At 34.1% G+C, this 144,179-nt stretch overlaps 1 protein-coding gene and 2 pseudogenes across 15 annotated transcripts; 1 reads left to right on the top strand and 2 right to left on the bottom strand.

Annotated features, from left to right (window-relative positions):
- Nucleotides 1-3,117: 3,117 nt before the first annotated feature.
- On the bottom strand, nucleotides 3,118-3,236 carry LOC120602589 (uncharacterized; annotated as a pseudogene).
- A 34,372-nt stretch (nucleotides 3,237-37,608) lies between these two features.
- ETV1 (ETS variant transcription factor 1) lies at nucleotides 37,609-124,585 on the top strand. Of its 15 annotated transcripts, XM_039862410.1 has the most exons (14): nucleotides 38,501-38,868; nucleotides 38,967-39,161; nucleotides 39,291-39,425; nucleotides 40,213-40,300; nucleotides 41,701-41,748; nucleotides 50,839-50,892; nucleotides 84,061-84,190; nucleotides 86,891-87,079; nucleotides 91,109-91,356; nucleotides 104,984-105,052; nucleotides 106,615-106,683; nucleotides 109,662-109,831; nucleotides 114,906-115,007; nucleotides 119,550-124,585. In XM_039862410.1, exons 3-14 carry the CDS (start codon nucleotides 39,378-39,380, stop codon nucleotides 119,769-119,771), a joined length of 1,437 nt encoding a protein of 478 aa, XP_039718344.1. In that variant the 5' UTR covers nucleotides 38,501-38,868; nucleotides 38,967-39,161; nucleotides 39,291-39,377; the 3' UTR covers nucleotides 119,772-124,585. The 15 variants fall into 15 exon arrangements, with proteins under 15 accessions (XP_039718346.1, XP_039718356.1, XP_039718357.1 ...); XM_039862412.1 differs by lacking the exons at nucleotides 38,501-38,868; nucleotides 38,967-39,161 and adding an exon at nucleotides 37,609-37,872; XM_039862411.1 differs by lacking the exon at nucleotides 38,967-39,161 and having other exon boundaries at nucleotides 38,500-38,868.
- On the bottom strand, nucleotides 63,432-63,550 carry LOC120602528 (uncharacterized; annotated as a pseudogene).
- Nucleotides 124,586-144,179: the final 19,594 nt, after the last annotated feature.

Genomic DNA, 144,179 nt, shown 5'->3' with positions numbered 1-144,179 from the left:
AACACCATTTATTAAAGACTATCCTTTTTCAATTATATATTCCAGCTTCATTTGTCAAAAACAAATTGACCATGCATTCATGGATTTCCTTTTGGGCTCTCCATTCTGTTTTATTGATCTACATGTCTGTTTTTATGACAAGACCATCCTATTTTGATTACTATATTTTTAAATATACTTTTAAATCAGGAACAGGGATGCCTCCTGTTTTTTTTTCTTTTTCTTCTTTCTCAGGATTGCTTTGCCTACTCAAGATCTTCAGTATTTCAATAAAATGTCTGATCATTCTTAATGTTCTCATGACCTAAGAGTCTGATTAAATCAAAAGAGCTGCCAGGATGGCACAATAGGAGATTATGTGAGTATGTGCACGTGTGTGCATGTGTATGTGTGTTTATTAGGATGTAATGTTGGAAAATTAGCAAGATAATAGTAAAAGAGTAAGACAAATGATGTTTAATATTAAAATTAAAATGTTAACATGTTGATTTTTATTACAAACTAGTGTAAGATAACTTGTATTTGATTTCTAATTTTCTGATATAATGACTAAAATGCAAAAAAAAAAAAAAAATCTGGAGTACCCCTGGCAGTACAGAAATAATACAAGTGAATGAAACACCAGCACACTACATTGATCTGTAGAAAGCATAACCATTCCGAAGGCCTTGGAGTGATTATACTTGATAATCCTTACGTCTGGGGCTTACTAACAACATAGCCACCTAGGCACAAGAAAGAAAGAAAACTCCTTTGGAGGGCTCTTTTATTTGCTCTCTGCATAAGACGAAGTCTCTATCTCTAAGTTGCCAAGAAAGGTCTAGCTACATTGTGATCTTGACTCAAGAGCACCATATTAGCATTGCTCCTAATGAGAAAAACAAAAGAGATTTTCATCACCATTGATCAAACTTGACCTCAAAGTGACAAAATCTTTGAGGCCTACATAACCAAGATGATACATACGTCTTTTATTTCTTGGTGCTACATGTTATTATAATGACACACACACATATTTAGATATGTATTACTAAGTAAACCTTAAAATCTACTGGAATGTTATGTAGCCCTAGCTGAACTTCATATATGACCTTTGGTCTATACCAGGCTTAAGCAATAAAGAAAATTGTTTCAGTCTATTTTAATTTTACTTCATGATTCCATCTCAGAAAGGTTTAAAACATGTTTAAATGCCTGATGTACATAACCCTATATTATTTTGATTAATGTGCTGGCAGTTTTACAAAATGTTTGTTTTTAATTACCAAAAGGAACCAATCCATATTAAAAATTAAATGGTTGCAGTTTTTTAAAACTCTGGATGCTTATTAAGCTAGAGTTAGCCATAAAAACATTTTTGGCTCCCCTACAACAGAAGAAAGATTTATCTAAGCTACACTATTAAAAAATCCATTTAGGCTGTCAACGAGTATGTCAAATATCAACCGAATATGATTTAAAGATTCAAGGCCATAAAAGAGAAATATTCCTTGGACTGTTGTACAATCTATATGGTTTCAAAGAATCAGAGGAGAGTGACAGGCTGGCACAAGAAAAAGAGGAAGATTGACAGTTGCCTGGGGTAGTGAGTTTAAGGGCTGGTCAAGTCATCCTGCCAGTGCCTGTTTTCTGGGCCAGTCCAGCTATGACCGCCACATCCCCCAATTCTATTTCTTATATATGTGCATTCTTGTTCAGGTTCTACGCCAGTTCACCTTTACAATTATGGTTTTATTAGTCTCATTTTAAGTATATTTTATATTGTAATTCCATTTCTCTTTCCCCCCAAGGCTATTTTTTTTCTATTAAATACACAAGCATTGATCATTTGCCACAATTTCTAATGGATAATAAGTGATAAGAATTTGATGTCCTTAGGGAACTCACAGCCTAGCAACCATCTGGTAAAACTATTAAGGGATAGCTAGACCATGAATGAATTTTTACAATGTCATATTTTTAACATTTTTATTCCTAAATTCCCCTAAATGCATTATTTAATCCTAATTGTCTCTCTTTTCATAGGTAAAAATTATTATTCTTCATTCATACATAAGTAAAATAACATGCCTTGATTTTTTAATCCAACTGCCATATGTATTAAATAAATAGTTATATAATAATAAACATGAGAGTATTATCTTAGAAATTATATTCTTTGACTTCCTGGTGAAATCAGTTCTACTTACTCCATTTTCTTAGACTCCAATATCTTTAAGGAATCAAACTTACATTCGGCAGTAATCCTACATCAAAAAAAGAAGGAGGTAAACTCAAAAGAAAATTCAAGAATTTTGTGTATATAAAAATAAAGCACTGCAAATGTACTGTTTACTAAATTCCCTTTGTGAAATTAAAATATTTACTTAATAATGGTGTCCAGTAATTTCTCTCCTAATGTAATACAATAACTAGGATGTGTTTAGTACACAGAATTATACTCAGAATATAAGACAAATAAACACCTCTTGGTATAGCTGTCAAGGTCATGGCACTGGTGTCTTGTTATAAAAGCTTTAATCCACAGTAAAGTGCTCCAGCAATGAGACTACCTTCTGTCTCTTGTTTCAGAGGTGATCAGAGACTTGAGTTGAATCAATCCAGATATTCCATTTTAAGAACATGAAATTTTGAACCCGGAGACATGGAAAAAGGAAGTTTAAAGGGTTAAATCATATTAATAGTGATACTTTGCTAAGCAGCCCATGGCTGGCTACTGCTGAGGCCACTGAATCTGCCATAATCACAAAACTTTTGTTTATGATTAAACAAAAATTAATTGTTTACCTCTTCCAAGAAGTCAAAGATATATTCCATTATCTTTCCGATACATCGTCTATTATGTTTGATTTAAAAAGAAGTAATTGCTTTGAGAAATAATAAAATAGTAGACTTTTCAAAGAGCTAATAGTAATCCCAGTTATTTCATTCAAAACACACTTTGAAGATAAGGAAACTGAAGCAGAAAGAGAATAATTATTTTGTCTAAATTTATGGAAAATAATATATGTATTTTAAATTAGCATTTCCTCTATACAATGTGATGAGGTAAAAGTTGGTATATTTCACCTTTAAAGAATATTATCTCCAAATTGACTTCATTTTTTTTTTTCTTTACACCTACAGTACCCAGTCTTCCTAGGTGGTCTCCCATCCAAATACCAACCAGGCCCAACCCTGCTTAGCTTACAAGATCAGACAAGATCGGGCATGTTCAGGGTGGCATGGCCGTAGACTTAATTTGTTATTTGATTAAATGGGAATGTTGATCTCATATGACATGATAAAGTGTTACTTCTGTGGACTTAAGTTACTAGAAATAGCATTTGAAAGAGACATTTGGTCATGTGTTTGGGTTTTCAATGATATAGACTTGGTTCAAAATTTGTAATATTATTTTTAAATTTGATCAGACGTAGCCTCTTATGTATGATGTTAACAAAATGCCCAAGGTCATAAGTGAAAAAAAGGCAAAGTATATCACAAATGTTATTATTTTATGAGAATAAAAGGAAAATATATCTATGATTTGGTATGGCATTAAATGTCTCTGATAAGAGAAGGTTGTTTCTTGTGAGAGGTTTAAGGACCTGGGAGAGACATGGACAAAGAGACTTGGTTTACTCTGTATTTCTTTTATAAATTTTGTAATGCATGCACATATTACCAAGTCCTAAAAGAAATAAAGCTCATCAGTGAAAATAGATATGTGAAAATAGCTATGAAATTGTAGTAAAATGACAATAATAAGAGACTTGTATTAAATGTTAAAATAATCTATCAAGCTATTATAATTAAAAACAGTGTAATAACACAAAATAAATTGAAAACTAGTTAAGTAGAAGGAGGTAAAGAATCCAGAAATAAATTCAGATACATTTTGGAATCAAATATATGGTTTTCAAAAGAGGATATCAAACTTGGAAAATATTTACTAAACCTCGTTGGAATGATTAACGACCAGTTTGGAAGAAAATGACACACACCCTAACAAAAGTAAATTCCAAGTAGATTGACTAGATAAGTAGGAACAATAGAGAAGTTATAAGAATACTAGAAGAAAATATATGGTACTACTTTTATTTCCTTGGAGATGTGAAACAACTTCCTTTGAATGACATGAATCTCAGAAATTATAAAATAACAGATTTAATGATAAAAATTAAACAACCTGTCTGACAAAATATACTAGAAGTAAATTTATTTAAAAAGCAGATAAAAACTAAAGAACACAGAAGAAATATTAAAGATATAAGCAGAACTTAATGAAATAAAAACAAAGGTACAATAGAGGCTCAACCAAGAACAAAAGTTTGTTCATTGAAAAAACTAATAAAATGTACAGTCTTCTTATAAGACTGATAAAGAAAAAAAGATAATTTGGAAACAAGACACAATCAGGAATAATAAGAGACAAAAATAATAAACAAATACAAGGAAATATCTTCATTTATATTAAAAATATACAAATCTATTGATAAATCATTAATAAAATAGAGGAATATTCTGCAAGCTATTAAAAATAATGAAATAGCTACGTTCAACAAAACACAAGTCTAAGAATGTTCATAGCACTATTTATAATATCCAAAAATTATAACCAAAAGGTTCATCAACAATAAAAAGGATAAATTATGGTAGAGTCACCCAACAGTATATTACACATTAGTAAAAATTAATTGCTACACATAAATGTATGAATCTCACAGATATTATAGTGAAAGCAACCAGATACCAATGAACATATATGGTATGGTTCTATTTACACACATTTCAAACAGGCTAAATGAATCAATAGTGTTAGAAATTAGGATAGTGGTTATCCTAGTAAGAACTGCGATACTTGGAAAGATGCTTGAGGACTTTGAGGATGCTAATTATACCTTTATTATTCCATCGATCACTGAACTACAAAAATTATTTGTGCACTTTTTGTATATATTTTACTGTTTAATAAAAAGTTCTAAAAGTAAAAAAACATAATGAGATAGAACCATTTATGTTGATCTGGAACAATGTCAGTGATATAAATTTTCACACTGAAAATATATGGCATATGCTAGTTTACGAGGATAATAAAAGAATAGAGTAGTGGGAGCTGGGAAGTATGGTAGGTGTGAAATAGTTAACAGTGGTTGTGTGTAAGGCTTGGAGTTAGAGGAAGAGTGTAAGGAACTTTTACTTCTTACTTGACGTATTTCTTCCAAATTTGTTGTGAAGATGAATACTCGTTCACTAGTAATAACCTAAACATGTGGACAAACAAATACAATAATTAGTGACTTCTCAAGTAAGTGAGAGGTGTGCTTGCTGATTCTGAGGAATATGCAGTGAGTATTTGAAGTGTGGTTTGCTAATGTGCTGGAAAAAATGCATCCATTAGGGCCTGGAGTTAAATATTATCATCTTTCTTTAATCTTAATATTTTTCTTGTCTTGTGAATTTAAATAAAATGCTGGGCATTTTGATTATTGGTAACTGAGGCAAAAGCTAAAGCTAACAGCAGCCAAGAAGAAAACTTCACTTAAAGAATCCTTAAAAACTTTCAGGATTTTCAAAACTTCATAATGTAAGAAAAGAAATTAGAAATATGTATATATATTTGGAAATATATATGGTCATATTTTATATGTCTATCGATTTATATATAAAAAATGTATTATATAATATAAATATATATGACTAAAATTTATTTTATATTTAGTATATATAAATTTTCAAATTATGATTCTTTTAGAAAGCTCGGGAGGAAAAGCACTGTATGGGTTACCTTATCACAAAAGATTCCCGTCATAAGAATCCAGAAGAATTTAAAAAGGAAGATTGTAAATTACTTTGACAGATTGTCAAGACTGGAGAATACAGGAAAATACTAGAATTGAATATATTAGGACGGGGTCCCCAACCCCTAAGTCGCAGACTGGTACCGATCTGTGGTCTTTTAAAAACAGGACCACATAGCAAGAGGTGAGCGGTGGGCAATAAGCAAAGCTTCATTTCTATTTGCAGCTACTCCCCAGAGCGAGCATCACCACCTCAGCTCCACCTCAGATCATTAGGAATTAGACTCTCATAGGAATACTGGTCCCTGGTTCCAAAAAAGGTTGGGCATCGCTGTATTTGGATATACATCTGCATTGCTAGAAATTTCTCAAAGAAATAAGTGCCAGTTGTGCCAGCTAGGGGATTTCCAGGCAGGCAGGCAGACATGCATGCACATTGTTCAGTCATAGTCTAGTAGCAAAGCTGGAGGAATGCATGGGTCTAAGCCAAGGATTCTTCCCAAGCCCCAGGAATTCCCTCCTCCTTGCTTACCCTGTGTCAGTCAAGTGACACACCCACATCAAACTATATCCAATGCAAAGGAACTTCATTCAGGCCTTGTTTGCTCATAATGTTTCCTGCTTTTACCAAATTTATCTCTTTTAGATTGACTGGATTTACCTGCAGGCTTTCACAATCATTTTAAAATACTTCTTTATAATTAATCTTTTATTGATAATTTTGTTTTTATTCCTTCTGTGGTCTTCCATCTGCTAGATTTATAATACAAAGGTCTTGTTACCATACTAGTAGAGAGGGATTAATAAAAATGTGGATATCTCTCTATCGATAAGTGTCACCATTATCATACTAGAGTTAGTCCCAGGTAAAAGCTAAGTAGAGAAGCAGGAGACACAAGAGTCTTTAGGAAATTGTCTACCTTGTTTATCTGACCTAGAGTTGGTCTTTATCTCACCACTAATGTACAATTGGATTAGGTAATGCAAACTTCTCCTGGTTGTTTAGTCATATTTCTCTCTGAAGAGTCTGATATATAAACTCAGTTAAAAATGCAGAAGGTTGGAAGGTAACCACAGATTTTAAACCCACAGTTGTAGTAATTTATCCTCTCAGGAAAGATATACTAGCTAGGGTGATATTATAAATGGAAAATTATGAGGGAAAGGAGTCATTTGAGCCTGAATAACTCTGAAACCAAGTAATAACTTCACAGATAGGACTTTCAGATGAAAAAGATTTATGCATCAGGGAGGAATAAGGTGAAATAAATATTCTGAATAGAGTACAAAATTTTACATGTGGAGATGAATGCTGAGATGGCACAGCATGTAAAATCAGTGATTCTGATATTCGTTTCTTTTCTCTTCTAATTTTTTTTTGGCACTGCTTCTTTTTCCTCCCCTGGAGTTTCAGTATCACCTCGGGTTCTGTTCCTCCTCTCTTTTGTTCTTTTCCCTGTTTATAAACTTACTGAAGTAAGTCATTTATTCACAGTCTACTCCTTAATATAATATTTAGTCCCAACCATGTTCTTACACGCTGTATAAATTGTAAAGACACTTGGGGATCCAGCACTGGAAGAGACATGAAAATGTAGCCTTTAGTCATTCTATACACACATCCCTTCTGCCATAACCTCAACAAATGGTGGTTTGACATATAGCTAAAGGCTTCCTGTAACAGAACATCTCACAACTTTTAAAGAGTTCTTCCATGTATTGGGCAGAAGTGGGCTCTCTGAAACTTTTGTATACATTTTTCACTTGACTCACAGCATCTATAAAAAAGAAGCGTAGCATTCCCTCCGCATTACAATACTTCAAATGTCCAAAAGTAATTACCATAGCTCCTGTACTATACTGCAGGCTAACCATATCTAATTTTTCATTCATTCCTCATGTGACATGGTTTGAGGTAAATTGAGTATATTGCAAAATAATGGTTGTAGATTCTTCCCATCTCTGTACATGGCTTTGCAACTTGTCACAGAAGAATTTCTCTGCCACTTTGAATCTTGGTTGGCCTTGAGACCAGCTTTGACCAATAGCATACAGCAAGTGATGTTACGAGAGTTTTGAGTATAATGCTCAAGAAGCCTTACTGCTTAACATGAAATCATATTTTCTTGGAATCTGAGACATCCATGTAAAGAAGTATGGGCTAGTCATCCTGAGGATGAGAATAGCTCAGCTCTCAGCCACCACCAATCTTCAGACGCATGAAGGAGGCATTCAGTACCAGTCTAGCCATCAAATGACTACAGGTGCAAGAATGACCCCGGATTAGACCAGCAGAACTGCTCAGCTGAGTCCACCTTAACATACTCATCTCCAGAGTCATGAGCAAATAAATGATCATCATTTGAAACCACAAAATTGTTGTGTTTTGTTACCCAGCAATAAATAACTAATACAGCAAATTGCCCATGACCCATTTATAACTCCATCCTTTGGAGTATCAATTCCTTTGAAAGTACAGCACCCAATGCAGAATACGGTGTTCCTATTTACAATCTGTCTAAAGCAGGGTAGATCAAAATTGGCCTCTCCTACATTATATATACATCATTTCTGTTTAGAAGTTTTAAAATTGCTCTAAATTTTAAGGTATCACATTTTCTGATCTCCATTATAATCATTCTTTATATATAAAATACTATGAAAATATTAAATATGCTTGATACTTAATGGATTTCTTTTGAAATATTAATAATTTCTCAAATGTTTTTTCTTTTTTTTTTTTTTTGATAATTTATCTCCTTTTGTCTTGTCTCTTTCTGGAAACTCTATTAGTCGAACATCAGTCATTTAGGATCAATCCCCGAAGTTTATTATTTTTCTTTCTTCTCGCTTCTTTGTTTTAATTTATGAGATTTTTCTCTTTGTATCATCTTTTTAATTTTAAGAGGTTTCTCTTTTTGCTATCACTGTCCCTTTATAGAGATAAATGTTCCCATTTTAGAGATATAATAAATATTCTTCTCTCTCTAATCATATTAAATGTAAGTTTTCATCTATATTCTGTGTTGAGTCTGTTTCCTCTAGGTTCCTTCTTAAGGGACTTGTTTTTTGTTTTTAATTTTTTGTTTGGTTTCTTTTTTTATGCCAGATACTTTCTTTAAATAATTGGTGATTATTACAAGAAGTAGCTAACAAGTCACATTTAGCAATAAGATGCTGAAAAGCTGATAGGAACTATGGAGGGTGGAGAGAGTTTGGAGAGGAGAGAAAGGGAAAAAAGTTTGAGTTCTTAAATTGAGTAATCGGGACCCTCATATGTCAATATATAGTATTTTTGTGTTTTCTCTTTTTTCTTCAAGACTATTGAATTCTCAAGAGAAGTCTCCTCAGGATTTATGGTTGGTGTTCTGAGAGAAAGGTGGGAAACAAAGCCTAGAGTATTCATTGTGCTGACTGTAACTTGCTTTCCATTCCACTGCCCTCTCCAGCTCTCCCGCTGGACAGATGTCCCTAAGCCCTAAACTTCTCATTATTATATCTCTGTCACAATTTCTTCAGAGTAAACTTCCAGTCCCTACTGATTATAGAGGCATTGAAGGGATGCAGGGCTGTGAGAGAGTTGGAAATCTGAAGATGGGGAGGAGGCAATTATACATTTTATGTGCAAATCATAAACCAATATCCTATTGTCACTACTATTCCCCACGTCGTAACTTCTTTATTAACTTCAAGTGCTGAGAGTTATTAACTTCAAATGCTGGGGAGCCAGAATTTTGCAGTTTGAAGTTTGGATTGGCCCATTCTTTACTCATGGCCTCCTCTGCCAGTGCCTTCCACTTAGCTTCCTCCACTGATCTAAGTGAGTCACCACCACTCCTTCTGCCTCCAAGCCTCCAAATATGTGCTTAGAATTCTCATCTATCAATTTCTCTCCTCCAGTTCTCTGCAATTTTTCAAGTTTTACCTTTTTAAATTCTTTTATTGGCATTTCATTGGGATTTTCAAGAGGCAAATATGAGCAATGAGACAAATGGGCATTGGAGTCAAAAGTTTAGAATTATTTGTTTTTAAGTTAAGAAAGCAAATAATGTGCTCTTTAAACCCCATATATTGTCTAATTTTCTTGCCTAAAAATAAATAAAAATAATAATGCCAATGATAACACTAAGATAACGAGAGAGAGAGAAAGAGAGAGAGAAAGAGGAAACAAAGTCCAAAAAGGTTAATATAAGTTTATTTTTAAAAAGATATGTCAACTCAGCAGGTCTATAGATATCACTTATAAAAACTAGAACTCTCAGACTTTAATGGTGATTTGGTGATTTTATTAGCAGAACTGAAATATTCCTGAACTGAAATGCCACAGTATATCATTATCTTGGGCCTTCATCTTCAATCATCATGCTTTAGATTAGGGTCAACAAACTATAGCCCATGGGCCAATTGCCTGTTTTTGTCAATAAAGTTTTATTGGAACTGAGACACTTCCATTCACTCACGTTGTCTATGGCTGCCTTGGTGCTATAAACACTGCTAGTTACACCAGAATTGAGTAGTTATAAAAACAATTACTATCTGGGCCTTCACAGAAAAAGTTTGCTTATACCTGCTTTATATGGCTAAGCTCCAGGAATACAAGAGTTGTTACTTATTTTGTTAAAAAATAAATAAGTGGAGAATCAAATATGAAGAGCAGCAAATGTTTTATCTTTATTTCTCAATTAAGTAAAAAAGATTATGCTGCCTCAAGTATAAAAGGCAAAAACAATGTCTTGTGTATAGATTTTACTTGTAACATATTAAAGTCAAAATCTATTATAATGAAACTCTTAATATCATTAATTACATAAGGAATCAAAGTATCTAAGAATCTGATTAAATGCTTTTCCTTTAATCATGGTAGACACCACACTGTACAGGGAATAAAGGACACCTGAGTTTGAGTCTCATCTGTGCTATTAATATACTCTATGGCCTTGGGCAAGTCACAATCCCTCTAGATTTAAGTTTCCTTGTCCATAAAGACAGGGGATTGAATTGCATGGCCTTGCATTGCCTGTGATTCTCTAAGGTTGTAAAAACTATACAGTTAACAGCTTCTTCCCTTGCACATAATGTTATTAGGCTGTTCCACTGGTTTTAATATTTAAAAGAACAGTGTCAAGCACTAAAATGAAGAATACTAAAGCTGTGGCTGTATTATGATTTTTCTACTTCTATACTTTATTTGGGTTGCCTTAGAAAAATCATTTATGCAGTTCCATGCTCCAGTTTCCTTTTTACTAAAGCAGCAATAATAGTGTTTGTATTTTTAGGATATCAAGATATACTATTCTTTTTGGAAATGCTATTTGGAAAGACTTGGAAGAAAAGAAGTACATAAATATTAAATTCTTATTTTTAAATTAATTTTAGGCTATTATAATTTAAAAAATACTTAACCTCACCCTTTAAAATATTACATATAGAATGCAAATTAAATGCTAAATTTTACATAGTCCTTACTCATGTGTGAAAAAATTAGATATTCTGCATCGTAGACAACTCTTCTGAAATAATGTCACCATGTAATATCACTGTTAGCTTTCCCCGCCGAGAAATGCCGTTTTCATGAATAGTGATAAGAAAGAGATTTGAATGGAATTTTATATTCTCATGCTTTGTTACATAAAATTGTCACTCAGGACTATAAATTTTATCCCTTTTAGACCAAATATAAACTATCAATTGCAAATGTGTAGCATAGATTTCATTGCATTTCTTCCTATTTAATTTTTAAATGTCAAGTAAACAATGTTAGGCAAAGAGAACTCTGAATATGATTAGTTAGTATTAAATGCATTTAATCAAAACCATGATCCCTTCCTATTAATATATAATATTAAAAACCTTACTATTTATGCACTATACAGAAATTGGGAATGTTTGCCTTAGTAATCTAACTTAGAGTAAAATTTTTACAGAATAAGAATTTTAAAAGGTCTGAACCTTTTAATAATATGACAAAATTACTTCTTTTTAAATAGTCTTCCTTAGAGTTTGATAACTTACACTAGTAATTATAATACAAATTTTATCTTGATATTTAAGTAGAAAATATGATTTCATATTAAATGAGCTTAAATGTCTTTTGGAAGATGGTAAAGTAATTTTAAAAATACTCTAAATAAACATAGTATTCAGTCACTTTTTTAAAAAAATCATATTATCTGTAGATAGAGTAATGGTCAGGAAAATGCAGTGCTGTTGTTGAAGATCCTGTCATTATCTGCTGAGCTGAAATTAATTATTGAATAGTGATGAGGTATCTATAAAGTTAATTGGAAACCTGCAAGGCCTTACCTTTGAAGGAATTTATAAAAAATGACTAATGAACGATCTGGTTGAACAAAGACAATTACGTTATCAAAATGGAATTCTTATAATATTTGTGTCCTTTAAACCTCACTTCCTATCATTATTCCTTCAGAACAGACTGATGATGTATATTGTTTTACAGTCACAATTTAGGACCACAACTCTGGTCTTGCTCCTGTAATAATGGTATATTTTACCCATATCCTATTATACCAACTTTTCACTTCATTTATAAAGACTTTACAGGTTGTCTATGGCTTTCCTTTCAAGTTCTTGTGAAGCTCTATCTCGTTACCTTTCATAGCAGTTCACTCTAAAAGGTTTATATTTAGCCTTAAGTTTTTTGTTTTTCATTTGAATTCATACTTTAACTTTTTACATAGAATTTCTCTTCTGATTATTCTGAGCATTGTTGCCACCGTGACATTCTTTTCTTAACTAATGAACAAGCTCTGGGATCATTGAGATTCACTTCCTACCTGCTGATAAAATTGTAACTGGTCAAGAGAATCTTTTAGTTCACAAAGCCAACTCCATATGACTCCTGAGATACTTTCCACCATGCACGATGCTTTAAATTCATGATAATATGTTAATTACATAGCCCACTCTCAGCAGCAAGACTAAATATGCTACTGATTTCAGGACAACAGTAGTTTTATGTGAAGCTGACATGAGGTCAATACCATCCTTGTTGCTTCGGACAACTTCTTAGCACTTAAATACAACTTTTAAAAATAAAAAAATTTCCTTATGTATCTAGCCCAAATGGTCTGAGAAGATATTGCTGACACATGAAATAACAAAGGAGCCAACATAATTAAAACAGAGTGCACAAAAGGAAAATTGCAGGAGTGAAAGTCAAATGTGAAATGGAAGAGGCACAGTTCATTTGCAGTGGGAAGCTTTTAAGTTGGATCCTAATTTTGCCCACCTTCTGGTATTCATGTTCTTGTTTACCACACAGTGCTTTAGTGTGGGCTGGACTTGGTGACTTGCTTCTAATGAAGAAAATACAGAAAAAATCACGGGCTATCACTTCCAAGATTAGGTTACGAAAGACGCTGGTTTCAAATTTGTTTGCCTTCTCTTACTATCATACTTGCCCTATCTAATGGAAGCCAGCTGCCATGTTGCAAACTGACCTAAAGAGAAGCCTGTGGCAAGAACAGAGGGAAGCTTACACCCAACAGTCAACAAGGAACTGACATCTAAAAACAACCACACGACTGAGACTGAAAGTGCATCTTCCACAGTGGATTCTTAGGAGACAGCAGCCTCTGTCAATACCTTGATTACAACTTTCTAAGAGATCCTGAACCAGAGGAACCAATTAAGTTGCACCCAGATTCCTGACCTACAAAAGCTGTGATATATAAATGTTTGTTGTATTAAGTCTCTAAGTTCGTGGGTAAGTTGTTATATAGCCAAAGATGACTTATCTATGACCTAAGGTTTATAGGACATTGTGATTATTTTTCATCTTTCTAGGAGAGAGAGAAAGCTATTGGAAATTTTGGACAGAGAGTGGTGACTTACATTTTAAAAAGATTATTCTTGCTACTGCATTGGGAATGGTTTTAGGGGAATAAGGACATAAGCAAGAAGAAGAGTGTCTTAGTCTTTTCAAGCTATTATAACAAAATATCATAGACTGGATAGCTAGCTTATAAACAGCAAAAATGTACTGCTCACAGTTATGGAGGCTGGAAGTCTTAAGATCAGGGTGCCAGCATCGTCAGGTTCAGATTACTGGTATTGGGCTGCAGACTGCTGACTTCTTGTTATATCCTCACATGGTGGAAGGAATTAGTAAACACTTGGGATCTTTTATAAGAGCACTAACCCCATCCATGAGGGTTCCACTTCCCAAAGATACCACCTATTAATACCATTACACTGGGCTTTAGGATTTCAACATATGAATTTGAGCAGAAACAAACATTCAGTCCAGAGCAGAGTTAAGAAGCTATTGCTTTAGTTCAAGTAAGAAGATAGAAGTCTGAACTAAGGTATAAGCAGTAGAAGTTATAAGAAGTGGTCAGAATCTGAAACATTTGAAGAAAGAGCAAAGAGGATTTGCTGAGTTATTAGAAAGAAGGGAAAAAGTTAAGAATGTCTCTAAAGTATCAGACAAGACGTATCTGCATCTATAGAAGTATGGAAAGCTATGTGATAAGGAAGTTTGGAGGTGGTGAACATAAGGAGCTCAGTTTGAGGCCAGTTCATTGATGCCTAATAGACATCCAAGTGAAGCTTTAATTCATCAATTGAATGTATGAGTCAGATGATCAAGGGAGAGGGCCTAATTGCAAATATGAATTTGGGAATATTCAGACTACCTATGTATCCAAGCCTCGAAAATGTATAAGCCCATCTAGAAGCTTATATATCAACAGAAAAGAAAAGTTCTAAGGATCAAACTGGGGGTCAGCCCCAAAATTTACAGGTCAGGGAGCTAAGGAGAATCCATCAGAAGAAACCTGAGAGGAAATAAACTAAAAAAATAAGGAGACCAGGAGAATGTGATATTCTGGAAGTCAAGAGAAAAATTTGTTTCAACACATCATGTTTAAATACATCCGTCAAATGCTGCTGACAGGTCAGATACCATTCAGAACTGGGAATGGACCATTAGTTTCAGCAACATGGAAGTCAGGTTGCTTGGTGACCTTGATAAGATAATCTGATAGACAGGGTGAATTGAAGAAAGAATAAGTAGAGGAAAATTTTTTTTAAGTATAGAAAAAATATATGATGCATTATTGCTGTAAAGAGAAGGAGAGGAAACAAGTGGTTACTTAAAGAATAAGTGTGGTTAAGAGAGTTCTTTAAGCTAGGAAAAATAATAGGAGCATTGCGTGCTGATAATTCATTTAAAGAATATAAGTAGTTGCCAGAAAATGAAGCAAAAGTTGGAAATAGAAAGTCGTTCCATGAAAAAAAAAAAATGCATGTAATTTCGAGGAAGAAACTAGTTTGTCATAATTATTTTTAAACTAAAAACAGATTTTTAAAATTCTACCCTGAGTATTGACTGAAAAAAAAAAATGCAAGTAGGAGCACAATCTTATGAGGGAGCCATAAAGTTCTTTATTACAAGACTCAATCTCTCTCTCCGTATTTTTAAATCTATTAAGGAAATATTTGTGACTTTTTACTATTGCAAAACAAATAAAATTATAGTTTATGATTCAGTATATGCAACTGATGTTATTTTTATTTTCTGTCACCTTCACAACAATTATGTAGCACTGCACAGTATTTTTTCCCCTTATCTCTAGCAGTCATTCTCAGATTCTGTTGTAAGAACCACTTGGAGAGCTAGTGAAAAATGAAGATTCTTTGCCCATAATATGCACAAATGATTTGGTAGGTTTGGAATAGTGCCCCAAATCTGCAGTTTTACCAAGGCATTTTTAATACACATGCCCATGCAATTTTGATGAGACAGTCTACACCATTTATTGAGAAAAATCTCTTAACAGGGCTTTGAGATTAGGAAGAAATATTAGGACAGATTTGCTATAATGTTGGAAGCCAGATGAAGAGATGGACTATAGTAAAACTGAAAGGCTCCCTGGCTCCGGCCACTACTGGATTAAAATACTAGCAAATTTTATGTTTTAGTTATTTGATCCTTTGATCCTTTCCATATCTCCTGTGAACAGCCAAAAAAGAAAAAAAAAGAAAAAAAAGAAAAAAAAAGTTTAGTCTTAACTGAGATTAGAGAATTATTTAAAGGTCTTCATTTTGAAGTTTTTATGCCTAAATGATTGGGAAATATCTTAATAGAAACTTAAAGCATTTATAATACAAATGTTTGTTCTCAATTTAGTAGTGCTAAATACCCAATTCTCAAATATTCAGAACAATTTATCAGATTCATAAATTACCCATATTCCTTACAAGTGGCTCCTCTTCTAGCCTTTTTCATTTAGGTTCTGTACATTTCAATAGCCTACCAGAGAACAAAAAAAAAGAAGAAGGCTAACATGAAAACAAAATGCTCATGATCAAAAATTCAGAATCTTTCATGATCTGTGTGCTTTGGTGTACTAAAATATATAGAGCAGGGAATAGTTTGCCTTGAAGAAATGATGTAATAAAGTGACAAGAATTTGACCATTAGTGTTATTCATTGATAAAAGGTAAGGGACACACAATAAATACAAATACCAGAAAATGGGCAACACTTAAGACTTAAGTGTTAAGAATTTAACACTTAAGTGTGAATTTGTTCATTGTTGCTATTTGGGGTAAGGAACTGTGCTAGAAACTTAGAATATGAGACACAATGCTTGTCTTAAGAGAGTTTGTAGTTTAATATAGAAAGACAAATTGACAACTGCTAAATAATTTACTAAGGGCTATGATTGAGCAATACATGTGGTACTCTAGAAAACTGAGAAAGAAAATCTAGCTTAGATAAGGTAAGGGTTGGAAATACTTCCTGCGTAAGGTAGTCCTGTGTTCTAGGTGAGAAAAGTTGTGTCCAGGAAGGAAGCAGAACTGAGATGGAATTTTAGACAGAAGGATGTAGTGTGCACGGGCATCAAGGTGTGTGCTGTGTATGAAAAACTGAAAGCAGCCTGGGAAGTTGAAGAAATCAATGAGGAAAAATAGAGTTAAATCAAAGATGGATCTCATGCCAAACTAAGGAGTTTAAAGTTGATTCTGCAGGTCACAAAGATCAATAAAGTGGAGGCCTAAGGATTAGACCCTCCTACATATGTATTAGGTTTAAACAGCACAGTATTAACAAACAAAACTTGAGTTAGCATTAAAAATCAGAAAAATTCATATAGAATCCAGATCCTCAGTCTGTAAGGGGTAGTCAAGGTTCTGCAACCGGTTAGGAGGCAAAGCCAGAGTATGAATCCAGAAGTACTGGCTGCAGAGATTTTGTACATGATCATCGTATTATGATCAAGATATCTAGGCTTTGAAATTGCATGGGGTGTCCAATTTATAGGCTATGGTATATCAAGGAAAAGTTAGAAACTGTGATATGACAAACATCAGAAAAGTTTCCACTTGCCCTTTTGTTAGGTGGGTTATGATAAAAGAAGTTTAAATTTGGAAAAGAGTGGAAACTATATTGGGTCTTGAGGTTTTAAAAATCTTTTTGAATGTTCCTTCTAAGTTTGTCTTATGCAAAGGTATTATCCAACTCCCATAGCAAAAATGGATATAATAGAGTTAACAGAAATTCCTGTGATCCTTCAGGTCAAATGGGCTCCTGTGATACCTTAAAATACTGAATGGTCTTTACAGCTCAGTAAATGAGTCCTGGTACCAATAACTTGGAAATTCATTCCTTCAAGATTGATGTGGGTAGCAAGGCCATCAGAGTGGCAATGACATGTTAGCTTTTATGAGAGAGTACTTATTTTCTTAGTTTTCTGTGTGCTTTATTTTCCAGGACAGGGAAAATAATGAATATATTTTGTGTCCTTTGTATTTTAAAAGTAGGCTATATTTATTTTTGAAAATAAGAAAACTTAGAGAAGCTGAATGAGAAAAAGGAAAATTATTGGTATTCTTACAACCAAGAGATAACCACTGTTAAACTTTCTATGTATTTCCTTCAAGACATGTGTATTTGTAAATATTTTAAAATTTTTATTTATGTACACATGAAAATGTTGGCACATTGCATAAACATTCCAATCACCATTCTAAAACATTATGTAATATTTTGTGGCATGATTGCGTCATCAATTATCAAATAAATCCTCAATTGTGAATCATTTAGTCAGTTCTAATTTTCCCCTGTTAAAAAAAAAATACAATAAATTCTTACACATACAAATACATATATGACACTTGACACTTTTTTTCTTAATATAAATTTTTAAAAATTGAATTGTTAGCCCATGTGTGTAATTTAAACCTTTTGGTACATACTGCCAAATTTCTTATTCCATCATTGCTTTTACTTTTTGTCAAACCCAGTTAATAGAAAAATAGTATCACATTAATTTAATTTTTATTTAACTGTTTTTATTTATTTTGTTGTAGGTATGAGATTGGAAACTATTCACATATGTTTTTCTAAATGATTAGCTGATTATCTCAATACCAAATATTTGATTGTTTCCTTCTAACTCAAACACTACTTCATTATATGAAGTAGTCATTATATCATTTCGGTTATTATATATGTTGTTACATTTCTAGATTTTCTTTTACATTTCAATTATCTGCCTGTTAATTTGTGTTAATACTCATATCACAATGTATTAATTAATAATAATATAAAACACATTTTAAATTTTACCTCAAATACTTTTCTTGAAACAAAAATTTTGGACATATTCTTATAAGAAAAATCTAATTGGGATATTGCGTAGAATTGTGCTAAATTTATATATTCACTTGGAATGGATCGACATCTTTGCAATATTGAGTATTCACATCTGTTATCTCTCCATTTATGCAAACTAGTTATATAAAAAGATACTAATTTTCTATGTTTTTTTTATGTAAGTTCTGTCCATTTTTTAGGTTCATTACTGGATTTTTTTTTTTTTTATCAAGAGTGGGATATTCTTTTTATTCTCCAAGTATTTTTTTATTAAATGTAAGATTATTACTGATTTAGAAGTATCTATTTGTATCCACTTTTCATATTTATACATTGGTTTTAAACAATTTCAGCTGATTCTCTTTGGTTTCTCAATAAATAATCATATCCTAAAATATAATTTTGGAGCTCTCTTTTCAGTCTTCCATTTCTATATACAGCTGTCTGGCTCTCTTCACATTATCAAGTAATCAAAAAGTTTACATGGAAGTGTAGACCAGAGGACAAAAGTAGGGAATGGGTCCTTGGAGGGTTATCTGATGTACCTTCTGTCAAGGCCCAATGTCCAGCACCTATGACAAATGATTGTTTTAAGGGAATTAAAGAAATTCTGCAACTCTCATTTTAATTCTGCATCATATATCAAACTTTCTGTTCAAGGTACTGAGTAGGCTTTTATTTTTTCCTTATTCTTTAAGGGGTAATAAGTTCCTTGAGCATATAAGAAGATAAACAGCAAGCTATATTCAAACGGAAAGAAAAGCAAAGAAGTCAGTAGTCACTAGTGCCCTAGCATAGTGTCTGGGACACAGTCAGTTCTAAATAAGCTTTAAATAAAAGCCACATTTAAAAGGCCTAGAAAATAATAATAAAAGCTTCATAAATTGACTTTGATTACTAAGTCTGAAATTAAAAGGGACTTTTTCTAACACTAGCATCTTCATTTGCAGGAGCAAGGAAGAAATGTCATTACATGAAAGAATGTCAACTGATAAGAAAAGCAAATAAAATCTTTACTATCAGTTTAAAGTGACAATATCTTGTGATTACCTTTTGCTCAGTCATCACCTTGAAGAGCACATACCAATGAATAGTTGGGTTTAAAACTGCAAAATTATGACTGATGATATAGCAAATGTAATATCAATGGCATTTTCCAATTCTGGACATTTTGTTGTTGTTTTTCATTTCTTCTTAAATTTTAGAAGGGGAAAAAAAATCCCTCTTTATGCCTGTTTCTCAAAGTGGAGAGAATTATTGTCTGTACTGGATTGATAGGACTCTGAATATGGCCCGTAACATATTTAATTCATTTCCTTTTCTTGAAGCAACATAAGCTAATACTGCTTCTATTGTCATAGAAAACGTAAATAAATAACTACCCCACCAGTCTAAAAATATAGTAGTTCGAGCCAAGAGATAGTTAAGAAGAATGAAGTTAAAACTGGCCTTTAGCATGTTTTATCGTGGTCCATTTCTTTAGACAATTAATGCTTAGGTTTTAAGATCATGAATTTATTTTGAGATGTCAATTTTAAGACAGTGAGAGAAAAACATTCAAGGCAATGATAATGTCCCACTTTAAAGTTCTTGTGTTTCTACTTAAATGGTTATAATAACACATGCTGTAGAAATTTTCTATATTTATTTTAAAATTACTGCTATGTGCATATGTATTATTCTTGGTAGGATGGGCATCTTCATATCTAGGGCATCCCACTATGATGACTGATTATGTTCCAGCTGGTCTTTCTCTACTGAGGAATGAAAATTTTTTACTGGCGTAAATTTAATCAGACAATCTTGTTAAATGTGGCACTGGTCCCAATTTGTTGAAAGTTTTGAAAAGAGACAGTATAGGAGGAAAGACAAAAGCAACAATCTTTAATATCATGATCTTCTCTAATACGACTTCTAAAGTCTGACCATCTTTAATTCATATGCATCACTTACTAGCTCTATGACTTTCAAAGTTCTGTGAAATCCCTTTAGTTCTTGGTTTTCTGTAAGTTGGAGAATTATCATGAGGGTGAAAGGAGAGACTGTTTGTATATGCATTTAGCCAAGAGTCTCACATGTGAAGTGGACAATACATATTTCCTTCTACTGTTACCCTGATATTTTCCAACCAGTGTCAAAGAATGATTTGCAAACCACCTGTATTATGATCACTTGAGGCACTTGCTAAAATACAAATTCTCAGTCTCTCTCAGCACAGCTGTTTCAAGACTTCTAGGGTTGAGGCCTAGAGATCCATATTTTTCACAAGAACTCCAGGTGATATTTACGCACATTAAAGTTTTTAAAACATTACTTAGATACTTGAATTTCATCTTTTAATGTCGCTTTATCATCTAGCAGTAGTTTAAAAAATCACTCTTCTGTAACTACATCATTATATCTTATCAATATGCTATCTTCCTGGAAGAAAACAAATGCATGCTGCTGGAGTTTGTATTTAAAGTGCCCACTCCCTCTTCCACCCACCCTAGCTCAGTCCCATTCAAAACTGCATCCAGTGTCCCTTGAGTCTTCTTCATCTCTCTTTTCCCTGTACATTAGCAGCTGGATCTTTCTGAAGTCCTCATTAGACACCCTTGTCTTCAAAATCTTTTACTTAATCATTTTCTACATGATAAATTCTAAGTTCCTGATCATAGAAAACAAAATCTTCAAAAATATGCCCCTAACCCTCTTTTCAGTCATATCTCCATCCTGTCCCTGGCATAGTAAAAACTCCACTGAAAGAAAAAAAAAAAATCTCACCATTTCAAATAAATAGTTCTGCCCTGCTTCAGTGTTCTTTCTTTAGTCAACAATGACTTTAAATTTCTTCCTGTTGAAATCATGTCCACCAATATCCAGTCTGAAGGCCACTTCCTCCCAAGAGGTTTTCCTAATCTCTCCAGCTGGAAGAGATTACCTTCTTAAAGCCCTTAGTTAGTTACACTTTTACAACACTTAAGATTTTTCTTTTGGTTTTATGTCCCCTATTAGATTTTTTGTTTCTTGCAGACAAATAACGTATCACCTCTTCTTCATTTCTCATCATTCTCAACATTAATTCTAGACTCAAGATGGTTATTCTGAAGTAACTCCTACATGAATAAATAATAGTAACACGTAATCTGCAATAATGCTTTTCTAGAGACACTCAACTTATGAAATATTTCTCCTTGATACTTAATAAGTTTTATAGCTATGCATTTAGCTATACTTATTATTAATAATACTAGGATGGTCAAAACCTTAAATTACTATCAAGCCCCGTATATACAAGATGAAACAGTTTTAGGAAGTTCAAAATAGAAAGAATTTTGGGCTTAATTATTTCTTTTTTTCTTGAAAATGAATATGCAATTAGTAACTGTAGTACAATAGTCATACTTAAGAGCTTGGGTCTGAAAATTCAAGATGAAGAGTTGGTTAAGTATATTGTTATAGCAAATTTAATGATTCAATATGGAATTCTCTCTCTGAAATTTTTTATCTGTTTGGATTGCCTATTAAAAATTCTTAGCCCAATTGTATTATAAATCCCATATCAAAATGAGCCTAATAATTATGACTTTGTTTTTCTTTTGCCACATACAGCTTAATAACTGCTGGTTCTCTCTCTTTTGTCCAGGAGTTCTGAAGAGGGTGACACATCAGATATGTTATTTGCCCACGGTTGCCATAGGTACAGCACAGGTAGGGAGATCCCACAGGAAAATGGGCCCTCAAACTATCATTACATCATTAAAAAGAAAACATAAACATCATTTATTCCTAGCTAAACATTTTGATTTTCTGCTGTCTTTGTAAGGTGGGGTAGAGAGGTGGGACGAATGTTCTAATTTGAAGTAATTTGAAATAAAAAGAAGTTGTTATATGTAATTATTTCATGTGTTATTGATTCATTTTAACTAAGGTTTAGGTCTATATCATGCAAGAGCTATGTGCAAATTACTCTGAAATTATAATCAACTTTGGCAGTGTTGTAACTTTAAAAAAATCTTTGGTTTTCATTAGAATTATTTATTCCTATTCATAAGGAAAAGCATTTGAATTTTTCTAATACAAGGAATGCTGTACTGGTAAAAGTATGTGATGGTAAGAATGGGGATGTCCCACTCTGGTTCTTAATTTCACGTCCTACAAAATGATGAATGGATACTGCATCAGTTCCAGGGGCCCCTCTTGATAATAAAGAATTGTACTTGGCCATTATTTTTACGTACTCATATTCATAATCATTAAGATACAGAGTATATTCATGATGGTCCTAAGAGTGGAGCATGGAACAGGATAATTTATTGAGATATATATATTTTTTTCATTGCTATGGAAGGATTAGAAAGAACAAGAGCTATTTTTACTTTATTTTACTCCCTTTCTAATTCCAAAAAGTCGCCAGAATTTGTGTTTCTTTTTTTTATCTGAAGATAACCTCCCTTTCCAGCTTTTGGTTTCAAAAGCCTCAGTTTATTGAGGAGTTATGCTGGAAGCTGGAGAGAGAGGCAGAGTAATGAGAGAAGATGCAGAGGGGGCGGGGGCAGAGGCATCAAAGTAGAGAAAGATGATTGTCTTAACTGCGAAGGAGATGGATGGCTACTGGACCCAGAATTAACAAGGATCTCTGCTTCAGTCCTCTCTGAAACTCCAAGAATATGGAAGAAACTGGGAGAGGTTGGTTGAGTACATGGCACATCTAGGGCGACTGATCTTGAAGGACTTAGCAAAGATTCCTTTGGAACTACCTACCTTCACGAAGAGGTTGGCTTGTTTACTGAACGTGTCATCAGAGTCATACCTGACTGAAGAACTGAGCCCTTCCCCCATTTTCCAGTCATCTTGTAAAACTCCTGAATGCCTGTGTGGTCCAAGAGAGGCAAATGAATGTTGCCAAAATGACTGAATTTGGATCTCTTACCAGCCAAACAAGAGGAGGCTTGAAATCAGATTCAGTTTAACTTAATGACAACAAAGATAACATGACATTTCTTGTGCCTGTGTTTAGAAACTGAAAATTTAATGGCAGCAAGTATTGAGCAATAAAAATACTTTTGAAATGAACTATAAACATAATTTTGAACAGTTAAGTTAGAATTATTTTCCTCTGCTACAAACATCTTGAATGTATAGTTTAAACTATATATGTCGAATATATATATATGTTCCATCAAAGTAAAAGAGTATTACAGTTTTTTAGAATGGATCATTGTAGATAATAATTGTCTAGAATTTTTTTAATGCTCAGAAAAATTTAAAGTTCCCAAATCTGTTTTTACAAATCAATATAATGAAACCAAAAAAAAAATAGAGCGTTTTTCAGCACTTATTCATAAACATCACTACACATTCGAGATATTTGTCTCCACAAAGCTTAGTTTTCTCAAGAGAGAGCCCCATGAACTTGTCACCATTCCTAATATAGTGGTGGGAAAACACTCTACTGTGTTTCAGCTATCCTAACTCTAATCCTAATTTCTGACCATCATTCTGTGGCCTTGATTAAATTGATTAAATTGCTTAACTTCTCGGATTCTCAGTGGTATTATCTATAAATTACAAAGAGTGTGATTGAGATTCCAACACTTCAGCCAACTTGAATTCCCTGTAATAAAAATAACTTTTCCAAATACTTTATTTCTCTGGGCTTTAGTCCAATATCCTAAAACTGCCATCGTATCTTGCCAGTGAGAGTTGGAGGAGTCATTGGAACGATCCCCTTTTTTAATGTCCTTGGAGTCCATTCGAGTTACACAACAAGTAATCTCAATACTACAGCATTAAACTCACACCAGTATATAAATAAAGGCAATATTACCTACACCTCATTTTACTCGCAAGAAGCCTTTCAAACCATTTAAGTTCTTTCAACGAGAATCCACTAAGACTCTCATCTTAAAATAATTCAACAAGAATATACTGCCAACATTGATGCCAGCTACAAAGGATGAGATCTGAAAGTGTTTTACATAATGGCAATGTTTTTGAAATAAGCATCATCCTTTAGTCTATATATTGTATTCGATTCACTAAATATAAGAAATGTATGTTTGCCTTATTTTTGATTTTCTTAAAGAAGTAACCTTTTCTAAAGGCATCTGTTAAACATGTGCCCACTGCTAACCAAAGACACAGGATATCAAAGTGCCAGCATTCTTTTGAATTTCAAGATCTAAAATGTTCGCTGGAAATTAGTTCAATAACTATAAGTCACAATGTGCATTTTTTAAAATTTGCACATTAGCCTTTATCAATGGGAATTGTTTGCACCAATATCTTAATGGGACTAAAACAAAGACATTCACTAGAACTTGGAATATTCAGATTTGTCCACAGAATTTGAGCACAGGAAAGAAAGCAGAGAAATGTAATTTTATTTTATAGATAGGAAACCTGAAGCAGAGACATCATTAAGTGAGTTCTACAAAGCTTTAGAGTAGGTAACATTAAATCCAGAACATAATGAATCTTAGGCCAGTTATCTTTCATTTGATGAAAATAGGTGAAGTTAGAGGGATTAATTATCTCAGTAAAATTTTCTGCTTATATTTTATACTTACTGAATATAAGTGTAAGAATATTTAATCAATAAAGTAAGTTTATGCTTACTCTTTAAAAAGACAATATTATAAATAACTAACACAAAATAGATAATCTCATGGGAGGTTCAACCTGTCTTATGAAGTGTCTATGAAATTTTTACATCTAAATACCAAAGAAATCATATCTTTGGTTTCCTTAATTCACAGAAAATAAGCAGTCAAATTGTAGGAAAGCTTTATACAAATAGACATATATCATTTTTCTCTCCCCCTCTATATTTAAAAAATGTATTTATATTTATATGTAATAAATGTATATATTTATATGGACCTACCCTAAAGTACCCATGTTTTTAATCCATGATTTTAAATTATCAACTCTTTATAGACCACAAAAATATGCCCACATGTATGACTTTAGTTGTAAAGCAATCTTTTGTAATAGTATATAAACCACTTCCTGATAGTATTAGCATCCATTTCCTAAATTCTCTATGTTGTATTCACTTTGTCAAACGGGAAATGCAAATCCTCCTTCTTTGTTATCCTTCCATTAAAGATATGCCACTTCATCGAATTAAATAATTTCGTTGAACACAAACCAACCATTAGAATGAGATTCCGAATACCAAATATACGTATACATTATATACCCTTTCATTCTTAAAAGTATGGGAGAATAGAAGGGAGTAAGTAAGAATGATAAGTGTCAGGCCAAGGAAATTTCCCTTTACCTCTTAGTTCTTTTGGCTGGCTAGTCGAATAATTCAAATGACATATAGCAGATTAACAAGAGAAAATCAAATTTTAATATGTAATCATGAGGGGATTCGCATAAGCATGAAAATTCCAAAGACAGTGGAGCAAAATGAGGTACAAAAGTCATCTTGGACCAAGGATGGGGAGGTAGGTAGGCAATTCATAGGCAGATGAGAAAGATTAAGCACTTGGCCAGCAAATTCCTGCAGGGTCACCAAAAAACAATGGAACACAGGAACAGATTTTTGCTTGGATCTTCCTTATCTGCCACACTTAATTCACATGTGCTGAGGTAAATAGGCTAAGGTGAATATGCTAAGGTACCCTTCCTGAAGCAGTTTTTTCTATCTGAATCTTTTTAGGCAGGAAAGGCAGAAGTATCAAATTCATGAGTTTGTTGGGCTTTAATTGTTTTCAGCTCTAATAATCTGTTCTAATAATCTAATAATCCAATAATTGGCATGCCAGGGTGCCAGGGAGACTCATGACCTCCACAGAAGCAACTCAGCTGTCCTGTCCTTAGATTCAGACAAAATAAGACCCAGCACAGGGTCCCACACTTATATGGACCTTCACTTATATTTTTGTCCCCGGTATTATTTTGTCTTAAAATATTAAGAACTGGCTTGCATTTAAATATAATTTCAGCCTTCTTGGTAATAATCATTTATCTGAGATTCTTCTTCAGAACCAATAATATATATAGCACCAATCTGGCCGCCCCCCCAAATTTTCTGGCTTTTCATTAAGTTAATGAGGCCTAGTAAGATTTCTTTGATTTCAGTCCTATGCTTTGTGAAATTGACCTCAGCTACATTTTGTTGTGTCTATAAACCTCTTTCCCCTATGATTCTGAGTTTAGCAGCAATGAGTGATATTTGTATGAAAAGATTCCAGAGCTGTCAGAAATAAATTTCTATTGTTTACAAGCCACCTGATATATGATAGTTTGTTACAGTAGCCTGAACAGACTAAAATGCAAGTGTAAGACAAGGTGAAATACCTGCATACACACATACGTAGGGGTTCAGAATGAGCCAGCCAAGATATGCCTCACTGATATGTGTATTATTTGGAGCTAAAGGCAACTGAGACCTTGCCTTTTCCCCCTACCTCCCCTCAGCCTTAACTATCTAGAAGAATTTAAATTAGGAGTCTGGCTTGTAGTAAGAGTTATCACCAGAAATGACTTTTTACCTATCTATATGGTAGGACAAAATAATAATTACTGAACACGTGCTCTCCCTGCAATTACCTTCTGAAGCCCCAAGACGCATTGCCTCATTCCTAGTACAGATGTCTTTTATACCTCAATTTCCCTTTCTGTGATTGAACCTTTCAAGTATGTGGGGTCTCTCACTGTCTTCGCGTATGCTGTGTTCCCATGCATACATCTGCCAAAGGTAAGCAGTCCTCCTACCCCGACATTCACCGCCCTCCCACACCCATCTCTTTTTTATTGTTTTTGTGTACTTATCTGGCAAAATAAAGAAATGTTAGCTTTATGTTGACCCTTAGTTGTTGGGGGTTTTGTTTGTTTGTTTGTTTGTTTTGTTTTTTGAGATTTTATCATTTCAAAATTGAGCGAACTGAGGAGTTACACAACCATCAAATCTCTATAAAGGACATTCCCTGGTATTCTAAGTGAGAAGCAATTTCTCCATTTTCCTGAGTGAGCTCAGCAAGGCTATAGGTAGGGTCTGATAGCCTGATAGACTTAGGTCACCACAGAAGAAAAACAAAAATGAAGATGGAATAAAGGCAGGGGATGAGCCCCTCCAACTATGACTTCAGATAAGATTAATTGATACTATTTTTCTACTATCCTTATTATAACCTTGTTTTTTGAAAAGAACGTGATTTATGTTCACATGGTTATGTTTAGTAGCCCTAATAGTAAACTGATTCAAAATTGCTATTTCAGTTTTGTTCTAATAATTTACACAAGTATATCCTATATTCCATAGAGCTTTATGCTATGAGATGCTGTACCTCGAGGAAAATGCTAGATGTTTTTGGAAAGTTTAGTGCATTTTCTCTCAGCAACCCCCAACTCTCCCATCATCCGCATCTCTAGGAGATGCTAAACCATCTTCATCCAGATTTAATTCCTAGGGAACATTAGCATATTAAAGGCTCTGATAACTGCCAAAGGGTTATTCTTTTGTTTTGTTTTAAATTGTTTAATTGTGTTCAACTCACCTCAACATTTCTCAAACTTTCAAACTTATTCTGGCAACTTTTTCTATTGCTTTTTTAGATAACATCTATTAGTATTCCAAGATAATGTCCTTCCCTCAAGACCAACTTTGGGGAACTCTGTTCTGTTTATTGTGTAACCACAGTGGTTCAGACTATACATTAGAAAGTGCTTCAAATCAGACTTGAGCAATTATTCAACAGTTAATGGTCTTGAGGTTCGTGGAAGTCAAATGCACATCTAATCTCCACTTGCTGGCTCTATGACTTTCGGTGAAGGTGAATCCTTTCACTTTTTTGAGTATCAGTTTCCTCAGCTGTAAAATGGGACACTAGTAAAGATCCAGGGGGAGCATCCACACAGTATATAAAGTTCCCAGTGCGCAGCTTAGCACAGAGAACTCAATAAATGTTTTGTCCCCAGCCCTTCCTCACCCCCTACATTTTACAAATAAATGGTTAAAAAATGACACATACACACATACAAAATCTTAATTAAAAACAAAAACTTTTCCTATTCAAGTTTTTAGAAATTCTAAGGAAATGATATACTTTACTCATCTTGAGTTCATGGGCTACCTGCAATTTCCATGACTACTGAAAAATAATTTTACGCGAGACTAATTGCAAAGCAGATCAATTCTTAGAGCAAATGTCCTTGAAAATGTCTCTTTAATTTCCATTTAATTTGAACAGATGTGTTTGCAGTCCTTATTCATGCAAAACTCCCATTGACATCACTTAGTTTCAAACTAAATTAGGTAATGTAAATCATAAAAGCAGGATCACTGAACAGATACAAGATTATTGTGCTCATGCTATGGCTCCACAACTTAAAAAGCTAGGACAAGACGACTCAGTGGAGGAACAAAACAGTGATCGAAATGTTGAAAGGCAAGACCTTAAATGAAAGCATAAACTAAAATAAAGTAAAACTTTAGGCCTTGTCAGGATGATCTAAAATGGAATTTACAGAAACAAGTGATACATTACGTATTGCCTTAAACGCACCTCTAGTTAACTGTATTTGTTCATTGTGTAGTTGGCGAATGCTTAGTGTGAGCCAAATTCAATTCTAGGCATACTTGTAAATAAAATAATGAACAAGACCACCAGGTTCCACTCTGTTTTACTTGACCTTACATTTTTGTAATGGGGAAAGGAGGAAGGAGGAGGGGTCAACAAACAAACAAAAAACAAGGGCATATATGTCAACAAGTAGGAAAATTTTAAACAAGCTACATTCTATGATGAAAATAAAACAGATTATTATATTAGTGAGAGAGTTAGGGGAAACACGAGGGAGTGGTCATAGAAAGTCCCTCTAAAGGTGTTTTGCTGTTATTATATCTCTACTTCTAGTTTATTTTTTTCATTTGGTGGGAGTGTTTTATTATTTGTGTATTCTTAATATAACACAATGTCTGGTATATTGTGGTGGTGAATGACGAATAGAGAATTTAATATTAGAAAATAAGTTTAAACTTCAGCACAAGGGATTTAGTTTAGTTATTACTAAATATTCCAATCCTGGAGTGTAAAATCTCTAAATAGTTTTGTAATTTGAAATTCTGAATTTCTTTTGTGTCTTCGTCTGCTCTGGCTGCCATAACAAAACACTACAGACTAGGTGGTTACACAACTGAAATTTAGTAGTTATGAAGATTAGAAATTCAAGATCAGGGCGCCAGCATGGTTATGTTCTGGAGAGAGCTCTCTTCCTGGTTTGGCTTTTCATTGTGTGTTCACATGGCATGTGTGGTGGAGAGAGAGAAGGAGGAGTGAAGGAGAGACAGGGGGAGGGAAGGAGGAGGGGGAGAGAGAATGAGAGGAAGATCCCTCTTCTTCTTACAAGTCCACTAAACCCATCATGAGGTCTCTACTCTCATGGCCTAATCTAACCCTAATGACCTCCCAAAGGCCTTATCTCTTAATACCATCATATTGAGGGGAAAGGCTTCAACATATAAATTTTGGGAGGGACACAACCATTTAGTCCATAACACTTTATTTTTAGAAGCTTTAAAAATAAAACTTTTTTACTAATTCCTCCAACAGTCATCACTCAGCTAGGTGATGGGAATACAATTATGAATAAGATAAAGTCCCTGTTCTCCTTGGTCTAATTGTGGAAGATATTTTGCATAAATTAGAATGGCAAATCTGTCAATCTGTGATGAATTTAGTATTTAAAAAAATATATAAATTCTTATATTCAGCCTCTGAGATGGCCCCTAATGATCTCAGCCTCCCATTATTCACACCATTGTGCCATTCTCCCACATCTAATCAGTCTGTGGGACCAATAGTATATGGCAGAATTATTGTTTGGCACTTCCAAGGTTAGGTCGTAAATGACTAAGGCCTCCATCTTGAGCTCTCAGATTACTTGTGTTGGAAAGCCATGTCATTGGCAGATTTACAGAGAAATTCATATGGTAAAACCTGAACACTTTGGTTGTAGTCACAAGGAACTGAGCCAATCAACACATGAGTGAGCTTGGAGGCAGATTTCCCAGCTCAAAATGACTATAGCTGTAGCCCGCAATCTCAAGAGAGAACCTGAGCTAGAAGCACCCAACTAAGTTGCTCCTAGATTCTTAATTCACAGACACTGTAAAATAACACATATAGATTAATTTAAGCTACCAAATTTGGGAGTAGTCCGTTACTCAGTGATAGATAGCTAACGCAGGCCTTTCACTGCAGATAATTTGAGAAACAGTGATCTAGAGGCTTCTTGATCAACGGTCAGATGTTGAAGGCTTAATTAAGAATTAACAAGCTCTTATAAAGTATGGCTTTATGTGGTAGAAAATAAGAGTAATTAAGGCACTGGTAATGAAGAAGATGAGTTATTGATACCTCTTCTTGCTGTAAGATTATCTGGAATCCAAGTACTGATATCTCCCATTACATCATGAGTTAGTCATTTTTTAATGAATGCCATGGGCTTTTCCTCTGTTTTAACTGATAACACTTATTATTTTAGGAATTCTGAATAGATTTCAGTAGGAGTGGGTGTGAAAATATGTGTATATATATAGGAAAGAATATCTTTGTTTTAACTCTAAATGAAAAGATTGTTTTTAGGTACCATCCATACACATACCTGAAGCAACGGGGTTCTGCTTCCTGAATGCCCTCCTTTATTGACTCACATGATGTCAAGAATGTCAGATACAAAGCTTTCCTGACAAAGGTAAGACTCATTCATAAATAACTTATTTTCTGGGAGGACTATGTTGCTCCCAAATATATTTGACAAACCAATGAGCATTGATGTTATTTGACATAATAGAAACAGGGAGTAATTTCAATTTAGAATATAAAAGTGAACCAAGAATGAAAACCTGAGTTTTATTTAGAATGTGTCATACAGATACAAAGATTTGTAGCTTTCTTTGATGTGCTCTCATGAAATGCCTGTAGTCAAACGGTTATTTTTAAACTTGAGAAGAAATTCAGGACAAAAAGAACATTTTAAATGTAAAAGAGAATTCAAGAAGATCACAAAGAAGTGAAATCACTATTACAAAGTTCAAAGACACATTGTTCTTCAAATACCAAGAAGCTGACTTAAGTCTCATTGGTGACCCTCATTCAGGGAAGACTTTCTAGGTTTTAAGGAAGTGAAGGACACAAGGCCATTTTTTTTTTTGCCCCCTTTTCAGAAAATATTGTTTTGGACCACTATTCTGTTTTACTTATTTGAGGCTAAGTTCTCTGTTATGCATTCTCATCAAACAACATTTTCTCTCTCTTTCAACTACTATGCTAGACTTTTTGAACTCAGTAAGGAGATCTTAACTGCAAGGTAAAATGGCCTGTTGTATCAGGCATCAAGTCAGCTGACTGCCAGTGACCAAGGAAAGGAGTCTTATATGCCAGTCACCTGCCTGAATGGGATGAGTATTAAAGACAGGGAATTGACTCCCACCTGTATGGGAAGCTAGGAAATTGATTTATCATGGGCAGGAAGTCAAGCTGACTGTACCCAGGTGTCAAGGACAGTTCTAAAAGTCATCCAGAAGGTCAGAAAGATAGATTTATGACATCAGGCCAATAAGCACTGACTCAGAGAGGAGAGATCTACGGTCTTACATAGAGAAAATCTCTAAGAAACAAAAAATGTGACTTGTATGGAATACCAACTCTGCTAGGCAGTCTAAATATATTAGCTCATTTCTTCCTCACAGCAGTTTTGAAAAATAGGTTTCATATCCATCAAACAGATGTGGAAACTGAGACTTAAAGAGATGAAGTAATTTGGCCTGTGTTGGAGCCAGCATTCAATTCATGACTGATGCCAAATCCTCTTTCCACTATATTCTTTTTATTATTATTATTATTATTATTCTGTAACTTCAACACAGCTATTGATTAAAAATAAGAAAATCAAGGGATTTCTTTCATAAGGAATCTCAAGGGCATCTAGTACAAATTCTTCATTTAACAAATTTTAAAAACGAAAGATCACATTGGACTAGCTATGATTCCGAATTATATACTTCGGTTACTTTGCTCTTGGTGACATAAATATCATACCCTTAGAAGTCACAAAGAATATTTTTCTGTGTCAAAAAAAGAGAGAGAAAGAAAGAAATCTACACATATGAGGACTATATTTAGCCCAGTGCAGCTTTTAAGTTTCTTTTTTGACAATAATTTTAAATGAAACTTTTACTTAAAGCCATTTGTATTAGGATAATCGGCGCTTCTCAATTGTCCAGTAAATTTTTGTATGTTTTCTGAACAGTCATTACCTCAAACATTGCTTAGCTAATATTTGAAATTTATTTATATTTGCAGAGCAAGGCAGTTCAGAAGCACGCTATTCATTTACTGATACATTTATACTACAACAAGCTTTAAACAGTTTCTAATGCCAGTAGCTAAGAACACAATTGTAATCGAGGTCCTAAGAAGTTAATCTAATGAAGGGCAGAATAAGAATTTAGAATTTAGAGCTATGGAAAAATGCCAGCTTTGAGAGCCCACGAGAAGGAGTTTCCCTAATGCTACTTTGGGGTTCAGAGCTGGAGAAAACAATATCTGGGAAGACCTCCCCCCAGAAAAGAGGTACTTTGTGAAGCCATTCTGGAAATAATATTCCTTTCAATATCTAATGCACATAAAAGGTTAATGTATTGTTAGTGATTTAGATCATTCTACATCAAGTTGTGTTCCAGGAGAATAAAATTCTCTTTCTAAAGTGTAGTTTTAGAATCTTTTTTTGCCTTTGTTATTAATCTGTCTTTAACCACACTTGAATATCTCACTATGGTCCAGACAACTACAATAGTGGAGACTGGTGAACTCTGATGGTATTTTACCATTTATTTTAAAGTTATTAATGACATGTCTTCAATTCTAAAAGAAATACAAGTGGTCCTCTTTCTAAAGGAAGGTAAAGGATTTATGTCTTGTTCCTCATTTTTTGAAAATTTCTGTGGTTCTTACAAAACAAACTTAAAACTATTTCTTCATCCCTTTAATGCATTTAAAAAAATGACTGTGATACATGCATGTTTGACAAACCATTCTAAGTACTAGATAAAAAAAAAATTATCTTTTACTTCAAACCTCCAATCAGATCTACTGTAGGTACATGTAATTAATAATTTTAAAACGTGCATATCCTTTTTGATGATAAAAATCAATATTTATAGGTAAATATAGTATCCATAAAAAGAGAAAAAGTATAGGTATACATTGTACATTCTCAGTGAGGTTGAGATTGCTCCCAAATGTTGACAATTGGTTCTTGGAGGAATGGATGTTACATATTGCAATGATCTGTAATCCTCCAAATGATTACAGGACATAAACTGATATATAGTATATCTGTGGTATTAAAATTTAATGGGAGTAAAGTAATTATGAATAAAAAATGTCCAAAAAAGTCTCCTTAAGGGGAATAATTTTTTTTAAATGTTGGGAAACACCGATATATATGTACATATACATATATCTTTGTACGTATATATATATGTATGTATATATATATATATATATATACACACCTGTATATATACTATTTTTTTTGTTTTGAACAAAAACAGGATATGTGATACTCTGTTCTGTCTCTTGTTTTTTCATTTAACCTGTTATACCCTATGTAACTCAGGGTCGACACGTGCAAATGCTTACAGGGATCAGGTGGGTAACAGAAACAAAAAAACAGAAATTGGAGAAGAGTATGGACCAAGGCAAAACTGAGTGCCTGTGCTCCTTTATAAGAAGTAGCAGTACTCAGCTTCAGCTGATGGTTGCCATGTGGGCCCAGTGTTATATTTTTTGATTTGACAAGTAATAGTGGAAATCTGAATTTTAAATGTTGACTATGAATTCTCCGTGAGAGGCAACATTATATGGGTCCCTCAAAACATGGCTGCACTAATAAACATTGCAGCCTCCCTTTGGACTTCTGATAGAACTCCAACCCAGATTTTCTCAAAAAAGATTCAGATACCAACTATAAAAATCCCCTGTAGCAGAATTTCCATGTGATGTGCTTGCTGGCTCCAACTCAGGCCTACAGAATCAGAAGCTCTATGGATCTACCTAGGAATCTTGAATCTTTAACAAGGAGTTTTTAAAGTAATCTCAAGTATGAGAACCAAGGACAGCATACTTTTTAACAGCTACATAACCACAATTAAATTCCAAAGTATGAAACTATCATACTTCGATAAAACCATTTCCTTATTGGTGGGTATTTTTCTGTCTATAAACACTACTTCAATATACGTCTTTATGCACATTGTTTTTATTTTTATAGGATGGGTTTCCCAAATCAGGATAATTGAGTCTAATTTTAGGGGATAATAGATATTGTACACTTTAGGGTCTAATAGATATTGTAAACTTATTTTAAAAAGGTTGCAGAAAGTTGCATTTTAACTAGCCACATATTGTAGTACCCTTATCCCAACACAAACATTCCTGGGTGTTAGAATTTTTTTCCAACTCGATGGGATAGAAAAAGTCTGTATTTCTGTAAAGTATAATATCCTGACTTCTAGTGCAGTTAAGAATTTTTTTTTTTTTTATCACATGTTTGCATTACCTTTACTTGGGAAGTTTATGGATATTTCCCAGCTAACCAAGGCTGGGTTTAGAGTGGGAGCCAACACCTGCAATGTCCTTGCTTACCCTCTTCTGGGCTCCACCTTCCCCTCAAATCCTTGCTCTCTTCCTACAGGGAGCCTGCTAAAGCCATTAATTATTTTTCACCATTATGGCAGGGCTCTAAATTTTCCTTTGGAATGATATTCACCTGTTCATTTCCTTTGCCCATTTGGCTATTTAATAGTTTACCATTTCCTTATCTATTGAATGTAGCTCTGTGTAAACTAGGCCATTAATGATTTGCTTTATATTGTATTTTTTAAATAAGTTATAAAAGTTACTATTTTACTTAATAATCAACCTAATTTGAACGAATTGTATTTAACTTTAAGTAACCATTTAAAACAAGCAATACCATTTTAGTTTTCTTTTGCTGTTTTTAGAAATTTTCTTTAACATCATGTATTTTCAGTATAATGCTATAATAAATTAACTGCAGCATGGCCACTAATGAATATTATTTTATTTTATTAAATAATAGTAAAGGAAATACAAAGATTTAAATAACTTTATATGAAAGTTAAAAACTTTCCAAATTCAGAAATAGATTTTTTGGTGGGGGGAGGAGGAGGGAGGGTGGCTTTCTCTCAAGAGATCTTATTTCAAAACCCAAATGGGATTTCAAAATGCAAGTAAATAAATGTCAAAGCCTCTTGGCCTCTGCTCTGCCATTCTATGCCTGAATTCCTGCCAAAATGAAATTTTCCATTCAAGAAGGACTGGCATTTACTAAGCTGATGTTTTAAAGACTCACTTTCAAAAGTAGTGGAAACTTTGTGCAACTTTTGACGTCCCTCTCTGTGGACAGAACAGCTTCCTCTGTAGACATTTTCCACAATGGTAACATTTTCTGAAAAATGAATTTTCCTTTCTTCCAATGTCTTCGACCACTAGGTCTATTAGTTTTTCCCAGTGCCAAGCATAGAAGATAAACAACAGCCAAACTAAAAGCTAGTGTCTCACTAAGTATCACGGCACAAAAAGGATAAAAAAGAAAGAACAGAAGGCAAAGTAGGAGAAAGAAAGGAGCTTGATCCAATTCACTTGCTAGAGGGGCACATTATCTCAAAATTGTATGCTGTTTCAAGAAAACTGAGCTGTAGCGAGTCTGGCTGTCTGCTTATTCACATAACATCATTTTCAATTACTGCTAAGATCAAATAGTTAAAAGCTGAGTTCATTTAAAGAATCCAAAGAGGAAATATGGCGTCTCTGGTAAACGTAGTAAAATCAGAGGATTATGCGCCCCCCCTTCCCCCGCCGCTTCGGTTTGCCAGTCCAGCGTTGGCGGGAGGGGGGAGTGCTTTGGGAGGCCTGTGAATGAGTGTGGATTTGGGAAATGGAAACTAAAACTGTCAGCCAGGGAAAACCTGCAATATTCCTAAAAGCTTTGAAATTTAACAAGAACCTGTGGGATAAATCAAAGGTAGAAATGAAATTTACAGAACGTTAAGTGGAAAATTGAACTCCATCTGCAATAGAACTGTTTGCACTTCTAAAGGCAATGACTTGAAGCATGAAGCGAAAGTTACTAATCTATCCTTAAGGCTTTCCCCCCACTCCTTAATTCTCTTTCCTCTCAGTTTTTCTTGTATGCAACGCACCCTGGAATTATCCTCCTTGAATTTCAACTTTTGTTTTTCTCTCTTGTTGCTCCCAGAACTAAGCCTTCTTTTCCTCGACTTCTAGCATTTGTTCAGGGACGTGACACATAGGAGGTTGTGAGGTAGAAAAAAGTTTTGTGCTTTGGGAAACTTGGGCCTTTGTTGTGTCATTTCCCCTATCCCTCCACGCCCCTAGACACGTGACCAGGAGAGGCCGGAATTTTGTGAATGGAGCTGAAAGGTGGCTGCCAGGGCGACAGAAGCTCCGCCCCTTCCCTAAAGCGGCCAATCTCCTAGCGGAGCGCTGCGGGGTCAGCAATGAACAACAATGGGCTGGGAACTTACAGTACATTATTGGTTGTGGCGAGAACCTCGCAGGGGCCTTAACCGAAGCTCCGCCCCCTCCCTGTTGCCCTGGATACCCGTCAGGCTCCCGCGGAAGAATAGGTCTTTGGAAACTTGCTAAGAGTAGAGGCAGGGTTCTCCTGGGAGTGCTGGGCGGCGGGACACCCTTTCTATTGGCCCCTCACCTGATCACACCCTGAGAAAGCACCCAAGAGCCTCACTATCCTAGCGTTGAGGCCCCGGCTGCTCCCGGAACCCCTCCCTGGCTGGGGTTAGCTTGCATTTCCCGCTCAAAATGCTTTTAGGTGCGCACGTTAGCACTGGCTACTCTGATTTACTAGTTTCAAAGAATGCACTGTGTGTGTGAGTGTCCTTGCTGTTCAGTTATTGGGTGTTTCTCTAGTAACGGATTATTTTAAACCTATTTTACAAATCTTTTGACATAGATCTTTCCCCTTCTGCTTCCTGTGGAGTCTTGCACCCTCGCTCCATTTTGATGCGTCTCCACACCGTTCCATTTAAGGAAGGAAACTTTCAAATAGAAATTGAGAACTGCAGCATGCTTCCCAATGGGCGGATCAGCTGCCGGAAACGTCCTTTGGTTTCTAGCTCTGGTCGCCACCAAAATCACAAGTGAATTTCAACACCACTGACTCTCTGGTCACATCCCCGCGGCCTCCCATCTCCTATTGGGCCGCGGCTTCCTTAGTGACTCTTTACAGTCCCAAGCCCCACAGGAGGGTCAGGGCAAGCGGTTTCAGAGTTGCAGCCCTCACTTTTAGTCCTAGTCATTGTCCTTGAAACCCGAGCCCCCTCACTGATCGCCCCCAACTCTGGGTTGTTTCTGTTTAAAAGCTGAAGAGGAAGTGAATGCGTCAAGTACAGTAAGTGACACCCTCTGTCTCTGTGTATACATAACAAAAGCTCAGGAAATGTGTGGGTCCCTAGGATATCCGAGCCACCCCATCCCCTCCCTGCTATTCCCCACCTCCACTATTCACTGGAAGCACCTTGTCCCGGTGCACACATGGGAGAAATTTGATTTTTAGACTTTTCCTCACCTACATTACTCCGTAGTCCTCCCAGTTCTCCCTCCCAGCGCAGCCGCTCCTAACGAGCATTTTCTCTGCTTTTCCCAGGTGCTTTCCCCATGGATTCTTTATTCCACTGCTCACGAATGATAGGATCTTGTTTTACTTGAGAAAGGCCATTTAAAAAAATGTTTTTGCTAAATCATAGTGATGGTGGTCGATGTTGAAAAAAGGCAAAAGAACTTGGGCCAAAAACTTAGTGGGAGCGAGGCTATAGAGCAAGGTGGGCTCCTTATCTTATGAGTGGAGGGGAGGGGAGGCGGGGAAGTAAGGAGGCACGGACTCAGTGGGTCGTGCTTCAGAGTATATACCTGAACTGAACAAAAGTGCTTTAGGAAGTCAGCCCAATAGTGGACCAAACACAGCAGTAAGGAGAACTGGCGCCTCGGTACACACGGATTCAGCGTCCCCCGGCGCCTTAACAATAAGCAGCCGGGTTAGGTAGGCGGTCGATTTCCTCTGTGGCGTTTCCAGATTATGGACCCTGCGCCAGCCCACCTAACACCCTCTTGGGCAGAGGGGCGCAGAAGATCCAGGAAAAGGGGCAGCAAGCCGCCTGATTGACAGCCCGAAATCTGATCTTGTGAAAGAGTCGCGGAACCAATGGGAGGCAGCGATCCATCAGTTTGGATTGGAGGCCCCTGGAGGAGAAGTAGAGGAAAAACCACCGAATTGAGCTCTGTCAGAGGCGCTTTCGGCTTCCAAGGGGGAAGTGCTGGGCAATAATTAATGTTTTTATTAAATTTGGAGGGAATTTTTTTGCAGCAGTTCGCCTAGTGCGGCCTTCAGGTGGGTCTTTCCAACAACTTTTTGTGTCTCTCCAGATAATTGCATGGTTGTGGGTTGCAAAAACTATCCTTATGAAAGAGGTGTCTCCGTCTCTTTAGTCCCGTTAGGTGCAAAGCAAGTCTCGTTGATCGCCATTGCTAGTTTTGCACACGTTTGCGAATCAGAGCTGCCCGGGGTACACCGACCGCGCAGGGAAACATCGAGTGTAAATAAATACATCGCCTCTTGTTCGGATTTTTGCTACTGCCGAAAATATGTAAATTGTGAACTCTCTTGGCTCTCTTTGGATCCAGGTGAAGGAGGCGGTGTAGGGAGGGTTATTTTTTTGTGAATGGGACTGTCGGAGGGTAATTAACTATGCAAATTCAAGAGCTTCATTCATGATTTTTTTTTAGCCTAAAAGCCATCTTGTTCCCCTCTAGGTTGATAGAAGTCCAGATCCCGAGGAAATCTCCAGCTAAATGCTCAAAACATAAAACACTGAGCTGAGATTTGCGAAGAGCAGCGGAATGGATGGATTTTATGACCAGCAAGTGCCTTACATGGTCACCACCAATGTGAGTGATCAGTTCGAAAGTTGCTGTTTATAAACTTGACTGGGGCGGGAGGGGGTAGAATGAGAAGGGAGGGGGCAAGGGGGTTGGGATTGCAGATACTTTTATCTGCTTTGTTGCCACTGTAGGGCGACTCTGCTTCTAGAAGCCCAATCTTCAAAATGAGCTTACCTTTCAGTGATTTGGAGAAGGCATAGTTCTGTTTTTAAGACCCCTTTTTCTGATTAAAGTACCCAAGATGAGTAGAAGAGGAGATGGAGGGCAGCAGCAGCTGCTGCACTCAAAGTTTTTGGCTGGGTTTGTCTGCCACATTGAAAAGAATGAAGTTGAGACAAATGCTAACACTTTTTGTTTACATGGGGTGTTTTTATTTCTTTTTTCCCCCTTTTATTTTCTTTCTCGTTTTTCATTTCACCACTCTCTCTTTTTCTTTTTCTTTTTTTTGAGGGGGTATCAGAATAAAATTCATTGTAGTTTAATCTAGCTTTGATCCAGCCTAAAAACGACTTTAAATGTAATTGCTTAATGTTTTGATGCTGAGATACCATGAATATATGAGTAGTATGGTAGGATCCGCTCTGGGAAGCCACTCTCCGGGGCTGTTGAATTCTCAGCTTAAGGTTTTATTGTCAAATTAATGCAGAAAGTGAATATTTGAATTGATACTATGGACTTTTTTTTTTTTCTATTTAGAAAAAGGATCCAGTAGACATGTATGCATGTGGTTTTTGTGTGTGTGTGACATTTGAGGTTTACATTCTTTTAAAGGATTTTATCTTTCCCTTCGTAGAATCAGCGTGGGAGAAATTGTAACGAGAAACCAACAAATGTCAGGAAAAGAAAATTCATTAACAGAGATCTGGCTCATGATTCAGAAGGTGAGGTTTGATTTGGGGCTGAATCCCCTCTCTTTCCCTGTGTTCTCCACCCTCATAAAGAAGAGGAGCACTTCAATCTTAGCTTAAAAATAAAAAAAAAAACACTCAAATTTCTGTATTTAAGACTTTTACTTGGAGCAATTAATGTAATGTGACAATTTGCACTGGACTATATTTTATGGCCCTGTCACAAACCAGTGAAAGAAGGAAATAAAAAGTTAACAGTGACATCCTTCTTTTACTCATTCTTTATGTTTAAATACCCTTGTCCATATGGCTTATAACTAATCCTATACATTAAAGTAACAACTTAAAAATATCCAACACAATGGGACAAATTAAGCTGCTAAATTTCCTCTTTCTACTTTATTCAAAGTTAAACAATATAAATTATTGTTTGATTTCCTGTCCGCCTTAGACTAAAACCATGTCTGTTATAAACTTTTCATGGATAATTTTGATGACTCCATGGTGAGGTCATAATATCTTGTTTATAGGTCTTAAAATAGTCACTGAATTATAATTAAGGCCTAATTAATAAGTATAATACCTATGTGGGAAATTAGTTTACAGATTCTTTTTATGAACTGTTGGTAGGAAGTCAATATATTATAAATTATCCAGCCATATGGGAGCATTAATAATAAACTTAATGTACTTAGATTTAATTATCAAAGTTCAGTTTGCCATTTAGATTAGGTATATTAAATTCTGAAACTTCCTCAAATCTTCATGATTATTGGACACCTCTTTCTCTCTCCACTATGACAGAATACAAAGTTTTGGACATGATAATAAACGGGTGCCAGGGAATTATCTTTTTTGACTCATATTATTGTAGAAATTTTCCTCAAAAACTTGTATTTAAAAGTTGTCTCTTTTATCTTTGAGGAATTGAACCTGAAAACATATAGTACTTAGAGAATTATACCATGTTCTGTTACATCTTTTATATGAAATTCAGTAGATAGAAATAAATGTTTTTCAGTTCTTCTAATCTTTTTCCTACTACTTTTTAAATAAGATTCAAATATATTTAAGAAAGGTTTCCGTGGATAGGCATGCCTTCACCTCAGACTTTTTTTGAATCCTAGTGTACATGTGTTGTTTGGTGTCCCTGAGCTTATTTTATTAGGCTGTTTGTTAAAAAGGGGAGGAGGGGAGATATTGACTTTATTATTTAGTTGACCAAAATAATTTCTTAAAGAAGTATCACTTAATAGCCATCAAAATGAGCAGGATTAGTGAGATATTTAAGTTATGCATTCTGTTTTCTTTTTTTATTGACACCCCTTTCCCAAATTAAATCGATATATAATACAAATTTGATGAGAAATGTTTCTATTTAATGAAGCCTAAAGATTTGCAAATCTTTTGTTTTTCTTTGATTTGTTTTTTAGAACTCTTTCAAGATCTAAGTCAATTACAGGAAACGTGGCTTGCAGAAGGTAAGGCAAAAAAAAAAATTGCTTTAAAAGGAGGGGAAAAGCAACTCTAGAAGGGAAAAAAAAGTCCTGAACTTGCTGTCTTAATGTTCAGCCCAATTAATTGAGCTCTAAAAGAGCCACCTCATGTGTCATGCATACATTAGAGCCTCTGATGAGTTTGTCTTTGGGGAATCTGGGGCTGCACTACCCAGTGTCATCACAAATTACCAGGAGAAATTGCTTCCAGCTCACAATCACATCTGCTTTTGGCAAGAACTAATGCACCAAGACTTCAAGTTCTAAGCCTCTGTTCAGATTTTAATTGCAATTGATCAGGTTTATATTATTGTACCTCGAGAGACCTGCTAGAGCCAGAACCCGGCTTGCTGTTTCCTTTAGAGCAGCGCATATCATTATTTGGTGTTCTGGTGGAGGACTTTTCTGATGGCAGAAATTAGTTTCTCTGGGTTCATCAGGACGGGATGCTTCAAGATTTAAGTGCAAGTGTCTTCTTTCCACCTTGTTCACAACACAGAACCTTAGGTGTGTATCCAATATTTAGGAAATCTATAGCTATAAAATATATCTTCGGAAGCTTTAAGGAATTTTTTAATGTTTTCTATTTGTTACTCTTATGTGATGTTTGTTGAAACTGACCTTTGCTATTCTGTCATTTTTATTAGGATTTATTTAATATAGCAAGGAGATATTTAAAAGCATTACTTTTATTTTTGATTACTTTTTGATAACAATTTGTGTTGCAATCTATTGTACCTTTTATTGTTTAAACTTTATTTTATAGGGACAGTGAGATACTGCTTCAGTACAGCTTTATATAACTTGAGAAATGCCTAATGTTGAGGGACTTTGTTGATGTCCATAATTTGAAAATTTTTTGAATTTGTTCTAAAATATGAAATGTTAATTTTATCCTATGATGTGTTCTGTGGGAATCAAGAAAATTATAGATATTTAAGCACTGAGCATAACTGTCTTATTTCTGTCTTCACATTATATGGGAAACATGCAATTTTTGGAACAGATTTTTAAGGTGATTGAAGAAGAGGGTCTCTTTAAATGGAACCCAAGTGTTGCTATTGCTATTTGAGGCGATTGCTGTGTTTTATCGGTGGTCTTGCATGCAGTTGATCAAGTTGCTGTTAGCATGTAAAATAACTTTCTTTGTTTTGCTGATATTCTGGTTTTCCAAAGAGCTTTTGCAATCTTTTTGAATCTTTTAAGTTAAATAGCTTTCCTGGTAGCCTTCGGAAAGAGTGATTGTATTTGTATGTTAATGAAAGGTAAGTATTAATGAAAGTTTTACTTATATTTAAAGGTCATTTTGCTTGTCTGTGTAAATGAAACTTATTGCAATAGATTACTTATTATTGCAACATAAGCCATATATTTCAAAGTAACTTTTTCAAGAAAAAAATTGCACAGAGGTTCTTGTATTAACTTTTTTTTCTGTTAGTTTGCAAAGTTGAAGGTTGTGAGAACATTATATTTATGAGGGAATTTATTCACTCAAAATAACTTAAAATATCTATTTTAATTGTTCTGGAAGGTTGGTTCCTTAAGATGTTTAAGTCTCATTGATTCCAAGTCAGTGCTCTTGCTGGCAGATTTTGAATGTGCATAGCAACTCTGTTCCTGGAATTTTAAAACGTGGAATCTGTAACAGACTCTTACTATTTTATAATCAGTTTCAGCACAGTTTTTTACTTTGGACTTGCTTTGTCTCTGTGTCACTTGGATAAGTGTTTTGAATAATTTATCCGAGTTTATCTTTTAAAACTCTGCACTGATTATTCTTACCTATGATTATTAAAATACCTGTAAATCAAATCTGAAGATTTAGTTTTATATAAAATAAACCTAGAGAATGAGTAATATCTTTGCAGGACCATAGACTTTTACTTAAAAAAGAATTCAAAAGGTTAAATAAATAAGTTCAGGAATTAATCCTCGGAGTGTTGTATTGAATACCCAGGTGGGCTACTATTTACAAACTGAATGCGATTGCACCTAGAATGATTATAACATTTTTCAAAATAGTTTACATTAATTTATACTATCATGATACAAGCAAAAAGTTGCTAATATTTTTTAAGTCTAATCGTGAGAAGAGAGGTTCCTTTTTACTATTTGTTAGTAGGCTGCATGTTTATTTTTAATTTAGTAATTATATGTAATTATATTATTTGCATTAGCATTTTAACTTGATTTATTCCGCATCTCGAATAATATTAGCTAAAAAGAGATCTCGAAATTATACTAGTTTACTCGTAGCTGGATGTGTCCATTTATGTCTCTGGAAATTCAGAAATTAAAACATTGCCAAATTAGCTGCCTGTGAACCTTTTACATATTTCTTTTCATAATGTTTTGTAGTCAAGAAGCTGACCATGGAATTTTAAAGCATCTTGACCCTTTTAAAAAAGATTATTGGCAATTAACCAAGTTTCTTCCATGAGTTAGAATCCTATTGGGAAGTTAAACAAGTCCAAAAATCTTACTGGACCTGAGAGTCAAGTTAGTTTTCATATGTCATATGAAAATCATGTTTAAAAAATTATCAAAGTCCCTAAATACTTGGAAGATGATATATCTTAGCTTGTTTGTGTTTCCTATAAGAATTTTATAAGTTAGACCCAAAGTGCAATCTATGGATCAGTCATAGGTAAATTATTATTATGGAGTAATAAATGTGTTTTATGTCTAAAAGAAATTGTGATAGGTAAGGGTGGAGTTGGAAACAGTTTTTTTTTTTTCAATTTACTGTTATTTCTAAAAATAGACTTTCTATTGTCTCAAAAAATTCATTTCTAAACAGATCAAAAATATGTGTGTGACAATTATAACTATATTAGTATCACTTTCTAAGTACTAACAGTGCAATTTAAAGATTTTTAACAAATATACCACAATTTAAAATAATCACACTTCATTTTGAAGTTGAAAAGGTAGTTTTCAGTGACCATAGTAGCAGTTAAAAAAAAAGAATGTGCCTATTTTAAATTTTGCTATAGCTACTTTATATTGTAATCGTAACTATGTATAATTCTTTATTGATTCTTTGTCTTTCGAATTAGATTGCTACTCACAGAAAGGCAAATTCAATTATTTGATCCCGTGAAATAATGAGTTCAAATATCAGTCCTATCAACATCATGGTAACATCTCATTCTTAACAACCTGTTTTAAGTGGTGCTTTACAAATGGTGCCCTAGAAATTTATAGTTAAAATGTACCCTCTTGCGGGGGGAACAGAAGAAGTAGAAGTATGTAAAATTCATTTTCAAAAGGCTTGCATTTCTCTAAAGTTACTTATTAAAGCTTGCCTACTACCACAAACTAAAAAGAAATAAGAAATTTCGTATATAGCTAATGAAAATACATAGCAACTCTTGAACGTTGTTTTTGCTGTTGGTCTAGATGTTTTGAGGTTCCTTTTCGTCAGCAATATTAAGGAAAAAAGTCATCAGTGATTCGCTGCCATCCGGGTAAAAGGTTTTTCAATGGAGTTGTAGTAAGTCAAGTTTCATGCTGCCTCCACACTTGAGTCAAAGTTTTATCTCTAAGAGCAACCTTTCTACACCAAAGGGTCTTACCTCATGCAGATAAAGCTGGTTTTTTTTCTTTTGTTTTATGTGACCTTCAAATGATAATTAGGTTGACTTAAAAGTATAGAGATGTCATTTTATCTCCAATTCACTCCATTGGCTGATACTGTTTATATTCAAAGTCCTTTATTTCAAAGTTCCTTAAATAATATGTGCTCTTGTTCTTTGGTGTACATATTGTCATCCAACAATATTCAGCAGTCATAATATACTCATTTTTATTTTTCAAAATTAAACTGTTTCTTTTTAAAATTGGATATAAATTGGATGTGTTCATGAATGTTTTTTGTTTTCTTGTGATACAGTAAGGAATAAAACCTTTAAAAACTACATTATTTTATGTGGTTAACATAAAAAAGGGAATTGAGAATCTAAGCATTAAATTACAGAAGTCTATACTATTTCTTAGAATTGAGCAAGAGTCATTTTTTTAGGGCGTGTGGGCTACTACCCCTCTGCATTGTACCAGGAAATACTCTAAAATGTGAAAGAAAAACTTCTTCTTTGTACTTGATTAAAAGATAGCAGGTAGAGTAATGTATTATATTTCTAAATAGTCATTGAAATTATATAAATGCCATTCATCTGTGATCTATTTGTGAAATAGAAATGTTTTTTAAGATTAGAATTTGGATTTGGTATAGAATAATGTTTTACAGAGGGCCTTAATAGATGTTTATGAAATATTGCCAAGCTTTTCTAGTTGTCACAAGAAATCTTTAATTTCTTAAAATTTATAATATGATTTTATTCCCTTTGGCCTGTGTATAAACTTGTAAATAAGATGTTAATAATAATAATAATAATAATAATAAATCTGTAACATTAGAGAAAAGATTTGGCTGGAAACAACAGCTCTGAGCTACCCTTAAGTTTTCAACTCAGCTTTAGAAATTGAAGCTGATTTGAGACTAAAGACAACTAAAACTTAATGTTTTTGTTTTTTTTTTTTTCTTTTGGAGCGTATAGAATGTCTTTGTCAAATATCAAAATATCAAAGATGATTCTGTCGTTGAGACATAGCCTCCTTTTTTGTCTGTTTAAATACTTTTATACTTCTGCATTAATTAATGCTTATACTTTTATACAACCATTTTAATGTTAAAAGCGGATATGTTATTAAACTAGGTTTAGTGGCCTCATGATTATTTTATTCCATGGCCTGAAGCTTCATTTTAGTATTAAACAGAATTCCACTGTGCAAAGTTTGATTTTCTTGTTGTTTTACTTAAAATGTATATTTCTTCGGAAAAAGTTGTTTTTAATACTTTGATACAAAGTGAAATGCTGCAAAGTCATAGTAATCTGTTATAATTGTAGGATAAAGAAACTTAGAATAATAGGCAAGAAAAATAAGGTATTTTTAAATGGTTTTTCTTCTTTATTTCTTCTGTCCCTTCCTCCTTTTTTCTTTACCTCTTTCCTTCTTAGTTTTGTACATTTAAGTTTCTGACAAGGTACTCTATAAAGCAGGATGGGATAAATATATAAAATATATGGATTTAATTTTGTAAACTTGTTACTTATTTAAATGTGTACTTTAATGGATCTGAACTGTATTTGAGATAGAGCAATAAAACTGTGTTTATATTGCAAGTTCAAGTTAGCTTGCTTTAGCTCTTTAGAAGGGTGTGACATGAAAAGATTGTGGTTGGGCCACATGGCTCATGCTGGACTGTGTTTTTGTGAATGGAGGCAGAACTCCAGTTCTGCCTGCTTGTCTGGAGGAATTGCTGAGGAGATCAGCTGTCTCATTCACGGGCAGAAAGAATGACTCATACATCTTCCGCCTTGTTTGGCTCCAGGTCATTGTTACAGTGGATAGAACTGGTTTTAATTAAATATTAACCCCTTTTATACTCAACATTTGTTTCATTTGTAATTTTTCCACTTTCCCCCCAGCTTTAAAAGAAGCCAACAGGCACCTAGTCTCTAAGAAAAAGGGTTTTTTTACTTGCCTGCAGCCAACCTTGGAAAATATTTAAATGCTTACCTTTTCATAAGTAATGAAAGTTTAAAATATGCGTAAAATAAAGGCAAACTACTTAAAAATTGCCCCCCCCCCGGAAATGTTAGGTAAGAAAGTATATTAAAATTAAAAATAAGAGTTAATGATTCTGTGACATCTAGATCATGATTAATGTTTTCATGAGTTTCTTTATCATGATATGTACTGCTAGGTAGTAAAAAGAGAGAGAGAGAGAGAGAGAGAGAGAGGGAGAGAAACAACTTTGGCTAATAATCTAGGTAAAGCAAACAGCTGAGAGTACAGATACTACCCTTTAAAAGCCGAAGTCCTAAGACTCGATGGCAACTTGTCTGTTAATGTGCAATGGACTGATAGAGCTGCTCCAGCTATTACCAATAAAACCTACATGCTTAAGTTTCTTGAAAGCCTTTTATTGGTCTTTTGTATATACTTTTCCCCCTTCTCCTTTCTTACTCTTTTCCTTCCTCTTTAATTACATAGTGTGGGGAAACATTTTCTTTGCTCAAAGGTGATTATTCCAAGCATAGTTTATAATAAATACATATCAGTGAAAACAAACCTTTTTTTTAGGTTAGCCTCTATTGTTAATTTTCCATTTTGGAGTTGGTATGACTTGTCACAAATTATTAGGCAGCTGTAGTTTGCTACTTCACAGAATTCCCATGAATTGAGGGAAAAAAAAGAAAATGTATGATACGAGTGTAGCAATACTTTGTCATTTTTTCCTTGTCCAGATCCAACTTGTGTTTTTAGTTAACTGCTGTCCTTTCACTCAAACTTCAAATTAGAGGTAGACTTAAGCCTTTGTCTATTTAAGTAGCATGCTGCTTCATTTGGTCTGTTCAGTTTCTGAAGATTAGCTTCTGTGAAAATGTGAGTCATATGTTTTTTGTTAAAATTCTGTAATATGTTCATGCATAAGTGTGAAGTATTTATTCAGTATGTTAAGGACTTAGAACAGAAATAGCAATTCTTATTCTTTTTTACAAATTGCTAGTATGCAGCTATTTTCTGTTTACTTGTGAGGTGCAAGTTCTAGTTTCTTCTGCTCCTAAAGTTTTGCCTTTTTTTGCACGCATATCCCAGCACACACCATATATCCATCAGAGATTTCTTTATGCCTTTCTCTAAGTGATATACATCATGGAGTTGCAACTTTGTCTTATGATAGTAAGAAGAAAAAAAGTCTGGCCTTTAGGACATTCGTACCAGCATATTCAGTTACAAATATACTTCTGTTACTCACCAGCTATTTTTAACTATTCCTGTAAAGAGATATTACATTTTTATTAGGTTCTTGTAAATGTTGGCTTTTTAAAAGCACAGTAATTGCTGTGATTGATAATTTTTGCATCTCAATAGTTGTATACGTTTAGATGTTAATTTAGAAGGTAAACCAAAACATGGTTATGATGGAAAAAATATGTAGGATTTGATTCTGTTTACCTGCTTTTATTTACTAAATAGATGTTAAAACATTTTTTTGTAATATTTTTGAGGTACTCCTCCAGTTATAATTTTTGACTCTATGAGAAAAGCTCAAGCTTCCTGCAATGTCGAGAAAAATGTTTATATAAGAGAATGCTAATGTACAAATTTTAGCTGTTATTTTTACCTGTATCAAATATAATTCATTAGAAGTAAAGATGTTAAACTTGCATTGTAAGGATTGAGGTAGTTTTTTGTGAGTGAAATGGAAAAGATGGGCGGGTGGGAGAGACTTGGAGAGAAGAAAATAGTTATTTCTTGATTATCTGGCGTTGTCCAGCATTTTGTTTCGACTATTTCATTTAATCTTTACCAAAAAAACCTGTATTTTCACTATTGAACTGACGAGTAAAATGCAGTTCAAAGAGGTTAAATAATGTTACACAGTGTATACAACTAGCACGTCATAGAGCTATAATCTGAAGTATGCGTGACTTTACTTAGTTGGGTATCAGATATTAATGGAATACGAAGAGAAAACATTTCTAATATAAGCTGATGAAATAGGCATCATTTATAATTTGGAAAAAGTTTTTAATTTGTTTGGTTTCATTTTGTGGCAGAAGATGGAATTTGTCTTTAATAAGCTTAAATATTGATGTACAGAATAAAGTTTCTAGAAAACGGTTGGATGTCAAACTGCATATATTTTGATAATCGGCAAGATTATCATGGGTTCTGCTCTTAATAATATAACATAAATTTTATTTAGCCAAATAGCTTTGTTTTTAAAAATATTACTACATAAGCTAGTAAAAAGAACTTTTAATTCTATATATTTGTAATCCTTTTTATTAGAATTTTTTAATATAGAATTTCTTTTAAGTTAGAACTTTTCTTAGCTCATTCAATTATCAACCCAAAACATTTTCAACAGACTGATTATTTTAATAAGCATTTCCCATGCAGAATAGGCACTTTTTAAAAAATTAAATGACATCTGTTTTAATATGACTTGATTGGATAAAAAGTCTCAGTATTAGATAATAGTAAAGTAATAATAGCTAATCAGATCACAGCTAAAGTTAATTAGGATGATAACTTATTATATTTTTACCAATTAAAAGTAACCTAACTTCTATTTTATGTAGTTTGTGTGTAAGTGTGCACATTTGTGTGCATGTGAAAACTTGTTTTTGTAATATTCTATCAATTTGGAATAGGTTATTTCGATGTTTAAATGAACTATGATGAAAATATTGTAGAAGTGAAATAGTTGTGTTTTGATTGCTGGCGAATGCATTTAGTCCTTCCTATTCAGTAATTTCTCCTTTACTAAAATAGGGAAGTCATTTGACATTAAGACTGATGAAATAATGATATTCCTTTTGTTAATGCTAAATAGTCACCAGGAAAATATTTTGCTTGAAAAGATGGAGTTTATTTTTATTTGTATTATTATGACCATAATCACTGAAAGATAACATTTTATTATATATAACCAAAATCAATGACGATGATTTAAGAAATTTTGTCACTCATTTTGGCCAAATTTAGGGCAAATGTTTTTAATTATGGTAGTCTAAATTTCAGTAGACCGAACATATCAAAAGCGGACATATCTGTAAATCGGAGAGATGCGAGTAATAAGTACATATCATTTGAAAGAATTATGTGGTTACTTTAAATGGGATGTTTAAGCACTGGCAGTTGGTAAGTTGAAATACCTTTTACTCCATTCTTTCAAAACAAAAGAAAGCAAAACACTGCAACTAATAGAAATCCTGTAGCTTCTTTTGTTTTGCATGTGTCTATTGTTTTTCTCTGGCACGTGGAATTCAGAGGGACTACCACCATTATATTTCTGACGTGTTTTCTGGTTGACATCAGTGATCGCTTCTATTTCCCCTCTCAAGTGTCGCTGTCAATACCATGTAAAATAGGAGCTCGTTGGTAAATAAAAATACATTTTATCTCAGCCTAAAAAGATCTTACGTGAAAGATCTTACTTGATATTTCTTATGTCTTGGCAGTTTTTCTCTTAATTTAAATTTCTTTTTTCTTCAGCTCAGGTACCTGACAATGATGAGCAGTTTGTGCCAGACTATCAGGCTGAAAGTTGTAAGTATAGTTTGACTCATCTCTTGGCCTTTTCTGTCTTTCTTCCCTCTTTCATTCTTTCTCTTTGGTTGGTTTCCACTTCCAGTGTCTGTTCTTCTTGCATTGTGTCAGTGCCTTTTTAACTTACAGTCATGAAGTGATTTTATTTATCAGGTTATAACATCAGCAGAATCCCTGTACAATCTGAGCAGAGCTCCAAATAGTAGTGAACCAAAACTGATTTGATTAAAAGATGGTCCTATTCTCTGTATTTGGTCAGTATCCTTGGAGAAGAAACAGGGAGATCCAGGAGTATGCAAGTGTTTACTTCTAGTTTTTCAGTATGTTCCCAAGGAACAGTCTGGATGCTGATGGGAGATAGTAGTTAAAATCCATATGAGATTATTTATTGTAACATAAAAATTCTGGGCCACGCATTTATTGGTTTGTTATATTATTTTATATTCATGAACTTTCACCTGCTTTGACTTAATTTTTAGCCTCATTTTCTGCTTCCTGGTTGCACTGCTACAAATGGAAGTAACCATTGCCTTCTCTTAAGATCCCTGCAGTGTTTCTTTCTGTGAGACTTGCTCCAGGGCCTGACTGTCATAGAATGAGTGTGGAGTGATTCATGGTTACTCACCCTCCTGTAATTGCAGAGTGAGCATTTTGCCTGTGCAAACATGGTTGCCTTGGGGTTTACTTCTGATCCTTATGCTTTGCCATTCTACCAGCTAACTGCAACTACTGACCTGAGGTGCAAGTAGTAAAGAAAAGGATATAAATGCCATCTTGATTGTGAAACTGACCTAATATACTTTTGTTCTGTTAGCATCATTTAATGTTTCATTTTTCCAGACCACTGACATTTTCACAAGAGGCAGTATCAACAGCAACAAGATATGCTTAATACCTTACAGCTTATTGAATCCATATTTTCACACCTAATATCATAAGTCTAATACAAACACCTATGTTACTTCATGTAACAGATGTTTGTGAGCATTGTTTTCAACTTTTATGTTTGGTATCTTAAATTTCCCAGGTTTCAAGAGTTGTAAGATGTTCTTTCCAGATTTCACTCATGTTAAATGTTGTTAGTTCACTAAAAGATTTTTTTCACTTGTGATAAAATGTACACAACAGATAATTTGCCATTTTAACCATTTTTTAAGTATGCATTTCAGCGGCACTCACTTGTGCAAACATCAACACTACCCATCTCCAGAACTTTCTCATGATCCCACATTGAAACTTACACTGTACTTGCTAAAAAAATAACTCCTCACACCTCCCTGCCCCCAGTCCCTGGTAACAGCTGTTCCATCAGCTTGATTTTGATATGACAAGAGAATTTTGTGTGTTGCTTGATTACTGAATATAGTTATTAGAGAAACGATTTCAAGAATCCTATACGACAATGATACAGAGATTAAGAAACTCTCAGAAGGACGATAGCTAAGGATGACGTATGGGCAAGGCTCCCCTTCATGAAAGTGTGGGAAGAGAACGGTCACACTTCCAACACTTCTCTTCCCTTTCTGTGGGGTACTTGAGTTCTTTCTAAAAGCTAAACCTGTCATCTGAGTGGGTGAATTCATCTCATTGAGTCATTTTACATCTGAAGAAACTGATAATGATTCCAACACTATATCAAGTGCCAGAGTGAAACAACTATCTTAAGGTAATTTTTCACTCCTTATTTGACCTCTTCAGCTTTTCTTATTCTTCACTGTTTCATGTCCTTGAGTTCTCTTCTTTTGGTCACAGTAGAATGATTTTTTCCTTTCTCTTTTTACTCCTTTGATTCTGCCGTGGTAGTACTGTCCCATAGAACTTTCTGTGATGATACAAATAATCTATATTCATACTGTTTGATACAGTGATCTCACTAATCACATTGGTCATTGAATACATGAAATGTAGCTAATGGGACCGAATAAATGAATTAAAAAATTTTTTAATTATCGTGACTTTATATTTAAATAGACACATGTGGCTATTGGATACTGTAGTGGTCAGTGCAGTTCTGTATAACTGTGTCTGCTACAGTGTTATCTCCAGGCTTGGTCTCCATTCTGCTCTGTCTCCTGGACATTGTCACCTGATCCTCTATTGGGATCCTTGTGCAAATGACAAAAAATGTAACATCTCTGGCCTCACCTGCTCAGACCTCAGCTGAGTGTTGGCATAAAACACTATTTACACAGCAATCCCAGTCTTTAATGTGCTGTTCCACAGACAATCCACACTCAGCAAGACCAATGTTGAAATCATTATTCTCTTCTAGTTCTGCTGCCTTTCTAAGTCGATGGCATCGCCATCCAAGCTGAACCCCTTTGATTTATTATTAATTCCTCCCAGTTCTTTATCATTAACCTCAGATTGCTTACCAAGATGTTGATTCTACCTTTCAAAAATGTCTTCATTTCATGGCCTTACTCCATCTCTGTTTCAGTACTGAGCTCACACCCACGCTTTGCCTAGACCGAATTTGTGATCTGCCTTTCGATTGGCACCCTTGTCCCCCATTCTCTCTTTTCCAGTCCACTCTCTGCAATGGCATCATCACACAGCCATCGGGCCTTGTTAATTTTCTCCTGAAACTTCCTTCAGAACAAAGTCCTAATTCTTTAGCTGTACAGAACATTATTCTATAACCTGGGCTTTGACTACTGTTTCAATTTTAACTCTTGCCATCCCAGCACCCTGTTCCTTCCCATCCCAGCACCCTGTTCCTTCCCATTTTCTGAGCTTGAGCCCTTCTAATTTTTAAGTTCTCCAAACAGAGTGAGCTGTTTTATAACTCTTTGTCTTCGCACATGTTCATTTTGCTTTAAAAGTTTTTACTTTTTCCTTGCTGTCTGGTGATCCTCCTGCTCCAGATTCAGTTTAGACTTCGACTCATCAAAATCTTACTTGAGCTCTTCTTTGCCATCCTTACTCTGCAGAGTTAGATTATAACATCTCATCTCTTGTATTTACTAAATTATAATATTTTAGGTACACGTGTTTCATCGATAAGACTGAACTTTTTGAGAATTAGGAGTATGTCATATTCAGGATGCCTTGCATGTTATAGAAGCACAATAAATAAAATTGTCATCATAATCATGATCAGCTTCTTATTACTTATTTCAGCCGAGGCATTTTCAAACTCTTAAGGAAGAAACATGTTATCTTGCCTTAAAGCAATACATAGTCTCATTCTGAAAAAACATACTGAAACCATGAATGTTTAACCAAACATTTTCAGAATGCTGAAATTTTATTTTACTTCAATTAGTGACTATTTACAGTTAAACAAATATGGCTCTAGGACTTGTGAATAAAATACCTAATTATAAAGGAAACCTATAAACAAAGGTAACAAGAAATATGAAATAGTCTAATAAAAAGAAAGTGGTGGTGTGCTCTATTTCAAGTTTTCACTGGCAATAAAGGACTTTTGTGACCAACTAGTTTCAATCTTCATTCAGAAGAAGAGGAAAATGATTTAAAAAGAGGAATAGGGCATATGGATTTTATTCTAAGGAGTATTTTTTGGATGGAGAATGTTATCAAATATTGCAACTAAAAGGTTATATTGTCTCCTAAATGTCTTTATAAATGTTTGATTCTCATCTGTCTGAGAATGCTTACTAGGACAGAAGGATCCCATCTCTAGGAATGGAAAGAAACTCCATTCCCCTGTGTAGCCTGTCTATAAATTCTGTGGGGCTATCTTTTCAAATGTGAATAATCAGATTTTCTTGTATCCTTCCATCAAATAAAATGCTTCTGTATTTGCTTTTATGGCTTTAGCCCTTTGGTACATGTAGGTTAGGAGAATTAACTGCAAAATTCTGTTCAACATCAGATTATAGAATATACATTTGACTGTAAAATTATGAATACATGTAGAAGAGTAGAGAGCAGAGAAGTCAAAAATTGTGAAAGTGAGATTAAACTGTAACACTTGAGTATTCTCTAAAAATATTACCGAGCATTTTTTATTTTTATTCATAAAATATATGTATTAAACATTTAGAATCTAATGTGTAATACTATAGCTTGCTAACCTTTGAAAGATGCTGACTTTTGAAGTACATATAAACATTTAAAAATAAATAAAAATAAACAAACAAAGAAACCCAAAACTCTCTGTAAGACCATCCTAAGAAATGAGTGAAAACTAAGAGAAATAATTACCTACCTCTAATAAATTGTTTGTTTCTTAGAAACAAATCTTCAGAACTCAGGCACTCTGCTGGAAAAAAAATAGAATTACTTTAGGATATGCTTTAGTCTAGAGGAAGTAGAATTTTATCTCTTCAGAAAAGAGAATTTAAAACTATTTAGAAGATAGATGAGCCTTATTTTCCCAAACTACATCCAAATTTGTATACAACTGAATTTTTCTAAATCCTGTCTTTTAAATTTAATACATCAATAATCTTATATTTTAAATGATATTTTAAATTTAGTTATATCACTAATCTTTTTAAATCTACTACCTCATTTTCTTCATTACAAAGTTATGAGATATTTTTCTAACTAGTTTGTTTCCATTTGGTTACATTTAGTTCCTTTTAGTATTTTCTTTACAGTGATTCACATAATAGTTGATGGTCACATTTATATGTTGCATCTTCCCGGAACAAGACCAGGGTTCTGCAAAATGCCCAATAGGGTCGAGGTTGTGACTCTTCTCTTTTCTCTTACATTCAAGAAAGAACACTGGAATGCAAGTCAATGAGAATAATCCCATCAAGGGAATAATAACCTTGACTTTGATATATTTATGAAAGTAAATATAAAACAATCACAAATTTCTATACTTTAACTGAAATTTGTAATTCAATCCTAGTGACCCATCTGAAAATAAGACAAACTGGTATGTGGGTACTTAGCTGTTTAAAGTCACTATCGTATGAGTGACAGTTTGTTCAAATAAGTAAAAGTCACGCAGTGCTTCATTTTCTTAGGAATTAAAAAAAAAAAGTATAGCACTCTGGGTCTTTTTTTTTTTACAGTGAAGTGGGGACAAGATACCTTAGGTTACTGTTACAAATCTGCTTCTTAAAAATACTGAAGTAGACAGGACTCTACAGACCCTGAGTAATTTCTTCTTTTTAACATGTTCTTGTTGCCTGAGATAGGAAAGTTCCATTTCTAGTTTGTGTTTTCTTAATTTTCTGCCTTTCTACTAAGCTACCTTTCTGTCTTCTGTTCCTTTCTATACACACAGTGAGTATTTTATAAAAGTTTACTTTTTGTTACTAATTTTGAAACATTTCTTGCCTGATTAAGTTTTTGGATATGACCAGAAAGATTTTTTCTTTCATTCCTCTGCCTGTTTTTACCAGACGTGAGCATGCATTCAAAGAGGAATTCCATTTCTGGGATTTGAGAACATAAATTTGTTACTGTGTTTTTTTGTTTGTTTATTTGTTTGTTTTAATTTGAGGCATATTTAAACATGTAGTCAGACTCAAGGTTTCCATTCAAGGATGTATTGTGTCCTGCATTCTTTGAGACAGTATGCCTGAGATTTATAGCAATAGCTGGCTCTTGAAGTTTCTGTGTGCTTTGTGTATGGTTTTCTGCCATTGTTTTGGTTGTTTTTGGTTTGTTTGTTGCTTTGGTTTTTTTTGTCTTCTGCTTTTTTCTTTTTTACAGTTTAAATTTTATCAAAGTGATATATTCATAGAATAGGAAAAAAAGAAAAAACAAAGATTGTTCCTCATTTCACAGTCCTTACTCTCTAGAGGAACGAATTTTTTCTTTTTTAATAGTTCCGTATACTAAATAATATGCTTATACTACAATTTCTTGATTTATCAGTTTTAGATTTTATCTATTGTCCCATTCAGATAGAGAAGCATTTTGAGTAAGTTTAAATTATTTTACTGAAAGTAATCACCAATGTAATTCTACATGAGTCTAGTAACTTATTCACATTGAATGTGAATAAATCATTTGGGAAGCTTGTTCAAACACAGCTTCATGTTCCTGATACTTTGAGAGTTTGACTGATGCAGGCCTTCCACGGAACATAAGGTTAGACATTGTCTATTCTGTCATTTAATTTGTAGGATAGAGATGACCGTGTCCGTCCTTTGAAATTGCGTTGTAAGACAGACGCCGCTATTTGTACACATGGAAATGTGTAATAGACACACTTCCTGAAAATTTTTATATAAGTAATATAGTGTCATGGGTTATTTAAATATACCAGAGAACTAAAAATAAAGTGTATGTAGAAATGATAGTTTCTTAATTTTTTGTCATCTTTGCTAAAATTATTTGTATTTTCCAATTCCAAAGACTATTTTCTATTTATTTTCTCTTTAGCTATGAGAAAGTCAGTACAGACTATAGATCTCTGTCATACTAGAATCAATTTGAGTTTAGAAGGTCACCTAGTAAATTGTGAATCTTCCCAGTGCTGGTTAAAGAGCACCAAGGGCCCCATCCTGTTCCCGCTGCAGGAAAAAGTCTTGTCATCAGATAGATTACTCTTCTATGGATGGTGCACATTTGCTCCATGCCTCTCACAGTTTAGAGTTCAGTGGCTACCTTTTCAGCAAAACAAACAGTTTAGTGCTTGATTGTTTCACAAGGAACATATATTTGAAATCAAAATAGAAACCTAGTGGGAAAAAAAGCTACATCTTGCAAGAAATTTTGTATTAGATAACCTCCCAGGAATCAAAAGTTTAATAGAAGAAAGAAAACCTAAGTCATACACCTTGGGAATGTCAGTTAATCTTTATTTATTTATGACAAGGAAATAAATAATCTGTTGAGCATGGGACACATTATGATTTCCTATAAAACTTTCTCCACACTTGGAGAAAAATAAAGGATAACATCTAAATAATGAAGAATTCTTGCTTGAATTTAAAAGTGGATTTTAGAAAAACATAATGAATGAGAAATAATGGGGAAATAGAAATTACTATAAATAACAGTATACTTATACCTAGAAAATTGCATCAGTTTTAATAGAGCCTGCTCTGGTAAATACATCTTTTTTTTTTTTTTTTTTTTTTTTTACTAGTTAATTCTTCCTAAAGTAGATAGTTCAGACTTCAAGCCAAAATAAAAACCAAAAAACAAAGCTAAACAACTCCCGCCTCCCCCTGCCTCTCCTAAAACTGGGGTTTGTTCTGTTTCTAGCTGAAAACTAAGATTATATATCTCAACTCAAGTTTTTAGTTTTTTCTTTCCTATTTATCCTCTTTAATTTTGCCTTTAGTATAACAAATTATCTTAGAAATTGACTTCAGAAACATGCTCAAAGGAAGTATGTCAACAAATACTTTCCACTCACCCTGCCTATAATTAGTAACAAATTATTTTGAGAAAACAATCTGTGCCATCTTTGGTTGAAATTTACTCAATATTAAATAACTGGACTTATACAGTAACTGGACTTATTAGTCTAAGAGCCAAATAGTATTTGTTGGAAAATTAGATGTGGGATGTAGGTGGAAAATTATTTGTAGAACCAAATGCTCTTTCTTCCAGCATTTTTAATATATACACTTACACTTATGTGTAGTGTTGAAACACAACATTTATTAGAATTTGCAAATAAAGCCATAGCAGTCATGAAAATAAGTACATTTTTGGGCCACCATTTCATAGAATATATAAATTTCATGAAAGCAGATATAAAGAAGAAATAATCTGAGCTAACCTCTTTGTCATAATTGTATGCTTAGTGTTTTTCTGTGTTTTTATATTGTTTTCTCCCATTTTTTAAATAACATTGAACATGTACTTAATATGCACAGTGCATATTTGCTTCTGTCTGTTATTGAATTTTCTAACGAGAGTTTGTGCTGTGTCTCACTAAGTAAAGATGGTTGGTGTGATTTGGTTGCTTTTTTAAATGTTGTAATGAATTATACCCCAACAAGGACTACTTGCATTTGACATTAGCTGAGGGCAATGCTAACTCGAGAACTTAATTATTAACAATTTATCAGGAAAGGCTAGATTAAAAATCCTGTTTATACAATGTCTGATTAAACTTTAAGAAAAGTACTTTTGTGTAATCATTTTGTATGCAATATTTGAATTTTATTTAAATCTAAGGTTTAGCAAAGAAGTTCCTTTCGCTGTAGATGCCACATTGTTAAACCATTCAGAGGTTTGTTTCAGTTACTCCTAGTTAGGAGTGATTTTTAGATCTCTGAGAAGAAGCTGGAATTGTGATTGTTCCTTTATTTATGTCTTAGTACAGGGAAATCTCATGTTCATATTTCTGTTTGCAAAATTGGAATGCTTGTATTCTTAAAAATGTGAGCCATGTTCATTATCTTCATTTTTATAATTTAAAAATAGGAAAAATCAATCTTGATAATATAAAAACTATTTTACTTATAAGATTTTTGTTTATTTATTAATACATATTTCTGCAGCTGTATATTTTTTGAGGATGCTAAGTAGGTTTATAAGACCCTAAAAGTTTATTTAGCCAACAAACACATTTTGAGCCTATTATGTCATGTTCTTTCTAGGCACTGGTGATACAGTGGTGGGCAAACAAGAAAAATACCTCTGCTCTTGTGGAGCTTACATTCTTAACTGCATGTAACTGATAAATAAAGTCTTATTCATCCCATGTTAAGGGATGTAAGATTGTATAGGGGTCAGTATGTATGCATAATCTTCGTGTATTCAGATGCTGATCTATTACATCCTGAAGAAAATATGCTTAGTTTTTTTTTGTTTGTTTTTTGTTTTTTTTTTTAAATTTTATGTTACTATTCACAAAAAACACTCTGCTCAAAGGGTGGCCACTGGATTTCCCAGTGGATGACTATCAGTGTTTCTGTTCACATCTCTTTAGTCTATGCCTAAATTTCTGTGATGGGGAACTAGGAAAAATATCTTATGGATTTTTAAAAATTATGTACTCTAATGGTAATTATTATATATACAGAATATTGACCTACTCTACTTTGAGATCATACTTGTTCTTTAAGATTCAGTTCAGAAGTTATTATTTCCTGATTATTTTAGCTAGAATTAATGATTTCTATGTGTCTGCAAGTGCTTTATATACATCTCAATTTTAATACTATTTGAATTGGCTACTCATATTTGTATATTTTGCACATTGTAGGTATTCAGTGAATAGTGAATTGAATGAATAGCTTCTTGAGTATTTAGAATCTTTAAAAAAAACATATTCATGCACAGGTGTCTTAAGTTGTTTGAAGTCTAATGTACATATCTGCTTTTATTTTCCTGTATTTCATTTTTCTTTCAAGGGTAACGGAAAGCTGTTTGCATTTCTGTAACATTAGAGCTAGGTCTCAGTTATCAGATTAGGGTTGTCTAATAAATGGTATTTGAGACTCACAATACATTCCTTAGTAATCTCGATTTAGCACAAATACTCTGAAATAAATTGGTATCATTCCCATTTTATATAGAGAGAAACCTAGGACATAAAATAATCTTATAACTAAGGCATATGATGACTGAAATTACTAGTTTGGATCCCCACCTCATACATGCTTACTCTGTGGCGATTTTCTCCCTTCCCTAAGAGCCTGTACTTAGCCCACTTGAAGGTTTCAAAACTGTTACTACCCTTGAAAAAAAAAATCTACATTGCTAAGAACGAATGATATTCATACAGGGTATTGATATTTGAAAATTTTTTCTTATCAAAGTATGATAAACTGAGAGAGACCGAGAGAATCTCAGAGGGGTTTGTCCCAAGAAAGATGTGCTGTGAACTTGTTTGAGCTAATAGCTTCAGGAAAAGCAAGATGGAAGGATTTGGTATTGAGGAACTATCCCAATTCACATCCAGGCTGCAGTGCTTGTGTTTCCCTACCTCAAAGATTTTATCTTAATTATCCAGAATTTGAGAGATTTATGACAACACTGCCTACTTGCATATTGTTTATGTGCAGTTTTTGACTTCAGAAATGTTTCAGACATGGTACATTTTCCTAGCTGGGGGAAAAGATCTCTTTGGACAATTAAGACAGTAATGGTAATAGCAGCAGCAGCAGCAGAAGAAGAAGTATTAGTAGAGAACCAGTCATAGTAGTAGTTTTCATGGAATTCCCAAAGTAGTAGTAAACATTCATGAAAATCTCAGTGCTGCAGCTTGAAAAGACATTGTAGATCTATGAGATCAAAACTCATTTTTAAGATGAAAAACTGAAATCTAAAAAAGATTGCTGGGCACTCTCTGATTTTAAAAGAAATAATGCATGCTCTTGTTTTTTTTTTTTTGAAAATGTCAAATTAAGAATTATATGAACCTAGATACTTTTACTTATTAGATTACTTTTTATTTCACAAATTCTCTATTTGTAACACCGGAATAAGAAATATATTTTCATCATTTTTTTTGTTAAAGAAGGTACTTTTAAACTTTGTTTCCTCACTAACACAGTTATATATATTTGTTGGATGAAGGAATGAATTCAGTTTGATGCATCTTTGTTCCAGGCTTTTGTTTATCTACCAATTTGAGTGATCTCTATATAATTCTTACTGTTATTTAGATTTTTCACATTAAGCATGATCGGTATATACAAACCAATACAAAATTCTGGATAAATTTTGATCCAAAAGAAATGTATATTCTCCTTTGTTTACTTTTCCCCCTGAACTTTTCAACACTGACATTCAGTCCTTAACCAGAAGATGCTCTTAGATTTCATTCCAGCCACAGGGTTGTCAGCAAAAGTTCTGTCAAATACTATCAAGGTCACTGGACTCAGTTAAAAGTGTCTCATTCCTATCAAGATATATGGGTAATATTGAAGTAAACCCTTTAATAATGTTAGCTTTTCCTTTGAAATGGCGCTCATGCTGTGAAATGAACTTTTACTGCTATTTGAGGTTGTTTTTTCTCCATCCTCCTGGACACAACAGCCTTATTATGTTGATTTGATTTGACTCTCTAGTCCTTGGCACTGTGACCAGAATGTCAGGTGACACAGTTATTTCAACTCACGGGTCTGCAGGGAAAGCCAAGTAACTGGATGTCATTGCTCTGTTTTTCTGGATGTTTTTGCCTTCCTGAGTCTCTTAATGTTTGTGTTTTCGTCTAGGATAATCAAACCCTCTTTCCTTTCAGAAAGCTCTACTTTCATTCACTGTTTTATTGCAGATTAAAGGCTGCTACATTAGAAGGTTATCAGCTAATCGATAAACTTCAGTCATCTCATCTTGTGATAAATCTGTCCCATTGATCAAAGTAGAAATTTAGGCCCCTTAGCTTTTCATGGCAATTTCTGAAGGTTTGGATAACGTGCTCACAGAATGTATAGACCTATCCTCTTATGTATTTTTAGAGGCAGTCATATGAATTTATGTGTGTGTGTGATGTGCATATAAGCGGATCCACATATACAAATAGCTTCATCTGCATTTAATTTAAAATATTGCATTCTCACTTTACTTAACATTTTTGTCAAATTCTAATCATCAGCAAACTTATCTTTCTCTTCCTCTATATATATAAAACCTTTTTCTTGTTAGGACTAGTATTAAAATGCCTCCTAAGTCCCTAATGTAAAATTTCAATAATTGTAGTGAAATAGGCGCAAATGGTGTGATTATAAAATTTTAAAAAATCTACTCTTATATAGTTAAATAAATAGTAGTTTTAGAATGTTAAGATTTGGAATCTTTATTTTGGTAAAATGCAGCTTGTTTAAGTTAAATTCCTACCATAACTTTTTTTTTCCATTATGAAAAATAAGTTTAGCTAACAAATATTCATAGTGCCAGTCATTAATGCTAGATGCTATGGAATGAAAGATAAAAATAATATTAGTGAAAAAAAAGCAATATTACTGATTGATAATATTAATCTCTTATATTCATTTAGCAATTTAGAATTCATAGGTAATTTTCACATCCCACATCTCATTTGCTTCTCACAATGGCACTGGGATGTAGGCGGGGCAGACAAATCTCACATAGGTTTATTGTGTTTCCCAAAGTCTCACAGGTAGTGAATGACAGAACCAAGACTCAGCTTGTAACTTTTCTCTTTGTTTGCATCTAGGCAAAATATGCTAACCAGTCATTCATTTTAATGTCCTACAAGGGAATAAAATACATTTATTTTTGCCACATATGTGTACATTTCTATGTTTGTATAAGATAATAAGTAAAAATGGAAAAGATCAAAAATATTTCTTATTATTTGTAGAGTTCTTCTAATTTATAACATAACGTACATAATAACATATATGGAAAGCAAGGGTGAAGTAGACAGCCCTCTAAGTTTATTACTCTATGAAAATCTTCATCCTTGTGTTTTGAATTGTAGAAGTGTGGTTAAGTTCTGTGTATACATAAGTTTTCAGCTTTAGGAATCCTGAAAGTTTGCTTAACAAAATAATAATGCTCTCAAAAGAAAATAAAAATTAATTTTGGTTTGAGATACTGTTTATCTTTGGGCATTGTATAATTTGGCCGGAAACATAGTGAGATTAATAGAACATCATATTTGGCATTTTGTCTGATACTACAATTGCAAGGACCTTGTCAGCTTACAATCCCTTATTTTTTATTTTTTACACCTACAGCACCTGGTCTTCCTAGGTGGTCTCCCATCCAAATACTAACCAGGCCCAACTCTGCTTAGCTTCTGAGATCAGACAGGATCAGGCTTGTTTAGGGTGGCATGGCCCTAGATGTATTTTATAGTATTAATGCTGTAGACACTAAAGCCATATACTATAAACATGATGTGATTCCTTCAAGGGACTGACTACGGTGTACTGCATAAAAGCAAGGTATTGGACCTAGAACCCTTAAGTTCAAATTTCTACTATTTACTAATTGTGTAGCCTTGTATAAGCAACTTAAGATCATTGTGCCTCAATTTCCTCCTGCTTCAAACAGGAATAATTATGTTACCTTCCCTTGGAGTAATTTGAGTATTAGGGTAACTTATATATGTTTATATGAAATATATAAGTAATAAGTATGTCTGGCACATAGAAAGTACTATATATAAGCTTTTATTCTATATGTACACAAATATATATGAAATATACAAAATACATAATTCATATCATACTATATCACAAATGCATTCATTTTGATCAGCTTAACTTTTTCTGTGTTGTTTTTGTCTTGTGTATTTGTTTGTTTTTTGCCATGCTCAGAAATTATAACTACCAACTTGTAGGCTGTATCTATATACATTGTAAAATAGTTATAAGAACAACTTGTCCTCTTACTCTTGATCATGCTAAGCAATTTGGTGCATATCTACAGTGATACTGTCAGAAAACACTTTGAAATTTTGTTTGTTCAAACCTACATTTTTGGCAATGTAGATTCATGAACAGAAAGTTGAGCTGGTAACATTCGGTATTGAAATACAAGCCTGGTTATATAAGAATCAGTTAGCATCATATGTTTAAGATTACGAGCTATGAATTCTGGTTGATCAAGGACACCCTAATTTGTGTAGCAAAATTGCCTGCATCTTTGCTTTTGTTGATTTTGAAGCTGATGTAGTCATCGAAAAGGAAAAAAAGTGTTGATTTTTCAATTAAGATGCAACCTTTACAATGCAAAGCAATAATAATTATAGTGTTCACTCAGCCTGGAGTAAAAAAATTCTCTAGTTAAATAGCAATAATCAAGATGAGAACTATATTAGAAGAGTGCTAATTTTATGATCATCTCTTATTTAAATAATAAAAATTAATCCATGGGACCCTTGCTATAGCACTACTTTCAGTGGAATGGTATTTGGCTTTAAATATGGTCTCTGGAAGCTCATTTAAAAGTAATTGGCTGCTTAAATTGTGAATGACCTAAGATCATCCTTATAAAATAGCTACTACTCCAATGAATCAATTATTAGGCAGTGGCTGAGCTTCTATCACACCAGATATGTTTGACCTAACAACTGGACTCTGCATGCTAAATTTAAGAAAAGTAGGTTGGTTATAGGTACAACTAACAGAAAACTTGGAATTACTAACATCAGAGGGTTGTTCTGCACTGAAATAAAGATCTTAAAGTAGCTATAACCTTGCAAGGCAACGTGTCAGCTTTGGAGCCCAACAAACTAGATTCAAATCTTAGTTCTTCGATTTAACATATTTGTGATCTGGGCTAATTATCTAATGTCTTTAAGCACTGCGAGTAAAAAAGGAAAGTAAATGGGTTGATGCAATGATGAAATGAGATATGTCAAGATTTTGGCGCATTGGTTAGTATTTGATAACTCAGAAACACTATAGAAGTAAGACATCAATATTTATTTAATATAAGTACTATTTTGAAGACAAAGGATTTCATAAGCTACAGTAACCGTTTCAGAATAATAATGCCAATAATATAGTTAAAAATTTTCAAAATGATTGCATTTGATTGACCTAGCATGCTAGTAATGTATCTTCCCCAGACAGGTATAATGAATAGATTGTTCTCCAAAAAGTAAATGTCACCCTATTTCCCATTATGCTCCTTTACCAACCCAGAAGGACGAAACTACAGATGTAGCAACATATACATTACAAATTTGTGGAAGACCCTGTTCTTTCTCTAGTTTGTATGATAGGTTGTCTATGCACAGTGCTCTAAGTATATCCTTTAAAAGGATAAAAACTGTATTCATGACTAGCAATTGGAAGAAAAATGGTTTGACAGAACAAATCATTTTTAAGCCATGACTTAGAGGGTTATTTCACTTTAGAAATTATATTAATTATTTGCATAGTTATAATGCCAAGATAAATATAGACAAATACTTAAGTATTTATTTCTATGGGATAAAGTTTGTATGCATAAAAATATGTAAAACACAGACCCATAATCCCTGACTTCAAAAAGCATACTGGGGAGTTTGGAAGAAGATGGGGAAACATGCTGAGGATAGTTAAGATACAGTAGAGTAAGAAGTTAACATGTGGGCTGGAATGCAGGTTCTGGAGTCCTAATAGTTGGACACCATACCCCTGTCTACTACTTTTCAGCTGGATGACCTAAGTAAGTAACTAAATCTCCCAATACTTCCATTTTCTCAGCTTACAAAGGGGCTTACAATAGTAGGGATGACATAGATGTGGAACAAGGATCAAATAAGCCAGGGCACTCGTAATTATTGACACCATTACTATTATAATACTAACAATAAAAATACCATATGACTATAAAATAAATGAACATTACAGACAATAAATCCTATAGTTTCTGTTTGTTTCTTTAAGAGATCAGTATAGATTAGAATCGTTGAGAATGGCCTCATGAAGAAAATGAAATACGACCTGGAACTAGAAACCTTGGCTCATGAAATAATTAGAAATGAAATGAACCTAGAGACGATCTGCCCTTAATGGACGGTAATAACGAATACTTGCATAATGTTCACTGTGTGCTGTGTACTCTTCTAAGCACTTTATATACACCGTAAAGTATCTAATCTTTACAACCTTATTTAGTGAGAACTGTTATCTCCTTTTCGTCAGATGTGAAAAACTGAGGCACAGGGTAGTTAAATGGATTGTTTCTGGTCCACAAAGAGACAGAATTGCAGACCTGATTCTGGAGTTTACACTTGTAACCACGATCGTATGCCATTTTGGATAGAGCTGTGTGCCAGAGATAAAGTGGTTGGGCAAAACAGCTCACCCAGGGTGACCAGTCGTGTCCGAGTGGTTAGTGACAGAGGTAGAACTTAATCTTCCTTAATATCTAATGTTCAGTACTTCTGTGTTTACACCTCAGTTGGCTCTTTAAGATTTGTATGAATTACCAAGTGATGAAAGGAGGGCCTGTTAAGCAAGATGAAGACCAGGCATTAATTGCTCTGAAGTAAACATGAGCATTTTCTGTCCCTTGGAGAGAGAAAGGTGCAGTATTTGGAGATAGAGGCGTGCATTGGGTTGTGGTAGAGATGAATTTGAAAGGTCAAAGTCAGTTAAATTTTGTGAGTCTGCAAAAGTCAATCAGATACATTTGGGGTTTATCCCTAAGAACAAATGCTCCAGCCCGGAATTTCTGAGTATGAAATTAGACATCACGTTACCAAGGAAGAGAAAGTGGAGAGAAAGAAACAAAGAGGCATAATATATTTTTTTGTAAATGCATTTTACAATGTAGACATACTGTAGTTAGTTGACCATATTTACAACAAATCTATACTAAATAATTTATATGTATCAGACATTATAATTATGTCAGTGGAATCTAATGTGGTAATTTAAAGAAATGTGCACTAGCTAAGAATTTATGCATACCTTGTAAGGAAGGAGAACCAGACTTTATCTAACTTATTATTTATCCCTATGCACACCCTCAATTTACAAAGCTCCTGTTAACTTCAAAGGGATGAGGAGGAGAATGCAAACTAGGCCTATTATGTTTGTGATCATACATTTGTTTTGCAGGTGGTATCCATGTGTTTCTCCAGAGCTCATCTTTTCTATTTGCATACATGGAAGGAGAGCAAAGTGTTCTTTCATCTTCATATTTGTCTAGTTTCTTGGAACTATGAGTTACAAAGGAAGTCTGTATGAATCTTCTTTGTGTTAAGTGCTAATTTATAAGCTGCTGAATATATCAGCTACAGTATTTGATACACCTAATAGTCACCTTACACCTGGAATTACAGCAGACACATTGGTAGAGCTCTGTATTCTAAAGAATTAAATTATATTTCAGAATATATAATTAAAAGAAAATGTGAAAAATAAATCCATTTTACACATGAGTTTTCTACATTATGTTGTGTCGGTAAACTATTAAGGGGTCTGTTTGTTGTCATTGTGTGTCATCTTTGATTATTAAGTTATAGAAATATTGCTATTCCTGTATAATCTGTGATCGATAACAGGCATTATAATATTTACATATTGTTAACATCTAAGAGTCTCAAAAGGTTAAATTTGAATAGATGCTTTAGATTGACCTAGCAGTAAATGAAGTTTTGACAGTTTAAAAGAAAGATTACGTTGAGTGTTTAAATATACCACCTCATTTAAGATTAGAGATTCATTTATGTATACCTTATCCTAAATTTTCAAAACCCACAGGATTAATAACTAATATCTATTTAAGTGAAATTCGTGTGAAAATTAATCAAATGCAGAACTTGTTTCCCAGTTAGTACATTTATATACTGTGAATAACAAAAAGACTTGCATTGTCTAAAGATTAGTATGATTTTATATATATTTTGATATTACCATGAAATGCTCTGCTCAAGATAGAAGTAAATAATTTGTAATTTTAAATAGACTTGCCTTTGTGCTGCATTATTCTGTCTCCAATGACACCTGTAGAATACTGCTACCTAATTATGCTCTATATTTTACGTTTAATATGGTAATCTAATGTGGTAAAAACATATACATTGGAATGTTGCCATGACACTATTGCTGTGGAGTCAAATTTATTAACTGGTGCAACGTCTTGGTTCCCATCAGTCAGGGTCTGTGTCCTGACGTATCAGTATGATCTTATTATATGGAGCTTTTCCCTTGTAATGTATCTTCAAGGATGCGCTTATGGGGTAGTGCTGCTATAGGAAGGCTCTAGAGTAGAAAAAAGGAAGGAAGGAAAGGATGGAGAGGTGGGGAGAGAAAGAGAAAGCCGGAAAGAAAGAGACATCCTTTGAACTAGCAGTTAGGAGGTTACGTCGAAACTAATACGTAATAAAAATTTAAGGATAATTTTCTACACATTTAAAAAAATTCCTTGTAGAATACTGTAAATACAGTGAAAATTGAGGTTTCTTAGATTACAAGTGAATATAATTAATGAGTAATTGTATCAGACTTGATTTTATATTTTCAACTATTCTAACAATTATATATTCCTAGATCAGCAGTCCCTAATCTTTTTAACACCAGGGACAGGTATTCCTATGAGAATCTAATGCCTGATGATCTGAGGTAGAGCTGAGGCAGTGATGCTAGCACTGGGGGGTGGCTACAAATACAGATGAAGCTTTCTCACTTGCCAGCTGCTCAGTTCTTGCTGTGTGGCCCAGTTCCTAATAGGCCATGGACTGGTACTGGTCTGTGGCCCAGGAGTAAGGGACCCCCTACCCTAGATCATATCAACTAAATCAAATATAATTGTAACTTCGTTTAAATATGTCAACGTAAGTTGGGCTTCAGGGTATAGAAATCAAATTCAACAAGTTCTATAACCATGATTAAAGTACTTCTCAATAGCCGTTCATTGTAAAGTAAAGGTTATGAAGGTGGAAGGTGGACAAGAGTAATCTCTTAAACTCCTTCTGAAATACTGTAACCTGATTTGGTTCATTTGGGATTCGTAGCTCCTGACTATTATGCCAATGAAAAATTATAGATGTGTTCATGTAGGAAAAAAGTACTTTTTGATCTAACATGTAGTACATCTTTAAAAAGGAGCTTAAATTTAAAGGAAATGATCTATTAAAAATGAGTATGTTAAGAAACCAAAAAAATTACTTACAAAATGCTAATTTAATTCTAAAACTCTTCATTCCAATAACAGTTTTCTTGGGATTATATCCTTTAGTTTGGAAATGTGATCTGCGTATACACTGATCATTTACATTTGCTTCCTACAGCACTCACATGGTAAAATCATTTCCTTATGTAGTGTATCTTATATGGTATCTCTTGACTGTTTATTTCATGACCTTGGTTAAGCCTGCTCAAGGCTCTCTTGCTTGGTTTTCTTTGTCAGTGTTTGCCTTGTTTGCTTTTTGTTTTATTGGTGAAGACTGAGCTTGTGTCAAGAGAGACTTTTTATTATTATTCTGATATTACTCCTGTGCTATAGATGATTTTAAGTTAATATTAATTGTTAAGAAATACCAAAATGTCTTGATTGGAATCTGGAGGTGTGCTGATGGTATTGTTACCATTTAGGAAGCAAATACTATACTTAGCTATGAGTCTTTTTAAGAAAGTCTCATGGATTTTCATAAGGAATTTTGGTCCATATCAATATTATCTTCTATATGAAGAATAAGTATACTTTTCTAAATGTTTCTACATAATAATGATGGCTTTTTTTCTTCACAAAGGTTATTCTGGGATTAAAAAAATGTGGCCTCTAAATTATAGTTTTTTACTTTTATATCTCATGCCTCTCCCTTTTTCTTATGAGGGGATTCTTTCTTAATCTGATAGAGTAAAATGAACATTTTCCAAGATGGGCAAAATACTTTGAGTAAAAGTTTTTCTGTAAGAGTGGTAATTCGTCATGTATACTGCTCCAGTATACATTAAATTAAACATTACAAGCCATTTAAAAAAAAAAAATCCCTAAATTTATTTTGGGGAAGAAGTTATAAAATTTTTGTACCAAATTAGTAGTTGGTTTAAATAAAATTTTTGCAGAATTTATCCTAGCTCGTATTAACATCTATAACAATTGAGGCCAGGTGACAGACAATTTCTTTTTAAGAAGGTGTTTATTGTCAGGAAAATTGCAAAGTTTCCTTTGTAATTACTCCATCTTTGCTATTTTGGCAGCATGTAAAGTTTTATTGGCATTTACTGAAAGATAGTTTTTTTGGCCTAGCCAGCTGGCTTTCTTTTTTGGAGGGACAAACTTTTCTAGCTCTGGTATTAATAACATATTTTTAACGTTGATAGTCTGTGGATGGGGTCTTTTCGAACAAGGGGCCAAGTGGCCAATAATGTCTGGATCAATCATATCTTCAGTGGAGTGACCTCACAATGCTGCAGGTGTTCCTCAGTCGTGTAAGTGTTGCCTCCCACTTATTCAGTGCATCATTTTTGTACTAAACTGGTCAATTTAAGACCATGTAATTAAAGGCTCTTTTCACATACAGCCTGGGAAAAAAGTGTGTTGAAATTATGAATCAAAAGTCAGGAGGCACTAATTTGAAAGAAAACAGAATTTTTCAAGCAGCACAGGTTTATCAAATCAAAATTGAAAGATCCTTTTCAGGGGACGAATATTAAAACAAGTAAAGCACAAACATTTGAAGATATGGAATGATACTAGGATGTTGTTAGGCTTCTGAGTGTGGTATATAGGTGGAGTTTCAGTTGTCTTGGTGGTGGTATTCACCACCAAGTATTTCTCTTACTTCTGGACTTCCTTAAAGACTTTTCCAGGTCATGCTGATGTATGTGAGATGAGTTCTAAATTTCTAATTATACTCCTCCAGTTCTGAAGACCACAGCAATAAATTCATTTAAGCAAGTGTTTGCATCACTAATAACTTATTTCATCGCTTTTAAAATAATACTGAAGGAAATGGTTATACTTCATTTCATAAAAACACTTATTTGGCTACTTGTTCTTAGTAAAACTTAACCTATCATAGAAACTGCTATTTCTTTTGTAATTATTTTTCCAAAGTGATGACAGGCATATTAGTAATTGGCAGTCTTCTTTGGCAATGAAATATTATCTTAATTTTGATTTTTATGTTACTATTATTTATAGAGTAACTAAATTTTAAGTTGGAGCTCCTGTGTTTGTGATTCAATAAAGAAAGAAAATTAAAAATCATATATATTGTTGACTACTTATAAGTAAAATATATTTAAATGCTACCATTTGCATTGATTCTTCTCTATTGTATATTATCTATAATCTTTTTGGTATTGGTGGATTTCAAATATATTTTTACCACTGTTTTTCTGAATCATTTGTTAGAGATCTATACAGATAGTGTACAGAGGGTGGAACTCTGGGTTTGTTCTAAGGAGTTGGATGAGGCAGAGGATGCGAGATAGAAGAAGCCCAGCTTTTATATGTTCTAACTATGGGAGGGACCGGTCTTCACGGTCACCCAGTGGTGTGGACTGAGCACCCCTGGTGTCTCTGTGTTCTGCAGGGCCCATCTGTCATAGCATTCCAAAGAACTTCTTTATGCTAGACCGAGAAACACCAGGTAGTGCTGGAATCTTCCAGCCTCTTCTCAGCTAGGATAATAATAGTTACTATGAAGTCTTTTCCAAATAGTGTGTCTATTATTTGAAAGAAATTGCAGAATTACTGGGCAGGGAAGTAATATTTATTTTTGGAATGTTATAGGGCTACAAAGAGTATTTATATTGAAGTAAAGTGGAACAATTTCTGCAGAAGAGATGTTTTACATATTCGTGAAAGTCATAATTAGGTAATTTATTAAGTAGAGCAATTTTTGAGAGGTGTGGGTTTGGGTGGGCATCTTGATTTAGAACTTTATTTCATTTTATTAGGTCTGTTTCTCAAATAGCTGCAGCATGTTCAGGTTTTATTCCTGCCAGTTGGATATGAAGTACTGTATGTTTGGGCTCACTGTACAGAATTTGTTTCCAAAAAAATAGTGTCGTGCTGCTTTCCATCTACTGGACCAGTAGGGGTAGGAAGATCTGATTTGAAGCCAGTGCAAAAATACAAACTGATTAGATTTGGATTGTTCATACATTAGGCCTTTCTTTCCCCGTTCTTACCCTTTTCCAGATGGAAGAACCAGTTTCCTCCCAGGATACTTTCTCCTGGCAATTAGACTGAGAAGATCAGGACCATTTAGTGCCACTACTGCTGAAGTACTGTGATCGTAAGGTTGGGCTTTAAAATTTAGAGGAATGAATCGACACATTCTGTTCTTGGTTTCTTTATTTTTCAGTTAATGGTACTTGTGATGCTTTTGAAATCAGGAAAATAACTTTCTGTCTTTGCTTCTGCTTTTTATTTTATTACTATAATAACATATTACTTTCTGACATCAACTGGAAAGTGGGTGGTCCATGAAACACCTTTTAAAGCATCAAGTGTTTTTAAAATGGTAACCATATTGCATGTGCAGCTTTCTAATGTGCATTATGGACCCTCCCTTCTTGAATATAGTAGATTAAATCTGATTTTGCTTTTTCATGACGATGAAGGCTCCTCATAATTATGAATTTCGGTGACTGCTGTTTGCTAAAACACAGTAATGCCCTCAGTTATTATTGAGGTATGTAGATGCCTGCATGACTTCAGAACATTATGCCTTCTGAATTGTATCAGATCTTTGCATTTTCCTCTTCTCTGACATCAATAAGGTACTTATACCCAGGAATTAAATTTTATAGCTATGAAGAAAGATTGCTTAGTCTTATGCCTTCATTTTGTACATTAGGGAGGGAAGCCCAGAGCAGTTGCACAGTTCGTTTATGGTCACACAGCTAGTTAGGGGGTAGGGTCAGATCTAGGTACAGTTAATTTACTCCTAATCCAGTGCTTATTCTGCCGGACTTTTTCCTTCTATCCAGGAACCTCTCCTTACAGATTTTTTTTTCCTGTGTAAATTTTTTGCTCTTAATGTAGTTGACAGACATAAAGTGAAATTGGGAGCAAGATGAAATAGAAAAATTAGTGAAGTAAGAGTCTGATGGCCAGAGTCCTGTTACTGTCATAAGTCACTTCTTTGAGTTATCTTCTATGAAAGGAAGTGGTTGGATGAATAATGGTAATAACTAACATTTACTGAGTACTATGTGCCAGGTAAAATTTCAAATTCTCATGTGAGTTACCTTATTTAATTCTCACACAGACTCCATGAAGAAGGTCTGTGATAAGCCTCATAGAGTGAGAAATTAAGTCACATAGCAGTTACCTAGTTTGCCAGAAGTCCTTTAGCTAGTAAGTAGCAAAGCCAAGACAAGGTATCCATGCTCTTAACCACTCTTGTTTCTGGAGGCTCTACATGCTCTCTTTAGCCGAATGTCTAATGATTCTGGGTTTGAATAATAATAGAACCAATAGCTGACATTGTTGAGCACCTACTACACACTTTATAAATAGTGTCTCATTTAATCCTATCAGCAACTCCACGAGGCAGGTGCTATTATCCTCATTTTATAGATGAGGAAACTGAAGCACAGAGAGAGGTTAAGTGGCCTGCCTAGTCTTACGGCTGGTAAATGGCAGTGGCAAGATTTGAAACCAGGAAGATTTAAGTGACTGTTAGCTTTGCCACTATGCCTTATTGCCTGAGAAGGAGTACTTGAGCATCTGAGCCACCGTGTAATGAATTTTGTAGTATTCCTTTTTACTAACTAGAAGTGGAGTGTGAGCGCATGCGTGTATGTGTCTGTGTGTGTGCACACTCACGCGCACACGCAGGTCTGTATGTGGGAACACACTCACTAATGAAATTAGCTGTGTGTAAGATGAGGGGTAGAAAACCCTCATTCCAAGTATATAAGTGAGTGAAGAGAATTTAGTGCAAGAGATAATGAAGTGCAGAGTGGTGGGGATGTTGGGGACTGTGGCAAGGATGAGAACATGAGCCCTGGCAAAAGGGAAAGCTGACAACCGGCTCAGGCAACCACTGCCCTGCTTTTCTGTCTGGAAAGTGGACTCGGTGTTACTGGATAGTGTGTTTTGTTTGTTTGTTTGTTTGTTTTGTTTTTCCTAGAGAAACCAGATGTTTAGATTGTAAACCAGAAAAAGGCTTTGAAGCTGATTTTTAAATGATCACAAGTAACTGAAATTGTTTGAAACCATCTGTGAACCAAACAAATATTGGCAACCTCTGGTTTAGATTTTCAGGACTGCTAGGTAAGTGACCTTCAAATGAGTGAGAGTTGGCTGCATCTTCTTATCACTACTAGTTTTGAAGAGAAGAAAGACAAGCCCAAACCCTGTGTTTCAGGTCTATTACATTCTATTAAGATAGCAAAATGGTACTCTGCTCTGTAGAGAAATTTGGATTATTAAGTGTACTTTTAAGAAATAACTGTCTTGTGAGGCAGTAACATAATCAGGCTTTACTCTGTAGAATGTAAGGACTCCTGGCTTCTGATTTCAGCTTTGTCCTCAGCACTAGTTTCCAAGTCTTTAGACAGCCAATACTGGATGGGGCTGTGAGGTGCAGAATCACCTCTGGGACTTTTTCAAACTACATTCCCTCCTCTATTCAGGCGTGACCCGGGCCAGACCATGCAGGACTCCCTTGCAGCAGGATTTGTAGATGCTATTACTGATAGCAGTTTGGTATTAGAAAACAGGTTTGATATCCTCTTCTGAGAAATACGTGCTTTCTCTGAGACAGTGTTGGTTTCCAAACCGCCCAGGAAGTTCCTTACAGATGCTGAGTGTTTACATCCGGAAGCATGGTAGGGGCATGTCGATGACCGTTTGCCTTCCTCTAATGGAAGGAGCTCTCCTCTTTTCTATCTTTTTATCCATTGGGCTTCCAATTAGTACGAAGGTTTCTGAGTACAAGCACTAACTTGATCCCTAACACTTATTCATATCTAATGTCCTCTTCAATTAAAAAATTCTGAGATTCGTAATAAAGGTGAGTCTCTCTTACTTTGTCTTTGTGATTATTACTAAAAAGCATATTATGTGTTGCCAAAATAACATCAAAGGGCATACTAGGTATGGGATCTATTCCAACTGATAATAATAGACCTTTAAAAGCATTGTATCTATTTTATAACTGCTCTACTTAAAGAATATTATTTAAGAAAAAATAAATATCAGCTCACTGTGCTATGGTTTAAATTCTTATCTCAAAATATAGGTGTTTGTGTTTCCAGATGCTTCAAATAATGGAAAATCATGAAAACTTGAATCAGGGTCCCTGTCCTTAAATGTGTTTCAGTTTGCATTTTGATAGCAGTTTAGAAATGTTATCGCTTGTTTTGTCACAGACATAATTCACGTCTTTCTTCAGGCACTGTAAACAAGAGAAATGGTTTAATGGCCCCATAAAGGCACTCTGCTGATAGCTGAGATTAGGCCTTTTAGTAATGGATGTTGGTGTATGTACGCGTGAGTGGTGTGTGTGCACAGTGGGGTCGGGGAGGGCTCGGAAGAGGTAAATGTACTGGAAAAGAATCTTTGAGAGCCTCAGATGCAGAAGCAGTGCCTGCTGCTTTTCTGTGTGTCTTGGAAGATGGATTTACCGAGGATGTGACACAGTTGTTTTTATTTGTACACAAGCCTTCCCCTTTGCTTTTGGAATTTAATTGAGGTCATTGCTATTCATTTATCACCTGAAACTGAAGGGTTAGTAACTTAAAGTGAACGCTTTTCAGCTAGTGAGTGTATTCTTAACTACATATATTTGTATAAAAGACTGCATGGTTTTTTCATGCCATGCTTGTATCTGGTCTTAAATAATCTAATTTATGTATACCATTTACATTTTTACCCTTTTACAGTGTTTTTATCCTTTTTTTTTTTTTTAATTCACTGCTATAGCCAAGTGAAAAATTTTTTTACAAGCACTTTGGTGTCCACAGAATGATTTGTTTTGACTTTCTCTGTTATATTTTGTAGACAAGTGTAAAAATTTCTCCACATTATACATAATCATGGTCTAAGTAAATGCCTTGAAGTTTTTCAAAGTACATAAATTTGTACTGTTTTAGAGCCTCAATATTGTGTCTTTTTCATCATCTTGTTTGTGTATTCCCCATAAATTGGCTACACAAGGCTGTACACTAGGTTTTGAGAGTCTGAGTAAATAGAGTTAATAAAACAAAATTAAATGTCTTTTGTTAATTAATTTAGCTGCACCCTATTGCTAACGGATGTCACTGTACCCTTCCTCCACATTTATAATTTCTTTCTCCTTTTTCATTGTAGACCATAATCTAGGATAAGAATCAGCAAACTTTCTTCTGTAAAGGGTCATGTAACAAATATTTTAGGCTTTGAAGCTCCTAGGGTTTCTGTGACAAGTACTCCATTACTCAAAGTAGCCTAGACTATACTTGAATGAGTGGGACAGTGTTCCGATAAAACTTCATTTACCAAAACAGTTGAGAAGCCATATTTGGCCTACAGGCTGTAATTTGCCAAGCCCCGTTCTAGAACATCATACAAGTAGTCTATTCTAAAAGAGAATTTTTGAAAAGACTAGAAACTCAACATCAAAATTTATGGCTCCCATCAAGTTTCTGTATTCCTAGCTAGTTTTGCTTAAAAAGATACAATTTTGATTCAAAGACATGGTTCTGTTTAGAGAAGTAATTAAATATGTGATGTGTTTCTCTTTCTGGGGTAATTGTTTTGTGCTCACAGAAATTGCTACTGTATTTCACTCTTATAATAAGAGCTGAGAGGGAAGCACAGTGAAAGGTCAGTGCCAAGACAACTTATCACTGTATTTACACTCACTGTCCACATATAGAAGAAGACCCATCACTTGTGACATTTTGGTTATCAGAGTTTAGGGGAAGCTTTTAGATGCTGGAAAGCAACATTTTTCCTTTAGTGAAATGTGAGTGGTGTGAATTTTTAAATGCCTTTGGTCACAGTAATAAATTGAAAGAAGGCAGAATGCCTAAAACCAAGCACGAATGCTCTGAGAAGTGTTTTCATTTAGATACAAGTGCCAAGAATATATTACTAAGGTCATGTATACTGAAATATGCATCACATACACATGAACTAATCAAACTTAAAGAAGGCTTGCCAATGCCTTTATTAGAGAAAACTTAAAAAAACAAAAAAAAAAAACCAAAAACAAAACCCTAAAGCTCTAATTGGACTTCTATGAGCTCTTGATAGTAAGACTATATCTTAACTTTTCATCTTTCTGTAGCTCCATATTCTCTCCCCATCTCAGAACCTGGCATAGTATCTGGGCCATAGTAAATGAAATAATTAATAGAGAAATGAATGGATGAAGAAACATCTGATATAATTTTATAGTACTGCTCATGTATGAAAGAAATCATAAGTGTGTTTATTCAAAATAAATTTGAATTTGTGCTCAGGGGTTCAAAATTTGCCTCTAAAAAAATCTCAGGTCTCTAATTCCTAACCTGTTGTTAGACATGAAGCTTAGCAAATATTTTTTTTTTCTTTTTGCAAAATGAAGAGGAGAAAATAATATCCTTCTTGTCTTAAATGATGAGAACCAAATAGAATAGGCAAAGATTCTCTGAAAATTTTATAATGCTATGTAAATTTGAAGTTTTTTAAAAAAGCATTATAGCTAGTGTTTTCTATCACAATGCCAAACTCAACCACAATTCAATAAGTCAACGCCTACAATTAAACATGTTATTTTTCTTAAATTTACAAGACATCGTCATCTTCACTATAGAAATATAAACCAAAACTCAATTCATAAATTTCACTGTTTATTCTTTGGATCAAACATGAACCAGTCAGTTATGACAAATATAGTCTGTTTCCAGTTTAAATGTTCCAGCGTCATGATTGTTTATAAAATTATTCTCCTATGAGCAAATTTTTAAGTTCATTATCTTCCTCTTTATTTTAGATGTTTAAGTGTGATTTATTATATGTGTACCCTCAACCAAAGATGTGGTTGTATACCAGCATTATTACACTTGGAAAGCCAAGGGCATTTCAATGCTCCAGTAGAATGAGGACAAGATTGTGCCTCTGTTCTAAAATGTAGGTGGAAGGGAATGGAAGATGATGTTCCATAGTTCATAAATCTAAAATGAAAACAATTAGTAACTTAACAAATACTTACAGTGAATACCATAACCCCAAGTAAACTTTTTGAATTAAGAAGTGGTTAAGTTTATTTTGGAATTGCATTTTTTTTAAGTCCTGGTATTTAGGAGCTCTTAAATTTAACCATTAGAAGAACTCAGTCATCATTAGTCAGCCTCAAGATGTGGTTTTAAAGGTCAAGCCACCATCAAAGAAAAAATGCAAGATGCATCTCTTGAGTGTTCTTTCTGTTTCTCCTCCAAAGGTCTGCTTGTCCAGAGGACTTATGGGTTATTAAAGTTTGCATAGAAATGTGTTTGAGGAATGCCCCAGGAAGACTGCCGATTACATAGATAAATTATCTGAACTGTCTGAAATCATGGATTAAGATATAATGTCATATCATTTTGAACCATCACTCCTTTGTAAATGAAATGAAGGAGTTAGCTCATTTGATTTGATATACCTGAAGAAGGAAAGATTCGCTTTAATTAAAACTACAAACAATGCAGACGCCTGTAGCTCTCTGTTCCAGACCCAGCAAGGATGGTACAGTAAGCGAAATGAAACATACCTAGCAGCCTCGGCAGCAGGCTGGAGCCATGTTCAGCGAAAGTAATTTAATTAGTGTTGATCATGACTCCAGATGATGGTGATTTGATAAGGAATAATTTAGTACTTAACAGCCTTTTACATGCACCAACTCCATGTGGGAAGGTAAAGCAAATTGCACAAAATGAATGTGCTGCTTTCACTTGTGCCTGTGCCAGTGAGCTGGAAAACTGCCTGTTAGCAGACGCTCAGACTCTCAGCCCCGTGATGAAATACCCAACACGTTCTCAGCTCAGCCCTCTCTGGTGGGAGTCTCTATACTACTCTTATTTAAGAATAAATAAGACAAGTCACTTTTGTGATATAGAATCTCCAGGAAGCAGGAAAGTGAAAATGAGGAAAATAAAGTAGCATGTGGTTCTTGTACAAAATGTTAAGATCTTTAGAGTGGCTTCTCCTTGTTTTCCTTACACACAGCAATTAAAAAAAAAAAAAATCCTAGCCAACTCAAATTCATTGGATTACTTATTTGGCTTATGATTAGAAAAATAAAATCACAGTTCCAGGGGCCTATAATAAGTAAGAGGCCCACACACGTTGATTGTGTGCATTATGGAGAAAGTAGGGGAGCCCTTAACTTCTGGAAGTAGGGCACCTGTGAGAATTCTTGAGCGTCGGCATCTCAGGAAAAGGAAGACATAGTTTTTTTTTTTTTTGTAAAGTCTTTTCAAGTACTGGATCGATTTTACAAGGCAGTTTGTACTGGATCCAGGTGTTGCTAAGCGTCACAGTAGATTTGAAATTAGCTCAGTTATGAGAATGACCTAGAAATTTTATAGGATACAGAATCCTGATATATATCCCAACCTTCATGAATCAGAATTTCTGGGAGTGGTATATTATTAGTTTGTGAGGGCTGCCATAACAAAGTACCTTGAATTGGGTGGCTTAAAAAAACCAACATTTATTGTTTCAGAGTTCTGAAGGCTAGGAGTCTGAGATGAAGGCGTCAAGCGGGGTTCTGAGGGCCATGAGGGAGAATCTAATCTGTGGCTCTCCACTAGCTTCTGGTGGTTTGCTGGCAATCTTTGCCATTCTTTGGCCTGTAGAAGCATCTCTCTGATTTCTGCCTTCATCTTCACATGGCATTCTCCTGTCTCTATTCTGATTCTCTCTTTTTAAAAGAACATCAGTCACATTGGATTACATCCCACCCTGATGACCTCATTTTAATCTTCCAAGTAAGGTGACAGACTGAGATTCTGGGGTTAGTATGCCTTCAACATATAAAATCTGGGAGGATACAATTTAACCTATAGCATATGGGATCTGGGATTCTTTTTTCCAAAAGTTGCCAGGGTAATTTGATGATTAGCCAAATCTGGAAATCTTGAGTTTAGGGATCAACTTAAACTCTGATAGCACTTTGGGAATCCTTATGTCCTTTCATCTAAGTCAATTCAGGAATTACATGGATCCAATCTGAAAGCACTAGAGCTCAAGATAGACAGTGTATATTCTAGAATGGATCATGCCTTTTGCTTCTAGGTTGATACCAGTGGACATTTTGGTAGGAGGCTATTGTCATGCTAGCAACCATTCCTCATAGTGCCCCAAACTTGTCATTTACCCCCGCCCCACTCATCTGTATTGCTTATCCTATGACACTGAAGCACATTCTCAGATGTCTCTCCCGGAGCAGGAGCCCAGACATGTTCAAATATCTTAATTCGTATAGCGTTACATTTTTTAAACTTTTTGTTGAGATGTGCATTTGTTATAATGCAAAAACCCTAAGTATACATCTTGATGGATTTTACAGATGTATATATTTATATAACCACCACCAGAGCAAGATGCAAAATATTTCCAGTACTGTAGCAGGTGACTGGTGCCCTTTCTAAGTCATTAACACTCCCATCCACCAACAGAAGGGGATTCTTTCACTATCGGTTAGTTTAGTCTGTTCTTGAAATTCATATGCTACACACTCTTGTGCTTGGCTTCTTATACTTAACTTCACATCCGTGAGACCATCTATGTTTCTGCATGTGTCAGTAAGTTGTTCCTTGTTATTCCTGTATAGTATTCTGTTGTATAAATAGAATACTGTCATGCTACTGTTAATTTATCCATTTTCCTGCTAATGAACATTTGAATTGTTTGAGTTTTTACTATTATGAGTAAAGCTGCTATGAACATTCTTATATGTCTCTTTTGGTGAACACATGTAGTCCTTTCTCTTGGATACATACCTGAGAGAGTAATTACTGGCCATGGGATAATGGCCAGTAATTACACTGAGCCTTAACAGCTACTGCCAAAATATTTCTCAAAGTATATTTATAAATTTATAGTCTCAGCAGCATATATTAAAGTTTCTGTTGCTTTAGACCTTCAACCTTGATATGCCAAATCTTTTGCAATCTAGTCCTTTCAGTAGGCATATAGTGACAATCGCATGTGATTTTATTTGCATTTTCCTGATAGGTAAAGATGTTGAATATCTTTTCATATACTTTTTTTGTTGTTCATTTGTTTGTTTTCCATTTGGGTGCCTTTTATGAACTGCCTGTTCAAATCTTTTGTTCATTTTTAATTGGGTTATTTTGTCTTATTAACATAGCAATTCTTAATATGCTGAATATGAGTTCTTTGTCAGGTCTTTCTATTGTTAACATCTTGCAGTCTGCAGCTTATTCTGCACTCTCTTAATAGTCTCTTTCAATGAAGAGAAGTTCTTAATTTCAGTGAAGCCTAATTTGCAGATTATTTTCTTCTATGATTAGTGTTTTTTGTGTCCTGTTTACTAATCTTATTCTCCCTCATGGTCCCAAAGACTTTTAAAATATAATAATGTTAAATATAATGGTTTCTGATATAATGGATAAATACAATCAACTATGCATTATACTGCATATTTATTAACTCAAGGTCTTACCAATTTTATTCTTATAAATTAGATCTGATTTCTCAGGTATAACAATTTGCTACTTTTTCAAATGACCAATTGAGTTCCTTATGTCACTACAGCGTTTTTTAAGGAAAATATAAACCTAATACTTAATCCAAAGTGCTAAACTCAACTGTATACATTTTGCTGTATATGTTCAAAGAAATACTAAAATAGTTGAAAACTATCTGTTAAGAAAGCAACAAATGTGTGGATTTCATATACAGTATTTGTCATTCTAAGAAGTCAAGTGTGTGTGTGTGTATGTGTATATACACATCCACAGGGGAATAACTTTCTTATACATATGACTTTAAATCTTTTGTCATTTTTTTTTATATATATTTTAAAGACTTTTCATCATGCAGATTTGAGACTTAGGTAAAAGTAGAAAGAATAATGAACTCCCACCTACTCATCAATCAACTGTTAACATTTGTCACATTTTTCTAACTTGTATCATTCCTTATCCTTTTTTTCCATACTATTTTAAAGAAAATTTCAGATATCTTATTATTTTCTGTAAATACTTTATGAATCTCCGACTTTGTCTTTTTTTTGTACAACTGCCATTCCATTATCACATTCAACAGAATTAACAATAATTTTTAAGCTATCTAATAGCTAGTTCATATTCAGATACCTTGTCTGTTGCAAAGTTGTCTTTTTCTAGTTAGTTGTTCAAATCAGAATCCTAACAAGTCCTTATATTATAATTGATTCTTGAGGTTCTTAAATCTTTCTTAATGGTTAATGCATTATAATGTTCTGACTTGGTAAAATTAGTGAACATGAGCACCCTTGGTAAATGAAGACATATTTAATTTCTCTTTGTTTCTATTCTTCTACTTTCTACATTGAATAGGCATATTAAATACATGTTACATTAAGTAAATACTTTGAAATAGATCACTTAGTAAAATTATTTTATGATTATTTATTATGTTTTCCTTAGACCATTAATTCGGGTAAAATTTGTTTCTTTGGCAAATTTGTCTTCTGTGATGTTTCAGATGGCTCTTGAGTACTACTGTACTACAATTCCATCAAAATTATGTAAATGTACAAACAAATAGAATTTGTTTCCTATAGCTTGAGAGTTCTTGACATCAAATTCTTATATTAAAATCATTCAAACTTGTACAAGTTTATAATGCCATAATGCCATAATCAAGATTGAATGGTATAATAAACTACAAGGTTTCCCTTGTCATATCTGTATAGAATATAGACTTAATATTTTGTGCTTTAATTCCAATTTTTTTAGTAGTTAGAATAAATCTTTAGAACATGTGTCCTTTGTGTGTTTATCCTTTGATTAGTCATACTTGGACATACTGTACATGAAAATAAAATCCATTCTCATGTCTATTTTTTCTTATCTTTTTACCAATTTTTTATTTGTACTAAAATTTTGGTTATTCTGACTGGATCGCTTTTAATAGATATTTGTTCAATCTTATAGAAGAAGAAAAAAATGCATAGTGTTTTTATATATTGTTTTAAAGCTATTATTACCTTCAAATACATGTCTTCTGACCTTCATATTTTATATGATCTTTGTATTATATTAAGCATTAATGAATATAAACATAACCATGCATTAAGTCATATGAAAAAGGGCAAATCATCATTTGATGGAGAATAATTGTTTTATGGTAGATTACATGTGTCAGCTTTCACATATTTCTCACATTTCATCCTCACAATTCCAGTAACTAGATAAGCAAGCACTTTTATCTCTCTTTTATAGATGAATATTGGCCTCAAATCTTTTGAGTTTTTTGCCCAAATTATCATTAGTTACCACTGGACCTGAACCTGGATTTTCTTTTAGTTCAGTTATTATTTCATTAAACCATTACTGTTGATGGATTTGAGATATTTTCCTTTCAGTAATGCTTGAAATTATGTTCTAGTCTTCCGTTAATTCTTGTATAATCAGTTGCGTTTTTGTCTGCTTTAATCACTGGAAATCTCTTTCTGAAATATTTTCAAAATGTATTTTATGAAAACTGAGCTTCTCTTATTAATATCAGCTAAGTAAATTGTAAGTGATTCAGTTTAATAAGATAGAGTTCAAGCAGGTATTGTGTTAGACAATAAAAGTAGAAAAGTTGTATACAGAGATTCTCCATAATTTTTTCTTCCATGAAATATCATCAAATGTGATTTTTCTTATATATATGTTAATATGAAAGGTTAATGACATTTTAATGAAGAGAAGTAGCTCAGGTTAATATAATTAATCCCTAATTGCATTTAATTTTTGTGGGTATTTTTGTTTTGTTTTCTAGTGGCTTTTCATGGCCTACCACTGAAAATCAAGAAAGAACCCCACAGTCCATGTTCAGAACTTGGCTCTGCCTGCAGTCAAGAACAGCCCTTTAAATTCAGCTATGGAGAAAAGTGCCTGTACAATGTCAGGTAAAGCAATCAGGTGTATATATAGAGGATGGCGGTTCTTATAGAAATAAAAAGTCTGGAATAATATAAAATCTCAAGTCATATTTTGTAAGAGTTATATCTTCAGTATATAACAAGCTAAATTAGGCAATGTGTTTTGCAGAACTCCAAAGAACCATTTACCATCTGATCACACACTTTTAGAATAATTTTAAAGCAATAATTTTCATTTACATTGTTGGTTTCTTTTCTACTGTAGTGATTGATGCATTCTGGGTTTGAAAAGAGGGTCTTGGCGTGAGCAGCTATTGTAAGATCTCTTTGGAGTGAATGCATTATGCACTTTAGATAGAGTTTATAGAAAAATATGAAACATTTGGCAGGTCTCAGCAGTACATTAGTTATCTGACAGGCTTTGCAGATGATCTATAAGATGCATTCATGGACAATTGCAATAAAGTTAGAATTTTATAAGGCTTAGCAGAGGCTATTATCTATTAAAAAGCCAGTCATTCTTTCTGATGATAATAAAGGGTGGAGCAATAAAAGTACATTGTTCATTTGTTAGAAAATTTGATAACATATATGTTCATTAAAAACCCTTCACAGTAAATTGCATTCTGCTACTTTTCATATTGGCTTCTAATTGCATAAGGAAGAAGTTGGCTCTGTGTATTGAATATTATTACCCTCAATTATAGTAGAAACTTAGTTCTTAAAAGGAGTTAGTTTAGAAACTTAAAACAGTGATTATATATATTTGCAGTTTTATAAGTTATGTTAATTCAAATTCATGATACATTATGATTCTAAAGGGTCTTCTAGTCCTCATATGTTTACTACTTACTTACACTCTTTATATCCAGGATATGTAAGATTTAAGAAACTTAAATTTGTGCAGTCTCTTGGCAGCTGAACAATACTTGCATATTCTATTACTATTTATTCTGGCAAACTTGTCTTTCATACCTGCTTTTCTAGGAGGTCCACTAGAACCTGCAATTATGAGCCATTTCAATTAAAACTACAAAGCTTTTATTAAAAAGATGTCTTGTAGAAGCTAATTACTATACCATACTCAGTTCAGATGACATTGTATTTGATCAATCTGAGTTTTATTTTATAGCGTTTTTAAATTTTGCATTTTATCCTTCAGTGTTATGACTTCACATCCTTTATTTTATATTAAAATAATTATTTAATATATCAAAGAATTTTTAATTAATGAACCAAAGAGATATAGAATTGTCATTGCATTTCAGCATCGATCAGAAGTGTGACTATGAAATAACTACTGCATTATATGACATATCTAACATCCATAAATTAACAGTAGAGGAATTGACTGAATATTTTAAGGTTCTCCCTGGGGAACAATAATTCCCACAGTGAAATACAGATTATGTTTTCCTTCTCTATACAAACAATAGAAATATAATATTTCATGAGGAAAAAGTAATATCCTTGGGCAAAAGACTTATCAGTTTTTTTATTTTTTTGTTTTGTTTTGTTTTTTTAACCTGGGAATGAGAGAGGTGAACGATTTTATAAAAGAAGTGGATTCTCATTTAAGAATATTGGTAAAGAAAGTAAACAGAACCAAACAATGTTTTTTATATGAATAATATTGTCTTTAAGGCAAGAGTAGACTTATATAGCACATACTCCTTCACTTCTGTATTTTTGCACTTGGATGTAATTCTCTTATATAAAAGGAACAGAATAAATTATTGCGTAAGTCAACACAAAAAGAAATGTTTTTTAAAAGAAAAAAATGTACTGATGAATGCTTTTTTTATGAGGAAATATAATATTTTAACCTAGAAATATATTTTTTGTTTGAAAATTTAAGTAAAATTTGTTTTTAGTAAAATATTGTTTAGATTACAAAAATTAGTTAAATCACATTCTTGAAAGCTACACATAGGAAATCAATTAAATTCATAAATAAACTTACTCATTTTATTCATTTGTGAATTTTCTGAAGTTTGACTATGACAATAGGATTTTATTCTTGAGAACATCATTTTCTACTTATTTTTATACTCTAAGAAAGTTTAAATATATCAGAGAGATTTTAATTTGCCTCATTAGTCTTTATTATTCCATGTGAGGAAGTTAATGCCAAGCATCATTTATTTTATATTTAAAAAAATGAAAATAAGGCAAAAGTGTTGCCTTCTTAAAATTCTACCACAAAGTCAAGATAGATATGGTCTCCATCTTGTTTAACTGATGTTCGTTCTTGTTCTAAAATCTAATTTAACATAGAAGAATTATAATACCAGAAATATTTCATGAAGTAGAAAAGGTCTGTCAAACTTGCTCAAGGAGAAATATCAAGAATAAATGGAAATAATGCCACTTTCATAGACAGTGATTTTTCTTACACTAAATTGCTTGTATATGTATTTAAAAGTATATATGTTTTATATTTATGCTGTTACCAACTTATATATCCAGTATCCTGTTTTCTGGTTAAGTGTGTGGCAGTTTTGAAGATTACATGTTCTAGAATTACAAAACCCAAAAAACATACAATTCTAACTTTCTTATGACTTAAGCCTAAAATGTGTTTTTCTTTCCTTGGGTTAGAACTTTTTTTTTAATCATTCCAAAGAAACAAATGTTTTTGTTTTTTTTATTTCCCTTCTCTCTCCATGTATTATTTTGTTGTTGTTTTGTGTTTTGTTTTGTTTTATTTTTTGGTTCCTTGGGTAGTGCCTATGATCAGAAGCCACAAGTGGGAATGAGGCCCTCCAACCCCCCAACACCATCCAGCACTCCAGTGTCCCCACTACATCATGCATCTCCAAACTCAACTCACACCCCGAAACCTGACCGTGCTTTCCCAGCTCACCTTCCTCCATCGCAGTCCATGCAAGACAGCAGCTACCCTATGGACCACAGGTATACAGCAAATACCATTTTTTTGTAAAAACTGTTCTTCGCATTCTTGGAAGAAATTTCTATTGCCAATTCCTAAGACCAGTAGTAGATTTAAGGTGAGCATATTAATTTTGCGCATCTGTGCAAAATACTTTTAGAGAGAGCTTGCTCTATCTATAGTTATAAATAATTTGTAGAGAAGGTCATTTATAAACATTCCTTTTATAAACATTTAAATTTGTTGCTGAAATGGAAAATTAATCTATATACTGACATTTGAACATTTCCCTTTTGCTTTGCCTGAATTAAATTGCTTCACTTAAACTTTAAATCAGATCATCCCATTTTTATGAGCATATGTGTGTACTTGTTCTATAAAGTTAGGAGACTAATTTTAGTAGGTGGCTTATGGAATTAGGTTCTTTACCTTATATTGAATGGTTTAGCTGTACACAGCTTTGCAGAATAGAACTTATTTGATTAAAACCATTTCCCATCCTTTCCAAATGATGAATATTTAATGATAGCAAATGAATGACCCCGGACACTGAGAACGTAAAGGGAAAGAGGTATAGACCGAATTATTAATACTTAGGAGCAAGGCAAGAACCAGCGTTGAGCCAGGAGAATGTTGTGGTGGGTTATTCTTGATTCCTAGGGATGAGTAAATGCACATTTAAATAGATATTGGGAGACCTTTAGAAGTCTTAATAATACAACTTAAAACACAGATTGATTTTATGCAGCATGCTTCCTTCACCTTCTACCTTATATAAAGCCAGTGGGCTGCTGGTAAATGTTTAACAACAGGCTCTTTAGGAGTAAATCCAAAAGACCTAATCTGTAGCATTTAATGAGACTCTGATGTAAATGTTACCCCCATGGCTGACTCAAAGCTGTCGATGTGACAACCTCGAATGTGGAATTGGAAAGAGATGTGCAAGTAGTACTTCACTACTTAGGATTTCTACCATATAGATACTGTAGTCATAACCTTAAGAGCATTTAATTAGTAGTAAAATGTGGAACAATAATTACAAAGTGATGAGTTTTTGAGTACTGACTTTGTTTTTAATATAATTTTTTAAATATACATTTACACAACTTACATCTTAATAATGGCTGTGTTTAACAATTGACTCACAGAATTTCCGAAAATTTAACAATAAACCAGTGAAAACTGGCTCTGACGCACCATTATAAAAATAACTCGCAGAAGGAATCCTAGATCAGCAGAGAAAACCAGAAGATGAGCCACTGGCAACTTGCTGAAAATAAGGGAATACTTAGATCTGCTCTTGATAGGTTATTTAATGTGATTCAATCTCAAATTCAGTAACTCTTTTTGTGAAAAGGGATAAGATGAACGCATTCTTTTCAGTATGAAACTAAGCTGTATCTTTTTCCACCTTTGTTTTCATCACTAAGTCCTCTTGTGCTTTAGTTATTAAATGCTTCCTCTTGTCTTTCCCTTCTCACCCTGTAGACTCAAGAGCTTGTCAGAACATAATGGTATGAGCATCTGTGTAAACAGTTTTGTAAATACAGATGAAAGAAATCTTATTGCAGGGTGGGCCATCAAACAGATGCACATTGTACAGGGTTAAGAGGGAAAAAGAGTTATGATCAAAAGAAGCAAAGTTTATTTTGTCCATGTCTGGTGACTTCTCAGAGTTCTTGATACCTGAGTCTTTCATTCTTCAAGTGAGTGCCAGAATTCTAGATTGTATAGTTTGCTCTTTGGGCAGAATAGTTGTTTCTTATGGAAGACGACTGCTAAACAAGCAGCGTGCCTGTTTTTAGGTGACCTAACATGAAATGCTTTAGCCAAATCCATTTTAATTTCTCTACTTGAAGTCACATTTTTGAGACTGGGAACAGCCGGTCCGGAACTACCAGAGGGAAGCTCAGGGTCTTTTCCCACTGCCCCCCATTGTGTTTTGAGGACAGTACCAGCTGGCCAATCCCAGGAAAATCTCTGAAGCCGTATGTTTCTGTGGAGGATTTCTCAGAGGGCTTTAGCCAAAGGAGACAGTCCCTCGGTTATAAATGGCAAATTTGCTCTGGGAACAGATCCTTACCCCAAATAGCCCCTTCCAGCCTGGGCACCCCACCTCACTCTGAAAATGCTTTATGGCCAACTGGGCTGCGCCCTGCTTCCTTTCCTCAGGCTTGTTCTGCTCCTCAGGCCAGCCCCTTGGCACTATTTCCTGAACCTGCTGTGCAGGAGCCTTGTCTCTTTTTCTCAATGTTTCTCACCACTTACATGCTGTTTTTCTTCATCCAAGAGTTCATCGGCATGCTCTCCTTACCTTTAACTCTCTTCCAGAAGATTCTTGAGTCACTTTCTCTTTACAATTGGTCAGCAGCTCATAAGAATGGCACCAAAATGGCACCAAAATGGCACCATGCTTCCTGTGAAGCATGTGTGTTTGATATATAACGTGGTCCTCAGTAAGTATTAACTAGAATCTGGTTGATTCGTAAAAGCAAATGGCTTGATTCCTTACAAGGCTTTTGGTACAAGTATTATTAACTTCCCTTTAAGGCTTTACAAGTGAGCTGGTTTCTTATTTTAACTTCAAGTTACAATTTTCTGATTCATTCCTTGACAGTTCTTAATGATAATTTCTGTTTCTTTTTTTGGCTAATGAAATAAGCAAGGGAAGGGAAATGAATGCAGTGTCAGTCAGCCTCACTGTTGTGCAATATCTAAGTTTCTAAGTTTATTTTCTGCAGGTGTAGGTGGAATTTCAGTGTTTTCCAGGGCAGCCAATGAGGCTAGAGTTAAATCACAGGATGGGTGTTCTTAGAAATGCTAACGTAACTGCTTTGCAATTCTTTGGCTTTTACCTTATTTTTATTTAATGTTACCAAAATTAAATGTTAACTTTCCAAATTAAAGTCTTCAGAATACTTTTAGTGGGAGGAAGAAAGGGAGTTAATAGGCTTATATTTGCTCATAGTAATGCTGGATAGGTTATTTTTAAGCACTCCTGGGCATTTTTAGAGCACTTTTAAATCTTTAATTAATCCACATCTTTGTGGTAGGTCAATGATATTATGGATGAGAAACACAGAACTGAACGATTATGTGATTAGCCAGTCGTTACAGGGTATAACCAAGAAGGAAAGAACAGAGACTTACTCAGCCTCCTGCCAAGGCCTCAGAACTTCCTTGCGTTCTAACGACATGACCTGTCCCAAAAATGCCACACATACATGCTCTTTCCATCTTTGGAGGTCTGCTGTATATTTATGCTTATTTTTATCAACATGATCTTTTTTTTTTTTTTTTTGAAGCTATTGGAAGCCAGTGTGTTATGTGCTACTGTTTGTCAGTAAAGAGATAGTCTTTTAATAGCCAGCTTGGATTAGTCTATAATATTTCCCAGTTTGATTTATCACTAGAATTTCTTGTTACTTAGGACATTGTTGAAGATTTAAGAGCCCTGCTCATTTGAGAAGAGAGTCATTCCTCTCTTGTTTCCTCATTAACTGATGGTGAGGGAGTGAAAACTGATAAGTAGGTTTTTATTTGGTTGATTTTCTTTATTAGTTTGTTGATTAGTTTGGTAACAGACTTAAAAGACAAAGGATGCAGTTTGAGATCAGATTATTTCTATTTTTTTCCTGTTTCCCCCCCACCCCCCACCCCCTGGTATATTATTATGTGAGACCTTCTTAATACGGAAACTTGGTAAATGATTTAATTGATTTAGAATTTGGCCTTTTTTACTATTAAGGTATGTATTTCCTCAAAAAATAGTGCACTGTTCTCCTTTCCCCCCTCAAAGCTCACCTTTAACTTATTGTGATGTACCAAAATGGTGCTGCAAGGGACCAATTAGAAGGGGAACACAAGTCATATTTTCATTAAAAAGCACAGTGTTTCTGACCCAGGAAGGAAGAATCTAGTTTTTGTTAAAGAGTTACACTTTCAGATGGTTGGCATCACGTTCATTAACTAAACAGTTAAAAAACGTACCAGTATTTTAAAGAGTATTCCTTATTACTCTTTTATTCGAAACATGCTCTCTTATTTTCCAGATTTCGCCGCCAGCTTTCGGAACCCTGTAATTCCTTTCCCCCTCTGCCAACAATGCCAAGGGAAGGACGTCCTGTGTACCAACGGCAGATGTCTGAGCCAAACATCCCCTTCCCACCTCAAGGCTTTAAGCAAGAGTACCACGACCCAGTATATGAACACAACACCATGGTTGGTGGTGCTCCCAGCCAAACCTTCCCGCCTCCTCTGATGATTAAACAGGAACCCAGAGATTTTGCATATGATTCAGGTAGGCCTATGCTTTAAGTTACATTTGAGACATCTTTTCACTGCATGTCACTTCGTTTAGAATTGCCGTCTGACTGGGTGGGGCCTGACCTTTTTTTTTTTTTTGCAGAATCTTTCTGATTTTATCCCATCATTGAATCTTTATAAGTGAAGGGTGGGACTGTTAAGCCTGAGAGGATGGTTGAAATCATGTTAGAAATGAAACCAGTCCAAAGAGTGCAATGTGTAAAATTAGGCACACACTCAGCCCAAGAGAGTAACATTGTCATTTTTTTCTGGATTTTGGGCTTTTTTTCTATTTTGCTACTATAGCACTATTTAATAACAGTGTTTATAGGAAGTCATAGTCTTCTGTACTGAGGCACTTATAACTTATAACTGTTTGTTTTTTCCCTTCATTGATGGCAAGATTCCAAGGGTCCAGAACTATGATTCTTACATATCAAGAGAGAAATACGAAAATAAAGATATGGTTTATAGAGCTTAGCTTTAGGTTCACTGAGCCAGAAAGACACCACAAAGATGCAGAGGGGGTTTTCCTTAGAGTGAGGAGAGTTTAAATCTCTTACAAATGTTACCATCAAATTTGACCTTGAGACCTTAGACAATTCTTAACTCGTTTGTGCTCAGATTCTCCTGTTTATAATCTTAAAATCAAGGTATCTGCTTTTTAGACATCAGGAATTCTTTTTAAGTATAAAATTAAAAAAATGCTTATAAGAAGGGCAGTATGCATTGGCAAAACATTATTAACACTATAACTGTGGTCAATAGTGACTGTGGACTTGAAAATATTTGAAAACAGTGTAATTTCATTTTGTTTGGATGCAAAGTCATAGACGTTCTTTGTGAAGGAACTGTGGGTTCTCTAGGAATAACTGCTGAGTTTTTCTATCAGTTCTAGTTGAGGAAAAAAAATTGTCTCCAGGTCTTCAGTTTCCAACTTGTATAAAATTACTTTCTTTATTATGAACTGTCCTTAAAAGCTTGGCAAGAGGGAGCCCTATAACTGATTCTTCCTTTGGCTACCCTTCGCATCGGGTCAGAAGTTCAAAGGGCTAAGAGGAATTGTCCACTCAAATGCCATATCTCCATTTCTAGAAAGTACACCAGCTACCCACAACCTATGAATTCCCTGCCCAACCACCCCTGAGTCCACTTTTAGGGCCAGAGCAATTTCCTCTCAGGTCCGGTTTTCTGAAGGCAGAGCACACTGCCCCTGTGTGTACCTCTAGGTCCAGAAGCGTAGCTAAGGGACAGCTCTTTGGGGGAGGGGGAGGATGGAGCTTGGATGTGCTTACATGTGAGGCCCTCGTGGTGTGGCACAACGTGGGGTTGAGGGCTAGGAAGAGAGGTAGGAGGTGGGGTGGGCTGGGGTCTGAAGACTGGAAGCTGGCTTCATAGCATCCTATTCCTATGCATTTTACTGGCCATCACATTGGAGCAATTAAGTTGAACACATCTGTATGTGTCATACATTGCAGTCAACAAGTATGATCTCCAGATACTTTGTTCTATTAGTTCTTTCATCCTTGCTGAAAGCACATTAAAATGACCTTTATAGGATATCTAATGTATTTATTACTGATTTATTGATTTCTTTGTTCACTTATCAATCTTGAACAAATAGCACATTAGAAAATATTGTATGTTATTGAAAAACAATGTAAAAAATGTTTCATAGTCAGTTTATTCAGCATCTATGATTAAAGGTTTTCCTTTCAGAAGGCCTCTAGAATTCTTTATTGCTTAATTTAATGTAACATAAATGTTGTGAAAATAAAAGAAGCTTTATAAGTGAAAAGGCAGCATGATTATACTTCTAATAAATCCTGACATTAATTATGACATGGGAAATGGAAGGTCTATTAGTTATAATTATAATTACAGGAATGCAATTTAAACTGCCGAATATTTAAACTAAAAAAATGCAAAATATTATCTTAGTAGAGTAGAAATTTTTATTCAGGAGAAGAGAAAAAATTAGTTGGATCAGAAGATACTGAGGAGATGGGAAATTTATATTTAGGACCAATTTGATGAACCAGTATATGATCATGATTATATTATATTAAATTCTATGTAGTCCAGCTACATCTATTGGTTTTTTGGGGTTTTTTTCCCCCCCTTCTCTTATTCTCTAGCATAATGGTGTTGCACAAAGCAGTATACAGGTTTTTTTTGATGGTCGGTTGGTTGTTTTTTCCTGAATTCAACATAATTTTTCTTTCTTGCCCCTGTGGCCAACTGAGTACATAAAAAAGGGTTGAATACATGTTGAGCGCTGTATTTGGAGTACCTTGTTCAGTGCTTTATTTTCGTTCATTCACGGTTATTTTTCCGTTTTCATGCTTGCCTATGAGGTTTTGAAGGTTCAGAATGCCCAACAAGGCAAATAGTTGAGATAATCATAACAACATTTTGTTAGAGTTGCGTTAATTGATTGGTTGGTCTGTCATTTCATAGTTATTATTTTTTTATAGTTAAGAGTAGTATTTTTAAGGGTTGGCAGGAAAATTAAACTAGTTTCATGACTGAGTGGCATCTTTTAAATGAATTTGAGTAATATTCTAAGAGTTGGGAATGAAAAGAGGAAAGGAGAACTTTCAGCAATAGGAAGAAGGTCGCTGAAATGAGAAAACAGGGAGAGTGCATACCTTGAACTTTGGGAGAAGAGGAAAAAGTAGAGAGTACAAGAGAAAGCTGACGTGTTTCCAGAAGAAAATGTGTTTGTGTTTTTTAATTATGTGTTTTAGGGCCACTCTTGCTGTTACTGATGAGGCCTGCTTTCAATTTGGTGGCATGCAACATTTATGTGATAGCAAATATTTTTAGCACTATTTTAAAATTGGGAAATTGACACAAATAGTTGTTTAATAGAATTAGAAATCTTTAAGTTCATGAAAGCTCTTGAATATCACCTAGTTCTTCAAATTCCTTCTCCACATCTCAATTGCACATATCTTATGTCCAAGTTAACATCATGTTTTGTGAAACAACCAAAACTAGAACAGGGTTTTCATAGTCTTGGTTTAATGCACAGTTCACAGTCTGTCTTTCTATATAATTGACCAAAATAATAAAGTACTTTAATTCATAATTAGTTACATAGATTACTGATCCTTTTCTCTAACTTTTGGAATATTTTCCCATGGTTTTTAAAAGCTCTATGTGATCCAGGGCAATAAAAGCATATATATTATGATTGAAGATATACTTTTCCTAATCTGGAGGTGTCCATTTCACATTAGATGGTCCCCAAATTTTATTCTGTAAGGTGTTCACTGTTGTAAGACAGGAAAATATAGGAAAATACAGGAAAATATAGGATATTTAGGATTAAAATGTATTCTGTTTCCTTTTTAAAAATACGTTGTACATATGGTCAAGAGTTGAGATTGTCAGGAAAGTCACTTTTTCTAATAATTTCTGGAAAAGGCTGAATTAATAGTTACAGGAAAAAGTGGTGAATTAATCCTTTGGTTAAATGAACTTTCAGTTTGTCTGAGCCTTCTTCTTGGACTTCACTCTTTGTTAAAACCTTTGATAGCTCTATGGCTTAAAATTTGACTAGAGCAGTCGTTTTTAAACTTTTGTCAGTGGAATCCATTTTTCATCAGAAAACTTAAGAGGTCGGACTGAAATATAAAACAGATGTAAGGAAAAAATAAGATGGAACTTTTCTAACCTCCACTTTAAAGTTCATTTATTCTTCACCCAAACAACCCCTCCCAAGTTTCCGACATACTTATCACTTTGGAACTTTGATGAAGGCCAGAAGAAAAACCTCTAAATTTTTTAAAATTAATTATTGGGATAACTGTGGTTAATAAAATTATATAGCTTTCAAGTGTACAATTCAATAATACATCATCTGTATTATTGTGTGTTCATCAGCCAAACCTTTAAATTTAGAGAATGATTTGTCAGGGCCTCTATCAGCTGACTCAGCTTGCATAAAATTAAAAAAAAAAAATTTTAGAAGGTTAAAATTACCCAGTAGGTTATCTCTAAACTATTACTATTATGATCATTACTATTATTACTACTACAGCTCAGAAATTCTATCATCAGGCTATATTATTTTAAAAATGATTTTTTATTTACTTATAAGAGGAGTTATTAGGAAATTGAACTCAAACATATTTTCTAATAAATTTTCTTACATCCTTTCTGAACAATAGAGTTTCGCATGTGTAATCAACCAAAAATATTATTCAAGAAACACAAGGAATATAGTGATTATGAAAGGAAACTGTTGAAAAATGCTAATTAAAGTCAGATGGAGCAAAGGGAGTGGAAGTAAAGCCTACTGATATTTATTTTGAACACCTAGGCCTGCTATAAACTAGCAGGCTGGCCATTTCCAAATTGGAAGCCCCATGATTAGGAATTATAATTTAATTTTTAAAAATATTACATTTAAAAATGTTTAGCTTCATTTCCTCATTTTTATTTATATATCTTTGAATCACCTTAAAAAGTAATTCCTAAAAGAATACTGAAGTTTTTTTTAAAGCTTTGAAAAAAAGAATGTTATTTAGGAATTAATTATTATGTAGGCTCGCTTTTTAGTGGTCTTGCTCTGTTCTGTGTTTTCTCTGGGTGGTAGATTACAGGATTCCTCATCACCTCCCCCTACCTGCCTGTGTCAAGTATTTCTCATTAGAACTGCAAAATATGGTGGTAACTTTACTTATCTTCTGCCATTTTATTGATCAGATATTAGAAATTGGAAGATAAATTGTCATAACACCATAATAGACAATCCTTCACAGGTTTAAAACCCAAATCCAGGCATTTTCCATATTCATCCTTCTCATTCCTTCTATGGGAATGGTAAAGATCCTGTGAAAAATAGTTTAGAGATAATTACAGGGATTATGACTGCAACTGTTCTCCCACATGGCTTCAGGTCACTGGAAGACAGAAGTGTTCTTTTCCCTTTGGATTAATGGATTAAGTTATAGATGGCTTATAAAACTACTTATATGTCTAACAGTGTTCACTATAGGACTGACTCTAAACAAATCATTCCCATAATTGCTCATAAATAGCTCCTTTCCCTCTCAAATCTAGATATTTTTAAACATCACCATACTTAGTAATTTCTAGGACAGTGATGGTTATGGTTCCATGAACTTTGGCTTTTTGTACTTGATATATAATATTCCCAAAAGCCAAGCCTTGGCCCTCTCCCATTACTACACAGTATTTGCTTATGGCCAAAGCTCTTTTTTTTTTTTCTTCTCCTAACTTTAAAACTATTTCTTTAAGAAATTCAAGTGAGAATCACTTGGGAATTTAAAGGAATGAGCTATTGATCTTTTAAAAAATGTTAACATCTTATCTGTTTCTCTAACATCCAAAGATAATTTTCTTTTACTCAGCCAGTGATTTATGGGCTAGTAGATCACTTAATCTCTGATTTTTAGGTACCTCAATTGTGAAAAGTGACAGTGATGTCTTCCTAATTGATTTTGTTATCATAATAGAAGTCAAGGATTGGCCTTAGGATTTGACTTTGCTTTTTATTGTTTAGTATATCTCAGATGGGTTTTCTTCATTCCTTTCTGAGTTAAAACAGCAAATCTCCCCAAACAGTACTCTCTGATCCACTATATCAGTTTTTCTAAGAAATGCTTAAATATGCTGTAAATCTAGAGTTACAGTAAGTGGCATTGGCTAGTGATTTGATTTGAGAATTGAGACTACGGTCTGGATTTACTCTTTATGCATTAACACAGGTCAAATGGACAGGGACTGCATTTAAGTCAGTAATGGAAGGCTGAAGGCTGTCTTAAACCAATCACATCAGTTTTTACCCATGACGGATTGGACCCTAGGGACAGAGCCCTATAAGCATTTCTCTTACATGAATGGACTCTATAGAGCCTGGAGTTTCATTCATAAAATGGAGACTGAAAGGAAACACACACACTCACTCCTCACTCTCTTACTCTCTGGAATGTTCATTTATACAGAGCTGAAGGGTGTAGTGTTCCATCAGCTGCTGCCTTTGCCAGTTGACTGGAAGTAATGATTAATGTTCATTGGTCTTGCCTGCATGTAACCCAACACTATTTATGGCCTTGCAGTGTTCCTAATGTATAGTGAATGAGAAGACAACATTCTCAAATCAGAAACATAAACAGGAACTGGTGGGTCTGAATTCCATTCAGATATGTCATTTCAGCCACACAGTGTTTGTCTAACTTGGATTTTGCAGGCAGGAAAGGGGGAAGGGAGGGCTAATCTGCTTGTGCGTTGTGCTAGCTTGAAAAGGGAATTAGAAGAGGGAGGGAAATGTACTTTCATAGTGTGAGAATTTTAGTTTCTTTTTAAAGGAAACAGCCAGGATGCTTAGGCCCAGAACTGTGTCTTGCGAGTGGATAAAATGAACATCCAACTGTTTTCACATGTGCGACAGATATGAAATTAAATAAGACAGTTTAAGGTTGAATATTTAGAGATCGATCTGTGTGTGTGTGTGTGTGCGCGTGTGTGTGTGCGCGCGCGTATCAGGAATGCGGACAGGAGAAAGGAGATAAATATTATTTATTTTTTAAAAGTATATTTTAGATTTAGAATGTTACAGAATTTTTTTATACCTAAAGTGTTTCTCTACTTGAGTTAAATATTTAATAGTTTAAAGTAAAAGGGAGACTTTTTATTTGATAAAATATTTTTACCTAGCATATGAATAACTTAATTGAAAACTTTTCAAGGAATTCTTGTCAGATTAAATAGATGATTATTGTTTAATCATTTGTGTGTGTGTGTGTGGGTGGGTGTATATGTATGTGAATGTTCTAGTTAATTGTTTCTAATTCTGGGAAATGTTACAAGGATAGATATTCAAAGATACATGTGAAAAACAAAACAAAACTGAAGGATTGACAAGCATGTGTTATTATGATTTATTTGCTCTTCTCTTAAATTTTGAAAAGTATCTTTGAATTCTCCATTCTGATGATCCTTTTCTATAGACAGGCCCTCACAGTTGACTGCCTTGTCGACACGTTTTTGTTATTCTTAGCATTGAAAAATAAAACTACCCACTTTGTATGACACTGAAAATATTATACTGCATCCTGAGCCTGATGTCTGTTTACTATCTATGTCGTATTAAGCATGTTTTCTTACATCTTTTGTCCTTTATTTTCTCATTTATGAAAAGGGCCAAATTCTCATGTTCTTCTGTTTTTATAAGGATTAAATATAAGGTTATGTCTGTAAAGTTACTAAAATAGTATTAGTGGTAGAGGCAATAATAAAGGATTTCTGTTGTTATAATTTTATCTTAAGTTCTAGAGAAATCTTCAAAGGCTGCTAGTTCTTGAATAAGATGCTGTTAATATTTCTAATATTTACAAATACACTTTTTGGGGCTAGAAGAGATAAGACAAAATAAGAGACCTATTATGTTAAAACAGTAATATTGTACAAGGCAAACAAGATACTGTACTATTTTGCTGTTTCTGACAATGAAGCAATCGTACTGAACTTACTAGTAATCCATGTACCATGCAAGTAGGATAAATCGTCTGAATATTTTAGTGATTCAGGGAGAGATGAAAGTGAGAGACCAAAGCAATCCATGATATTGTTTTAAATCACGTAGAATCTAGAAGGTGAACGATTCAGTATGGAAGCTCAACATTAAAACTCACCTCTTCAGAATTTTTTTGTGGAGCATTTTGGCAGCTAATGGCATCTCTTCTCGTATTTTTCTTTTAAACTAATGTTAATTGTCAGAGTATAAAAATACCTAATAAATAGTCAATATTACAATTGGGCTTATGTTTTCTATCACTTCAACTTTTCTTTTAACTCTAACTTAATAAAACCTTCACAACCTTGTAAAATTGTGAGCCTATTAGATTATATAAACTAATCTTGTTTGAATCTTGTTATTTATTTATATATGATACTGTCCCCCCACCCCAACCCCAGATACTTACAACAGAAGTTTGTAGTTTTATAAGTAAAGTTCCATAATGTTATGTCATATTATATAGCCTTTAAATTTTAAAAGCATTTGAATACAGATAACTGCGTTGTTTTGTTTTGTTTTGTTTTGTTTTGTTTTAAGATTTTACAAATACAATGCTAGGCATATTGTCATCTGTCCTCCAAGTCTATCAACAGACTCAAGATATCTGAGCTGTGGTGGAAGATTTTATATATTCATGGTTTATCAAAAATCCTAATGAAAAATATCCCATCTAAGTGTGAATGTGGTAATACTAAATTCATCACTCTCTTCTTCAGATGAGTTCTGACATTTTATGGGCATGTGAGTGAAACTCCCAAGTATTTAAACTGAGTGAACCACAGTATTTAAAACTAGAAATAATTCATATCAAAATTATTTGTATCTCCAACTCCAACTTTTCTTCTTTCACATGAGAGTCAGTGACTAAGATATTATAATCATGTAAAGCTTTTGTGAGTGGCAACAAATAGGCCTTATATAACTTGATTGTTTTGGTGTCACATTTGCTTTATTTCTCAAGTGAATTCGGACATACTAATACTGGGCCTTATTTTTAGAGTTACTTTTAGGTCTTATCTGTAATGGAGAGGTCATATGAGTATAACATTTTCTCCCATTAGCATCCTTTTCAGGAAATATAAAATAAAGTTTTCTTGATTAGCTACATGAAATCTATGCATGTACAAGTGGAAATGCAGAGTAAAAGGATACTATACTCGGATGGATATAAATGCATTCGCATTTAAACACATCTTCATAAAGCTCATGTTTTTTATGTACTCTAGAAAACCTTTGGATTTTAAACTTTTAACTGTGATATTGCCAGGAAATGAGAAAACAAAACAAAACAGTAAAGTGCAAAGTTTAACACAAATAAAACTTTGGCAAATTATGCCATAATTCTCATCTTGAATGAGATTGGTGTTTTTAGTTCTTTATACAACTCAATATTTAGATAATACATACATGTTTCTGAAAAACTTTTTAAAGCTCCAATGTATACATTGAAATACACACACACACACACACGCACACGCACATCTACACATTTTTCACCAAGTATGTGCCCACACACATATTTTGACTCTGGACATTTAATGTGCAAAAGTTCCCACTAACATAAACATACAGTATGCAGGTTTGGTAAACTTGATTTTGTCACACGACCGCCTCAGAGAGTCAAGTGCATACTCAGTCTGTCCTCGCTTTGTACACACATGTGAAAGCAAAACCTTATTAAAATACAACACCAAACTTATTCCTACTTTGCTGGGATTTCTCATTTACTCTCAGACTTACTCTTAAGCTATTACATGGATTATTGCTTCAGGAATGTAACCAGAAGCATCAAATGAAAGAGAGGTGTTTCCCCCACTTGTTCAGAGTTTAAACTTGGAGAATATCCAGGTTTGTATACTATTTGATAACAAACAGTTGCAACAAAATGTTATCTCAATATCTCAGACAGTGAAACATTTTCTCTCTGATCTGGCCTGATGTTGCTATTAGAAACTTCGGCAAACCATAGCCTGCAGGGAAACCTTCAGTCTGTGCCACTGGGCAACAGATATGCAAATCAGAGCAGTGCCTAGCAGTATTATATTTGCAAATTCAAAACTACACTCTGTGGTCAAACCCTTGATAAAGCTTCCCAAATCAGTATTATGTTTTTCAATATGCTTTAAAGTACAAGTTAAGAGACAGAGAAACCAACTTTTTAATTTCATACCTACATATCTTATTTAAGAGAATTTTAACAGTGTTACTACAAGATGAAGACTAATCAAATCAGGTAGCTTGGAGTGTTAGTTTACTATTCTTAACGTCTCTACACTGACTAGTGTATTCAAATGACAACAGTGCTTTTCTGCTTTGAATTTTTGCAGCATATTAGATCAGCTTTCATCACCATGAACTCATCTGTGACAAATTATAGGCAGTTTAGTTTCTGCTAGCTGATTTGGCCCAGTACTAATGTCATGTTGTAGGGCTCTTTGATCTGTAAGTTTCAAAATAATAAAAGATCCTTTGTCTAAAATTAAATTTACATAATTCAATTTACAGATTGAATTTAAAACTTTTTAAACCAAAGTTATTTAGTACCAAATATCAAGAGGTAATACTGTAAAAAGAATCCCAAGAGAGGTACCTCCAAATATTTTTAAAATGTAATAGAGATTGTCACTTAAACCTTATATATATTAAATTTATAATGAATTTAAAATGAATATATTTTAAGTAGCATAGGGTAGTAGATTTGTGAAGAATGTTACAGAATAAGTGTACTAATAAGCAACAAATAAACCATCTCAACGGATATGTGATTTAAGAACAAGTCAAGATACAAAATAATTTTGATATGAATTATTTCTAGTTTTAAATACTGTGGTTCACTCAGTTTAAATACTTGGGAGTTTCACTCACATGCCCATAAAATGTCAGAACTAAGATTCAAAACCAGGTGTATTAAATGACAGGATGCATGTTTTTTAATCACTGTGCTGTACTAATGATCCTAAGATTATATTCTATGGATCCAGGCAGTGTAAAAATGCTATCGTATTAACATTTGTGCGTAGGCTAAACTACAGTTCATATTGTTGCTGAATTTTGGAAGTTTTATTCCATGAAAAAATATAAGTGAATACATATGCCATGCCTGCATTCTCTGCCACAAAACATTTGCCTTTGAAGTCTCCGCTTAGCTAGTTGGGATCTTAGATGAGCATTTAGCAAAAGTTAAAATGTAATGCCAAACTTCATTGGCTAGATTTTTTATTAGATAAGGTAGAAATGAAAGCAGCAGGCAATTTAATTAGCAGTAATTTTTCTGGGCAAGTCATTACTTTGATGAACTTCAGAGCAATGTTTATGGCTCCTAATTAACCATGTTAGTCATTTGATTGAATAATCACTTTGGAAATGTTTCTACAATTTGATTAGAGTCTGACCTACTCTGATAGTCATAAATTAACTGATATCACTTTAGAATAACATGACTTTAGTTACTTTATGGGAATAAACTCCTCTTAGCCATATTATTTTCAGGCTTCTCTGGACTCTATAAAAAGACACTGATTTTAAAGATAGACTGGATTTAGACAACGCTAGCCAAGTGTTTCAATTTTAAGAGCTAGATGTTAATTTTATTCACTTTAGGGTATAATAAATAGTATTAAAAACTGGCAAAGACACAATTATATTCTCATGTATTTTTTTCCCTAAACTGCCATTCAGTGCCTTTTTTTAGAACTTAGATCACAAGTTGGGCTTTTGGAAATATAACGGAGGTTCTGTCTTTAGACTTATTATAAGTCGTTAATTTACTTGAATTTTAAATTGGTATACCTTAAATAGTATAGATTAATAAATATTAGAGTAAATACAACAAGAAATGAGAAACCAGCCAGTTCAATAGATAAGAGGTATTGGTGATATCATCCATCAAATCCTATCTTTGATGTCAAATGTCTACTTTTCCAAGATTATGCTTATTTTGTGTTAGAGTACTTTTATATGATGTCCCTTCAACTTTGAATAGTGGGTTTCTCAGAACTGCTTGCATTTTCTCTCTTTCTCTTTTTCTCCCCCTCTGGGGAGGAAAGACCACATTTAATCACACATTTATACATAATAGAGTTTAGCCTATATGTTTTCCTCTAGCAGCTTCCAGAGCTAGCCAGCTGTTTTTACAGCCACACTCCAGCTGGGCAGCGTCAGTAAAAGTATTTTGTGGCAGGGTGTCAACATTGGTACAACAAAAACGCTTGCCTCTAAGCAGCTGCTGAACTGATGGCAAAGTCATTAACACTGTCCCTTCCAGGCCCAGCTGCTTTGAGGGACTTTATACCTGGCAATAAATCAAAATAACATTAAAAATTAAGTTGAAGAACCTTGATTAAAAAGTTGGAATAAAACGGATTGCTAACCATTAGGTAACCGAAAAGATCAACTAAATTGCCACCTATTATAAATTCTAACATCAGGAAACAGGATTAACTGCCTTTCGTAGGGTCAGAATTGCATGCTACATAATGCTTTATACAAAGAAGGCATGGTATAATTTAATGTTTCATAATGCGTTTTTCACTGTTTTCAACTAGTAAGCTATTGATTTCTATATACTTTTAAGTTTTTGCCATTAAGATACTTTTGACTAAAACCACATAAATTTTTTTCTGTGAAAAAAAGTCTCATATTTTGATTGACATTTATCATGACACAAATTTAAAACTAAACCAAATACATTTTAAAAATGGAACATTCCAGACCAAGAAAGAATGACATCTGGGCCATTCATATTATAGCATGAGAGACTGCATATAGATAGTTAAGAAGATATAAGGGTCATTAGATTCCAATTCATTTAAATGTTCTTTATAACATGTTTGGTCATGTGCTTTACTACAAGTAGTGGAAAAGAGGACATACTCTTAAATAGCACGCTCACTATATACATTTTACAAGATTTCGTATTCATCGTTTAAAAAACTTTAGTAATACATACAAAAGGTAGAGTTAACTTGATCACATATATTTATACCTTCCTGTATGCTATATATGTTATATGCAGTGTTGGGCCCAGATTTGTGACACCTAAAACTTAAAGAAATTTGGGAGACCTTCTTAAAGGAAAAGAAAATGAAATTGTACAAAATTAGGTTCAGGGCCTCAGAAAGGAGTTTTGCAAGTGCAGAATCCTAAGGTTTGAACTTCTATATTCAGAACCAAAGAACTTAAGACTATAATAGACTTTAGCTAACTTCTTATCCAACCCTTTATTTAATAGAAACAGTCACACAATGGCTTATTTAAAGTCAAGTAGCTTAAATAGCAGTAAATGAAGGACTTGAATTTTAATCTTTTGTCTCATAATCCATGTTTCTTTTCCTTTGCCCTGTAAGCTGCTAAACATATTAAATACACAGCCATTAATATGACTCAAGTTTAACTGTTAACCAAATTTATTTTCTCAGTGATGGGTTAACTTGGTCACATAGGCAAGGCCCCATTCTTAGGATAATTAATGGAGTTTGCTGTAAAATTTTTGCATTTCTGTTTTATAGCCTCATTGGTTTTGGATATGACGCATATGCTTAACAAAATGAAAAGCCAGTCATGTCTTTTATCTTGGGGTGGGGGAGATAGCAGTCACTTTAATGGACTGTAATTTTAAGAGATTTAAATATTTCATCTTTTCATCATAATTTCAATCCAGTGTTCATGAAATAAACTCTGGATGTGTCTTTCATTGATTTTAGCTTTGAATGCCACAGGATATACAAATTTATACCATAAATGGTCTGAAACATATTTTAACTCATGACATTGTTTCAGAGACACCATCACATTCTGTGAGACTGCAGGTAGAACCAACCTTTAGCAAGATTACTGTAGCTAAAACTTTGAATTCCCATGCCTGTTCAGGAGAAGTGGTTCAATATGATAAACTTCTCATTTTTCTCTTTCTTATATGAGCCCTGCCTGAAATCTTAATGATGTGTTGACAAGTTCCCCTCATGGAGATTCATGTCTTTTTCTGTTACTTTCCTGTCTGCACTCTGTCCATTGATTACAGCATGTTTTCAGCTCCTGACTTCTCTGTGACCAATGTTGTTTCCTCTTTCAGAAGTGCCTAGCTGCCACTCGATTTATATGAGGCAAGAAGGCTTCCTGGCTCATTCCAGCAGAACAGAAGTTAAGTTTTCCATTATTGAAATTCCTTATAAATACCTGTCAAAATCATCAGACATCCCAAGGATGCAGTCACTTAATCATTGTATTTTATGAGAAAAATTACTTATGTTCCCTAAACTATTATTTTTAAACTTTATCTTTTTCAAGTAAAAGGAAGATTTATCAGGTCATGCTATCTTGTATTTGGTTGCTAACATGAGTCATGTGCGTACAAAAAAACAGCTGAAAAGTGGATTTGTGTCCTTTTTGCCAATGACCACATCCTCTTTCGAGAGAACATGTGCTTTATAGATTACCCCGCCTTACTCTCGTCTACTGAAATGTATCTTCGAGGAATTTTCAGTTTTAATTTACAAACCTAAGTCATTGTTTTTGAAAATAAAACAGTAGATTTAAATAACCTGGATTTTCCATTTTTGGACAAGTAACTGTTAAGAATGGAAATTCACACAGGAGGCCTAGAGGAGTATTTAGTGCGGGTGTGTTTATGGTAACCATGGTGAGAAGGCTTTGATCTAATGGCCTTTGATACCCACCAAGTAATGAATAAAAATGATTTTATCTGGATATAATCCTCATTAAAGTATTTCTAGAAATATGTACATGGTTCTTGATGTAAACGCTGTATGTTTTTAGTAAGATGACTCAGACTCATCCTTCTAGGTTAGATCTAATATTGATTGTTTTGTGTAAATGATATGAATAGAATTAAGTTTCTTTGTTTCAAAGAATAATAGTATAATGAACTGGTAAATCTAAAATATTTGACACCAAAAATTTTGCACAAATGCAATGTAATTACTGTTGCTACCTTTAATAGTATGTGTATCCATCATAGAGACTAATACATTTGAGAAATAAAACTATGACTGTGTGAAATTTCTTCCTGGTGATTAAAGATATCAACAATTAAAAGAGAGTTCATGGTCAAGGATATTTGGGGGGAAAAATGATTGTGAAAAGCTGTCAGTTTATTTTGTGTGTGTGAACTTACAGCAAAAAAAGGAAAGTTAAAAAAAAATTTAACTATCTTGGCTATTGAAGATGAAAACACAGGAAGGCTAGCCTAGATAAATATTTCTGCAAGGAAGGGGATAAACCAAATCTGTTTCAGTTCATCGGGGCAATAATGCATGGCAAATATCAGTAATTCATTTTGATTTCCCTCTTGTCTTACTGAATAACAAAACTTGGAAGAATATGGAAAAAGAGATGATTGGTTATAAATCCTAGGTCTGGCAGTGATTACATGAGCTTTGTGCTTGGGTTAATAATACTATACATAGCTAACTCATATATCACTGTGAGTTAGGCACTATTCTAAATTTGCATATGTTAAATCACTTAATCCTCAAGACATCCCTATAAGGTAGATCGTTTATTATTATTCTTGTTTTATTGATGAGGAAACTGAGGCACTGGAGTTGAATAAGTGTCCAAGGTCGCAGAGCTGAAAAATGGCAGATTCCTTTTCTACCCTAATTTTGTGTTAATGGTTGTATATTAAATTATTTGTGAGCCTCATTTCTATCATGAATAAATGTATCCCATTTTCCCCCACAGGCTGTATGTTTGAAAAGGGCCCCAGGCAATTTTATGACGACACCTGTGTTGTCCCAGAGAAATTCGATGGTAGGTTTTCCATGTGCTTTAAGTTTTGATTTTTGCAGAGGAGTGATCACCCTTGCCTCTTTTGAAAACAGTCAACATCCCTACTTAAAGATTTCTGTGCACATCATTTGTGATTCACTCTATTCTTGCTAAACTTTACCTTTTATGAGTTATCTTCCCTTCCCCCATTAAAAGCCTTTTTCTTTTGTCCCATAAGAGATCTCATTTAGTGATGAGTATCGTTCTTGCTGAGCTTTGTGTAGAGTAAGAAGGGCCTTTCCATTGCCCTGCTGAGCACATGCAGCTTGTTCTTTGAGATTTATTGAAAGCTGATCCTATAATTAACAAAGCAGAACAGAAAGCATGCTACCGTGGATGCACAGATGACTAATGCAGCCTCTTTCCTTTTATTGTTTATGAAAAGATGCATTATGGAACACAGGAACAACATAGCTGCCCATTTAGTTAGTGATTGTTAGTCCTTTTTTGTTATTTCTGGGAAGATGTTCATTACTAATGTGGCATTACTTTGTAATTGCTTAAAAGAGAGTTAGGAAAGCATTACCTATTTTAATATCACTCTCTGTTGCAATGAGAAGGTCCCAGATGTTATGATGGGGTGTCAAGTTAGATAGAATTTTCTTTTCTTGACAAGGGTGGCAAAAGTCGACATCTACAAGGATGCGTGGGTAAAAACTGAACAGTTAATTGATTTAGTTTTCAGAGTGGTCTCCATATTTCCTGCTTTGATTGTTTAACAGGAAATGAGCAGGGCCCTCTGATTAGCCGATTACACAAACTTTCGGTATTATGGCTATAACGACTTGGTAGTTCTCAGAAGTTTTTAATGGTCATATTTGAACAACAAAGTCATACTCAGATTGCTTCTCAGTCTCTAGTGGCTTGTAGACTACTCTGTTCTCAACATTTTTGCTAATCTTATGTGCTTTTCAGAAGAGATAGTAAGATCTGTTTCCTTAGCCTCCCTTTAAATTGCTAAATTCATTCAAGGTCACAGGGTTAAAACTCTACTAGAGTCATTTTTTTTGGCCTTATTCTACAATAGATGTTAGTTTTAAGCTTTGAGTTTCAGAGGCATGATCTGGATTATTTTTAACCATTAGTAGAGCATCACAATTCCTAAAATATAGCCTTTTCTCTTGAGACAAAGCATAAAGCTTTCACTTCTTGGAATGACCTTTACAGTTTTGTTTAGTCTTAGTGAGCTTAACATTTTAATAAATCTTGGTAATCAATATGGGCATATAAGAAAGAAAAATAGTTCAAAACTATAGATAAGGTTATGATATAATCTAACAGCCCAAAGTCATACTAACGTTTAGGGAAGCTAATGGTCTTGATTATTTATTCCCTTTGTCTTTTAAATACTCCCTGATTTTATACTAAGAAAACATTTTTTGGGAAGATAGTATCAGTCTTACATTTTTATAAAGAATAGAGAAGAAGAAGAAAGAATAACAGAAGGTTATTACATTATATAAGGACAGTATAATCAGTCACATTCATAGACAGAAGCAATCTAGAGATTATAAAATTTGACAGTGTTTCACTCTGTTTGTATAATTGCTGTTACCACCATGAAAAAATTGGTAAATCTCAGAAGGAAAAACTGAGATAAATAAAACTGTTTTTGAAATAAATATGAAAATACACTTCTATATTATCTAGCTTACACTAAAACAACATAATGATTTTTAGCAGCTATTGATAATAATTTTACTTTAGTTTACTTTTTAAGTGTTTTTTTTTTCTTTCTGTAATTATTTTAAGAAGCATATTTCTGTCTACTGACCAAAAGAAGCTTGTGATTTGGTCTCTTTTATAATTCACATTTAGTGTGAGTAGATCAGCTTGAATATATTCTATTTGATTTTTTCTTTAGTGGAGAAGGGAAATTCATATGTTAACAATGATGTTTGTGGGGCCTGAGACAGTCAATCCCCAATGTGATCAATTCTACATATTTTTGAAATAGAAAATATGGTGGTTAACACAATAAATGAGATAGAAGTAAATAATCTTGAGTTATGCATTCAGTATTTGTTTCTTTGTTTTTGTTTTTTGGTAAAACTGAGATAACTGACCAGAATTATACCAGAAGTGTTTTACAGTAATACTTTTATTGCTGTAATCTATTTAACAGATTATCACACTATATATGAATAACAAATAAATGTAACAGACCTTTCTTGCATAAAAATATAGATTTAAAGAAATCTCTAGTGTATACATTTTTAAACTTTTAGAAAAAGTGTAGCAAACAAATTTAAGTGAGTGAAATACAAACAAATAAAAATGAGAGAGAATTTTTTATTTGCTACCATTTGAGAAAGTGGTAGTTCCAGTATGAAGGTATGGAGGAAAGAATGTATGATGGTAAACCAGTATGCCTGAATGTCCCATTAGATTCCCTAATTTATATTAAGTTCAGTTTACTTAATTCACAGTTTAAGATGCTATTAAATTTGCTTAAAATTTGCAATGGTTTGTTATGTGCAAGTCAGTGAGGTACTTACAAATTGTTGTTTGCAGAATTTAATTTCTACAAATAAAAAGCCCAGAGCTTAAAATTGATTACCCCCTCTTCAATGTTGCTTAGAGCAGTGAGTAATGGCATTAACAACAAAAGCAAAGAAATGTGTTTAAATGCTATGGTTTCTAAAGAAATCAATAGAAAAAAACAATACAATTTTTTTATAAGTAAAATGACATTCGTGGATTTATTCTGCACCAACGTGCATTTATTTTGACCCTTATATGTCACATATAGTTTTCTGTTAAGTTTGTACAGATTCTTGGTTTACATTCAACCCCTTAAGTATTTTAAATTGCTAATTTAATGGTATCATTGTATTGCAAAGATACCCGTAAAATGTTTGTAGTTTAACCATTTTAGTGATCAGTTTAATGTAAATTTATATAAATTTTGTTATATTGCTAATAATAGAAACTTTATTATTATTATTTTTTTAATTTAGGAGACATCAAACAGGAGCCAGGAATGTATCGGGAAGGACCCACATACCAGCGGCGGGGATCACTTCAGCTCTGGCAGTTTTTGGTAGCTCTTCTGGATGACCCTTCAAATTCTCATTTCATTGCCTGGACTGGGCGAGGCATGGAATTTAAACTGATTGAGCCTGAAGAGGTGGGTTTAGTAGGTTTTAATGAGGAAAATCAGATATTTTATAATATAAACATACATGTATTTGATTATTATGTCAACATGTTGGGGTTTTTTGTTGTTTTTTTTTTACATTTTAAAACTTTGGGGAAACCTTCTAAATTAGAAGATAGGGGTGAAAAGCACGCATACATTTAAAACAAACAAACAAAATGAATATGTTGCATGCTTGTTCCAGTTGAATACCATCATTAGCGCCAAGGCAGGGTTTGGGAAGTCTGTAAAGGAGCATCAGATTTGGGGACGTTTGACAATTTTGGGGAGAGAAAAGGGTTGTCTGCTGAGGTTCATTCAACTTGTTTTGACTTTGAAGGAATTGTTCTTGAGAATTAGCACTTATTATTTGGACACTCTTGATTTTGTTAAGGGGCTTGAAGGGGAATATTTAGAGACCAAAGTCTCTGCAATGAGGAATGGGGAGAAACAGCTGTGGGATATAAAGGCACGCAAGGGCCACAGTGAGAAATTGTCACTCCTTAAGTGTTTCATAGGAGACACAGGCCTGATAGGAGCATTGTTTCCCATTGATTGTTGATGACATATTTCAAGTCAGCTGGGCCATGCACAATCCATTTGAAGACAGGGATGAAGTGTAAAGTGTCATCATAATTCAAAAGAGATAATGAAAGGACCAAAATGAGAGGATGCTGAATAGAGATAATATGGATAAATAGAACACAAATTCAACTAAACTGTTCAACTATCCCCCCCCTGCCCCTGCCACCACCCACCGCTCTCCCATCTCCATGCACATACAAAAGGAGTATTTTCCTGCAGAGCTCAGTTCAGTTTTTTTATTCCCAGGACTAACTTTAGGCTTAAGTCTACTGTTGTTACTTCAGCATAACCCACTAATAGCATTTTGGACCCTTGTAGAAAGGTGACTGTTATATGAAATATTTGTCTTTTTAAAATGCTTTCTCTACTACTGTTAAAATTGACTTTAGTTTACATTAGCGAAGAAGGCAATGGGAGACTTTTAGCTTTGACTGATCATATTGACTATAGCGTCTAAACACCTCAGGAAGATATCCAGAAAATTTTTAACCTAAAGTGATTAGTTTCATATAGACTGGACATCTACAACCTTGGCTAATGGGCCTACACATCTTAAATTTTCTGCCTTATGAAACCACATATTAAATCATAATCTGATTATGTGCTCTATAAGGTCACATTACTTATTAAGATTTAGGAGATTATCTCATTCAAGTGTGTATTAAAAAAAGTATGAAATAGAGGAGGTGGTTAGCACAATTAAGTCACCTCCAGGATAGAGCAGTACACTAATAATACTAGGTAAGCTCTGCAGCTTTTCTCTTGCCTCCCCCTCCCCCATCCCCAAGCACACACATACAGAGGGCTCAATATCAGAATTCGAAAGTATCCATTATCTGGTCTGGGCTAAATGTTTGGGTGTTTGATTTTTGTAGTGTGTCTAAAGTTTAATTCGTCTGTCAAATGAAATTGGTTTTTATTTAGATGTACTTAAATGAGGTAAGTGAAAGAACCACAAAAATATGAAGCACTAACAAATTGAAACTAGGAACGCTTAATATAACGTGTTGAAAGCTCTTTAACATGACAGAAATATGTGCTCTTTACTTCATGAAAGATGTTCATGATCATTGTAACAGTTGGTTCATGTTAGCGCTGAGTACATGTGACAGGAATTTACATCAAACAGTTATTTCCATCGTAAAGTTGAACAGAAACATTTTTAAATTTTTTTCATATATTAAGTTAGGGGAAATTACTAAATTATGTCAGTAATTATTGATCCATTCAGAAGAGTAAAAAATCTCATGCAAGTGATTGAATTCTCTATATAGCAACAACTGGCTTTTATGATGATCAAATTTAAATTAAGCAGAAGACTTAACTCGCTGACCATTAAGTTCCATTAAATTCCGAATTTCTATAATTTTTAAAGGCAAGGAATACAATTACATCTGTTTCATACAACAACCAACATTTAGACACCTTGTCTGTAACAGACTCGTTAAGTAAAAAAGGGCTGTGTAATTCAGTCAGCAGACCATTTCCAAGTAGTAACTGACTCAGTGGCAGTTGTACAATAAGCACCAAATGTCTCCTAAGGCCTTTGTTCAAAATGAAGCCTTCCATTTCTGATTACTGCATTGTTCACCATCACAGTTGCTTCCATCAGGCCATGATCGTGCTGTTTATGTTTAAATTTCTTCTTTGCAAAATGTTTGTGAAATGTCTTCAGCCTGTGTGGCCTGCGTGCACCCTCTCCTACCACACAGCGGCTCTTTGGGGGACTGTGTCAGCACACACATGAGAAGGGGCCGTGAAGCTGACCTTGTTGGAAAGACTCGTGGGTTCCATTTTTTTATATTCTTTCTGGGAGTTTAAAATGATATTGTGTGAGACTGCAGGCTGTGCTGGTTATCTGCTCAGTGTGTTTGGATAACTTTAGCAAGCATATCATCCTTAACATCTCTCCTTTTGAGATATTTGAGATAATGAGGTATTATTTTCGGATTAAACATAGATCTGAGGGAATTATTCCAAGGAACAGTTATTAACATAATAAAGCATCTATAAGACCTGGAGTGGAAGTTTTCGATGGTATTCAAACTTGTTGAGGTGGAAGAGTTACCAAGAAGTCTGAGTCAGGCTCTGATTGTGTGTGTGTGTGTGCGCGCGTGTGTGTGTTTACCGTTGCATATTCAAGCATGATTTTTAAAAATAAATTGAGTAACACTTGAACTATTGCATTTTCCTATGTAATTTCTTTGACAATAGGAGTGGATGCTATAGTGCCATCATCTTTTCACTTTCCTCATCTACAGCCAGATTTCATTTGAAGAAGTATTATTGGCATTTTATCGCCACCATGGCATTCACTTCATGTAGAAAACGGTGCCTTGGCTTTTAGTGGTGCTGGATATTGTGGTGATTGGTGGATCCTATGTCAGGGCTGAAGGGATTTTCTTAGTTAGTGGGTGGTCTTACCTATCCTAGAAATTATTTATGTTAATTGTTCCTTTTAAGTTTCAGTCTTTCTCTTTTATCGTGCTAAGAATACTTAAAATGGTATCTACTCTCATCAAATTTTTAAGTGTACTGTATAATTATCGGCATTGTGCTGTACAGCAGATTTCTAGAACTTATTTACCTTGTGTAACTTGTCTGTATCTCTTGGGCATATTGGATGTCTCATTTCCTACAACTTTATGATGAATGTAACACTGAAACAGCTCTAAAAATATATTTTAAATATATTGATAAAATATGTCTACTAATATCTACAGTGATAAGAATTAACTGGTATCCTAAAAGTCAAACTCTGCTTATCTAAATATTAAAAAAATCATCTTTCTCTCCCAGAGACATCCACAATGTTTTCTTAAAGTTTGTTGCAAATATTTTACTTTCTAGGTGCATCCTGGTGAGTTTCCAGAAAGGAATCATTTATAAATGAATAAGTATCCATAAATTGTTTTATTTAAGGAGATATGAATGATTTATTTCCACGTCTTCTCCAGGTTTACATGCTGTTCAGTTGCCATGTCTATTAGTCACTGATGTCCATTGTTAGGTTTTTTTGAAGACATTTTATTTAGAAAGCATTGATTTCATTTCTTATTGCTACCCTCCCATTTCACTATTGCTGAGGACATTTAATTAAAATGAGGTTTATCTTTGGAAAATTAAGATGTACCTGCCACTGTGATTGTCTGCTTGGATATATAGTCGTGTTCCTGTTACATCACAACTCTCTGCTCTTAAAAAAGAATACTGATGCATGTGACTACATTACATTGTATCTTCATTCAGGGAATACAAATTAGTGAGAGAGAAAATAGCAAGGATCAGTATTTTTAACATAAAACACGCGCGCGCGCGCACACACACACACACACACACACACACACACACACACTCTTTAAAAGAATAAAAAACCCCGGAGAAAGGTTATTGCTAATAAAGTGGAGAGACAGAATGATCTCTCTGAAAAGTGTTCTATTTTAGTATATGTGACATCGCAACAACTTGAAATTTCATGGACACGAAAGAAAACATTAACCCTATTAGATAATGCTCTCTTGGGGTTGGCTAGGTATGAGTGGCAGCTGCAGTTTCTGCTCAGACTAATAAAAAGTGGAAATTAATGAGAACATGACTTTAGCTACACTAGTCTGTATAATGCTTCAGCTAGCCCAGGGTGGGGGTGAGGTGGGAGATACAGAAACACTGAGGAAAGAGGTTTTATTAAAGCCCCATAGAAGACTCTCTTTGCCAGATAAGTTGTTCCTCCAAAGCCACATTATAAAAGTCTGATGATTTTTTCACTTAACAAAGTGGACATTCTGCTATAGAGATTTTTGTTTGTGGACTCATATACATGGTGACCTTTTCCACTTCCTTCTTATTTTTAGCATCCAATTACTGTTCTCTAAATGAATGTTTAATTCCCCAGTTTAGTATTGGCTACAATTTTATTCTGATGCTGCTTCAGGCAATAAAAATTATTTGCGGCCCACATTATTAATTTGTATACTGTTTCTTCTACTATACTACACACTATGCCGTTTCTTCAATCTTTTATTTAGTATCAAGCAGGATACCTTTTTTTCTTTGGTTTATAGTAACCTCAAAAAACACCTTTGTACAAAGAGATCACTAAGCTGCTCTTAATCTATAGTTTTTATCTGAAAAACTAAGCAGGAAAAAGCCACAGTATATCTCAATATGGGAAACGCCTCATTTTGGTGAATTGCAGTCTGTTTATTCCTGTTGTAAACACATTCCCTTATTTCCATTTCATTTCGTATCCAAAACAGTGGTAACAAAGAATTCTATTGTGATGTTTCAGAATGATCACTTCACACTCCAGGGTTAAAAAGCAAACCAGGACACAGGGAATTCAGATTATGATAGTTTTTGCCTCTTTGATTTGGATGCGTTTTGGAGGAGTTGGAAGTAATTAATAAATTAGCTATTTTTGTATGAAATATGTTGATAAGTTAATACTTAACACTACAACGTAATTCTGTTTTGGTGGCAGGTGGCCCGGCGTTGGGGCATTCAAAAAAACAGGCCAGCTATGAACTATGATAAACTTAGCCGTTCGCTCCGCTATTATTATGAGAAAGGAATCATGCAAAAGGTGAGCAGCTAATACAGCATTAAAATTCATTGAAATGTTGCGCATAAATCTGCATGTCATACTTTAAAAGCCACATATCCTTGCATTGCTGAAACAAGGTTTTCACTCACTTTAACATATGCTTAGCTCTTGGTTTTGCTATTACAAACCTTTCTATTTATAAATTCATAGGCATCATAGACAAATGTGTAATCACATATACAAAGTACTAGACTTTCTGGAAATTCCTACATTGTCGTGTTTGGTAAAAAAAAGGTTGTTTCTGTACTAGTATTGCATGTATACATCCTCAGAACTTGTTGATATTCTGCTACATTCTCGAGGTATATAATTTTGAAACGTTTTTGCTTATAGATTTCAATCCTAACCAGATTCTTACTTTTCTGTCCTTGTTCTGATTCTTAAAACACTCGGAACATTTCTTGTTCTCATTCTGAAAAACATTTTTCTTGCCTGAACATGCTAAACCATTAATTAAAAATAAGCATTTGACCTTAGTTTGTTGATAGAATGAAGTTAAATATATTTTATTTTATTTGAATTGAGTTTCTCTTAATATTTGAAAGTAGCTTTTTGAAAAAGAGTGAGATAAAACAAAAGAATGATATACTGAGGACATAGTATAAATTTTTTGAAGAAGATAATGAATAAAGATAAAATGTTTAGACATTTGTTATTATATCCTTTAACCTTGCATATGTGTTCAATCTACTTGTCTTGACTTTGAACTAAGTTTACAATTTATCCATTGTGAACATTACAGTTTTATTATGCATCCTTTGTTCATTTGGGAGGACATGAATAGTTATATATTACAGATTGTGGCATATTTTTATATTACCATAGTTATTCCAAGAAACACTAGACCAGTTACTACATGAAACTTACTAGAACAAAGGGAACAGCATCACTGAGTTTCTTAGACCGAAGGAAATCAGTGCCCTGAAGTTTGCCACCTCAGCAGTTAGAACTTCCAAGATGCTTAAAATATGTGGCTGCTGTAGATTCCCAGTTGCTTCCTATGTCCCGATATCTCCCTTCAAAACGTATAACCATTTTCTCTGTGCTCCTCCTAGCTTCTCCATCTCAACCCTGGGTCATTTTTAATTCCTACCTTTCTATCATTCACCATTCCCATTTTCAACCTAGCCCTTTCATTTTCCTTTTGTTTTCATCACCATCTTTCTAATTCCAGCAGATCAGGTGGGCTGGCACAGTAGGTGCTCAGCAGTTCCCCATGGGTAGCAGTGCTCAACAGTGAAAGTAAATGCAGTCATGATTTAGGTTTGCATGCTAGCTTCTCATTGGATCACCCTTTTCAACAGATAGCTAGTTTCTCCTACTAAGTGGTGGTGTTCTTACCTCATGAAGTTGTGATTATTAAATGAAATAATGTATTTGAGACACTTGCACTCTACCCGGCCCAATAAAAGTCTTGGACAAATGGCAGCTCTGAATGAATCTCACACTGGGAAACTAGTGTGAGCTAAGGCATATTTTGCTTTCGTGTCTTGACCGTTATGCCACTTATTAAAGGGAGCATTCACAGAGAGCTAAAACGTATTATAAGACCTCTAATCACACCTCAGCTTTTAGACACGGTGTTTAAATATCTCCACGATGTCATGCCCAGTCTTAAACATTCGCAAAGGTGTTCATGCTTATGCTTCTTATTACTAGTATCACCACTTCCATGTTCCTATTTATTTATCCAGTTATCTCATATACCACTTGTTTACTTCTTATATAAATAAGGCAAGATGCTATGAAATAAATAATGGCATAGATATTGCTGCTCCTCTCACTTTTTCCCATTAAGGCTATAATTGCCAAAGTAAACTATTTGCAACTCTTTACTCATCAGCTAATATAGGATAGCAACATGCTGTATATGACAGACCTTTTGGGATATCACTGTATAATGTAAGAAAGAGTAGATCATTTAATGATGAAACGTGCAAAAGTCGAAGTCTGCTTGTAACTAGCACAACAATCAAGTCTTTTTACAATTTTTATGAACACACATATTAACTTTTCTTCCTCACATGTGTTGAGCCTTTGTTTGCTATTCCCAATTCCCTCATTATTTCACTCATTGTTCTGCTTTCTAGAATGTTTTACCTTCTCGTCTTTACCTGTTAACACATGTACCACTCATATGATAGATCATTATTTCTTTTGGCTTAATCCATAAACTTTAGTTTTCCTTCAGTATTCCTGTATTCTGAAATTTTAAAAGTTAAAACATAATTTAAATACCTAGTCTTTCAAAGCACAGCTCAAAATATTCTTCCTCGTTTAATTCTGGTCAATCTTTCTTGCAGAATTCATGTTTTATCTATCTCAGCATTGCAATTCGAGTATATTTAATGTATAGGATTTTCCAAATTGTAATTAGAACATTAATAATGTAAGATGTTATTTCTCTAAGTTGGTTATCAGCCCTTGTTATAAATTCTGTGCCTTTAATATAGTCTAATAAGTATAGTAATAGCCCTAAAAAATGTTTATTCAAAGAAAAATGAAAGGAAGCTGTGAGTCAAGGCAGAGTCCTTAAAGAGATTTTATAATCTTGATCACATGTTACACATTTTAATTCCCTATATTGATTTATCAAATCATTTCTAATTATAACCAATAGCAGCAGATTGGACAAAAAAAGCTCCAGTAGCCTAAAGCAAATACCTTTTTCTTCACAGCCCTAAACAAAACAAAGCAGGTTATTAAATGCTCCGAGCCTCTGAGGTATGCAAGCCATTTTTTTGTATTTCTCAAAATGCTTTGAACAAAGGACAAAAGGAAAACTAGGATTTAGTATCTTAGCTTTGTTTCTGAAATTATCTGTTTTTATTTTCATGGTAACTTCACCATTTCATCTTTATGAACTTAATTTCCTTTTAATAAAAGACTGAAATGAATAAATTTATGTCAGGCCCCCCTGTTTGCCATGCAGTGTACCTTAGACGTCCATCTCAATTTTACACAGACATTCTTTCCAGAGGAGCCAATTCCTGTCTCCATTTTACAGAAAAAAATAAGAAACAGAGAAGTTTAGGAAACATATCCAAATTCATAAAAACTAAGTGTTGACTATTTTCAAACCTAAGACTATTCAGGTTATTTGGGTTCTCTAAACTGGTACCTCTTACAGGGTAAAAACTCCAGGGCAAAAAATTATTCTAAATCTGAGTCCAGAACAGCAGTTGCTTCTTTTCTTCCAAACATATACAGATAGTTTCTAAACCACGAACTCACCATCCCCCCACATCACAAAGCAACTAGCAGTGCCTTCTTGATGCATAGGATCCCAGAGGTGATTAATTTTCACCTTCCTAAAATTACTGAACTCTGGGTACACACACAAGTTACTATCAAAGTTGATACAAAGACTATTTATCCACATACTCACACATACCCCCATCCCAGTTTTCAGAGCCTCAGCATTGTTTATTAATGGTGCTGAGGGGAAGGGGGACCATATATGTTTCACTCAGTTGTTTATAATTTCCTAGAGAAGCATTACTCTTCAAAATTTAAGTCTGGGGCATGTCATTCCCTACAAATTATGCTACTACTTTATTTCAAGCAGCTGTCACATTTCTTTTTCTCTTTTCCTCCCCATGCGTTGTGTACTTTAAATTCCTTTCACTTTTTTACACCTCTTACTTCAATTTGACACTTTATACACATCCTTAACTTCTGTCTAATGCATCTTGTCTTCATTTTTAAAAGATGTACCCAGAATAATGCTGTCTTCTTGATCCATCTTTCATTTAAATAAGGCCATGCATCTTTCTTTTTTTTGATGAGAATACACAGTGGAAAAAATAGAAAAAAGAACCATTTTACCCTGTGAATCAGTGAATCACTAGTCTAGTCATATTAAGAATACAACACATTTTTCTTCTAAGGTTTGGAAGTTTAATTTTCTACAGTTTCAGAAATGTAATAGTAAGAAGGAGACTACACCTTAAAGGTCCAGTTAATTTTGCAAGTATAGATACTACCTTCTCAAACAAGGGAAAAAAAAAAAACTTCACTGACATATCCATGTGAAATCATTGATTTTTCCCCCTCCAAATAACAATGTAAGTTTATCTTTATATTTAAACAAGGAAACTGCTAAACTTTTTAGCTATGTCTAGAATGAATGTAAATATTTCTCAAGGTCAATATTTCGTATTTCCCTCAAATGAATCGTAGTTTATTCCACAAAGTAAAAACTTTTTTTAAAAATGAGTATCTGCTAACACTTGGTTGCTTTTTCTTTTATCCAGACTTTCTTATGTATTAAACCATGCTTTTGTTCTTTCCCTTCCCTTTCTTTCCCCATCTGGGATGCTAAAGATGTGTTTTTGGTTTGTTTGTTTTTGTTTGTTTGTTTGCTTTTATTGAGGTATAATTGTCATATGATGTCACATTAATCTCAGGTGTACAACATAATGATTCAATATTTGTAAATGTCGTGATCACCACAGTAAGTCTAGTTAATGTCTGGCACCATACATAAGGATGAGTTTTTCTCTTCCATGTTTTCACCAGGTGGCTGGAGAGAGATATGTCTACAAATTTGTGTGTGATCCAGAAGCCCTCTTCTCGATGGCCTTTCCAGATAACCAGCGCCCGCTGCTGAAAACAGACATGGAACGTCACATCAACGAAGAGGACACGGTGCCTCTGTCTCACTTTGATGAGAGCATGGCCTACATGCCAGAAGGGGGTTGCTGCAACCCTCACCCCTACAACGAAGGCTATGTATATTAAGCCAAGTGACAGCCAAGCAGGGCCTCCTTGCTCTCTTTCCCTCTTTTTGCAAGATGCAGAGAATCTCTGAATTCTCTTCAATCTTTGTTTGATTTCTGTTGTTTGTATTTTATTTTTAAAATAATAATACACAAAAAGGGGCTTTTCCTGTTGCATTATTCTATGGTCTGCCATGGACTGCGCACTTTATTTGAGGGTGGGTGGGAGTAATCTAAACATTTATTCTGTGTAACAGGAAGATAATGGGTGAATGGGTGGGGGGAGTGGGGGATTACTTTTTACTTAGGCTTGGGATGGGGTCACACAGGTTTTAAGTATGATGAAGCTATATCATGTTTCTTTGATTTCATTACAACATAAGAAAATGTTCATTTTCTCTCGATATCTATGGTACAGTTAATTCACATTGTGTAAATATCCACTTGGAGACTATTTGTCTTGGGCATCTTCCTCTATCATTTCTGAGTCTCTGCAAGGTGTACAAAAAAATCTGTAAATGGCAGTTCAATTATTAGAAATAACTGTTTTAGAGATTGCATTTGCTGTTTTTGTTTGTTTATTTTGCTTTATATATGACTCACAGAGGATAACCATATAATGGGTAATTCTCTCTGAAGTTGAGTAATCACCATGACTGTAAATGAGGGGCACAATTTTGGACTCTGGCTCCAAAATGAGTCACAGGCCAGTAGCATTACATGTATCTGTGTAATACAGGTGCCACCTTGCTGTTTAAATACAAATCATACTGTCAATTAAAAATTTGAAGCCCATTTCAGTTAAATAATAATATGTCATGGTCCTTTGAAATCTTCCTTTCAATGGTAAATCTGGGATCGCAATGAAGCAAAAGATTATCTGTGTCTTTTCACTTCCTTCAGCACATAAAAACATTATTTAATCAATAAGAATTAACTGTACTAAATCACATATTATGCTGTTCTAGATACAGCAAACACTCCTTAAGAAAAATATCCAATACACTAAATAGGTACTATAGTAATTTTTAGAGATGGTACCCATTGATATGCATTTAAACCTTTTACTGCTGTGTTATGTTGATAACATATATAAATATTAGATAATGCTAATGCTTCTGCTGCTGTCTTTTCTCGAATATTCTCTTTCATGCTGAATTTACTATTACCATTTATAAGCAATGCAGTTAACTACAGATAGCATTTCAGGACAAAATAGATGACTCAACCCATTTATTGCTTAAAAAAAATAGCTTATGCCATGCTATGCTATAAGCAGCTTTTATGCACATTGACAAATGAAGAGTAAGCTTCAGCTTGCTAAAGGGAAACTGTGGAAACTTTTGTAACTTTTCGTGAAGTGGAAAATTATTTACAAACTGTTAAAGTATATGAGGAAGTTGCTGTATGACATAGTGCTGGCACTGATATTCATCTTGTTTTGAACACTCATGTAAATGTGATTGGATTGTTTGAAAGAAGATTTAAAGATTTAAAGTTTCAAAGGTTTTTGTTTTGCTTTCATTTTGCATTTGGAGAAAATACTGAAAGCAGGATATGTCATTCTGTTCACCATGGAAAAAACCATAAGTAAATGGTGTTATAATATCTCTGAATGGCTTGCTAAATAATTCAAGCAGCAAACATGAGTTTTGTCCAATCCATCCAAATATCTCAGAGAAACAACAGTTTTTTAAGAGTCTATAGCAAAATGTTAAAAAAAATTCTAAGCAAATTTGAAATCAACTTATAAAAGTATTTCATAATGAGCACGGGAAAGATTATTGAAAGTTGATCTCCCAGCTACCTATTTTTCACATGTCTTTAAATCAAACAGTTATTGGGAAATCTACGTACCATAACTGATACTATTCACATATAATCCTACAAAAAAATTCTAATTTCAACATACATATGTTACCTTTGGTTTTAATGATTGTCCTGCACATAAATTATATATCATTAAGCCCATTCTGGGCTAGTAAGTATGCCTTAAAAATCAGAACTTCCCCCCAGCACCCCCACCCCACTATGCTCATGTGGCTATTTACGGTATTTAGAATAAAAACAAATTTTAAAATATTCAGCTAAAGTTTTATTGGAAAGAAAATGGACATATTTGGAGAAATTAAAGGAGAAATTGAAAATGGGTCTTTCGAATATAATCTAAATGAAAGTCGTATCAAGGATTTCTTTTCTATTCCTTCACTTTTTTTCCTTTTCTTTTTTCTTTTTAAAATTCTATTTTTAGTTTGCCAGTGGGGAGGAATAGGGCTATGAATTATCTTAAGGAATCAAAGGAGGAACTGTTATTAATTATATAATATTTAAGGACATATTATATAATTTACTGTTTAAGGTAGTGACTCACTGAACAAAATAAGTAGTTGGCCAACATTAATGATATTTCCAATACAGAAAGGTTTAAAACATTGCTTTATACACTCTTGGGAAATGTATCTAAATTTTTTTAAGTTTTGTTTTCTACTTTTTGTTTGGTTCTGTTTTATTTTCAGATAGATTAATAAATCTGGCAGCTGATTTCTTTAAGATTCTTGTGTTTTGAATTTCTAAGTGAATTGGCTACTCAAATAGAAATCAATTAATATAACATTTTCCTTCAACTTGGTAAGAGTAACTAAAAGAAATGTCTCCCTTAGCATTTGCTGCCTCTTGATGATGACATGATAATACCTAACGGACTAATTATAACTAATAACGTTGCATCCCAAATAACTAATAAAACATAATTTTTCTTAAGCTATGGCTATTACAAATTATTAAAAATAAAAATCCATAAGGCTGACAGCACAGAGAAATTTTCTCTAATCAAAAAAAGATCTTGGAGGTCATTTAATTCAGCCTTTTTTACAGATTGTACAGGCATACTTCGTTTTGTTGCGTTTCCCTTGATTGTGCTTCACAGGTTTTGCATGTTTTACAAACTGAAGGCAAGACCCTCTACCAGCCAAAAGATTATGCCTCACTTTATGGAGGTGTGCTACCTTTATTATGGGAGTCTAGAATGGAACCCACAATATCTCTGAGGAAAGCCTCTATAAGTTTCCTATAGCTGCTGTAACAAATTCCCACAAATTCATTAGCTTAAAACAACACAGATTTATCATAACTCTTATAGTTTTGGAGATCAGAAGTCTTAAATGAGTCTAAAATCCTCTAAAATCAAGGTGTCTGCTGGGCTTGTTTCTTCTGGAGGCTCCAGGGGAGAACCCCACCCTAGCATTCTCTACTTTTAAAGGCTGCTAACATTCTTGGCTCCTGGCTTCATCACTCAAATCTCTGCTTCTGTGGTCGTATCTCTTCTACTGTAGTTAAATCTCCCTCAGCCTACCTCTCACACAGATAGTTGTGATTACTTTTTGGTTTCAGTCAGGTAACCCAGAATAATCTCCCCATCTCAAGATCCTTCACTTAATCACTACTTCAAAGTCCATTTGGCCAGATGAGGTATTCATAGGTTTCTGTGATCAGGACATGGGTATGGAGGTGGGTGAGGGGTTATTTAGTTTACCACACAATGACTACACTGTGTAGTAAAAATACTGATTGACTTACCTATGGACAAAAAAAATTTTATTGAAATTACTGACGGACATTGTTTACCATTGAGGTAGTCTCACTTTATTCTGCATAAATGGTACAGAAAGAATTCTATATGAAAGTTCAACTATTTCATCAAAGCATCTGGTAATCACATCAAGTTTTTAGATTATTTAATTCTCCTTCATGTAAACATTATTAATGATAGGGGAAAAAACAAAGGTGTGATAATTACAGATAGTAATTACAGTTAGTAGCACAGTTCATTCTGTTGTCAAAGCCTGATTATATTTTTTTAAAGAAATTTCTTTTTTATGCTAGTATGAGTTGTTACTATATGATCTTAACACCTACAGGTGATTACTATTAGATAAGAATAATATATAGAATATGCCTGTTACTCAAAAGAATATGCCTATTACTCATTTCTAAAATATAAGTAAACTTATCTTTATGTGACAAGGAAATAAATTTATTATCCAATATTACAGCATTTGGCCTGAACATAGGAGTTTGTAAAATGAGCCACTTTGTCTATCAGGCAGCATTTTCAGGGTTTATAATGACAAAACATTATAGAGGAGAAGGCCAGTGAATGTCTTCTACTTGGTATCTTAAAAGAAAAACTAAAACTTAAAAGTAAGGAATAAGTGTGTTCTATTTTCCAGTTGCAGTTTGATATGAGGAAGATAAAAAATGAAATTATAATAATAGAAATCAGGTAAAAATAATAGAAGGAAATCAAAGAAGGCAAATGGCCATATTAGAGCAGTTATGATAAGTATTGTGTAAAAGCCAAGTTTCCATCAGTTATCAATGTTAGACATTATACTAAAGAATTTGGCCCAATTTATTCAGAATGCAGCTAGTAATTTTAGGGCTTGACTTTTTTTTTTTTAACATAAGATTTGTTTAGAAAGATTTATTTATTAAAAAACTATGAAAAATATAGTTTAAGAAGTGATAATTTGATTAGAGTAGTGGATGCCTTTATAGAAATATTAATAATTTTAGAATGTTGAATTAAAAGTATATATGGAATAGCTATGGTTTATGAATTCATATGTAAGGTAGTTCTTTTGCATATAGATTCAAATATTCTTATTCCATTCTAAAATTATATTTATGTTTCTATGAGAAATAAATTTTTAATTCACCTGGATGTATTGGAATTATACTTATGGTTTGAGAAAACATGCTATGAAATTTATGTGATTATAGCAAATTTAATATGCTCAAAATTTAAATCTAAAATAAAAGCCCCCAAACTGAAAATATTGGACTATCGTGATCACTCTGAAAGAGGGCACATTTTAAAAATGATAAATGTCGTCTAAATTTTTGACTTGCTTCTAAGCATCTGAAACATCTGCATTATTTGATTTATGACCAAGGCACTTGAGTAATGTCTAAGCCTTCTATCACTTCCCAGGTATTATTCTTTCTGGTAAAAGGTTCCAGGACACTTGATAACACTTGTCCTAATATCTTTAAATACTTTTTTTTTTTTCGCTTAATCTCTTCAGCAACTATATCAGGAAGACATTTGAGTAAAGGAACTATGTAAATTATTTCAGTGACTTCCACATGCCAGCCAACATGACCTAGGTTGCCACCTTCATCACTTGATTGGCTTTGTATGAGAGGCTGAGGTTAACGGCAAAACCACAATGTCGTTGTGTCAAGAAATCTGTGATGACAAGCAGTTGCATAAACCCTACTCTTTTGGTGTAACCTGGACCTAGTTACTTTCTTGATTTAAATTGTTAATAACTTAAAAATGCATGTAACAATGAATCACATTTTACTTAAAATGTATTTCTTTAACCATTTTTAAATAGTCTTTATAGAAAATCCTGAAAAAGAAATGAAATACTATTTAAACAACATCAGCATCAATCCATGGTATGTATGTATGTATGTATGTATGTATGTATGTATGTATGTATGTATGTATGTATTTTGAGTCTTTAAGCATTTAGAAATCAAAATGATTGAAGTACCACTTTGTTTTTTTTTTTCCATTGGAGATAGATACAGCTTAATGATCTCCAAAGAGGCAGATGTCCTGATCAAATTCTTCAGAAAATTGTAAATACTGACCTCGTGACATTTTCCCAGAAAATTTTTAAAATATAGTAGATTTGAAGTCACATGATTCAGAAGCAGCGGCAAATGGATTTTTTACATAGAAAGTAGAACTGAAAGCATAAGAAACTATTTTGTAGAGAAATCTTAATTTTAAAAAGGTCGCATTGATGCAAAGGGGACTACGGCATCTTATATCCTTTTTAATTTTCTGTGTAGCCAGTAATATGATTTGTTCTATAGAAAGTTTAAAACGAATTAAAGTGGAAGAGGAAAACTGTAGGGGGAAAATGGGAAGAAAGAAAAGATAATGCATGGGACACTACATTTTAAACTGTGAAGTTATACTCTTAATATTACAAAAATATTATACTTTATACTTAAAATACTCTTACATATTAAATTCTTCAATTTTTTTCTGTTTAAAAATCGTAGTAAATTATATTACTTGCCATTTTAATCATTTTTAAGTGTACAATTCTGTGGTATTAATTATTCACAATGTACAACCATCCTCACCATTTCCTAAACATTTAGATTCTTTTAAAGTGTTATTAAAAATACTACAGGAGATAGTTTGTTTTACATTAGTATCAGGAATGTAAAAAATACAGTTTTATTCTTTCTAATAATTCACATTACTTGCTTCTTTATTAATGATTGGCCTTGATTTTACACCATAATCTAATAATTTTGTTTAAGGGGGTGGGGAAAGAACATTATGTGTAAACACTATTTCTATTTCTACAAAGCTCCAACGATTGTTGAAGGGGAAAAAAAGTTCATTTAGATCAGGAGTCCCCAACTCCCCGCACAGACTTCTGTCGATCAGTGAGTGACCTGTTAGGACAGGAGCCTCACAGCAGGAGATGAGCAGCCAGCAAGCCAGCGGAGCTTCAAATGTTTTTGCAGCCGCTTCCCAACGCTAGCATCACTGCCTCAGCACCTCAGATCATCAGGCACTAAATTCTCATAGGAGCACCTGTCCCTGGTGTCAAAAAGTTTGGAGACTGCTGTTTTAGATAACCAACTTTTAGGATATTTTGGAAATAGCTCAGTTATTTAAATACATGTTAGCACATAACAATTCCTTAAATAAGCCATGCCAAAGATGCAGTGAACTGATCTGCACTCATGTTTCTTTAGTTTGAATTGACACATTTGATTAATATATAAAGACAACAGTACTAAAGCTATGCATAAACTCTTTAAGACAATGATAATTTCAGATAATTTTTATAAGGAAAAAAATTCCCAATCAGAAACATGCGAGATTTAAGAAAAGCATTTAATTAATGTGAAATTAGGCTATCAAGGTAAATCGGGCATCTCTCTACTGCCCTCGCCATATTTTTAGTGTAAGCACTAAGAACTTCCTAAATTATAAAAAAAATTGAATATTTTTCTATGACTTTGCAAATCTCATACGCGTTTTTCAAAATTTTTTTCTCGAAATATGGTCCTTAATCACATAGATTAAGGTGCCTTATTTAAGATTATTCGCTTATGAAGTAAACTTGGTTTATTATTGCAAAAGCAACATCTGAAGTGATAAGAATTCTATTATTATATTTAATTTTTCCTTGGATACAAAATATCAGGCCCAACTGTGATACATTACAAATTCTTTTGATGTAAATTGATTTTTGTTTGTTTCATGAAGAGCCTGGTTTTGCAGGTGTAAATAGGAAATGTTACAAATAACCCATAAAATTGTCATTTTTAACTATCTTACAAGCTTACCTCTGAAATTTAGTCTCAAGAAAATTATAGAATAAACTGAAAAAGACTTCTTCCCCAGAATATACTGTGTTTTCACATTTGCGATTTTCAATTTGTGATTATGTAGAAACCCTGAGGCAGTGTTTCTAAAACCAAAACAAGGAGAAATATAAAAATAAATATTTGGATAATTTAGATATCAAAGGAGAAATAACTGCACACTGATTAATTCATTGAATGAGTATTAATTTACTCATATTAGAACAGACCTTAGATTACTTACTTCACTTTATGTTGAGAAATCTATTGATTTAATCTCTCAAAAATCCCCAAATATGAATTTTCTACAAATTGGTATTAAATATTGCTTTAAAGTCAGTTGTTTACATATGTTCTGCATCCAAATTACCCCCTGCCCTTAGGTAGAGTGTATGGAAGATAAAATAGATTTATTAAAAGTGATCCCTGCCCTCAAATATGGCTAACCCATGTGACTCTAACACATACTTAGAGAACTATATAATGTGTGATATTAATTAGGCTGAAATAGTCTGTGCACTAAAGGATAGTGCAAAAAGTTAAGTGACCTTAACAATTCTAGTTACAATGGGAAACGGGGATACTTTTATTCAGCTATAATGAGTGTTTATCAACCATACCTGTTACCATAAAATGAAGCATTTAATCACTAATTTAGTTTACGTGGCCCATAATACACGAGGATGTCAAAAATTCAACTAAAAATCAAGACAGCGTAGACTTTCAAGTCAATAACTTCCGGACTGGTTTGATCCCAAGCATCCTGATTAAAAGCATTTACCAAATGCCCAGTTGACGTATGTGTGCGCTTACTGGGATTCCTCACTGTGTTATGATGGGGTCATTGTATTAGCATTTGATGGGTCTGAGCAGCAATAATGAAACAATTGGGGGGGTTTCAAAGCCCAGAGGCCACATTTTGTAGATGCCATAGCTATCCTAGGTACCCCAAAAACTGGACCCCTGTCCCCAACCTACCAATGATGTTTGAAAAAGGTAATAATAGAGATGAGGACAGCATTCTTCTGAGTTATTCCAGTCCTTGATCCACTCTATCTCATAGTCCATTGCAGCGACTATTTTCTAGCAGGAAGCTCCTAAACTGATATCTGCCTAAGGACCCCAGTTTGTCTGGGATAGTCCCCCTTTGCTTGGGACAATGCACCTACTTTGTTCCTGCATGTTATTAACAATGCCCACTTTTATCCTTAAATCTGGAAAATAAACTCACTCTTTACCCACACATTAAACCAGAAAGCTTGGTTAAAATGCTTTCCTCAGGTTGCCTCAAACAATGATTTGTGATCGATCATCACAAATGATTACCATCCCTCCAGGACAGATATCCGTGACAAGAAAACTTTCTTGGACTTGATAGCATCAACTTTTTATCCTCCTCTGTTTCTGTTGTGGCCCATGAGTTTATAAGAATAAAGGACATAGACATCTATCTGGGTTCCTACCTGTTTTAAGTGGAAAAGTGAGTAGATGGCAAAAACTGATGGAAATAATAAAGAACTTGGCTTATAATAATCATAGCAGTGAGAAATAATCATCAATCTATTCAGGTCACAATTCCTGAAATCAATGATTACCAACTATCTTTCCATTTTTGTATCACTTTACTCAATATTTAGAGCCCAGCGGAGAGAACCTAAGAGTTTGAGCTTGGTTTGTGTCCTCACTCCTTGGCCGTAAAAGGGGATGGCATCTTTCTTACAGTCCCATCAAGCCCTTGCACAATGAATGAAAAGTACTTCCCTTAAATAGTTGACAACTTGAAAAGAAGTAGAATTGCCTGCTGCGTGTTTAGTATTTTTCAAAGTTCCTATAAATAGTATTATCTTTCAAACTGCAGAGTATAGAATGACCTTGTTGTTCTTCCATTTTCTTCAAGAGTCTTTTGATTCATACAGGACCTTAAAGACTGCACATGTGGTACATGTGAATAAAAGCAAAAACCAGAAATATTTGGCAAGTTCTAGAAGAGTATAATCTGAGAAATAATGAGAATAAAACGATATGACAATATGCATATAGAATAGACAAAGTATTAGTTTGCTAGAGCTGCCGAAACAAAGTAGTACAAACAAGGTGATTTAAATAGTAGAATTTATTGTCTCAAATTCTGGAGACTAGAAGTCCAAAATCAAGGCGTTGGCAGGACTGGTACCTTCTGAGAGCTGGATTTGTTCCAGGGCTCTCTCCTTGGCTTATCGTTGGACTTGCTTTTCTCATGTCTCTTTACATCCTCTTCTCTCTGCATCTGCCTCTGTATCCGGTTTCTCTTTTAAGAAGAAAACTAGTCTTATTGAATTAAGCCTCACTCGAATGACCTCGTGTTAACTTACCTCAATAAAGACCCTAGCTCCAAATAATATCTCACATTCTGAGGTGCTGCATTTAAGATTCCACTTATCTTTTTTGTGGGGAGGACACAATTCAATCTATAACAGGAACTTAATTTATTGTCTAGTGAAAGTGAAAGAATCTATTAAAAATGAAATGATTATCATCCATTATATATGATTCATATTTAAGAGATAAATTATACCTATATCTTTAGTATACCACATGACTAATATGGATAAAAACACTGCATAAAATCAACTAAGGCATCTCCCTATATTCTCAACAGAGATGTTTAAAATAAATTCTGTTTTCTCATCCCTCCACCAATTAACACTTTTCTTAAAAAGATGTTATACGAAAATAGGAATAAAGGGATTACCCACATAATAAATTTAATAAAAATCGAAATTAATAATATAGGGATAATAAATGGGAAAATAAATAATATAGAAGCAGAAAGATAAAAATGGTACCATAATAAAACTAGTATGTTCTTTCTGTTTTCTGAATTTTAGGACCTAGAAACTAGCTATGTGCCAGGAGAAAATCTATGAACAAAAACACTATAGACTTTTCTGAGCTAAAATGAGAAGTTAAATGAGAAAATTTGCATTGAGCACTACTTATCATTTAAGCACCATTGAGCAATAAGCAGCATGGGTTTACACAGAACAAATCATGCCAAACAAATCTGATTGCTTTTTTTATTGAATTACAAGATTAGTGGATGAATGCAATGTGGGAGATGTAATACATTTGGATTTTAGCAAAATATTTGATACAGCATCTTATGAACTCTAAAATGAATTCAAATAGTCAGGAATATTAACGCCGGGGTAAGGAATGAAAATTAAATGAAGGATTGCAAAGAAAAAGAAGTAATAATCAACTGTGATATGGCGGCTTGGGAACACATCATTATAAGGTGCTACAGTGATCACACGATTTATTCAGCACATATTAACATTCACACAGCTTTCTCAGACTAAATAAAAAAAATAGAATAAAGGAGTCAAAATGCACCCCATGATTTCAGCCATTATATACAATCAATTCAGATTTAGAGGAAGGAGAAAATGGATTTGGCCTTAAACATTTTTGATGCTTTTGAAAATAGTTACTTATATCACCGGATCATTTAATTCACTTAATGCTGTAAGCTTCTATCATGATGCTGTTGTTTGATCTTTTTCTGTGTCAGAACAAGCCAATTCTTTAAGTCATCCAATTTGCCTGGCCTTATACTAAAGACTCATGAAGAGGATAGCACAAGCTCCCTGTGGCCCGACTTTTTAATGTTCGGGGGACTTGAATTCCACCATGGTGTGTGGACTTCATGTTAGATACCGCCCTCGAGGTACAAGTTAAATATGATGCCTAATTAAATAAATGGGAAGGAGTAGACGCATTCCAATAAAATTCACAGTTGATACTAAATTGGGAGATGCTGCTAAAAGCAGTGAGGCCAAGGCAGCAACCTGGCACAACTGAGAAATGCATATATAAAATGTAAAGCACAAGAGTAACTTGGAAAAGAGATAAACATTCAGCAATGATGCCAGAGGATGCAACAAGGTGACAGTGACAGGAAACAGCAACTCGCATATGAGTTTACAATGTCAGGTATCACCCAAGAGATGTAAAAGGATGTTTGATCTATTAGATGAGGTTGAAAAAGATTCATCAGTTTCTGAATATACTGCTTATGTCTCTTATGGAAGACTGAATTTATTCCCTTTGGAAACATCCTTTTCTAGAATAATGAAAAGGTACAGAGGGAAATCAGAGCATAGCAACAAAGAATGATTTTGAAGTGGCAGGAACGGCTCATGATGAAAGATCAAAATCGGTATTGTATTGTTAAAAGGGTAAGGAACTAAGTCTGCAAATGAATAACATCTGTTAAGGTAAGTAGCAAAAGAGAATCAATATTTTCTAAAGGGCAGGAAAAACAACTGGAAAAACTGAGAATGAATAAATTTATATCCACATTAGTAAAAATTAACAGCCTGGAAGGGGAAGACACTATACATCTGAGAAAGAGTCTTCAAATTTCACTCTTTGATTACAGAATTGACTCAAGAATGTGCCATAAAATTAGAAAGGTGATGGCTTTCTGAACAAGAGTTTGCCAAGAACATAAGAATATTGCCAAACTGACAAATTTAATAACCTATTTGAATAAAAATTAAATCCCAAGATACACATTTTATATATTCATTATGAATGTAACTATTGAATTTGCCTGTCCCTCTCTCCTTTTTTAAATTGAGATATGATTAACTGCAAGTTTCCCAGTGATTTGTTTGATCCAGTGTCTCTCCACCAGAGCAATGAGCATTTGGGCCAGACAATTCTTGAGCTCAAGCCTCCCTTGTGCATTGTAGGATGTATAACATCTGTAACCTCCAGGCACCACATGCCAGTAGGTCTTCCAGGATATATAACAGCTAAACCTCTAGTGATGTACACACACACACACACACATACACACACATTGCCATCTATATCATCAATTACACGCACACTCCATCCATTTCACACACACACACACACACACACACACTTCTAAGTGCCCCTAAGTTCATTCCCTACCTCAGAAGAGCTCAAAAAATTTTAAACACACTCACCATAGCCAGTTCAATAGTTAAGGTTTTCATATTTAGGTTTTTTTTATCACACCTGCTTGGGAATTCTAAGATGCCGATGGTTGTCCAAGAGTTTACTGTCACAAGAGCCTTGTATCTAAATAACCACCATGGGTCAGCTGCACTCCTGTTTCAGACTTATTTCTGATGACGTAATCACAAGCCAGAATATTGGTGGTTGTTATGTCATAGGGAAAAAGAACATGGTAACCATTTGTTGGCTCTCAGATGCTCTGAAATTACACCATCACTTCGGTTTACAGTTATGGCCAAGAATGTCAACTGGCCATGCTTGAGTTCCAGTGAGTGGGGATACATAAACTTTCTGAAGGAAGGATCATTTAATATGAATAAACAAACTGCCTTTGACCCTTAATATTCTTCTTAAATACAAGGAAAATAATATTGTAATTCACCATAAAGTTTCCCATAGTGGAAGTGACATCTTTAAAGGAAGTGACCATCAATACACTGATATACATAATAAAAATTTTAGAAAATAATGGAACAGAACTGCTTTCATCTGGCCATACAGTGTTTCCTGGAGATAAGAGGGTCAGAATTACAACACTAGAACTTGTCTCACTGGCTTCCCTATTACTATTACTGAGATATTTATTTTATGTTTACAGAACATGTAATTCTTAACTAATTCAACATATTTATTGAATAAACTTTGGAGACAGCAAAATAAAACAACTTCTCTTAAGGAACTCACAGTCTCATATGCAAGAAAGACAGATAACTGACATAAATTCAGAGAGTAAAATTTTGTATTATAAATATCTAATAAGTATTTTAATACAGTTATCAGAGTAGTTAATCTTGCTCAAAAGTGGATTGAAGACATCTTTATAGATGAAATAATATATTATTCGAGCATATAAATTTGGTGAATAATTTCAGGTAGATAATAGGGACTGGCAGGTAAGAGAAATAGAGGGGAAAAGCAAGCGAATCTGAGATTGTCAGAATCTCCAGGGAACCTTTTTTAAACTATGCACCCCATTCCTCCAACTCCCAATGACACAATGGAAAAAAATTGAAAGCGTGCTCATTGTGATAAAGCTTCCAAGATGATTCTAATGAACTCTCAATCTGTAAGAACACCACCAACATCACTCCACATTTTGTTCTAGTAGAGCTCGGTTCGTTAGCATTAGAATCACTAGGGGTTTTGTTTTAAAATAAAGATTCCTTTTAGATTCCTGGCATAGGTTCCAGGAATCCTAATCTTTTATGATTTTGCTACTAGTGATCCACTGACCTTACTTTTATGGGATGGGAGATATGAAGAATTATGCCTAGGGTTGAGGTTATCGAGAGTGGCTGAAACTAAAGTGACATTCTTTCATGAAAAGATAAGGAGATCGGGGAGGCCTGTAAATTTGAGGGTGGCACTATTTTGCCTTACCACAACATGCATTAAAATTCATAGAACTGTAAACCAAAAGAAAAGTTCATTTTACTGTATGCTAAATTAATTCATAAAATCAATTTAAAAGCATCAAGTGATTCTTAATATAAAGCAAGTTTTAGAAACTCAGCTTTGGCTAAGGTGAGTCATCAAAGATTATTAAGCAGAAGTGTGAAGAGCAATATTTTTATTAAAAAATCTTTTTGTAGATGTGTGTAAGATATACTAGGGGCTATCAAAAGTGGAGACAAGTTGATCAATTAGGATGCAATTAGTTGTGGCAAGAGGTGGATGCAGACTGTAATTAGACCCTGGAGCCTCATTTTCTAGGAACTGTGAGTTTCTCTGGGGAGAGCCTTAGAGAATGTCCCTGGGTGTATGCCCTGCCCTGTCCCCCACCCAATATTATTGTCTTTTTTATGTGTGTTAAAAGCACAGGGAAATCGACTGTAAAGAATACAGTTATCATCTTCGCATCTGTTCTTAAGGATCTTAAAATCTGATATTCTCCAAAGACAGAAAGAAATAAACAAAGAAAGAAAGGGTGTGTGAAAAGGTTCTGGGTGCAGGCATGGTCTGAAATAAGAACAGTGGTACCCTGGTGTAGAGACTGCTTTTAAATACATTGCCAGTGTTGCTGCGCAGGTCAGTATACCCAGATCTGAAACAAGCTGACTGGAGGATCTTTTAAATTTGCCCCACAGATCAGCTCAACAGTAGCATCTTGGCTTATTTACAGATGACAGAAGAGACTAGATGAACAGGTCTATTTAAACAGTTATTCAACATTGCGATTCATTGTAGATACTGCATAGGTTTGAAGATTAGGGATTCGAAGAATGTCCTAAGTCTTTATATATCTTGATCCATCAAATCACTCAAACAGAAAATTCCAGAATTGAGGTTTTGGGGATTCTATCTCAAGGAAGATATGGCCCTTCATGCATTATTGAGTAGAGTGTCTTTTGAAAAAAGACATGCATTATTGAGTAGAGTGTCTTTTGAAAAAAATAAATATATACAGACACAAACACATGCGCGCACATGCACACACACTAGTGAACTAGCCTGGCTTCTATTACCAATATCCCCAATTATAGGTCATAAAGAGTGAAACATTGAAAATAGAGTTAAAAGAGCAAAAATAGCCCTGTAATACCTCAAGCCTCCATCACTTGGGGCCTATTAGAAAAACTAGCACTGAGTAACAAAAGCTATCTGAAAACTTTTGATGTCAATAGAAACCAGGTAAATGATAGACTCTGGTCTGGTGGAATTGCATCACGAACAGGAACAGTCAAAAACAAAAGGAAACAGTCAAAGCAAAAGCAGTAGCTGGCTAGAAGCCATCAGCAAGGTGAGCAGGAACCAGTGGAACAAGAAGGATCACAACAGGACCTAAAGTTTGAGTACAACCAACACATTTAAGTAGGCTACACCAAGGAAAACTGGAAGGAACCTTTTCGTCACATACCAGATGTTTCAAGACAGAAAGGACAATTTCTCCCATGCATGGAGAGGGCATGTTATGATAAAAATACTTCTAATATTTATGTAACTTTAATTCTACATTGACTTGTTTGGGACTTAGAGACGCATCAAACCTTTTTGTAACACTTGGCTACTGTCTTTAAGAGGCTTCCAGGTGTTGCTCTCTCCTGTTGTTTTGGTCTCTCTCATCAGTTTCTGTGTGGGTTCTTGCTCTGGTGGCCATCCTTGGCGTTTTTCTAGTCTCACTTTATATATTGTCTTTGTATTATCTCTTTGAAGCCTACACCACTTATTCCGATGTATTCTGAACATCTAATTCGTAACTCAGCTTCAAATCCTAATTTCAAATTAATTGCCGGACATCTCAAACTGAGCGAATATTCCACGAGTTTCTCAAATTTAATGTGCCCAAACACAGCCCTTTCTTTCCTTATGCTGTTGTATCTATATTCTGTATTAGTGTCTCATAAGTAATTGAAATCATAAATTGTTTAAATTTTACCTTCTACACAACACATTTTAATAAAATATTAAGCAAACATTGAATAATTGTGTTCTATTGCTAGTTTGACAAAGGTGATAAGAGATTAATGGGGCAATGGAATTCCAAATATCTTATGTACATAATAAGATGTGAGGAGGATCAGGGATATCAATAAGTTGGGCAGTCTACAGCTAAATCTTTACTTCCGCATGTGGCCCAAACAAGGTAGTAACCACTCTGTGACCATCTCCTGTCTCTGTCACCTAGAAGCAGAAGGTAAAAGCCATGAAGATCACGTGCAGAATTATCCTGGACCGTGTTAACTGGGTATTTCAGACCTGACTTACTCTTCTTTACCAGGCCTGTGATAGGTAGGATACCTAGCTGCAGAGCATATAATATGTCCTCTGTTTTCTGCTTCAAGAGAACTCAGTCATTTTGGTTCTGAAATAAGATATACCCTAACTTTGCCTCTGGGCCAGAGAAAGGGAAAAGAAAAGTTGTGTTATGTTCTTCATTTTGCCATTATACTTAGGCTGGATAGTTAGAGCTTAAGAGAATCGATGGGTTAGAGAAGAGCAATACAGACTGTACACATTGTTGAGTTCAGTGAGGTTCCGGATGGAGCCCTTGGTGTGACAGGCACAGAGGCTGAATGTGGGGAAGCGCCAAGTGATTGTCAAGCTGTGGTGAGGGAGCTACTCTTAAAAATATATAGTATTATTGAAAAGTGTTAATATAGAAGACATTATCAAGACTGATTTTGGCCCCAAAAAACAAGTCTTTTGGATTTCATGTATGTTGTCTACAGTTTCCCTCAAGAACATTTATAGTTTTATTTTCAGTGCAGTTATTCTTTTGTCTCCAGAGCACGAGATCTATCTAATCCCAACTTTTGCTACCTGATCTAGGAGCAATCCTAGAATGATTATTTATAACCTAATTTATAAGAACTTTCTGTATTCTTGGATACTATTGTGCATAATGATTTTTAAAAGTTATATAATTGTATTGATGTTCTATGGTTTATTTAAACAATTTTCCAATTTGGACATTTAGTTGTTTCTTGATTTTTTGTTTTGTTTTGTTTTACATTGTTATAAATTCCAGGTGAATTTATCTTTGTAGTTTTTTACTACAGGTATTTTTTTCTTAATTCTTAGTATTGAAAGTCCTGGGTCACAGGATATGCTGTTGTGCTATTATTTTAACTTTTGCTGAAGTTTAATCAACCAGCAGAAAAATCATGTCAAGGTCATTTTAGGGAAAATAATGAAGCCATATTTCTGAACAAAAGGTAACCATGCAAAAACAAATCGATGACATTTTTCAGTTAAGGTAAATGACTGGAAGTTCAAGGCAGTTTATTGAATATTAGAGTAATTGACTTATTTCTAGCTATAGGAAGATATAAATCTATTTTTAACTTAGGAAGTACATTGGTGAAGACCTGGGAACATTGTCTCCTTTCTACATCTGATGAAAAAACATTTTTTTTCTTAGAGTGAATAATATCTCTTGTCCATAGAATCATAGAATCCTAAAGTACTTGCCGACACGAGTATAACTATTGGTATTGGAAAGGGATAAACAAGTAGTATAGTTGTTGTATAGCAGGAGAAAGGAGGGAACACAAATGGTATGTTTAGATTTGATGGTGGCAATACAGAGAAGGAACGAGAAGGAAACAGCAGAGAACAAGAAGATAAAGGAGATTCAGAAGGTAGATAGTCTACTATGGTATATAGAGGTGAGGAAAGTATAGGATTAAAAAGAGTACAAAAAAAAAAAGAGGAACCTAAATATCTAATATTGGAAAACTGGTTAAATACATTGAAACAATTGAAGAAATTTCAATCAGAATGGTACATTATATAATAGTATTGTATAGACATTATGCTATAACATATAAAAGAATGTTCTTGTATTTAGGAAATGAGGGCTGGGAAGGTCAAAGGCCATGATGTTAACAACATACTTTGAGAATTGTAGAAACAAAAGTATGCACACACAATTATAATAAATCAAAAAAATGTAACCAAATGTTAACAGTTAGTGAATTTGTGTAAAGAAAATAAGGGAGTTCTTTTTTATGTTATTGCAAACTTTATGAAAATTTGAAATTATTTCCAAATAAAAAGTTAAAAGAGAAAAAAAATAAGAATACCCTATGCCTTGGCTAAGTCTGTTTCTTACAAGGAGCATTTATTTGAGTTTAGTTTTTAAAGTATTCTAATCTTCATCTTTAATTGTAATTTTATTTCATTTTCACTTAATGACTTTACTTACATGTTGGTGTTGAAATCTACCATCTTACAATTTTTTTCTATTTCTTCTGTCTGTTCTATGTACCTTTTCTCTTGTCTTTTTTTTGTTTGTGTTTAATTATTAAATCCCATACCCATTAGCTTGTTACACATTAGTTACACATTCTTAAACTATTATTATTGTTATAACATTTCTTGACATAATAACATCTACTCTAGAAATTACAACACTCTTTTTTGACTGATTAAAGTCAAACATGAATTAATACTTTCATCATTTTCCAGATAATACAATGACCTTAAAACATTAGACAAATATTTTAAATCTGAAACATTATATTTATTTTTATATTGTCAATATCCATTTAGAGTCACCTATAGGTTTCCAAATATATTGCTCTTCCAAATATTTTTCATTCATTTCTATGCTTCCCTCTTGTATCCATTTCATCTGTCTAAAGAACTTTCTGTAGAATTTATTAAGACATATGGACAATGAGAGTATCTGATCAGAGATGAAAACAGCTCTCTTCTGGATATGTAGATCAGTGATAATTCATAGCTATGTCTAATTCATTCCAGTTAAAAAGTTGGCAGCAATATCTATATGGGTGTTAGAGTAAACACTATCATAGAGCTCTCCTGGTTTTTGACTCTACAGCACTCTGCTGTCTTTGAATTTTGGCCCCATTTCCTAACACTACCTGTCAGACTTCCAGATCTTTACTTTGGATACATAGACTGAGAATTCCATCGTTTTCTGTAGGCAATCAACTTGATTTCTCTATGGTCAAAACAGCTTCACAGGGACAAGAGTAAACAGAGATAAATCTGGTTTAACTTAAACTCATGAGGGAAGTTTTAGTACATGATATTTATTAGCTGATCTATGTTGAACAAAATTTACCCTCTAAATAATGTGTACTGCCCAACACCAGGTAAATTACAAAATAGCTTTATTTCTCAATATATGCTCAATCAATGCATATAAAGTTCTATAAAAATACTGAATTATGTTTCTGATTTTATAAAATCAAGACCGTTTAACATTTTTGATGTTGAATTTCAAATCTGTTAACATATATACACTCTAAAGTATAAAAAGTTACTGGCAATTGTTCAATAGGTTTTATCTGCACTATTCAACTATAACATTTCTTTGAGTAAAAAACCACTTCATGTTCTCAGCATAAAGTTCTTTGTTACTGAGAGTGTGCTTTTTCCCTATCTGAACAGCCTGAATTGAGTTTTATTTTGAGTTTTGTACCAGCTTCAAAGATTGTTGGCACACGGGTAAAGGTTTACGAAAATACATGGAGGTTGTAAATGCCAGGAAAATGTCATTTTTCTACTCTTGAAATATGTCTCTAATGACAAATGATTATTGATTTGTTGGTAGAAAAATGCACAAAAAGTACCAAGACCTTACTGACATCTTAACTCATATATCTCTTACATTTAGCAGAAAAATCACCAATATTATATACTTTTCAGCTAGAGCTCTTAACAATGGGATTGATAGTGTCACTGCTCCCTTGTGCCTCTCCATTCTTATTCTTGGATTAGTCTCATACGTATGTCCCTTTTCATATTCTATTGTACATATTTTGAATTGTAAACAAGTAAAATGATACTTTATAAAGGATTGCACTAAAAACACAAAAAAACCCAAAGTGTCTTTTTACAAGTTAATCTACTGAAGGAAAACCAAATTCAACTTGCAACAAAATACATCTTTATCTCACTTAGCCCATCAGAGAGATGAAAAACTGCTACTCTTTATACCTTTTACCTAATCAAAACCTTAAATCTGTTTACAGGCTTTACAGCCCAGCATTTGTACTATTGTATATTGATTGTGCCGAAGGGCACCTCCTTGTGGAGAACAATTGATTTTTCTTTGTTAGCAAAGCAATTTTAATAGTCTTTCTACAGGCCATCATGTTTCAGGGCCCCAGAAGCAAGATGCACCTGTTACTAGAACATAGCGATCAATCGCTCAACCCACAAAAAATGTGCCTGTCTGCTGTCCTAAAACACCTCCACAGCAATTACTCAGAAGGTGACTTTAACTCGTTTTGATAAATAGGCTGCCTGGGAGTCTCAGGTGGGTTATCTTAAGCCTTTTTTACCTCTAAGCCTGATGTTAGGTGTTTTGTTAAATTCGCATTAAGAGAGCGTAGTTACAAGAACAGATTTTTGCGGTTGAAGGTTGTTTTAGTAGCTTCATGCCAAACTTCCTTGCCAAAGAAACTAGCCCAAAGTAAAGGTCACTGCTTTGAAGAGTGAATGATAATAACTATTTGTATTGTCCTTGATATTTGAAAATGGCTCTTCTGGCTAACTGTGTGGCGTGACTAAAAAGTCAAAGGTAGGATCTATAGCTTTATTCGGGACAATTACAGTCTGTTCTCCTTGACCAGTGTGGACCACTGTTTCCTTAATGTTATACAGACTGTCTCTTATTTTTTTTCCTCTTCATGAATCTGGCTCTAAAAGTTTCTTTTCTGTGTGTATGAAGGCCTCTGTGAGTTATAGTTATGCTAAATTTTTAAAAAACTTCTTGCAAGTCTTTAAAATGTGTCAGCACTTTAAGCTCGCAGCTGTACTACACAATATTTTTTGCTACCCTTGTTCAGGAGATTGTACATATTATCTTTACTTTCAGTCAAATCCTTCAAGGTGTGGATTACAGGTCATATTTTGTAAATGAGAAAACTTGAGAGAAGTTTGCAAAAGGTTATAGACAAATATAAATGACAAAATCGGTATTTGAACCTCGTCCATCCTCTTCTGGATCCCAACTATGTAAAAAGTCCTGTCACTCTAAGGAATAGAAAACTTCTCTTCAATTCAGCAAACATTTTTGGGGAGATTGACTTCATGTCAAACAGCATGATAGACTTTGGGGATAAAATAGCAAGTTGAGAAAAACGCAATCCCCAATTTCAAGAAATTTGCCATAAACTGGAGAAAGACAGTTGTCACTAAGCAGCTCAAGCATGGGAAAACGCCTTCAGCCTAGAGGTAGGAAAATGTTAAATGGAGAGTACAGCTTTTTTGTAAGGCCTGGAAACTCAAATAGGGTCGTTATTGGTTTATTTGTGTCGTGCCTTCTAATTCATAGGTTGAAGTCCTAATCCCTTTACTTCACAATGTGACTTTGTTTGGAAATAGGGCTTTTACAAATATAGCCAAGTTAAAATGAGGTCATTAGGCTGAGCCCTAACTTAATATGATTGATGTCTTTATAAAAAGTGAAAATTTGGACATAAGAGACAGAACGCTATGTGAAAATTGGATTTATGCTGCCACAGCCAAGGAATGCTAAAGATTGCCAGCAAACCATCAGGATCTAGGAAAGAGGTTTGAACAGTTCGTCCCTCAAATCCCTCAGTAGGAACCAAATCGTCCAAATATAGTCATACCTTGTTTTATTGCGCTTTGTTTTATTGCATTTCACAGGTGTTGTGTTTTTCGCAAATTAAAGGCAACACCCTCCACCAGCAAAAAGTTTACGACTAGCTTTATTGTGTGCGATACTTGCCTTAAGGTGGTCCAGAACCAAACCCACTATATCCCTGAGGAATGCCTGGACACTTCTGAAATGTTGCTAACCTTGATTTCACACTTATAGCCTCCAGAACACTAAGACAATAACATTTTTCTCTTGTTTAAGGCACCTTGACTGTGGTACTTTGTTATGGCAGTCTTGATGAACTAATGCCAAAGTTTTGACAAGGATAGTGGTAAAGAGGGAGAAAGATTGTTTTGGTTTGGTTTTAGGTGGGAAAAAAAAATAAAGTAAAATTCAAAGATTAGGAAGTACTTGCAGTGTGAAGAAGCAGTGAGCGGCCTCTGAAGGTTTTTTGAGTGAGGAGCAGGAGTGGCATTTTCAGAATTGTGCTTTAGGAAAATTAATTTCAGATCATAGAAGATTAACGAAGGACAGATTTAGCATGCCCTAGAATTTTTTGCAGGTGAAAGTCATCAAGAAAGAAGGATGCCTGAATCGATAAGAATAATTAAAACTGAACTTTCTTTAAAAATGTAACCAACTCTGACCCTTACATTTGTAGATGAGGGAGGAAGCCTCAGTCATCCTGCCTGACGGATTAGAACCAGGAATGATGATGCAATATGTTAGATCAATAGAAGGAAAAACATTTAGAAATGCTTTTTCTCTTTCTACCTGTTCAGGTGTTGTGGAGCTAGAAAGAAACCTACATGTTGAATCAGTTGACTTGGTTTTAAGAGTCAACTCTGCAATAAACTATAACCAGTTTAGTAAATTTCTCCAAATATCTTGATTTCAGGGTTTTTTTTTTTCCCCCTTAAAGTGGTGGATGTAGTTATGTTCCTTTCAGCTCTTAGTAGAGTCTCTTTAATGAATGTAGTCAGTTTACTTTCGCTTTAGATATTATTTTTTTCATCTTGTATTTCTCAGTTTTTATGCTGTATTAACATAATTAAAATTTGGAATAACATCGAACTCTTAAGAGTGTACCGACCCAATGCTAATCTTCTAATCAATTGAAGTGTGAATTTGTAGAATTTACGCGTACACAGAGACACAGATGCTATACGTATAAATAAATGTGTTGCAACCACAGCTATATAAGGGAAATAAGAATAGCAAATAGAAAAAAAGGTCACAAATTTAAAGAAAAAAATATAAAGTTCAGATACCAAGTGAAATTTCAGAAACATAAGTAGAAGTTACAAGTAAAAGGGAAAGAGATTGGCCAGTTCAGGTGGAGGAAAGATGAGAGGAAATGCAAGCAAGCAGCATACAGGTGATGAACAGGTGCAGCAGAAGAGGTGCACAAATTAATGATTTATTATGGAAAATTCACATCAAGTGTGCTTCTAGCTCTTACCAGAGGGGACTAGTTTCACTAAGTGAAATGAATCAATGCTCATTACTAAGATCTAGCAGTTTTACAGGGGTTAAGAGTAAAGGAGAAGGGGTAATATGGGTTTAAATGCCATGTTTTTATGACTGAACTAATTATTTGCCACAGCAGTTAAAAGGAGTCAGGGGTCGGCAAACCATGGCCTATGGGCCAAATCAAGCTGACTCTCGTTTTTGGAGATTAGCTTTTATTGGAGCACAGCCATGCCAATTTGTATACATATTGTCTGCGGCTGCTTATGTACTACTATGGCAAAGTTAAATAATTGTGGTGGAGACCATTAAAGCCCTGAAGGTGAAAATGCTATCTGGTCTTTTACAGAAAAAGATCTCCGACATCCGCTCTAGAGGATTTTTAACATGCATTTTAGAAAATTCTCAGCTCCGAAAATCTAATTGCTCTGGTTAAAATGGCTTCTGTCTACTGTGTGGTCTTGGACAAGGTATTGTCACTGTTTAACCCTCAGTTTTCCTCATGTATGAAACGGGCACGATAATAATCCTTCTCTACTAGGCTCGTTGCTAGGATCCATTAACGATGTTCAGCACTACCAGCACCATTGTTTTACTTCTCACATCTTTATACACTATTCTTTTGCCTCCCTGTTGGTGGCTTCCAAGGAAAAGGTTTTCAGTAACATTGTCCTTTTAGTTGTAACTCAGAGTCTTCTCTCTCCATTAGGACCCAGGTAGAAATCTATGGTGCTGGGCCAGTGACAATCTGACATGAGACGATACCCAGCATCACTTTTGCCTTTTGAAAATAAACACGGAATGTGGAATCAAGTTGGTCACTGATAGCTCTTTCTTCCTTCGGGAAGAGCTCTTGCCCTGGAGACTTAATTCTCCATGCAAATCATCTTTCTAGTTCATCATTTTTACAGACATTACCAAAATATCTGAACTCCAACAAATGACGCAGCTTACCCTAAACTCGGTAACTCCTTTGCCCCCTCTTTACTATTTTAACCTTTTTAGTATTCAAAATAGAAATTCCTAAATATAGTTAGAAATAGTTAATATACTTTAAGATAATATCAGTCACTAACATTTACTGTATGTCATTTATAATACACATTTGCTACATGTCAGGTACTGAGCTAATCACCTTAATGCATTATTTTATTCAATACTCAAAAAATTCTGATAAAAAAAAAACTTCTGAGGTGTTATCATTATTTCTACTTTATACATAAAAAATCTGTCTTTTTAGGATGACCAAATAGACTGAGGTGACAGTTAGTGGTAGAACAAAGCTTTAAAATCAGAGCTTTTTGTTTTCAAACCCCATGCTCTTCAGTATCACCCTGTATTATTTTTCAACATTGGTAATTGTTGAAAAACAATTCGGGTTACGAGTTCGAATTGTATCTCACAAAAAAAGATATATTGAAGTTCTAACTTCCAGTACCACCAAATGTGACTTTATTTGGAATTAGGGTCCGC

Source organism: Pteropus medius, unplaced genomic scaffold (genome assembly GCF_902729225.1).
Source record: "Pteropus medius unplaced genomic scaffold, Ma_sr-lr_union100, whole genome shotgun sequence".
NCBI lineage: Eukaryota > Metazoa > Chordata > Mammalia > Chiroptera > Pteropodidae > Pteropus > Pteropus medius.
Note: the sequence above shows the minus strand (reverse complement) of the source record. Positions and strands in the feature narration are given on the sequence as shown.

Bases quoted from the DNA above. Each gene is read 5' to 3' on its own strand.
- ETV1 (XM_039862409.1), top strand. From the start codon at position 39,661: ATGAGTAGAAGAGGAGATGGAGGGCAGCAGCAGCTGCTGCACTCAAAG. The intron at 106,684-109,661 runs GTAGGTTTTCCA...TTTTTAATTTAG, and splicing joins TGTCCCAGAGAAATTCGATG to GAGACATCAAACAGGAGCCA. The intron at 109,832-114,905 runs GTGGGTTTAGTA...TTTTGGTGGCAG, and splicing joins AACTGATTGAGCCTGAAGAG to GTGGCCCGGCGTTGGGGCAT.